The sequence below is a fragment of the Pholis gunnellus genome, assembly GCF_910591455.1.
Source record: "Pholis gunnellus genome assembly, chromosome: 23".
NCBI classification, from domain to species: Eukaryota; Metazoa; Chordata; class Actinopteri; order Perciformes; family Pholidae; genus Pholis; species Pholis gunnellus.
Window position 1 is genome coordinate 11,387,472 of NC_136550.1, and position 144,179 is coordinate 11,531,650.

At 46.1% G+C, this 144,179-nt stretch overlaps 2 protein-coding genes across 2 annotated transcripts in view; both read right to left on the bottom strand.

Annotated features, from left to right (window-relative positions):
• Window positions 1-43,557: 43,557 nt before the first annotated feature.
• efnb3b (ephrin-B3b) lies at window positions 43,558-116,791 on the bottom strand. Its single transcript, XM_079184292.1, has 5 exons — window positions 115,496-116,791; window positions 79,701-79,990; window positions 52,065-52,157; window positions 49,155-49,217; window positions 43,558-45,526 (listed from the first exon to the last, which is right to left on the bottom strand). Exons 1-5 carry the CDS (start codon window positions 115,642-115,644, stop codon window positions 45,093-45,095), a joined length of 1,029 nt encoding a protein of 342 aa, XP_079040418.1. The 5' UTR covers window positions 115,645-116,791; the 3' UTR covers window positions 43,558-45,092.
• Window positions 116,792-133,561: 16,770 nt separating this feature from the next.
• The window catches only part of wrap53 (WD repeat containing, antisense to TP53), a 12,132-nt gene continuing 1,514 nt past the window's right edge, over window positions 133,562-144,179 (bottom strand). The window contains exons 4-11 of the mRNA XM_079185155.1: window positions 143,192-143,287; window positions 142,292-142,400; window positions 140,893-140,981; window positions 138,622-138,845; window positions 137,317-137,528; window positions 136,755-136,858; window positions 136,423-136,566; window positions 133,562-135,090 (exon numbers count right to left, since the gene is read on the bottom strand). Of these exons, the coding sequence (XP_079041281.1) occupies window positions 134,859-135,090; window positions 136,423-136,566; window positions 136,755-136,858; window positions 137,317-137,528; window positions 138,622-138,845; window positions 140,893-140,981; window positions 142,292-142,400; window positions 143,192-143,287 (1,210 nt within the window). The 3' untranslated portion in view covers window positions 133,562-134,858. The remainder of the gene's footprint in view (window positions 135,091-136,422; window positions 136,567-136,754; window positions 136,859-137,316; window positions 137,529-138,621; window positions 138,846-140,892; window positions 140,982-142,291; window positions 142,401-143,191; window positions 143,288-144,179) is intronic.

Sequence of the window (144,179 nt, forward strand, 5' to 3'; positions counted from 1 at the left end):
TTAATGCATACCTGCAGTTAGAGCTGCCTTGGGACGGATAATGTTGATTGAATCTCTTCTGTTTGTCTTTCTGAGCCGTTCCATCCGTCTCCAGAGACTCCCATCTCCTTTTTGTCAGGTTTCTCTTTCGCTGCCTCGATCTCCTCTTTCCCCTCACTCTGACATCTTTACTGACGCCGTCGTACCTCGCCTTTCTACCGGGTGGAGCTCAGATAACTAGTTCTATGGTGGCAAAACGTGTAGATTCAAGAGAAGAATGGGATACTTGATCTTTTATTGCTACTTATTTATTTGCAAAGCAACATGCACATAACATTGGGGTAATAGGGTTTCTATTTCCAGCTGCTGCTGACCATCATGTTCACATGCTCACATGTCATTATTCTGTAGGTAACTTGAGGAACGGACAAATGCTGCTTCAACCCTACCGCCAGAAAAGAATGACAATACAGGGCCATGCTGCAAAATCTGTGCTACATTCTATGACAAAGTCCTTCTTTACATTCAGCGGCGACCTTTAGTCAACTGTTTGGCCTCTACAAATATCTAGAAATGGCACCGAGAGGAGGTTAAAGAAAGATTGTGGTTGCGGTTGATGAACAGGCTGACGTTAATTGACTTGAATCGTGAGCTGCAGAGTCATTTCCAGACATCATGACTCGCCAAAAGGTTGTTTGTTAAGGAATGAAACAGAGTGGAGCAGATCAGAGGAGTAGTTCTAGATGTAGTGTGTGTGGGGCATGTAGCCAGTGCAACGCAACAACAATAAGTGGTTTATCATTCAAATGTGTCAAATTCATACTCAATCTCAGATCTTTTGGTGTTCATATCCCTTCGAGGTTGTTGCTACCGGTGGTGGACATTAACAAGGAATACGATTTTTTGATTTTTGTTACTCACAGAAGATTGAATGACAAGCAGGTTCATTTGTGTCCTGTACATTCATACATACATGTTTGCATTTGGCCTTCACTTTCTTAAAGTTTCTGCCACGTTACTTCACCAGCTAATGGCTTTACCCTCTGCTTCTCCCCAAACTCTGCCCTCTTATTACTTTGTCCTGTATTTATGGCTCTTATGTTTCCCTCTCTCTTCCCTCTTTGATAAGTAATACACTGACCTTCTTTCCAGGCCTGGATCTATTGCAGGACTTTTTCTCATTTGGACCCCCCCCTCCCCCCTCTCTCTCTTTCTCCCCTCTATCATATCTGAAGCGAGGGGAAGAAGTGGGGCAGACACTGCATACGTTTACCGTACTGGCACACACCCATAAATACACACAGGAAGTGACAGACATGGGAGGCATGGCCACGAGGGATGGGGAGAAAGACTTGGGGAGGGGGGGGGGGGGGAGATGACACCAATATGGTGTTCTATTTGTCTGTTCATATCGGTAAACACCACCTCATCTGGCTCGAGCGCTGTTTTCACGGTGACACCCTGAGCGTAATTATGACACATTGTCCTGCTTCATGCCATTTTTCTTCAGCAGCTACCACATGCTCATCATGTGTACACACACACACACACACACACACACACACACACACACACACACACAAACAAACAAACATACACACGCGGTCAGACGATGTGGCAAATCTGTACGCAGACACACTTTTGATAGAGATGCAAGTGCAAACACACACAAACAAACAGACACAGACACACACACACACACACACACAGTGACTCACACAGACACACACAAGCGTGTCTTGCATTGTGTTTGCTTGCTGGCTTTGTTCCATCCATCACACCGTGACAGCGAGTCACTGTTGATTAGAGCCACGTCAGCCTGGACAGAGAAATCAATGGTGAAATATATAAATAAGGACACAATTAAAGGATTTGAGTGGAGGGAGGCAACAAGTGGCCCGCTGAAGCGGCGCTTCCTGCCAGCAGAGGGCGCTGATGAGCTTCCCACTCCGTGGAGGGAGAGAGGAGGGTGGTCTGAGGTTTCCTTTGTTAGGCCTTCATCGTTTCTCACCATTCCTTCCACTGCAACATAGATGTGCTTGCATGTGCACCAGCTTGCTAGTGACCTCACACTTGCAAATTATTCTCATCTGAACTTGAAAACAGTTCAAGTGCATCGGTTAAGAAAAGACACAAAAAAAAGCCAAGTTTCTCACCATCGATCATTGCACAGACCTCAAACACACAGTTGGCCCCTGGAGCCCCCAGCGGCGTCATTCAGAGGCCTGTCTGAATAAAAATGATTCATGCGTTTTGGGGTTGCTGAAAAGTGACGCATTCGGACTTGGAACTCGAGTTTTTTGAACCAGGCAACCCCCCCCCCCCCCCAAAAAAGAAAACAACAGAAAAGTCAGGGAAGGAGCACAAGGCATGCAGACAGTGAGCATGTAAACCGAGAATTGTACAAATGAACGCAGGGGAACTAAAAATAGAGGAAGAGGCTCGTGAAGGAGGCGAGAGTGGCCTCAAAAGGAGAGAAAAGAAAAGGAAAAAGAGAGAAAATGCCGCCAGCTGCTACTGATTCCTCAGCAGAGGAGTTGAGTGGCATTTTTATGAAGAAAAGGCACGCAAGCCAGGACGCCGAACTGCGCCCACTTCACGACAGCCTGGCACATGCGCGCACATGCACACACACACACACTCTCCGGGATAAAGCGGCCTGCACCGCTGCACACACTGCAACTGCTCTGTGCGAGTGTGGAACTGGATGTGCGCAACTAGGAGCTAGGAATGCACTTAAAAATGCTAATTGCAAAGCACATCTCCATAACCTGCAGTGGTGTGCGTCCGTGAGCGTGTGTGTATTTTTGCGCCTGGCATTTCAAAAGCTTCTTGTTTATGGCTCTTAACAAGTCGCTTTCATGTCAAATCTCAAACGGACGCACGCGCAGGCTAACTAACACCCCAGCGTGGTGTTGCTAATAGCGCTAATTAATAGGCTAAATTCTGCTAATTGAACTCGCTTATGCTGAAGCTCTCTTCCTCCTACTCCTCCACTCTTCTTTCATTCTCTCTGGACATCAAGACCGTGCTGTTAGCGTTAATTTAAATTTGCATGGTGATTACATTGCTGCTGCATAGACTAATGCAATCTCCGCTCTTTCGTCATTACTGTAAATAATTCCACGCTAATCCCACGTTCACCTATTTTCAACCTTCTCTCATTTTTAGCATTTGCTTCCCCTATGTTTATGCCTCTGTATCAACCCCTCTCCAACACGTGTACACACACACACACACACACACACACACACACACACACACACACACACACACACACACACACACACACACACACACACACACACACACACACACACACACACACACACACCTGGTTCTGTTTGAAGCCTCGAGGAGGAGAGAAGAGCAGAAGAAGAAGGAAAAGAAGCAGTTTTCAGTTGAATTAGCAGAGTGTGGAGGAGAGAACGGGATCTGGGAGGGACGTGGGGAGGGACAGCCATTAGCCATGCCAGCTGTTTCCCTTGCATATTAATACTCAAGCAGGCAGGCAAACACACACACACCAACACACACACACACACGCTGGCAAACATGCAAACTCATACCGTGAGTACAAAACCTAGAGAGACAAGCAGAAAAGTCTGACATACTATACTCTACATTTAACATCAAAGTTATGCAAGAGATTTACAATAGAGAGCAGATTTGTGACATATATGTGGACACACACACACACACACACACACACACACACACACACGCTATAGAAGGTAAGTGAAGGAATCAGAAATTCATAACAGACATGCATCGGATTTATAGCAGATATATCCATATTTATAAGAAATCCACTCACATGCAAGCTCACGCACACACACACACACACACACACACACACACACACTACACAGACTGGCCTAGAAATCATGTGCATAAAAACAAACAGAGATTTACAGCGTCGAGACACGCTGTCCAGATTCATACAGTGAAACAAACACTTTCAAACACACCTAAGCTGTCACGGCAACCGTAGAAATCAGATATAAATATATATGCATAAAAGCTGAGGAACGCACAGGAGGCACATGCAATGCAGATAAATGTGCAGCTCACACACACACACACACACACACACACACACACACACACACACACACACACACACAGAGGAGTGTGTAAGAGGAGGAAGAAAGCAAGCAGTGTGTGGTGTGATGGTTACAGAGAGGAAGAGAAACAAAGAGAGGCAGAGAGAGGACAGAGGGCGGCCATGATTGTGGCTGTGGCTCAAAGAATTCCCAGAGTGAGCATTATATATTGAAAGGGGGATAAAGTGCAGAATTGCATCTTCCCTTTTGCTCACCGCCAGAGCGAACAAACACTGTCACATCCCTGAAAGCTTTGCACAGTGTTCTGTGCTCTAACACTATGTAATGTATGATATCACATGATAGTATATAGGCCATAGAGTGGCATTTATTTTAAGAAAGGGAAACATCAGGAGTGCTACTAATTATATGATGAGAAACAAAGCTCAGTATCATACAATACGATCACACAGCAGCACAAAATGCAGCCTCCAAAACAAAAGCTGAAAATGATAATCTTCAAGACGGTAGGACTGTATTCTAACAAACTGTCTGATATTCTTCAGTGTGTAATGAAACTCTTTGTGTTTTGTACTGTTGGTTGGACAGAATTGGACAGATATTGGACAGATATTTTATAGAACATGGGAAGATAAATAAATAATTCAGTTGCAGCACTCTTCACATATTTCTTTGTAAGCGGAATTGTCTGGCAACATGTTGGAAATTTACAGAAGACGAATCATAAATGGGATCATTTTTGAATTGAAGTTCAAGCCGGCCTCGAGGAGAAACACATATTAACTGGTAACCATATTTCAGGCAAGTCTTTCATGATACTTTTGATATATTTCTGTTTGTATTGTGATATTTTTGGTGCATTTTCCTGTCAGGCTGTGTGTATATTTAAAAGGTCAACTCCACTCTGCCGTTAGCTGCCGTTAGCCGTTAGCAAAGAGCAGTGACGTAGGCACCAAAGTAAGCTAGCACAGGCTAAGTCAACGTTAGCTGTGCTAAGTTTGGAAATAACTGAAAGGGATCATTTGGAAAGTAAGTAACGTTATCTATCATAAGGGCAATAATTAAAGTTCACCCAAAAATATAAATGTTGAAGTAAAAAAAATATATATATATATATATATTTTTATCAGATATTTAAAATTCCGATATCGAATGTAGCCTTAAAAAAAAACAGCATCATTCAGGCTCTAAACATTATGTGTAAACCACAACATATAGCTAACGGGGCATTACAAAGAAAAAGCAGTAGCTACTGTAGAAATCCTCCCGCATGCATTTCTCCTGCGTCTATAATGAACTCGTGCTTCAGACAATTCTGTCTTCAATGCTGTATAGTAGAGGAAATATAAAAGTGAAGCTTCTCTCAACCTCCTATGAGGCCATTCCTTGTGACTTCTGACAGCTGAAAAGAGAGGAAAGCCTGTTTTTACAAGAGAATTGCTCATGGGGATGGTACAAAAGTACAGCATTAGTGCGGATATCATGCGGCAGATAGCATCAAGGCCTTGGAGACTGTGCACCCTAATGGCACGGATACCTTGGGTAAAAACAAGAAAAACACCTGGATAAAAGACAAAAGGGGGGGGAGAGATAGATGGAGAAATAATGTGTCATCCTGCAGACAACAAACAGACAGGCTTATGAAACAAAGGGCCAACAGAGTGACGGGAAGAGGGATTCAAAGGAACACGCAGTCAGAGGCTCAGAGTATGTTCTGAGACAGATGCATGCAAACGTACACACAAACGTGTACACACATGCTGCGGGAAGTAATAAGTGTGGTGACATAGACACTGAAACACGGCGACAGGGAGAGAGAGATGATCGTGATGTTGGTAGACACACACACACACACACGTCTCTGGTGTTAGCTTGACTTATGAAATCCTAACTGTGGCTCAACACCGCAATATTGTCTGAAAATGTCAAGGCTTCGATGGAAGCCCCACAGGGACAAAATGTACTGTCAACACACACAGGGCTCAATCTGTTCTCACAAAGACATATGGCTCTCATTTATCACATTCTATGCTGAGACAAATTGTTTTCCCAAAACCTCGACGTGCAACACAGCAAGAAGGGTAAAGAAGAAATGTCACAACAAGGGAGGAGGAGAACTGGGAACCGAGTCGGACTCCAAGAGACCGAGGCATGGTCGTGCTCCTCACTGGTTTGAGAGTTAAGAGGAAGAAGAAAACATAAACAGACGTAATTGGTTGAGATAAACCATTACCAAATCTGATATTATTATTTATAAAATATATTTTCTGTCTTCTTCGGGGGAAAAAAATTATGAATATTCTGATTTTAAATGCTTCAACCGCCGCAGGGCAGGCAAGAAAGTGGTGAAGGACGAGCTCCTGCTGCAGGACCTCTTATCAATTTGGTCATGCTGATATGTTTTTGGCCGGAGGACGTCCTCCCCAACCAATCGACAAAATGTTATTTTGGCAACGGCGGCCCATGTAGATGCTGCTGGCTTTCATGGATTTCGCTGCCTTTAGGTCTTAATTTTGTTGTCTTTGTTTGTTCCTGCGGTTTACATTCCTGCTGACGCTCAACAATATGCACCGCTGGTTTCTCTTTTCCTCGTCTAGCGTCAATGGACTGGTCACAAGGCTACATCTGCATGTCATGTGTGGAGAACTGGCAGTGTTTTGGTACTTCATTTCTTGCTGAACATAAGAAAGTAGAGAACTCGTAGAAAATAACATGACGCAGTGGGTTGGTTTTCTTCCCTTTGGTTGAAACCGTCTCGGGAGGTTTTTATGTGCTTTATTTTGGTATAACAGCCTAATTACAGGTGAAACAAGGTTCAAAGACAATCAACAACAACATGGACTAAACTCCTGTTTATTAGACTTTTGGTAACTTCTTATTAAGTTGTATATTTAGTCCTATGGGGACAAAAAACTAATCAGATTCTAGTCCTTTAAACTTCCTCTTAGCATAATGGATTTGAGCTCTTATAATTAAACTTCTCTGTTGTACAAACCGGTTAAAAATACATACAAAAATAGAATCCGAGCATCAGCCCAGACTGCAATCTGCCCTTGGTTATTTATTTTCGGTTATGCTTTCCAAGCATCAGTGACTTGGCTTTAAGACGTTATAATCTGTCTCCATATACCCATAAACCCTTGCGTTCCGGAGCAATTTCCTGTTCAGATTATGTTCTAACTCCTGCCACAACGGGCTGCAGTTGTCTGGGAAGAGGACAGACAGAGCTGCATTTAGAGGTATCTCTGTAAATGCGAACGCCTCGTTCTCACCTGGACGGACGACGTACGGAGCATGTGAAGCGTCCAAAGAAACTGCTGAGAGACACGTCTGCTGGGAACGCATCCGAAATCAATGAAACCCCGGCGATTCGGTTAGAAGAGGAGGGTTTAGGCTTACACAACAACAGGAAACCTTTAATCAGTTTAATGCAAACAGAGGAGAGGTGGGGTGTGAATGAAACTGTTGAGCATATGCAGCAAATTAACTCCAACAGCAGTGAGAGCTTTACCTGAAAACACCTCTGGGAGTCAGAGACGGCGCATATTGCGAGCATGACGCCATATATGTGACACACACACACACACATCTTGATCCCGTTCTTTAATTACAGTTGTCTATATTTCTCTGCCGTGTTTCACGCTAATTAGACAGAAGTGGTCTGTCGCGAGATAAACGATCCCATGTGGCACCCTTATTTTGACTTTTATCACAGCATCACACCCACAGCCACACACACACACACACAATCAAAATACAGCAGTCGAGAGTGGTGAACACATGCGCGCTGGACAGACAGACGGACGGATGCACACACACACACACACACTCAAATATGCATACGCACAGTGGATGCTAATACGGACGTGCTGGTTTTTGATGTTTATAAAAAGAAATGCAAAAAAAAAAAAGATTCCATCAGCAAACCTCAGTTTCCTGTTGAGACGGGCTGTTGGGTTTTAAAAACGTCTGTACGGGCCCTCGTGGCGGGGAGGTGTGACACACTCGGTGCATGACGCCAAAGCTCGTAAGGCTCACCGCGGCGCTGCCACTGTCGCCACCAGCCTCGAACCTGTGCCTTCTACCCTCCACACACACACACACCACCGCAGGACCGCACCCTAGCCTGTGCCTCTGTTTATAGATGGGGAGGTGGTGTGTGTGTGTGTGTGTGTGTGTGTGTGTGTGTGTGTGTGTGTGTGTGTGTGTGTGTGTGTGTGTGTGTGTGTGTGTGTGTGTGTGTGTGTGTGTGTGTGTGTGTGTGTGTGTGCAAAAGCTTTCACTTTCTTTCCCTTGGGGCAAAGTCTCACATTGTGACTCGCACCTTGTGAAAGCCTGCGGTGTGCCGAGCGGGACACTGGAGACCCAAAAATGGCCATGGCCACTTTTTTTATTTGGCCTCAAATTGATCCAAGATGGCAGCGCAGATTCCTGACTAACTATGCAGATGCGGGGCACTGTTGTTAATTAGGAGAGGCCATATTAGTTTAGCCCCAGGTTAAGGCGCAGGGGATGACGAGGGATATTAACTTCGGGATCCTTTTCAGTGGGGTCGTAACCTCCCTCCACCTCCTCCTCCCTTCTTTCCTTTCTCCCTGACCTCCCCCCCCTTTGACACTTTCCCTTCACTTGACCCCCCCCGCCACCCAACCAACGGTAGGGTCCTCTTGTGTCAAACGCCGTCTGTGAAAACACCGCTCGGATAAGCCGAGGAGAGAGCGGCCCTCCTTCTAATGTGGACGACACAATGAGATAAGCCAAGTGTAGTATCAACACTGTAGCAAAACCCGTTCAATGTTGAGAAAACATCGCGCCGAGATAGAACGAACAAAGTAGCACACATTATGATGGTGTTTATTTCCAAGGCGCAGATAACAAGATGCTGCTGGCTGGAAGATAAGCCGGTGCAAGTCGTCGGGCAAACATATAGCTGTGAGCCTGTATGCATAAACACAGAGTACAGTAGAGCTGCAGGAGGAGCTCTGGCCGGTCACATGACATCAGAGACTCATCAACATCTCCTATTTCAGCTTACTCTTTCACCTGAAGCCACATTTTTGCCAAACTGGGATATGGAAATGTTTACATTTGTATGTATTATGTAAGAGTACGCTGTGCTGACAAGTCCATCTCAACACAGAGAGCCTGAGTATCTGCTCAGTTCCTGGAGTTCACCAGGTTGTGATGGCGCAAATTAGAATTTCTATTCTTGCGAGCACTTCAAGGACTTCCCGTCCTCGTCTCAAATTATTTTCATTGTTGATTAACAGCTTGTACGGCTGCAACAGTTCACACACAGCTCATGACTGAAGATAGCGTAAACAGCCATTCTATACGTTATCTTTTCACTTTGTTAAAGTCATCTTTAGGGGTTATTTGCACAACACAACTTAATTTAAATGATGAGATAATAAATGACTGTATTTGTACTAATAAAGAAACTTTAAAAATGATATTGTATTTATTTTATGTTGCTGTGAAATTATCTCTTTTAAGTCTTTCACCAGAAACTACATTTTACAGGATTACATTTGAACACATCATGGTAACGTTATAATTGACCTTCACTCAATACTCAATACTAATCACAAAGTAACTGAAGGGAACCTCTGCACGTTAGCCGTTAGCCGTTAGCACCAACACTACCACCGTTAGCTCCTCTCCCGCTGATTTCAACACAGAGTTGTTGTTGTTCACAGTGTGGTATTATCAGGGATCAGCGACGAGAAAACATTAATGCTGATCTCCATATGGCATATTTTGACTGAATATAGGCCGATAAAGATCAGCTTTTCACACTATGATGGTTAAACTGTAATTAATCTGAGGTTCACATGTGTGCCGAACTGTGGGGGAGGAACTACGGATCACGGATCAACTGGTCCATTACGCCGGGAAAAGATGAATTATTATTCAAAATCAATAATAACTTGTTACCCGTTAATAACATGCCTATTACAAAGTCCAAGAGGCCAAGTAACGTCTTCAAATGGAGTTTCTCAAAACATCTTCTGTTGACTGATCTCCTACAGCTTCAGCACTAGTACTGTAACGTGTGTTGATGTAGTATAGTATTTATTTCATTTTGTACAGTATTGCAACAGCTTCTTATTTCAGATATGAAATCCTCTCTTCAGAATAAGCATTTGAACTCCTCCACCGAGTTCTCTTCAAATTGACATAAAATATTCCTCCAAGATTGTACCAGAAAATAAAATATCATCGCTTTTGAAATGAGCAAACAGAATGAGTCGTGTGTCACATTTTCCACATTCACAAGCCCAACACCGCTCCCTGCTATCCCATTTTACAAAAAGTCCAACTCTTTCATTGTGAATAAGGAGAGACTCCAACAGGTTTCTGTCACTGGGATGAAAACCAAAGCCCAGACACTCAAATAGAGAGCCTTTTAAATCCGCCGACAAAGAGCGAGACAGATAAGGAGAGAGAGGGGCGAGAGACACACACAAACAGAGGGAGAGAGAGAGACAGAAAGGTGTAAAATGGAGAGGATAACGAATGAGTGCGCCGCTGAGAGGGAGCCTTAATGATGTCAATGTGATAAGTCTAAAACGAGGTGAAAATTGAAATGAGTGCTGCCACGCCGGTGGTCGGCGGGGAGAGAGTGAATGGTGCCGCCGCTGCATTCATCTGCTTAGATTAGCTGGGGGGAGGAAATAGAGAGGAGGTGAGAAAGAAGTGAGCGGGAGGAAGGAGCAGCAGAGGAGCTGTGAACCGGTAAAACGGGAAGCGAAATGAAGAAAAAAAGCAGGTGACGAAGAGATGTGGTAGGGGGGGGGGAGACAAAGGGAGGACCAGAGGCGGGACAGGAGGTAAAAATGTAGAAAAAGCAACAGAGGAAAGAAAAGATAGACAGAAATAACGAACATGGGTGAGACAAAGGGAGACCGGGAGCTAAGTTCAAGCCAAAGTCAATTGAACAACTAATGTGAATCGATTTGTTGCCTCTGCTTTTGCTCTTTGGGGAGAGGGTGACATTTTAAAGGCATATTTTATGATCGGGGGGGGGAGGCGGGGGGCTGTTTGCCTGGCAACTGAACCCACTGACAGCCTGCTGACAGCTGGACGGAACCCACTGAATAGAAGAAATACTGCAAATGGCCCTGTGTGTGCTCGGGGATCCATTGTGTGTGTCCGTTAAAAGTGTGTGCGATGTGTCAGATAACACACAGAGGGAACATGGGAGTGCACGCTTGTATTTTCTGCGTGGAGGCTTTGACGTACATTCTTGCATCAGTATTGTACCGTGCCGCGTTTACCTACATGATAAATACTTCCAAATGGCCTGTGTTTTGCGTCGCGTTTGTGTACAAGCATGTGTTTGTGTGCGCGAGAGACAGAGAGTGTGAGCATGTTCTGTGAGAATAATTCATGGCAGTGAGTGTGTGAAATGTGGTGGCCGTCCACGGGCAGCCTGGAGTTCTGCCAGTACGGAGGGCCAGCATTAATAATTAAAAACACTTTTACAGGAAGGATCTCGGCAGCGTCTGTTGTCGGTTGCTCTCTTCAATGACAATCACGCTGAGGAAAAGTTTGGAAACACTGAAGGAAAAAAGAAAAAAAAGATAGCGCTGTGTTGCATGGCTGCAAAACATCCATAAGAAATACTATTTCTGGTCTTCTTCTGCCACAGATAACTGGAGAGCTTCTCTCGTGTGTCTTTGTAACTGATTCCAGGTGTTTCGTCTTTTCTTTTCCGCCAAGCGCACCGCCATGTTTGGTTCAGGACAATGAAAAGTCAAAGAGGCGTCGCAGGGGCTCCACTCAGGCGCGAGGACCTACATCCAAAAGCAGGGCGCCAAGATAAATAATTGAATCAGTGTCGAGCAGACCTCAGCCGGCCTCGTCTCTCAGCAGTCTTTGGTCGGGATCCAGCGTGTGCAGTAAACTACTTTTCGTGTAATCCTGGGAAAAGTCGTCCAAACAGCATGCTGTGCTGAGGGGTGGATCAAAACAAACAGAACAACATAGCTGTTCACCAGCGCGGCCACGTTCCAACCCAACGGAGTCATCCTTAAGCCCAAATGGATGGCCAAGTATCTGCACTCGGCCAATCCGCGCTTTATTGGAAACACTAATGGCTAGCGGGGGAAATCAGCTTTTGCACATTACATTTTCTCAACCACAAACATTATCGCACATTGCGGACACTTGCACATTATTTCATGATTACGCAGCCGATCAAATGTCCCGTTTCTGGGAGCCAACAGACTCCCGTCTGACACGAGATGCTGATGCAGAGACATGATGGGGCGGTCGGCTCCTAACAGAGAAGGCCTCGGCCAGATGTCACCGAGGTCTCGGCTGAGGCGGACGGGATAACGCTGCAAAACGTCTTTCGGGTGAATTAAAAGGTTTGGCATGGTTCATGCATCTTTTTATCCAGAGGGGCTTACAAAAAAAAAAAGGATTTCATATGACATAAGAAGATTTAATCAACAAAGTCAATGTTAAACACACATGTCATCCATTTCTTTTTTATCCTAGAGAGACAACAAGCTGTAATAACCTTGTGCAACTGCTCTGAAGCTACTGTACACATCCAAACAAACAACCCTGCAAACTCTATGAAGTATGATGTCATGTTAACAGTTAACAACAACATGTTACAGTTAAAGTTCAGCTCACCACATCCAATGCTTTCAGTTCAAACAGTCAGTAAATCTCGCTCGGATAAACAAGAAAACAAAGGAGGGATTCATGGGGGATTTTAAGTTCCGTTTTCTATAGTTGGACGTCTTTGTATTATAATTAGCTTCAGACAGGAACATGAGGTCGATAGCGGGCGGCCACTCACACGAGTTCACCATTGGTGATCAAGGGAAATCAGCTGTTCATCAGCTCATCCCTTTGATCAGGGCCAATAAACACCTTCGGTACACGCGCGTTCCCCAAACACAGCGTTATATTTAACACATCAATCTCCACACGCCTCTGTGCTGCGGCTGTTGGTGCTGCGCTGTTTGCTGCTGCTAACTGCTTTTATACTCTCAGGCGGCTGCTACAGCGTCGAACCTGTCAGCTTGCACGAGGAGCTCATTCACCTCACGTTGTTTGTGGGACTGTTTCTATGATACACAAGGCATTCAGAGACGCATTTCATCAACGAGCACGCCGTGGAAATTAACAGGGAACAACAACAACAACTTCATTTCAACTGTGTCTTTTCTCCCCTGGAGGTCTGCGTTACTGCACTGCCAAAATATTGCTTTCTGATTTGACAGCAAAAACGGCTTTCAATGGAGCGATTACAGGTGAATTGTATTTGCCATAAGGATTAACTATATTGCAGACGGAAATAACACTTCTCCTGTGTGTGTGTGTTCCCTGTTTTTATGGCACAAACAGCAAATTGACTGCTTCTACCAGGACATGAGGCAGGTGATCTCCACCCTTCACATCTAACAAACGTTCTCCTGATGCCTCTAAGAAAGAGACGGAGGAGTTATCTGGTTACTGTGGTCGAACGCTTCAGCAAACTGAGGTAAAACTGTACCGGTGCCTTGGTGCATCGTGGCTCGGCATGATAGAAAGACACCAACTCTGTCAGGCCTCTTAGCTGTGTGTGAGTTCAGCAATCGGCACAGATGTTGAATGTCGAATGTGGATATCGGGGGGAAAAACGCAAAAAAAAAACATGCCAGCGTGTCAGCTCTCACAGTGCTGTGATGGAAAGGCTGAAAACGACTCCCTTTTGCACACACACACACTTACACACTCACATCCATTACCCGCCACCCGAGCCTCCCTCCCCCCGTTCTCGTGGGTGTCGGAGTGAGAAATTAAATTTTTCTGATGAGAAACTTTTTCCTGCCCCCATTTCCTCTCCTCCCTCCCCCTTCTCTCCTCCCATCCACTCTTTAATTTATTCGCTTATTTATGAACTATTAATTTATGCACCGGGAGAGAAATTAACAGTTGTGCAGTCAAGTGTTCGGGCTGCTGCCACGCTCACAATAGATGATCATCACCCAGGGAGTGGCACGAGTCGCACACATACAGGAAGCACATGACACCGTACACTCGCTCTAAAGAGGGAAGCAAAGACAGGTGCTGAATATCAATTGGTGCTAAAATAACTGTCCGTCAGTTCTGCGTAGGAAAACAACACACTTCCATTTGGTTTTAATTGTTACAGCTAAGCCTGAGCACTCCCAACCATTATTCTGACAGTGGGGGGACAGGAGGAGTGCAACATGTTTAATGTGAGGAAAATGAGTTGAATGAAGTGTTTCTCCTGCACAGATCTATCATCGTTCTGCTGATAGTGTGTCCACCATCAGACTTACAGCAGAGGGCGAAGGCATTGCTCTGCCAAGACTTCCTGGGTGAATGTAGACCAGAGTAAAAACCCCCACAGGCTCTTATAACATTTACATCCATTTAACAATGCGCTACATCGGCTTTATTGACAAGAAGATTGAATTTTTTTTTATGATATTATTATTTGTTTTCTGAAGCAAACAACAAAAAAAAGCTTTTCAAATTGAGCGGAATGAATTTTAGAAATGGTGTATTGGGTCTAATCATTTACGACTCTTTAGTCCTGCAGTAAAACTGCACCTATAGAGACGTCGAGGAGCCATAAAGAGAGATTGAAAAACTCCAGAACGACTGCAATCGCTATGTGGGGAGCAGAAGCCACATACTCAGCAATAATTACAACATACCATGAGTCCTTATAGGAATATTAAAAGGTACATTTCTAGGAGTCTTCGCTCTGGCCAAGCTACAGCCATCCCCTTCGCGCTCCGGTCTACACCCACAGTTCGAGTTCCCACGCCCACGCTATCCCAGCATGCTACATGTTTATCCAGTCACTCATCCAGACGGTCAGTCGGTAATTCAGTCAGTCAATTAGGCGAGGCAGTCCATCAGGCAGTCAGCGTGGGCGGGAGTAGAACTGACGCCGCGGACAGGTCGGTCGGCCCCGTGGGGGCAGCGGAACACGACACGACCCGTGCCGCCTCATTAGAAGGTTAACTGGCACGTGTGGGCGGCCGATGACTGTGTTTAGCATGTGTGTGTGTGTGTGTGGGAGGGCAGAGCGGAGGGGCGGAGCTACGTGTGAGTGACAGCGGCGTGGGCGAAAAAGCTAATCTTCGGTGGCCGAAAAGCACCCCAGGGGAAGGCGACAGTGTGTGAGTGTGTGTGTGTGTGTGTGTGTGTGTTTGTGTTGTATTGAGTGGTTGAGTGGGTAGCAATGCGGTGGCGTCGACAAGGTTCTCGGTGAAGGACGCCCGTGGGTGGACAGGCTGTTTGTCGAACACCGTTTTCCATTCAGCTTGGACAAGTGGATCACAATGGGCACCGACACGACCTCTAGGACCGAGTGCTGACCCCCTGTGACGGGCCGGGACCTGTGGTCGGCTTCAGTTGGGATGAATTTGCCCCGTTTAAGTCTGATTTTGCACACAATTCTGATGTGGCATCATCTATTAGGCAAGACTACAATTCTCTACCACTGGGCTCATTCTTTTTTGTTCAAGTTTGAGTTGTTCGGTGTATGATCACTTAAAAACAGTTCATTGCAATGCAATATGAAGAAATAAGCCCCTAAAGATCGAGAAACAGGAAAATATTGCTAACATAATTAGACCTGCAATAATAACCGTAACTAAGGACACCTTATTATCTAGTGTAACTCACTGTGTGTGCTTAAGTCCCCGATCTCTACCTGGTGGTACACAACTTAACTTCCAGGATTTATTGATGTTAAAACATTCTACTTTGTGCTCTCAAATTGCTTCAAAAGTGGACAAATTGCAAATGGGATATTTAAAACATGAGCCTTTGTTATGTTTATTTAGGTAATCAACATGTACAAAGGTGCTATTTTCATCATTTATTGTCTCTTATCCACTTCATAAAGCTGCAGGTGGTCACCTGATGGTTCTTTTGTTCAAACCGTTCCAATTACTGGACCACATGGGAAAAGTTGGATGATAAAATGCTTTAACCTCCCTCCACAATTAACGTCAAAGTGCCCTTGAGCACAGCAGTTAACCAAATATTCAGTGGTGGGGGATTGTGGTCATACTGGGAGGCGACATCATCCAGCTTGTGTGTGCGTACTGTGTGTACAATGATCTCCCAGTAGGTGACCCTCAAGTCAAAGAAGTATGTTTCTTAAGTTGCAATATTTAGTTGAATGAGAATTAAAGTCTGACTTCAGGATTATTGACATCGAGCCACCTGTTATATTGGCGTGCCATTATTGGCGGGGATAACAAGGAACATGAACTAATTGGTACTCACACATGCACAAAACAGATGGACTAAGCAGATAATGTCTCATCCGCATAAACACGCACACACACACACCAACATAAGCCCCCTCCAGCGTCCTAGATAGGCTGGGACAGAGTGGACCTGTCCACATGTTGGTGATTGACAGCTTGGCCTAAATGAACTGCGGCAGAGCTCTGTGCATGTGTGTGGGTTTGACTGTGCGCGCGCGTGCGCGTGTGCGTGTGCGTGTGTGTGTGTGTGCGTGCGTGCGTGCGTGCGTGCGTGCGTGCGTGCGTGCGTGTGTGTGTGTGTGTAAAGCTGTAAGGGGCAACCCGAGTCAGCTATTGATCCGGTGGCCCCTTCAGGCCACTAATCAAATGAGGCGGACACTGAGGGGACACGGGAGCCACTTTTAAGTTTCTCAAGTTTCTTAGATTTGTACGCCACACGCGCGAACACACACGCAGTCAGTCTGTCAATCTGTTGTTCAGTGTGTGTGTGTGTGTGTGTGTGTGTGTGTACATGTACCCCAACAACCCCCCTGTCTGGCTGGGTTATCCATCAGCGCCAGTGACTGATGGGTTAACTCCAGCAGGTCCAGCTCTGCAGATGGACTTTTCCCTGCTGCTGAAGCCCACAGGGAGAGGCCTTCACTGGGCCAGGTCTCTCAGAGGCTGGGTGTCTGGACAAAAGCCCTGGAGCTTTGTGGGGGGGGGGGTGACAGAGAGACGGATCAATGGTAGAGTTCAAAAATCTAAGGCCTAATAGAATAGATACCACGTGTGTGTGTGTGTGTGTGTTTGTGGTTGGTTATGGATAGGAATGGGCATGGTTGGAAGAACTAGATTGGTGAACAGAAAATCTATGAGACAAAACAATAATTGCTACTTTAAAAATCTGCAATACATGTGCGATGACGCAGACTAACGAACTACGCAGTTTACACTAGACTCCAGCACTTTACAAACACGTCACAGGCTCAAAATGACTCGGTTCATGTGTCGTATCATTTCTCCAACCTCTCGGCTGCAGAAAAAGATTTACAATAATCTTCAGAAAGAATAGCAAATTGCAGCCATTTGGAAAAGACTTCCCAGTGTGCTACAATACGCCGGGTGCCGACCAACAATACAGCACAATCACTGTTCCTGCATCTGTTGCCGGGGGTTAATCAATGACTATACAGTAACAGCGAATAGACTGCTGATTCCATATGCCCGCCAAAGAATAGACAATCATCGACTAATCACAACTTGATAGAGGCCACATAGGATGGAGAGCAGCTGCTGTGCCCGGTGAGCCCAACTGTAATCACATTATGTATCATTGATCTACTAGGCGGAGGATTATGAGTTCCGATATTTCTACTGGGAACGAGAGCAGTCACACTTTTTCAAGGACACGGTCGCAGTGCCGGGACTGAACCGGAGAACTTTGGGATTATCATCAATCCAGAGTTGATTAAAAAAAAAGAAATACTTTAGAAAACAGACTCTGCCTGGCATCATGAAGGCGGCCAATTCTAAAAACTTTATAACTATTCCTTTCCACACGCACTTTTAAGCACCACCCTTTGCACACACACACACACGCGCGCACGCTGCCGTTCGGATATTAGAGGTGGTGCATTAGCAGTGTAGCTGCAAACTGTCCTCGCTGCACTGCAGAGATATTGATGTCTTAATACAATAAAAAGCAAAATAAACATTATTATCCTGATCGTTATAATTATCTTCTGCCCAGAGGCTCAAACTGAATTATTCATAGAGTGCTTAATTAAATGGGTAGACGAGGCTGCGAGTGCGAGTGTTGTGCGTTTGTGTGTATAATGTGTGTCTCTGTTGCCCGATGTCTTTTGGACAGCAACGTTAAATGAGAGTAAATATTCAATCATTCTGAAGGGACTTAGAGAGAAAGACACGATGCTGTGACAGAGAGAGGGGGGAGGGAGGGAGGGAGGGGAGGGGGGGGATGGATTACACGCATCCTCGTTCGTCCTTCACTGTGGTCCCTGTCGAGGAAAAGTAAGACAGGCAGCCGTTTAACGTTTCAGAGCAACTGGGCTTTTTTTTGTACACTTTTCTTTTTTATATCTAACTACCGGCACAATAAGCAACCAGTCACTGCATTCCACAGCACCACTCATAAGGCCATAACGCACACACACATGCTGTAACGAAGCTGAATGCGACGCCTCTAATGCAGTCAATAGTGGAAGTCAAGGCCACAGTCGTTAAATAGCGGCACAACAGAAGGTTATTACTTCTCCCTCCCTGTGATTACTGTATCAACCACTGAATGAAGCACTTCTTATGGCCCTGCCACTGATATTACACTGGCAAAATGTAGATGGAGCCACAGAGCCAATACACAGACACGCGTACATGCAGTCGCGCACACATACACGCGAACAAATGGAGGCGAGCAAACATGGTTATGAGAGCGCTTTTAAATGCATAAATGCACAATTTCAGACACATCTACTGTGTGATATTCGCACACACTCAGTGACGTGACAACACACACATACAGTATCCACCCGTAAGCATTGGCCCGTATGCACAAGCATGTGTGCATAAAGAATATTATATTATATTATATATATATATATATATATATATATATATATATATATGACACAATTGCACACATGAAAGGTCCGACTCAATCTTTCCTTTCTCTCTTCCACACAAACACACACTCATGTTGGCGGTCGGTCAGCGCTCTCTCTGTTTCCGTCATCTTTTCCTCAGATATTTGATGGAGGGCTACTACACACACATACAAACACACACACACACACACACACACACACACACACACACACACACACACACACACACACACACACACACACACACACACACACACACACGTACAAACCAATGTGCCAAAGTGCCGATGTGCCAACATGCGTAGTCTGGCCACTGCGGTAATGTAACAGCCCATTCACTTTATTATGCATTAGAAAGAGGGTTGTTGCTTCTTTCATTGCACCCTAATGACAGTTGGTATAAGGTCCACTAATCAGCCTCGTGGGACCCCTGCTGACTCCCCAACCACCCACACACACACACACTGTACATTCAAGCATACATCTGCACAGAGAAATATACACTTTAAGATCTGCTGCCTACAAGTGAGCCCTTCGATGCATTGCACCGTACACACACACACACACACACACACACACACACACACACACACACTAGATGCATCAACGGTGAATAAGCATTGTATCTATTTCACACAAAAAGTAATTCTGAACTCTCTTCCGAGGGCATGAGTGCACATACTGTACACAATGAACAGACCCACACGGGGTAGTGGGACGGGGGACTGGGGCCCCTGGGCTTGAGTCATTATCCAGGCCCTACCTATACACCACATGATACATTACAAATGGCTGCGTTACTGTATGTACAGATTCTGAGTGGGATATAGGCTTCAAATATACTTCAAATTATACTGCCATACAAAAGCAGCAATTGGACACTGAAGGAGACATAGAGAGACATTATGGACAAACACATCGACCCTAAAAGATCTGAAATAGTAAAAAATAAAATCTTCAATTTAAACTCTGCCTCACATCACAACTCGAGCAGGCCCATAACTATCCCTCAGCAGAGAACCTACACGACGTGATATCTTACAAACACAGTCCACTGTGTGCATCAGTTTGAGAGCGAGAGAAAGAGGGATGCTCCGCGTGTGGGCCCGCGCGCGCAGAGGGAGAGCGATAGCACTTAACGGAGACATCCGCTGCGACTAGTGCGAAACACTCCGCGAAAGCACCGGCGCTCAGCACGCGCTGGGCGTAACGCAGCGCACGGCATCATAGTACAAGTCAGTAATGTGGTCCAGAAACACAGCAGCAGTCACAGTAATGGCCGTAAAACAGCTGACTTACCCTTTTAGACGCGCTGTGTTCTAGAGACCCTCAGCAGCAGAGATGCTAGTCACACGCACGCGACGCAGTTTTGGGGCCGAATCTTCCTCCACGACAGCAGAAGTTTGGGTTTCAGTTTGAGTGTTCTTCACGTGTCACGTTTACATTCATATTCTTTTAGCAGTTTTCGGCCCGCTGACCACGATGACAGGAGCTGCTTCCTCAAACGATCGCCCACCTGCAGCAGCTTAACCCTCTGATTGGCCAATCAACAAGGAGTAATAATAACACACAAGAACATCTGTTGAATGGGAATATTTAATGTATATTCCGAGTAATGGACCAACTCTAAATAAGACGGCAATGCTTTTAATAATATTTTTTGTTAATTATGGTAGATGCACATAGTGTGATATTTGTTTATATTGTAATGTTCATATCCCTGGTATATTCCGTTTTGTTTGTATATGCATGTTTGTATTTGAATGATTTGATAATCATTATTATACCATTTTCTATTTACATTATAATATATTTACATACATAGATTATTGCTTCATCCCAGGTTAGCCTGTGCTTAACTCCAGCCAGCATACACACAGATGAAGACCTCACAGACTCATACTGCACAATACAAGTTTCAGTCAGAAAGCACATGCAGTACTTCAGCACACACTCTACTTCCCTTTGATGCCTCACTACACCACAGCGCTACTGTCTTCATGGGCGGTAGAAAAGTAAGGAGAAATTACTCAAGAACACAGATTCACATGTGTTGTTTGTGCAAAAGGTACAAAGGGCGTCTGCTGATCTGCAAACATGCACGCACACACACACACACACACACACACACACACACACACACACACACACACACACACACACACACACAACACACAAGTAAGAAATGTGTGAAGGGATTAGGTCGGCAGAGTGCAGGAAAACTGAGTGATTAGGTTTAGAGTTTCAACCTTGGGGCAACAGTGGGCAGGGAACACAGGAGTGTAAGTTTGTATTTGTGTGTGTGTGTGTGTGTGTGTGTGTGTGTGTGTGTGTGTGTGTTGCCCGAAGCCAGAAGTGTTATTGTACCGAGGCTGGTGTATTGTTTCAACCCTGAAATGTTTCTGTACACAGCGATCTGTTGACCCTCACCTGAATGCTCTTAAAGTGTTTTCACTGCTGAAGCTTTGGAACACTTTCCCATAATCATCTCGAGAGGATGCATCATTTTGAGGGCAATTTCCCCAACAGAGAGGAACAAGGGCGTTCTCCTATTACGCTTTCATCTTCTTTTCTCTTTGTTGTTGTTGCCGTTAATTTAGTCTCTGTTTTGCCCGCTGACGCCAATATCAGCACTTTACAATGTATTACCTCCATTGCCTCTTAACTCTGTTACCGTATCACTTATTTCAAGCTTTAAATTTAATACCAATTAATCATTTCAGCTTCTAAATGTATCAATAACTAGTGGTTAATAAATAAAGCTAAGCCCACTTAGTTGGTCGTCATAAGGGGAAAACACACACTTTATTAACGACTGCTTTTTTATATCACCTTGATGCATTTTATGATAAATTACAGTGAAGCCACAATATAGCCTGCATACCAACCACACAATGTGCCATTCCGTTTTGTGTCCAATATAATCGCAGTTGAACTAAGTTGTGCTGGGTTTACTCCTCCTCGCAGTCCTTATTGTTACATCTTCTAACAAATGTTCCCTTAAAAACAAATCATAGCTGTAAATTCAATTTGGTTTCAACAGAGCAGAGACAATGGCCACCCAAGAGTCAATATAATCTCTTCTTTTCAATCTGCCCAGGCTGCTTTCTCCCTGCTTTTTGTTTTTTTTACTCACATAGTGCTGTAGAGCTAATCTAATATTAGCTCTGCTCAATGGAGGTAGATGACCTTTGAGTCGGGGTACTTTTAAGTCTGCCATGGCCTGAACAACTAATGGTGTATGTGTAGTCTAAGCAAGCGGGCGCAGAGAGCTTCATTGGTTGCTTAATGGTGGCTGTTTAATCAAATTCCTTTCCCCCTCCCTCTTAATTCCTCGTGTCCTTTTTTTTATTGGAAATGCTTTTCAAAGGGAAGAATCCACTCAGTGTGCGGAGGAGAAGGCGGAGGTGCGAAACCAGATGTACACTTTGAGAGTGTGCGTGTTTGTGTACGCCCCCCCCCCCCCCGAGACTCAGGATAAGACATGGCTGAGACAATGGTGTTTGCTGCTGGCACTAAAGGCTCATCATGGGCGGCCCCCCCCCCCCCCCCCCCCCCCCCCCCCTCCCTCCTCGGCGGACGCACGCAAACACAAACACGTCCGCACGGGAGGAACACACACCCCAGCTGGGACGGTACCCAATGACAGCCACGAGGACTCGCAGATGCCCAGGTGGCACAGGAAACCCTGGAGCGATGCCCAGACTGGCATAGGAGAGACGGCCTACACACTTAGAAGAAGCGAGCTCACACATATAGAAACGTTGCACAGTTGCAGCGGCTTACGCACACCCATAAGGCTCATGTTCCTACCGACACACACAAAAGCACACCCTTGCTTGCTCCCCACCTTCTCGCAATTAACACTGCTCCTATAGCTGGAGGCACAGAGGAAATGAGGTTTGGGTTTTGTAACTGTGTGTGTGTGTGTGTGTGACAGAGGGGGAAAGAGTTGTAAAGAGGTAGAGGGATTAAGGAGGAGGTGGGTGGAGGGTTATGGTTGGCGAAGGAAATATAATGCGTGGCATGGAACTATGTACTCAGGGTACGGTAATGACTGTGCATGAGAGGTGGTGTGTGTCGGTGTATATGTGCGCGCCCCGGATGCGTGCACGCCCATGTGTGTGTGTGTGTGTGTGCATACGTGCGCCCGCATTAAGTCGTTCCCACCCATTCCCTCTCTAAGTATCATGTTCAGAGGCTGCAGTTCATTCCTGTCTGTCTGATTGTGTTGTTGTGCAGTCATGGCTAATTACCTTGATAGTCTGTTGACAGCGCTGAGACAATTAAACAGGCAAATGGAAAACAGGAGGGGGAACTTGTCTGAAATGTCCTCTCTGAGAGTTGAACCAAAGAGTGATTCATCTCCAACATGTGTTTACAATAGGAAATCCTTTACAGGCTAAAAGGGACGGAGTTTGTTTAGCAAATTTTAGGACGCCTGCTCCGATGTTAGCTCCAGAGACAAAGCGACGCACACATCTCCAGCTTGTTGGAGAGCAATGTATTCAACATGGACTCCTGTACTATCTAGCCTTAATCCAATAGACTGTACCCTGTAGCTGACCCCCATAGATACAGGCTGCCATCAGGCATTCAGCTTGTCTAAAGGCAACTTTTAAGGGGAATAGGGTAAAAAAAGGAAGGAAACTTCCCCAGTTGATCACGTGAATTAATTATTTACTTTTCATATGGAAAGTTTTCTGAAAATGTATCTGTTTGTATTTGTTTAAATCTGCAAATGAGACATTATTATTAGGCATTGGTGTAAGTGCTACTGCAGTGGAGACTTGAGAGTCTGAGAATAAAGTGATTGAAGGAAAAAGGCCTTTAACACATTTTCCATGCAGTGGCCAATTTGGTGATTTAGGGCTATTTCACTTCCATAACATGTCTTCTTTTAGAATAGTGCAAATAAATCATCCGAAATATGCATTTAGGTGTTTATTTCACTACTTTGTCTATCTGTGTCTGTAGATATTGTATCTCCTAACCAAAAGTTAGCATTACATAATGCCTCATTAGCATATCTAAACATAAAATGTTACCGTGCCAACATGCCAAACTAACACAGTGAACATGTTAAGCATCAGCATGAATCATTGTCATTGTGAGCATGGGGTTAGGGTTGGAGTGAGCATTGTGTAGCGTGCTGATGTTAGCATCACAAGAGCTGCTAGCATGACTGCAGACTCTTCGTCTCATTCATTGTTGCAGAGTCTTCATTTATGCAAAGACGCAACACACCTCGGCTATATCTCAGACAACCATTTGAGGGGAGAAAAAGTTAGTAAAGCAAGCACATGTGAGTGATCATAGAGGCAATGTTTAAAGCACATTGTTTGGAGTATGATTATTTCGGACCAGTTATCTTTGAATGCGAATCTACACCAGCACCCCAGGTTGCAGTACAGTCTTTACATAATCAGATTCAGACGCCTAGGTTGACCAAAAAAACAATTTCTCCACATTTAATCTTTATCAGCCTCCCTGTGAAGGAGAAATCTGCACATATGTATGAGGCAGGTCTGTCCCATAGGTGATAGCAGCATCCATTATGTACACATATTACATACAAATGGAATTTGCATAAACATGATTAGGGAATTAAGAGGGTTAGTCGCTTGACGGTGGGGGGCTGAGAGGTTTAAAGACGTATTATGGGATTTCCAACAAAGATATTTGAGGCATTTCTTCTGAGATAGCATGCGTTTGATAGAGAAGGGAGGGGGGGGGGACTCAGAGAGAGGATGTCATGCGACAAAGGTCGTGAGCAGAATTTAAATCCACGACAAAAAGCCCTAAATGGTATACATGAGTCGACTGAACCGCCGCTTCACGCTTGGGAGTAAATAAGTCGCGGGTATGTACACAAAGGTTCACGGAGGCTAATGGTTGCCTATGGACAACAATCTCCCAGCGTTACACAACATCCAGGTTCTCCCGGAAGAATACAAGCATTCTCAAACGATTCACGGCACCAAGATGCATTTCCACCTCTTAGCGATGTGACGTGCAATCAGTCTTTGTGTCGAAAGCTCAGTCAACCTGCGTTTCTAACTCAGTGAAATGCACACGAGCAGGGCCGGCAGCGGGGCAAAGCTTGGCACCAGAGTGGTCGCTGTAGACCGATCCCAGATTGGGTCTTCAGGGGTTGTGGGGGGGTGAGGGTTGTTGGGTGGTGGTGGTGGTGGTGGTTGGGTGTCGGCTACAGTTGGCAGGGTTGTTCACACACTTAGGGCAAGGCCTGAGGTTGTGTGTGTGTGTGTGTGTGTGTGTGTGTGTGTGTGTGTGTGTGTGTGTGTGTGTGTGTGTGTGTGTGTGTGTGTGCATGTGTGTGTGTCTGGCTCCTGGTGTGTGTTGGCAGGATGTGCGCTGGCAGCAGCCCCGTCTGACACCAGTACAGTTGGTCCCCTCTGGACATCCATCACACCCCCTGCTCTCCTGCTCCACAACCTGCCTTCCCTCCTCCTCCTCCTCCTCCTCCTCCTCCTCCTCCACCTCCTCCTCTCTTCGCACTTCTTCTCCCCTTCTTCCTCCTCCTCCATCGCTTCCTCCCTATTCTGCACGTGTGTGTTTGTTTTGAGACCAAAGACGTCGGTGTCCAATATTGTGTGTGGTTATAGCCGGCATTTACATGAAAAATACTTTGCAAAACAAATCGAATTGAACAATAAAATAATAAAACACAGTCGGCACCAAAAATAAAACTTTATGGCTGTTTTCAGGCATTGGTCAGAGAGGAACTGTCATCATATTGCAAGTGGATGCCGATATACGATATAATAAAAAAGCAATAACTGCCCAATGCAACGGCGGATCATAAATCTCCATATAACTATAACCAGATTTTCACAACAGACCCATCCCTTCCTGTTTGGGAGCCATAGTTGTGCACCAAAAAGTTTCCATGAAGCATCATTAAAGCCAAATTTCCTTTCGTCTGGAACAGATTTTCTATCAATATTACACGTTTCCACATCAAGAGTAAAACCTCATATCTCCAGAATTAAGAAATCAAGCAGAGTGTTCAGATTAAAACCATGTTGATGTTGTTTTTCTTTGTCTTTATTTATTAATAAACTGCTTTTTTTGTTTGTTGAACCTGCTGTACTAAGCTGGTATAATACCATCAGTGGAACTTTTAAAAGTGGAGATGCACAGTTTTCTCATGGCAACCGCAAGTCTCCTTCCTTCCCCCATCACCCCTCGCTTGCCTCGGACGTCTTTGTTCCCTCTCTGGTCCTCATCTGTTCTACATTCAGGACAGTAGTCAGCCTGCTTCTCGGAGTATTTTCTTTATTTACCTTGGAAGCTTGAGACGGCAGCGGACAGGAGGTTCTGGATAGATCAGCCCCGGGCTAACAGCAATACACTTTGTTCTGAATGCGTGTGTGTGTAGGTGAGTGTGTGTGTGTGTGTGTGAGTGTGTTAAGAGGGGGAGGGCATGGAGAGACACTAGAGGGGGTCTTATACCACTAAAACTTCTCCAGGCACCAAACAGCACATCTGTGCAAAAGTTAAAATTTACCGTGAAGACACATTCTTTCTTTGCTCTGTTCCTTCCTAAGGACCCCCCCCCCCCCCCCCACACACACACACACCTCCTGCCCAAAGCACTTACTTACCCCCCCTCCTTGAAGACAGCCCCACCCTCTGTCCCCTCCCTCTGTGCCTCTCTGTGGCAGATGGGCACTGTGTGTGACAGCAGGGTCATTGGGTCACATCCACATGGGGTAGGGCTCTCCTTTGTATGTGTTTGTGTGTAATTTGACCTTTTGCATGCACATATGTAATTGTGTGTCATTTTTCATGTGTATGTGTGTGTGTGTGTGTGTGTGTGTGTGTGCAAAGGTACATGTTTCTGTGCAGATATTGGGGCTACTTTTTAAAGTGTGCTTGCTTTTATGTGCATGTTGTTGTATACATTTGTGTGTATATCTGTTGCAGCTAATGTGAGTGTGCATTGGTCCAACTGTGTGTGTGTGTGTGTGTGTGTGTGTGTGTGTGTGTGTGTGTGTGTGTGTGTGTGTGTGTGTGTGTGTGTGTGTCTGACTGTGTAAAGGGGTATCAAGTGCAGCCATGTACAAGACAATTGGGACAAATTTAGTTTGGAACCCTGAAATGGTTCGTAACCTCAAGCAGCCTCTTTTAGCCTCACCACATACACACACACATGCACACGTACACACACCAACCCCTGCTGTGCCTCCAGTCTCAGACATGATATGCGTGACTGTGTCTGTGTGGCACAGTCACGCATGTTTTCACGAGTGTCTGAGCATGTGTATTACTGAGAGTTGGTAAAAGAGACGCATACTGCTTGGAATGAGAGTATTTATATGCGCGAGTGTGGCTGACGGACACAGAGTGTGTGTGTGTGTGTGTGTGTGAGCACCATTGTGTATGAGACAGAAGCCTGAGGGCATGCTCATCAGCAGAGAGACATAGATTTGCATAATGAAATTCCCTCTATCGCACCGCCGCAGAGGACAAAATAAAACAAGACCCTTAACAGACCCTTTAAACACCTAGGCGAATGCAACAATAGTACACACACATGCACACACACACACACTTGTCCTTTGGACCTTTGATTGTACCCAAAAGCCTTTGAAAGTTTGCATAGGTACCATTGCTCTTGTCCTGTGTGTGTTTGAGTGTGTCCATTCTCTTCCGTAACAATAACAAGAATGCTATTCTGCGTTGCACTTCTTCTTCTCCTCTCTAACGCTGCATGTGAATTGCCTTTGTGATGTTTAGTCATTTCACTACAGACACGTGGAATCAGGAGCGCATTTCAACCTTTCGTGGCTAGATTTGTCTGGAATAAAGCAAAAGATCTCCACACACTGTGACCCAGTCATTCAGTGGAAGAATCTGCTCTCGAATGAGCACCATGTGAACGCCCTAGTCATGTCTGTGTGTGTGTGTGTGTGTGTGTGTGTGTGTGTGTGTGGTTGAAAGAGAGAGAGTCTGTGCTTTCGTGCGCCACAGTGCTATCAGTGTATCTGTCAGGCCGAGATGATAAAGGCAACCGGGGACCTTCGCATGTGCACGCCTGGCCGACAGGAAATCTCCCATCACCACTGTTCCCCGCCTGCCTGAATGTAATGTGGTACATGCCTCAACTGCAGCGGAAGAGAGAGCAATGGGGGAGTGTGGTCGTCGAGGTGGGGAGTAACTGGTCAATATGAGGAGGGGAGGTTAGGCCACAGAAGAAGGAGGAAAAGGAGAAGGAGAGAGAGGAATCGGTTGTTTTGGACACAAATCATTTCTCCTCCGAAGGACACTGGCAGCTGTTGCGTGTAATGGCGAGGGGTGAGGAGGAAGGGAGGGACGGGCGAATAAGCGGAGAAGAGAGAATAGGGGAGACGGGGATGCCGTGAAAGCATTGAGGGGGAAAAGCATCCTTTAGCTATTATGGAGCGAACCTAAAGGGAGTTAGAGCGTGTGTGTGTGTGTGTGGGGGGGGGGGTGCTGGCGGATCTATACAGAGACCACCTGTTTCATCAGAGGGAAAAAACAAAAACATAGATTGAGCATGTCGGCAAACAAGGACAGAAGCAGCAGAGGATTTCACAGGTCTTAAGGATGTTATTCCCCTCCGTGCTTATAGACCGCACTTAACTACTGCTGGCAGCAGGGCTGTTCAATGAGGCCTTTCCATACATCCTCAGCTGGCAGTTTCCAACCCCGTAAAAAAAAAAAACGTGTTCTCCACAGTGGATATATATCCGCATTGTAGTGAGGATGAGGGAAACCCATTAAAACGCTCATTTGTCGCTGTAAACATTCACAGACACGATGAGGCACTGCTGCGTAGCAACCGCAGGGCTGTGTATAAGAAGTGGTTGTAGTCACCGTGACATTACCCGTCGGTTTGTGGACTCGAGTTCTGATGGCTTGAGTTCGGCATTTTGGCAGTTGCCATTTTGTTTTTGTTGGCCGTCGCCATCTTGGCTTCTTGGAATCAGGAGCTGAGAACGGCCGAATGCTGAACAAAAGACTCTTAGGCAACCAAAATGTTACAATTAACTGTCATGAACTCAAAACACACGGTGAAAGGGTTAAAGCGCTAAACCTGTCAATCAAAAGGTAGCCGTGCGCTGAAGCATACCCTTCTTTATGGTCTATTTGACTCTAAATGGGACCATAATGTACTAAAAGAAGACTTTAAACTAGTTATCCAGACCATAAACTCATGTTTACAATGTTTACTGAGGTAATGAATCAAGAGAGAATTAGAGTCATTTTCTCATAGACTTCTATACAACCAGAGGAGTCGCCCCCTGCTGGCCAATAGAAAGAGCGGAAGCTTAAGACACTTCCTCGTTGGCTTCACCTTTCAGAACTAGAGGTTGGGTGCATGGTAGCCACCTCATTAAGTCAGCTTTCTGTCCTCCAACTGTCTCCATTTTCACTCATTTTGGAAGTCAATAAAGCCAATCACAAGGTCTCAATGCAGCAAGAATTCCATTCTGTTAAAACATGTATTATTTCAGTCTGATGGCCCACTTTGCCTCGGTTATCGTGTTGTATTTAGGATCAAATGATTTTGTACTTGTCTAATGCCAAAAATCAAAAAGGTCTGACAATGAAAAAAACATCTATTGTGTGTTTCAGCCCGGTCTCATTCACAGTGCATCAAACACCGACCCACAAGGCCCCCTTTAGCAACCGTATGAGACTCACTTAACTCCAATTAACCCCCAAGGTAAACCCATGCAGCAATATCAGACGCTCAGAGAACATCCTCCGGGTGTCAGGGGGCGTAGTATTAAGAGCAGAGTCTGTGGAGCAAAGAGTCAGGGTCCATTGGTGACGTAAAGCAACTAACGTCACATACGTAACGTGAGCGACGTAACTGAAGATATGCAACAAACACTGGTTTTAACCCAAACGATGATCGTTTATAAACCTAACCAAGTAGTTTGAAACCAAGTGAGCAACTTTTACTGACATGCATAGGGCTCCACATTGCAACAGGGCATGCAACTCTATTTGACATATTATATATATATATATATATATATATATATATATATATATATATATATATATATATATATATATATATATATGTATATATATATATATATTTTAAAGACCTGGTCCTGGTGTAAAATGTATTCTTGTGTGTGCCGTGAATGTAATTTTCTCAAGGAACTGTGTGTGCATAATGTGTCTTGTAATAAGGTAGCATGTTCGAGCATGTGCCCACTTTAGCGCCACGTGTTTAGTACGTGTACAGATGCGTGTGTATATACAGAATCTGCAGGTGTGTGTGTGTGTGTGTAATTATGTAAGTACTTTGTACTCAAGTGTCTGTGTAATGTGTTCATGTTTTTGCATAATGCATTTGAAAGCACAACAGCACCGCGCCCTTGCTGCACCCGTGCAGAATGTGTGTACATTCTGTCATGTTTGTGTGCATTCGCACGGTGTGTTCACCAGCATACGAGTGTATTTGCATGCGGGTTTAGTGTTTAGGTATATGCACGTTGGTGCAAAATTTGCTGAGTGAATGGAAGTATGTGAAATATGTACCTTACTGCATGAGTGGGTTCACAGAACACATGTGAGATCGCACTGTGTGTGTGTGTGTGTTATAATCCTGCCTTTGGAGATGCTTCACTTCAGTGGTTTTGGTGGTTTTACACATCTCTCTTGCCCATTTAGAGCTACTGGAGTGTTTTTTGACCCCTGTCCATCTCATCCCATCATCGCTGCCCCCATCCCAGGGACAACATCTCTACCCAGCAGCCAAACTTCTTAACCTGCACCACTTCACAAAACTCTTCTCCCGCTATTACCGACCACTTACCACAGCTCACACACCAGCTCGAAAATCAATACTTTTGCTGAGTGTGTGTGTGTGTGTGTTTGTGGAGGTGTGGGGGTTTGTCATCCCCCCCAGTTTGCTTTCAAAGTGAAACACCCTATCATTGAACCCCCATTCCATACACACACGCACACACACACACACAGACGCGCACTGCATTCAAAGTCTCCACTCAACTACCAACACCCCGGCTCTCTTCCGCCCCTGCAACTGTTCAAACACACACACACACACACACTCTCACGCACCCGCATCCAAAAACAAAGTGCGATGAACACCTTTGTCTGCAGCCAGCTGCACCGTGTGTAGTCTAAAATGTGCATAGCTTGAACACAGGGCAAACACACACACACGCAGACACACACACACACACACAGACTCGCACAGATAAAGTTAATGAGGACTTGGTGAATGTAAAGCATTAACTATACTGATGTCATTGGTACAGTGAGGAGCAGGGCCCCTTTGCTGGCCACACACACACACACACTCACATGTCCCGATACCGGGCCTTGTGTTCTGTTTCCTTTGGCAACGGAAGTTCAGTATTTAAGAGTGCTGCTAGACAAAACAAATACCCTCCTGCACTGCTCTGTCTCTCACTCCCCCTCTCACTCCGTCTTCCTTATGTCTTTCTCTATCCCATCATCTTCCTCTCTCCTCCATAGTCCTCTCATCTAGTTTCAATCTTCATCATTTGTCTTTCTCTGTTTTTCTCCCCCTTACCGTCTTTCTCCCTCTTTCTTATGGCCTCTCGCGGCCCGGTTCGCACACTAACACGGCTCAGTGCTTCCCTGGACACACACCATTCTCCGCGCTTATTGTTCACACTGACAGCTTTTGTAGTAGGGAGAAAAAGCGACCTCTCCCCTCCTCTTTTCTCCCTCCGTCTCCCAAATTCACCAACCCCCCCCCCCCCCTCCTCCTCTCCTCTCCTGCCTGCCTTCACCCCTATACTCCCCTTTACCATAGGCCCGCACCACCACTGGTCCACACACACACACACACACACACATTCCACAGGCATAAAGGTCAAAGGGTGCAGCTGCCTCAATAAAGAGATGGGGGAGGGTGAAAGGGGGAGAGATGAAGAGGGAGGAGGGTGACTCATTCACTTTCCTCCCTTTCTGCAATGGGCAGAAAGAGAGTTAGAGCATGTGGTGGGGGGGGTCGTTTTTTTGGCTGGTTTTAGCAGCGATTTTAATAGCGGTTGTTGTACCTCTTTCTCACACTCTGTTTACTCTCTTTGGCTGCAGCAGATGTAAACACAAACGGTCGGTTGCAGCTATTTACCAAAGAGGATCCTTGGCCCTGTCTGCTTTGTATTTATGGAGACTAACATGCTGGATCTGCTGTTGGCCAATGGACAAAAGCCTTCACTGCTGGGGGGGGGGGGGGGGGGGGGGGGGGGTTCAAACTTGGACTGATTTGTGGGGCTGATATTGGCCTTTTTGTGTAATATCAGATAGCAGCCAGCCATGCTAAGCCAATGGAAAAGGTCTACTGCACTACTGACCCATTCTTATTTAGTATGCTCTCCTTTCCAATCCCCTCCTTGTTGTGTACAGCACACATGGTGTCATTTGTAATGTCACTTTTTAGAGTAAGTTTTAAAAATAGTAAGGCTGTGGCCAGATCTTATGCTATATGATACTGAGAATATTCATTTTAACACTGATATTCTCACTGGCCTCCAGCAACCACAACCGTAATCTAGTGTGTCGACCTTAAAAGTCTGGCTATGCAGTTGCACAACACGATGTTCCTGTATGTCCCCCATAAGTTTGTTGTCTTTCCCTGAGCGGGACTGGACTCCGTATCCCTCATAAGACCTCATTTCTTTCTACAGAACCGGTGGTGTTACTGGCTGGTTAACCCAAGTCGCCAGAAAAAAAACGTTGTACGCTTCTGCAAACCACGGGATACCAAGATCCACATTTTAGAACCAACGATACGTTTCATAAATACGTTTCGTACAGAAATGCACAATGCCACGTGGTTAACGTTGTGAAACGATTGGTTAGGTTGAGGCAACAAAACGACTTGGTTAAAGATTAAGTTTGTGCAACACCGCAACCAAACAACCGTCGGCAACAACCGCCCTTAGCTGAACTTTCCTATGTTCATGTTACATAACAAGTGGAACAGAATTACGTAACAAGCATAAAGGCGGCGTTGACGTTTGGTTTCACACAGAACAAGAACAGTGGCCTCCTGTGTGAAAGTCCTGTTTGTTCCACCAACTACCCCCCAAATTTAAATAGCAGTTGCTCGATACACTACGTCACCAATGCCGACCAAATGTCGACATTCAACGTTGATGTAAGCAGTTCAGATTGTGTTTACTGCGTACGAGTGGATGACAAAGTCCTTCAATTGGAACAGCGTCCAGAACAACTAATCAAACTAATTGCCCTCGTGGGATCCTCTCGGTGTGGTACTACTACTCAACACCTTCATCAGTGCTCTCCTGGCGTGTCCCAGCTGTGTCGTATCAGTGGCTAATTACATGTCAGACCCCCCCCCCCCCACCCCCCCACCCCCAGTTGTGTGACATCAGTCCTGACACTCCAATCTCTTCATACCACCTGTGCTGCTCCACCAAGGTACAAGACTTATGATCACATGAAGGTACAGTCCAACAGGAAAAGGAAAGCAATCTCTCCGTGATGCCAAGGCGCAGGCCATTTGGGACCCATTCTGCAGTATTTGTCTTAAAATCTTGCGGAGGCCTTTTTAAAAGTCACTTTAATATTCCGACAGGGACAGATAGTGTGTCCGTGGTCGTTTGAAAATGACACATTAACCTTTTTCCTAACTGCCACTCTCACACCATGATTGATATCTTTAATACCCAAAACACAGTGGGGTCCTACTGAAGGTAAAAGATATCCCATTTAATATCTTTTAAAACACATGGCTGTGGATCACAGTAGTTGTCCAGGGAGTTCCAAAATCAGGGAATGAGCCAGAGCACTGTGAGTGGAGGGAGAGAGAGAGAGAGAGAGAGAGAGAGAGAGAGACTGACATTATGAATAAAATTGTACTCTCACGGACTGCTACTAGCTGCAAAAAGCTAATGGGAGGCTGCCACAGCACAAGTGGTGTGAAATCCTTCTTGATGGATTGAAAAGTGTCTTTAGGGATCCGAAAAGCTCGCCTTCTTGAGCATCTCAAAGGGTGTGGTGCTAACCAGGATGACTTTGGCGTGATCACATTTAGACTTGACTGAGTGAAAATTAAATCAGATTTCCTTTGAACAGGATTTTGCTTTGAACTCTGCCCAGGCATCATTTAGAGAAAGGTCTCATGACACAATTTGATCGTGGAAATGTGTGCAGGTAGAAATCCGCCTCCCGTGGCTAGTCCTAAACTTTGAACTGAACATGAAAAACTTCCCGGGCTCTCCATGCAACCTCTCATCTTGTTATGCACACACTTCCTCGCGGCGATGATGATGCATTAAAGACTTGAAATAGGTGTGACGTGCACCAATTGGTATGATGAAAACGGTGCTGTATCTTGCATGTCGCACACGTCTCTGCAAAACAGAGAGCCTTTCATTGCTAATTAGTTTGGCTCTACAGTACATAAAGTTCCAGCACATTCCTGAGATTCTTGAAATGAAATACAGTTCCGATGCGGAGGCTGGTTCTGATGAGGAAGTTCTGTCTTCTCTCCGTCCTCTGCAGGGAGGTCAAGAGTCAGGGTTCTGCTGCAGAACTACTGTACCCATGCTGGCAGAGATTCACATCCAGAACGCTCTAGCGAGGGCTATCATGCATATTTTTTGCGCTTCAGTTGCTCGAACTATAAGTGAAGATTTTTCATCTCGGTCTTAGAAATGTATGCAAATCAAGTTGTGGCACAAACAAGCCCTCGAAGACGAGCACGGCTCATCCAAAAAGCCTCCCTTCATCACCAACCGCAAAAGCAAATTGCGTGCTTCAGCTGTTAAGACTAATCCAGCAAGTCTGGCACCCGTACACCCTAAAGCCTCGGCGCAACTGGAGCTTTTTCTGTTCTGATTTGAGATTCTAAGATGGAAAACTCTCTCCGATGCCTCCACAGCTATATTTCTGATGCAGGTTTACGACAACAACGCCATTTTTGTGGAGATCTGGGGAAGAAATAATGTAATATGGGTAAGTATTGAAGTGTTGATTCTTCATTATCTCACCTACAAATACTTAGACGTGTAAAATGACTCAGCATTTACTTATCATTTTGGAGGATTCTCCAATATTCCAGTAATGGGAGACTTAATATTTGAATCCACCACATCGCAATGGGAAATATTTGTATTAATCAGCGTGTTTGCCTGACAGAATCTTTTTTTTTTTGCAACATTAAAACACTGTTAGAGTGTCGGCAGTATGACAGTCAGACTTGTGTTGGCTTCAAAGGGATTTTCATTTTAACAAAATATTTTCCAATAGCTCCTTTATGATAATGCCAGTTAGTAACACAAATGTTTATTTTTGTACATCAGATCTTAAACTGCGCTCAATATGCAGTGATTGTTTCATCATCACTTGACTGACAGTGCCTTGGGCTTTGCGTCCCTTCATATCAATTTCCTGCTTTGAAAGAGTACAGCGGCGGTGTATGGAGCGATTAGACCAACTACGGGCGTGAATACTTCTCTCAGGTTTGTGCAATAGTCGTGTAACACTGGGAAAGAAAAGTCTTCACTGTTACCCCTCACCACAAATCCCTCGTCGATCCAATCAATCATAAAAGTGCCACATGTAAGCAACGCGTTCCACTAATATCTCATTGGTCGGTTTGGTGGTCATTTGGAAGGTTATGTAACAACTGCTTGCTGTGGTGACATGTTCACACACATTAGTATTAGAATGCCTCCTCACACCCCTATAGCTGGCTACTTCTTCCCCACTGGATGGCTGCTCCACATCTTTGTGGAAGGCCCTGATGAATGCACACTGAAGGCCAACAGTCCAAACGAACACTCATATTTACAGGAACAGTCATTGGTGACCTTACTGTCCCCCCACCCACACCCCCATTCAAAGTAGTCTAGAACCGGGCCTGTTCAGCAGGGTACATGTTTGTGAACAAAGAACCCACAATCCTTCAGCTGTGGGATTCTTCAACCACCAGACCACCCTGACGCCACATACACAGATTCTTTTGTCAGAGAGCCTCTTCCCTCAGTTTCACAATGAGCTTGAAATCCAAGAGGAGTTTTTAAATAAATGAGAAACTGGCAGATGAAACAATAAGAAGGGTGTTTTGGAAATAAACTTCGGTTGTGACACACCCGCTCATCAGTATGGAGGGTTTGTTTTGCTGGGTTCGATTGGAATGTCTCTGAGAATGTGGTTTATGTAAAGTCGGCTTGGGTTTGTTTATCTGCTCTGGGTGCCTGTGTGTGTGTGTGTGTGTGTGTGTGTGTGAGTGTGGAATGTACTTGTGTACGAGATCTTTGTTGTGCTGGAGTCGTGTATTGTTCTCGTTGGAGAAAGTGACGCCTGGAAAAATACTTTCACAGTGTAATCAGATAGATTAACTGGATAAAAATGTGAGAAGTGCAGATTCCCGTTTATTATAACCAGATTACATTCAATGTTATACCGTTTAAAATCCACACTCTTAATTCATCCCACTGTAAAAAACAGGTATAGTGAGCTAGCCAGACATGCTAAAGTTTTGCAGCTTAAATTGGAGCAGACCAACTCACAGTTTAAACCGTTGCTTATACCTTAAAAAGGGACAAAACACTGTACATACAGAGTACGGCTCTTCTTGCACACGCCTTCAACATGTCCAAAGCATGAGCGGCCTGGCTGATGCAGGGAGGGGTTACGCCAAAGGTGAATTTGATGTCATAACTCTTTGGAGCAGAATATTATGCTAGAGGCTATATTATGTATTGTTCTTTAAAACTATTTGCATAGAGAGGAAAAAAACAACAAAAAGGCAGTCAGGAAAAAGGTTGAGATCTGTCTAACGCATGTTGAAGATACAATTTAGAGGCAAAGCTTTTTAATTGAATACAACCTACTTTGTTTATTTTCATGGAGCCAGTTGTGTGTACGCATAATGGTGTGTGGCGTGCCTGCGTGTGTGGCAGAAGGAGTGGGGAGATTGGGGGGAGAGGGGGGGGGGGGGGGGGGGGGGGGGGGGGGGTTGCGTGACAAGCAGAGGCATTACAGAACTTGTGCTCGTCTCCAATAACGAGGGCTGCAGTGGCGCTATCCACTGCGGAATATTAACAAATTAATCATCTGAAATGAATGTTGTTATATCCTCAAGCCAAACACAGAATGTACAACATGCCCCCCCCCCCCCCCCACCCCCCCCCCCCCCCCCACCACACTGTGCAACCCAGCTATTTTCTAACCGTTTTCCCGTCCCTCCCTCTTTCTCTCACTCTCTCCATCAGCTCTGCATTCACAGTTCGCAGCTGCACTTGTCATCAGGCCCGTTATTAACTGCAACATTTTCGCACTCTGAGATGGAGGGAAAGGTACAGAAAGGGAAAGATTCAGTGAGGTGGGGAGGGAGAGAGAGAGAGAGAGAGAGAGAGAGCAGAAGAAAAACAAGACAAAAGACTAGTGAGAGACAGGTGGTGAAAGAGAAGAAAGATTGAGTTAGACTGAGAGCAGAGAGTCGTGGCGGGGGATGGGGGAGGGGGGGGTAGGGGGGTAATCTTGAGGCACAGAGAAATAGCTGCCAGCATCAGTGCTGTAAAATCATGGCTTTCCAACTGATAATTCCTCCTCTGCTGCTGAGCTTTAATTACCCTCTGCCAGAGCTATCTGTCCGCCCCCAGGTCTGGCCACACACAGAAAGGCCTTTGCATCCAATCAAACTGCTTGACCTTTTTAACCCTTCATCCCATCTCCAATGGTGACGTGACATTTGAGGTCCTGTCAGGTGCGCGCCGTCCCTGCACTCTGTGCGGCTCTCCTCCTCGGGGTGTAAAGGCGCCACACTACATTAATCACAGTGACATTGTAATCACAGCAGCTTTACCCCCGATTCACTACGCAGATTCCTGGGTATATTTCCTTTGATTTAGAGCTCCACACTTCTCCCTCACTCCCCTCTTATCCTTGACCTTCGCTCATTCCCATGGTAACTGCGTCTTACTCGAGGATTGTTATTTGGTAAGTCAAGTGGGCCAATCCTTGGGTTTTAAGTTGCGCATCAGCGGCGAAGCTTTTCAAAATCTAATTTAGGGGATTATCTCTCTATTGATTTCACTTAAAACCGATTCTTTTCTCTTTCCATCCCTCCCCGCCGCTGTGATAAAGTATCACAGAAGGAAGCGTCGCGCGTGTTCGTTTCTGCGCGTGCGACGCATCGGAGCTTTGCTTCCTCCGCGGAGTTGAAGAGGAGGCTCAGCCGTCTCACTCCGGCAAAGCGCGGCGAGCACGCCAGGTTGCGCGTGTTCGTCTTTGTGTGCCGCCGCGCGTGTCGCTCCCCCAACTTTTTTGGCGCCTATCTGCATCTGTCTGCGTGCGTTCATGCGGCGCGCACACACGCGGCTATCATCCTCCGTGGCATTAATATTCATCTGTGTGTGCATTGAGCAGAACAGATTAGCAGGAGTAATGATGAGCATGTAATGATAAGGGGACCGCTGCAGTCCCGATAGTCTAAACAGGCCTCCTGTAAACCCGACTGCAGAGAAGCAAGCAAACTCATTACGGCTTAACAGCCATTAGATTAGCATTAGTTCCTCTTTGAAGGGAATATTGCTGCTGGTTTCCATGGATTAGCAACAGTGGTGAGCCATTCATTGGACATTATCACTATACCAGTTTGGTATTAGAGTTAGTGATTGGCAGCTACTAGCTTCTTTACTGTAACCCATTTGCTATCCAGGGATGGTGGGTTTTTGCAGATTAGTGATACATACCAATCATCCAGGTACTCTACAGGTAAAACTACTCAACTACTAACACGCTGGCATTTTTTTTGTTGTGTTTATAGGCAGGCTATGACATAATCATGGGATAAAAATAAGTCAGAAATGATTACTGCGAACTCTAAGCCTTAAAGGGACAGTTCACCCAAAAGCTTGTAGCACCACAAGCTGAATAACATCTGATACCTCCAACACTGGGCAACTCACACTAAAACAATTTAGATTGATAAATAGCACTACGGGTAAGAGAAAAAATACATGAATTTTTGATTTTGGGGGTGAACTGTCCCTTTAAATGATAAGTTATACACTTGCTATTTAGGAGCAGAAACGTAGATGACTTTGTTTTGCTGGCCTGGCTGGGTTGGGGTCATTCCTGTTCCCAGGGTCCATGTTGTTGATATGAACATTAAGAGAATAGTAAGGGCTGTATTCATATTTCAAATTACAAACAAATTAAGAGAGATGGTGGTTTCGAATGCAGTTTATATGGTAAAATCTGTTTAGCAACTATGGAGATATCAATGTCTTAAGTAATAAAATGTTATTGTTTCAAGTAGTATAACATCAGTAGGCTATAAGCTGTAGGTGGGTGATGTCAGCATTTGACCTAGAGAAACATACACTGCTGAGAACATAAAAACCTTTGAAAGGCCTCGTTAATGTGTCATCCTAAGAGGAGATTAATCCGGGGAACATAGGACCCTGGGGACATAGATACGCTCCTGGTGGGTTTCACTCATGTAGTACCCTTTTGCATCACTCTGGAGAACGAGACCACTTTCTGGTCACCGAAAGCGGCAGCTGCGGTGTGCTCATCTAAAAGATATAAACCGGAACGAAAAATGAACGAAGTCTCAGTAATTTCAGTTTCAACGTCAGTTATTTCAACCTGATCATGTGTACAAATAGTGGGAAACAGCATCCTAATGCGTTAAGAGACGGTCACACGGTTGTTTCCAGTGGCTGTTGTTGGTTAGACCTCCGGTCAGGTTGCAGATGGGTAGAGCTATGCAGGCTTTCCTGTGAGGTCAACAAACTGCAGGTATGAATATACACCCTAAAGGGTGTACGTTCTCTTTATTAACAATAGGACTAACAGGAGAGTTAAGTTTGTTCATGACCACAGAGCTCTAATCAGGCAAATTGAAGGCACCTGTGTCAGTGTGCGTTCGGTGTGCAATGATGTCATAGAGTTATAAAAATAGGCCTTTTGACATGAAGCACAGGTATGAGTAATACAATTTGGAATGGCATTTACCTGCTTCAGTTCCAGGGTCCTGTCATGGCTTTACTGGGACACTTGACTCAAACAGAGCATCGTTAACGTCATTAGTAACACCTGTGCCTTTTTCCTGCTCTGACAAGTCAGAACGTCTGCTGGGGGAGAAAGCCTTCAGACACTGTGGGGAATGACAGGAAATGGTTTAAATTAGCTCCAGCTCTAATTAGAAACTACTGCTCAAATCCAAACCCGAGTCATTGTAAATAACCGGTTTTGTTCACAAGCAGGTTATGATTATGGTTTATGAGAGAGTGGTTAAAAGAAAACCTGCTGTGTACTTAAAAAGGGAAGAGGAGAACGGCTGCAGAAGTCAGTATAGTGACACTGACTGAAGGTGTTTGGAAGATTAGCAGCAGGTTGCTGGTGAAACGGATGTTTATTGTACTTGGCCTCAGTTACCATGGCAGAGGCAGTGACAGGTGTCGACCAGGATCAATGGTGTGGCACTGCGTGAGATTACATACGGAGTGTTGGTGTTGGTGTAGTTCGGGGTCAGTGGGTGTGCGTGTGTGGCATGTGATCTACTCTCACACATCACAGATCAAAGGGTAAAGGCAGCTGCCTGGTCATCTCACCCTAGGCCACCCTGATGGCACACCATGCTCTGGACGGGCCTTAAAAAAACACACACACAGAGATGCACAACCGGATGAAAACGAATGCTGGAAAGGGGGCAAAGGACGCCAACAGTTACCATAGAAACGTGAGAGAGCGAGAGCGAGAGTGAGAGCGAGAGCGAGACACAGAATTAAATCAACTCTGTCAATACGTTGCCAAGCAACACTCAGCACTAACGAAGCCGGGTTTGATAACTTGTTGATAACGCCAGTGGGAGACCTAGTGTGTGTGTGTGTATGTGTGTGTGTGTGTGTGTGATGGCAGTGTTATTAGCAGAGGCAGTGAATAAGCCCCCTGCTGAGACAAGCCCAAAGCAGAGATAAGGGGAGAGACCTTCTATTAAAGGCAGGGTTACTAGTGGGCCTCAGGAACACACACACACACACACACACACACACACACACACACACACACACACACACACACACACACACACACACACACACACACACACACACACACACACAGTAGCAGAACAAAGGCTTCAGCAGTCTCTCACACAATAATGAATGACACAACAGGACCAAAAGAGTGGTGCTTAAACATTTTTGTTTGTTTTTTTTATTCAACCTTTTTTTCCAAACCAGGAATGTACTAGTTTTTTCCTCTCTTTCGAGGTGTGTTTGGGGGAGGTGGGGAGGGGCAAGTGGACGGGGCCGGGAGGGAGGGAGGGAGGGGTCGCCATGATGAGTAGACAAGGGGGTAAGGAGGAGAGAAGAAGAGGAGGAGAGGACACAAAAAAAACCCTTCTCAGACAGAGGTGTCCCAAATACAAAGTCTCAACACGTTACATACGAGAGCACCTCTCTCCGCTGCCTCCGCTTGCTGTCTATTGGCACAAAGAAACACACTCACACACATGAACACACACACACACTTTCACCGACGGAGAGGTGAGGGAGCTAGGCGGTAGCTGCTTCGTTATTTTTTTCTCTCTCTCCCCGGAGAAACAGCGCTTTCTTCTTTCTCTTTTCAACATGACAAGCAGTGGCCGTGTCCGCGGTCTTTAGAAAAGCCAACACGTCGAGTCGACCAGTCAAACACAAACAGTGAGAGCCAGAGACACAACTTTGAAATAACACCGACGTGGAAATCAAACGATAGCAGAAGGAAAAAATCCAAAACTTTTGAGTCCAAGAGATACTTGACATTCTGCTGAGAGGGATGGGGGGGGGGGGGTAATGGGCTGAAAACGGGGCAGTGGCTTCTTCGTCGGAATTGACGCCGTAAAGTCCGAGACGTTCCCCCCCCCCCCCCCGCAGGCAGCAGCCATTTTTGAACAAAATACTGTCATTTTGGATTGGAGTGCTCCCAAAGAGTTGCGGGAGTTGTTGACGACAGAGAGGAGCAGACACTTCATTTGGCTTGGAGGATATTTTAGGTACTCTGAGCATGTTTAAATAGACATAGACTTAACAGCATACATAAAAAACAAAAAAAACACAAGTTGGCAGTTGTACAAAAAGAAGTTCATTTCATCTTTGAAATCAATTTAGATACAGTCAAATACAATCCAAACTCATTCATGGTATAGAAACATATCTGAACATCATCATCGTGTGTTAACCAAATCCATTTCAGACAAATGTGACACTTAAGTATGAAAGATCCTTATACAATGTTGGTTACTGATACAAAACACGGTTGAGAAATGTCGTCAGGTCCAGATTTTAACACTGGCTTTAACACAGAAAACATGGCTACGTCACTGGAGGCCTTATGTGTGTGTGTCTGAAGAAATAAAAAGCTTGAGCCTTTCCACTGCCACCCATTTTACACAAAAGCCATAAACATGTTTGAGCAACACAAAACTGCTTTTTTTTTTTTTTACCTTTTCTTTTTTTTTTATAGTATGCACATGTGAACACAGCTTTGTGTTATTGCCCTCAAGGTTGAGGTGCTGGGCACTGCCGTGTGTGTGTGTCTGTGTGTGTGTGTGTGTGTGCATGAGGGCGTGTGAAAGAGGGGAGAAAACACGGCGCGCACACAAACGCTCTTTTCATCCCTCCCGTGTCCATCGGGGTCAGCCTCGATCACAGAAACAGTCGTATGAAAGCAATCAGCGTTTCTGTCGAGTGCGGGTGATCGCGTGTGTGAGAAAGCAAGCGGTGGCGAGAGAGAGAATGTATGTCGTTCAATGCAATCAGTAGGCATCTGTGACAGTCATTAAAAGGTGTGAAATCTGTGTGGGATGGTGTGTGTGTGTGTGTGTGTGCCAAAAAGAGTGTGTTGACTGCTGGGGGGGGGGGGGGGGATTTCTCTTCTGTGTGTCCGCGGCTAGCAGTGCACTGTGTGTGCCTTTGTAATAAACAGAGGGTGTGTGATGCATTTCAACACAAACGGCGGAAATGAGAGGCAAATCCGAAATGTGCCACCTCACGTTGACGCTAAGTGTGAGACGTGTGTGTGTGTGTGTGTGTGTGTGTGTGTGTGTGTGTGTGAGTGAGAGAGAGAGTGTGTGTGATAAGATCTGTCCTTTCCATGGTTAAAGTTCAAAGTCCTCCAAAATCTGTTTCAGCTGTTGGTCCGTCGGCTCGAAAACCACTCCGTTCAAAGCAAATGTGTCTCTCCTCTGCCAGCCACTCTTGTCATTTGCTCCCTCCGTCCTTCTTTCCTTGGGATCCTTCATCTCTCACTCCTGCCGCTCCCATCCTCCCCTCAGCTTCTTTTTTCTTTAGTGTGCAATTCCTTCACAGTCTTTTCTTCCCTTGTCTCCCTCCCTCCCTCCCTCCCTCCCTTTCTTTTGCTTTTTTTTAAAAGTTCTGCATTCAGACGCCGCTTTATTCCTTCTCCCCAGACAGCACTCTCTCTCTCTCTCTCTCTCTCTCTCTCTCTCTCCCCCTCGCCCTGTTCTTTTCCCTTTATTCTTCTTTTTCATTTCATCCTCTCTCACCCCCCTCCCCCACCATCACCCCCCCGCCCCTCACTTCTTTTCACTTCTGCGTTTCAAAAAAGCGTTTGAAAAAAAAAAAAAAAAAAACTTTCATCGATGGTTCTACCTCAACACTTCCACAAACGAGGTCTAAACTTCAAAACTACAGCATAGTACAAGGAGCTATAAAAATATACACAGAGTTCAGAGACCCTAGAGGGGGGGGGGGGGGAAAAAGGGGGGGAGGGAGTGAATGGGAGAGGGAAGAGAGGAAGAGAGACACAACCTCTGTTCGCCGGGAGAATAAAAAAAAAGGGATTAAATTAATATACAATGCAAAGGGGAAAGGAAGGAAACAAGGTCGTTCTAAAGTGTGAAAAACAACAACAGCAGATAAAAAATGTCTAGCAACAGAAGTGTAGTTTAACAGAGTGGGGTAAAAATAATAAAACAATAGAAAACAGGAAAAAAAACATCTAGAAATGATTTACTGGATATTCATATATATAATCTATAAGTGTTGATAGCGATAAAAAATCTCACTTTTTTGATATTCGCTCACTATTTTGTGTTTTGGTATTTAAGACAAGTCTAAAGAACGCACGCGTACGCACACTCACTCACACACAAAGCGCACACACACACACAAACTGAACCCCACGCGCGCATATGCAAACTCATATGCAAAAGTCGCTGTACTGAAGCACACTAACTGCACACACACGTCTAATGTGGAGCAGCAGCGCCATAATTATTATCCAATGTGTATGCACACTCGCACAGTCACACCCACACACATTATTAAAATATACAAGATTCTAAGTGTCACCGATTGGTCAGACCTCCTCAGGCTCAGGCCTGGGCCGGGGTCATGTGACCGCCGTCCGAGCGTGCTGATTGGGTGAGTCCGAGGCCCCCCCTATCTGTCTCAGGAGAAACAATCACAAACAATCTAGAATCCTATTGGTGAGTTAGTGGCAGGGGCCGGTCTCTGGTTGGCTGGTGGAGCTCTGAGGGGTGGGGCCGGTGGGCTAGGCAGGTATGGCCTTTGGGAATCAGAGTTCTCCGGCGCTAAGTGGGATCAAGGGTGTAGTTTTTCTTTTGTCGAAGTCCTTTTAATTCTCTATGTTTTTTTTTTTTTCTTTTGTAAAACATCGCAAGTCCCAACGCCAGGTCCATCCTCCTAGAAACAAAGTGTGTCGCCACACACACACACACACACACGAACACACGCTGGCGTTACGGGGACGACTCTTCAATTCTGCACGGGGTGGGTCTCGTTTTGCTCTGAGTTAACAAGAAAGGGGGCTCTCAGAGGCTCTTGCCCATCCGTGAGGGCCTTGTTAAAAAGGGCTACGTACCAATACGACTCTGCCCTTAACACACACTTTGTGGCCCAGTGTGTGAGAACGGGGTGGGGGGGGAGTGGGGGGGTTATTCAGCTTGGAACACAACTGCGGCGGGGCTCACAGGGCAGTGAGTGTGTGTGTAGGTGGGTGGGTGGGGTGGGGGGGTAATGGGACAATACTGGTAGTATTGAGGGGTTCAGGGTCGGCGCTGTGATGGCTAGCTTTGCTGTGGCTTCATTTGGAGCGTGGGGATTGGTTGGTAATGGTCAGAGGGAGGTGGGTGTGTCCAGTCGGCCGGAGCAGCGGCCGTCTCATACTTTATAGTAGATGTTGGCCGGGCTCTGCGGCGGCATCTCCTGGACGATGTAGACGGGGTGCCCGTAGTCTCCGCTCACCTTCTCGTAGTGCGGGCAGTAGGCCGAGTCCGACGTCCGCAGGGGGATGATGATGTCGCTGGGCTCGGAGCCGTTGTTGTTGGAGCTGCCGAGGCCCCCGCCCCCGCCCCGCTTGGGGCTGGTGAGCGAGGACAGCGACAGCGGCGGGTGGTGGGTGTCCGAGTGCTTGGCGTGCCGCCGCCTGTAGCACACCACGCAGATCACGGCCGTCACCAGCAGGAGGAAGGCCGAGCCCCCCGCGGCCCCTGCGATGAGGGCGATGTTGGAGGACTGAATGGGCCCGTTCTCGCCGCCGCCCTCACCCCCGTAGCTGTTGGGCCCTCGGGACTGGGTGGAGTTCCCCGCTCCGCCTGAAACAAAACCACAGAACAATCTTACTCCAGTATCACAGGCTGCTTCCAGTGTTTCCCATTGATTTATACATGCACGGTAATCCCCGCGAATATACACCAGAGCAATAACACAGCGTGCTTTCACAATTTACGCTTTTCACGAGCTTTTAAATAAACATACCGATGCTTATGGTTCTGTCCCACAATGACGTGAGTAATGGTGGTGGTTTAGCGCCGCTAGTGAAGACTTAACCCAGAGGAATGCAGCAAATCTCTCAAGACGCTCACATGTGGTCTCTTTATTGATGTAATGAAGTGGACAGCAGTGCTTATAAAACGGAGAGGGGCTGTCCGTATAGACTCCATGAGCGAGTGTCAGAGTACTGCGCCGCATATATACGGCTTGTGGACAGCCTGGCTAAGCCGCAGTGTGTGTCAAGGTAACACACTCTATTTCCCTAGCCTTAACAACTGTGTTTACTTAGCATTACAGCCAGCCACATGAAGAGAGAGCCTCGCCGTCCTGCTTCTACCACCAGACCACACACTCCGTCTGCCTGCTGGCCCGGTCCTGCCTGTCTCTCTCTTTTCATGTGTCTGTCTGATGATCAAGCTGTCTGTCACACTGTCTGTCTGTTTGTCAGCCTCTGTCTGTTGTGTGTCTGCCTGAAACCTAAGATCTTCACAGCCTCGGAGCTCACAGCTTTCTCAGCGGGAGGTTGGGTCAGAACTCAGCAGGTGAATGATGGTCTGGACGTGTGTGTGTGTGTGTGTGTGTGTGTGTGTGTGTGTATAGGGGGGGGGGGCTAAGGCTGTGGCACCTGGGCCGTGTGCATGTGTGTGGCGAACTGGTTAAGGCCGGTAATGCGAGTCGCTGCTATATAGAGCCTTTGGATTGGTCTATCATTATTCTTGGCACACATCCCTTTCTTTTCTCCCTGTCTGTCTCTCCCCTGCGCCTCCTCGCCCTCCCTCGCGTTCCTCGAGTTATTGCAGCCGTAATGACCCACCTTGCTCTGAGCTCAGCGCCTAGCAACACAAACACACGGACATACACGAGCAATGCGAGGAAATGCGTGCAAACGCACCTCACCCCCCCCCCCCCCCCCCCCCCCCCCTGCTTGCTCGGCGACCCCCGTCGCGCCGGACCGACTGGGAGCAAAGAGCTAATGCCGGACGTCGATTACGCTCCCCTCTCCTCCTCCTCCCGCTTTCTTCCTCCCTCCATTAACCCAACATCCCTCGTTCTCCATCTCCATTATGACCGCCGCCTTTCACCGGCTCTCTTTATTATATCCTCTCCCTTCACCTCTCCTCCTCCTTCTCTTCTCCCCCTATTTTCCACTTCTCACTCCCTCCTGTGTTTCCTTTTTTCTCCCCTTGGTCCCTCTTTTTTTATTTCATGAGTGAATCTCACCTTGGAGAGAGACATTCAGCGGGTCAGAGATGAGAGAACAGGTCAAGGGGATAACATAGTTGGTCTTAAATGTGTTTTTTATCACGTTTTTTTGGAACGGTTTTATAATGCTTCAGTCTAGACACGATGATTTCCCACTAAACTGTTGCACAGGTTTTATGCAAATTCCAGAAAATGTCAGAATAAAGTGTGAATCAGTGCGTGTTTCCATGAACTACCTAAAGGAATACATTAAGAGGAGATCTGAGAAGATTAGCTCATTAATGGAGCACCATAACGCTGACGCATCGTGGCACTTCATTGCTGCTTCCCACACACACCTTTTTTTTTTAATAAATTAATTTTTCCCTATCCATGTGTATTGCATCCACTCCTGTCACCTGTGCTCTTTTTATTCGTAGTTTTAGTTTTTAGTTTTGATAAAACGTTCAGGCAGTTTCACTCAGGTTGTTTGAATGACCGTTGCAGTGACCAGTGAGTGGATTAAGGACGTAATGCAAAGCTACTATCAACTCTGTGTCTATGTGTGTTTATGTCACACAAATATATTCGTATTCAAACCTAAGCTGAGGTCTAGATTTGAAGCAGTTTAAAAATCATTACATTGCTTACTGCTTGCTAAGCCACACACACAGTACGAGGCTGTAATGTCAGACCATGAGGTAGAAATAACACCAGCTTTCTCCTGCACTGCTCAAACAATCTGGTGAAAACCGATGACAAACTGTTGAGGATAAATGCCAGAATATTGAACCTTAAACTATCCACACCTCCACGCCACAGGCTATTTGTTTGCATCAAGCTGTGTTACTACTGGCGCCTCCTCTTTGCACGGCGCAGACGAGACAGTCAACTGGATTGTCTGAATCGAATGATTGTGAGACTAGATCTAAAGTTTTAAAGGTAAATATGTAAACCCGGCTGAGCCCAGTGGTGCTAGGTGAACTAGCAGCATGGAGTATAGATACACACTTCCTTTGCACGGTAATGAGGCGATTTTATTGTGAATTGTCCCTTTAAGAACAACTATTTTCTATTGTTTCCAAACTGATTTATGATCCATTTATCCGAAATGGACATCTTAGATCCTGCCACCACTGTGTTAACGTGTGTGATGTCGAGACTCTGAGCGGTTAATATGACCCGCTAACGTATTAGCTTTACATCCCCAGAGAGGGTCAGACGAGACAAACAAAACGATCGTGAACAACCAGCAATATCCCAGTTATTAGCCGAGATCGTTCACACGTAAAATTAGAAATGCTGGCATAACTGTTGTGTCGGGAGTAAAAACAATCATTTCAGATTAGTGTGTGCTAACATGTCCTTGTGTAAGCGTCAAAAATGTGTAAAATCCCTCATTATGTGCTGGATGTAAATCACTCTTGTAGTGTGTCCAGAGTCGTCTGTCTCACAGCACAAACCATGCATAGTATTGTTGCTTACTTCACACCTGTGTGAGGTATGGACGAGTGATCGGACAATGTGTGAATGCCCCGATTGACACGTTTTGGTATAAGACGCATATTCACCACCGAAAAGCAGAAATGAAGAGAGGGAGACGACTGAGAGCAGAGCATTTCTATTCCGCTGAATGACTTTGAGGCAGAGCATGAATCTAGCCTCTCTCCATTTCCATCTCCTTGTTCTATTCCCTTCTCCTCTTTGCTTTTCAATTATTCTTTTCTCTTTCCTCCTTGCGTGCCTCCCACTTCTACTCACCCCGCTCCATCACTCCCCTGTCTCCTCTCCTCTCTTCCCTCATCTTTCCCGTAATTCTCATTTCTTTCTGTCTCCCTCTTGACGGAACTAGAGAATCCAGGCCACCCAAAACTAATGACAATATAACTCTCTGAAATGTCGCCGCCGGTCCAGCCCTCTTCTCCTGCTGCCCTCTCCCCCCTCTCCCCCCTCTCCTCCCTCTCCTCCCTCTCCTTTTGCTTCCTTCTTCCCAAGGTAGCTATTAGCCATCCATTGCCCGCCTGCAGCACTTAGCTCGCAGGGCCGGGCGCAGAGACCGGGAGGAGAGCGATACAGAGCGGGGGAGAGAGAGAGAACGATGTGGAATTAAATAGAGAGATCCACACATGTCACCGCTGCACATTCTCCATCTGTCGCCTCCCTCCCTCCCTCTCCCCGCAGCCTCTCCTTTTATCCACCAGTCTTTTCCCTCCATCCATTTTGTGGATGGATCCGCTGTGGATTATCCTCAGTTGGTCTCCTGCTTACCTGGGTTTCTGCTGGTGGTGCGTCCTGCTGGCGGCTCCTTCTTCGGGGGCAGCCCATATTGGCCTGTTGAGGAAAGAAAAGGATGGAATATCAGCGGGGTGGAGGAAATACTAAGACTACAACAGCCGAGGCTCTCGGAATTGGAACCAATAACATCAGCAAAGAGAGAGCGAGCCAGAGAGAGAGAAATAGAGACGGAAGAGCTGTATTCACGTCTTTCCTCCCCTTCCTTACCCATGATGAGAGAGCACATATTGATTGGGCTTCTATGTGCCGTGTATGAGCACTTCTCCATTTGATTGAATGTGAAACTAAGGAGTAGGCCGCTTGTTGTTTTGGCCAGAATTAATTTACACAAGGCCATAACGGCTCGTAATCTGTAGTCGCTAAATCAGGCCATCTGTCTAGCAAGCCCTCAGTAATGGTGATGGCATTAAAGTGCGTTTATGTGACACATGCAAACACACACACACACACACACACACACACACACACAGCTAATGTACAAGTGCCACTCCTCACCGCTGAAAGAGATGGTTCAGAAAAATAATCATTTTGTTCGCTTCTGAGCCATCTGGCCAACAGTAGGCTGCAAGAATAGGGTTTTATATCCGGATACATGACTACTCAGCTCTGCAGTTTATGCAACATTTGAAAAAGAAAGTCCGTTATTGGTCGTTGCGGCAGCGGAGGGAGAACAAAAATGGCTCTGACCACGGGGGTGCTTGTGGATGAATCTGTTCAGTAAATCCACACACTGCACTGCCCTCTATGCGCACAACCGCTGATTGTGGGTGTGCGTGCACAGCCGTCAACCTATACATGCTGACATTTAGAGAAGTGTAAAGCTATTGGCCGGCGGCTCCCTCGTGGCAGTCAACCAAACAGAAGTTAGGGGCGGTGCTGTCTGGATCAATAGAAACTGCTGTGTGGTCGGCAGCGGAGGGAGGTTCAGGCTGCGTGTGTGTGTGTGCGTGTGTGTGTGTTTGTGTGTGTGTGTGTGTGTGTGTGTGTGTGTGTGTGTGTGTGTGACAGAGAGCAAGCAAGATAGATAAAGAATAAAATAAGAGAAGGCAGGTCAATGTATGTGTGTTGGGCAAGGGTACAAGTGTGTGTGTGCGTGTGTGTGTGTGTGTGTGTGTGTGTGTGTCTGTGTGTGTGTGTGTGTGTGTGTGCGTGCTCCTCGGAGTGAAGCAGAGCAGCATATCTCATCAGGGATCACCATGAGGCGGCACGCCGCTTATTTAGATGACAAACAACACAGACGTGACCTTTCAGCCACACAGCAGATAAGACAGGAAGACAGAGGAAGAGAGAAAATAACAGAGAGGGGGACTGAGAGGGGAGAGTCGGAAGGAGAGGTGGCAGGCATGCAAAGTGAAAGGGAAGTAATGAGAAATGGGAAAAAAAGGGAATTTGAAAAGGAAGCGAGCAGTGTTGCTTTAGTGAATAGGGGTTAAAAAGAAAGGCAAACGCAGAGGGAATAGAGAAAAGGGAGAGAATGACGACAAACAAAAAGATGTGGGTCTCACTCAGAACTTCAGAGAGTTGTGCAAAAGTGGCAGAGGGGTTTGAACATCAGCGTGTGGGAATGGTAGCGTTTCCATTGCCCATGTGGTGAAAAAGTGTTTCTATTGAACTGAGCTGACTGTGCTGATCTTATTGGCTGATAGAGCCACATCAGCACCTACAGCACACAAGGCCTGATAACACGGGATGGTGAGTGCGAGCTATGTGTGTGTGTGTGTGTGTGTGTGTGTGGGGGGGGGGGGTCGTGTGAAGGACAGGTGCCTATTATGTGCAGGAATGCGCATGTCAGTGAAAATGCTTAAATGGGCCTTTTTCTGTTGTTGCCGCTTTTCTGAAAAGCCTGCAATGCGAGGGTCATTACCTGCGAAACGTTTTTTTTCCCAAACAAATTAGAAGCGTGTGCAGCTACGAGTCATTAAAAATCACTGACTGTGTGCTCCAGCGCCGAATGGAGTCATTTGGTTATCGCGCTCCCGCTGGCAGGTCAGCCGCGTGGGGAAACGTGTGTGTGTCCCTGCTGTGTACGTGTGTGTGTGTCCGCGCAACCCTGCATGACATGTGCTCATGTCCTCGCATGTGTGAGCTTAGGTTTATACCTGTAATGTATACCCGGCACACGGATAGGCGAGTTGCAGTGTGTGAGTGTGTGTTTGTGTGTGTGTGTGTGTGTCCAGCATGAGTCAGTCGTAGTTAAAAGGGAGGGGGAGAAGGGAGTCAACAGGGCTCATTAGAGCTGACTGATCCACACTTCTCTGCTGTTCGCACCACTTAACGAGCCCTAATATGCTCAGAGAGAACACGCGCGCACAAAAGAAGTGAGTGCGTACGCGTTTCCGTCGGCGTGTGTCAGAAAAGAGGGAAGACAAGAGGGACGGTGTAAAAGTGGAAGAGGCTGCATGTCAGATGAGGAGCATGCACCGCTCTGTGCTGGCTGTGCAGATGGGAGATGGTGTGAGATGCAGTGGGCTGGAGCCGTGTGTTAAAGGTATAGTGTGTGTTCTGAAGTGGGGTTGTATGAGGTACCCCCCCCCCCCAGAGCAAAGCCATGCACTGCTTGGGACGGGGACAAGCAGCAAAACATATGAATAATAATGTGTGTGTTGTGAGTGAGCGTGTGAAGAAGGGTGGTGGACTCCAAGAGTTGTGCATATGGGAGAGCTCACGTATGCGTGTGTGTGTGTGCGTGTGTGCGTGTGTGTGTGTGTGTGTGTGTGTGTGTGTGTGTGTGTGTGTGTGTGTGTGTGTGTGTGTGTGTGTGTGTGTGTGTGTGTGTGTGTGTGTGTGTGTGTGTGTGTGTGTGTGTGTGTGTGTGTGTGTGTGTGTGTGTGTGTGTGTGAGAGAGAGAAATTAATGTAGGACAAGAGAGTTGACAGGACTTACTCTGCCCCACTTTCAGGACCACCTTCATGCCTTGTGTGGCACACACTCCGCCTCTCATGCTATCCAGGCCTTGACGCGTCCCATCTGACGTAGCTGGAGGGAGGGAAACAAAACAATTACACAATTAGCCCAAGTACCAGACCCACACACACACACACACACACACACAAAAACCATCCGTTAAAGCCACACAAATTCACTTTCGCCGACAATAGCCTCTATTCATATGGTCAGCCATTCCGCAGTCAGCGAGTGACATTTGCAGAGGCAGTGATTTAAAACTCCACCAGAAGCTCTGAAATGTCAAACTACGTGGCGGCGGCGGCACTTTAATAAGTCCTCATTTAGCATTCCACTGGAATTCATTGACACCCCCGCCGCGCCGCATTGGTCTCAACCGCTTTCAGGCCAGTGCAATTGCTGCTGGGGCGGGGGGAAATAGCAGGAGAGGGGGGGGTAATCTAGAGAGCCATAGACTGACTGATAGAAGAAAAAAAAAGGGGATGGTAATCCAATCAAGACCGCATATAAAATAAAATGGAGCCCCTGAGACACAAGACACTGTGTGTAGCAAGAAACTGGATGAATACAGAGTATGTTGAATGAGTTAAAGCTCCAATGTTTAATACCTCATTACTGTCACTAGTGCTCATGTTTTAATTAAGCGAATTACAAGAATTCTTCGATTTGAAATTGCGGGACTGATGTGTTTAATACAGGCAATGAGGGATTTACCATGCATTTCTTTAAGCTATGAATGTGTTTCTCACACTGGAAAAGAAAAATGCAACAATTCAATCAGAACGGCTCGAGAGAGATACAGCGTCACGTATCAAATCAGCCTCCTAACCTGCTCCGGAGTCCAACGCTCTCTAGCGGAGCTATAGCAGGGAGGCCAAAAGAGGTCGCGCGGTGCTGGCTAAGTGCACAGGCAAGAGGGTGTGTGTGTGTGGGCATGAATCCCTGTAACACTCAAACACTTCTTCTGACATAAAGCGAATGCATTAAAGATCACTGGTCTGCAGGTCACAGAGGCTGGAGGAGCAGGAGCGGGAGGAGGAGGAGGAAAGAGAAGGAGGGAACACACAGGGAGAATCCGAATGGTGGGATCAAAGAGTAAAAGTGGAGGGGTCGAGACATGAAGTGGAAGAAGAGGAGAGAGAAGAGAGGAGGGGGGTGAGAGCTGGAGAGATGAGAATCAAAGCTATTTGTACACAAATGCTCAGCCATCGCTCCGGCCTTTTCGATCACACGAGGAAGAGTTCTCGTGCCACAGTGGCTAGTAAAAAGAGACAGTAAACATATTTTTCTTCCTTCCACCAACCCAAGAGCCCAGCACACACCAACTGTCTCTCCTTAGTTTTCCCTCCATAGCCCCCGGGGCGAACGCTCACCGTGTCTCCTTAAAGAAATGTAAAAAAGAAAAATCATTTCAGCCCCTCCACTCAGCTCCAGGCTATAGATTAGTCTGAAGCGAGGCAGAGAGGGAGCGAGAGAGAGAGAGAGAGGGAGAGGGAGGTGTGAAAAAGGAGGCAGCTTTACTTCTAACACCTCCGTCACTCTCTCTCTCTCTCTCTCTCTCCCTCCGTCTCTGCAGGATGCAGAGTGTGAAAGCAGGAGGAGGAGAGACGCAGGCGGGGGTCACGGCGAGCAGCAGTCTGGTGGGGACGCCAGGAGACAGGGATGGATGAGGGGAAGTAGAAAGAAGTTCTCCTTCAACTTCTTCTACTATTTGTTGTGTTACCAACGCATTTTAAATCATAGTATTTGTTGTGTGAGACCTGAGTCGTATATATCCTGTTACACTTATGAGGAAGAAGATTTCAAGTACAGCAAATAAATGTGTTTTCTTGATTATAAAATTCACACAAAAGAATTCTGAAAATATTTTCTATTTCTATGTGGGACTGTGTCCATCATAGGTGGATTAACAAAGTCTATTTTAGTTCAACAAAATACTGCAGCTAAATCACATTTCTTTTTTAAACTTTAATTAACGACATACTCTCATCCAGTGTACACAAACCAAATGAATAAATGATTTGAAAAGCATCATCTATCTTAATTATATTAAATTAAAGCTACAAATGCATCTCGGCGGCGAAGACGTCGCAGCTCTGATTGAAGGATGGAGGGTGGAGTCGGGTGGGCTGAGAGAGAAGGGCGGAGGACTATGATCCCTGAAAGTAATACCTCGTGACACACGAGGGAGGACGAGAAGGTGACAGGAGACGAGGGAGGTGAGGAAGACGAGGGCGAGGAGGGGAGGATGAGGCCGTGCAGGGAAGCAAGGCGGCGAGACTGATTGCCTGTGACAAGCTGTTGGTGATATGATGGGGACAGGAGACTTTGTGAGACGCTGGAGATGACCCTTGCAGAGCCCAGTGGACACAGGGAGGAGGAGGAGGAGGAGGAGGAGGAGGAGGAGGAGGAGGAGGGAGAAAGACAAGATTCATAGAAAGAGGGGAAAGTGGGAGAACAGAGAAAAAGTAGAGCAGTTAAAAACGGAAACTAAGGAAGGAGTTTAAATGACGTGATAGATCGCAGAGAGGTAAAAGACTCTAATGTCTCCATTATGGAAAAGTGCAGCAGTAATGGATACAAAGAAGAGCGAGACAGAGAGACTGAGAGCCAAATTGAACCAGGAGAGCCTCCACATATGGGACTTTGCAAATGCAAGTTATTTTTTTTACATCACAATCAACAGGTCACAAATATCACCAGGGCCATTTTTGTTAAAGCACAAAAAAAAATCCTCTTAAATCCATTAAACATGATACAGGTGCCCCTATTTCTGTGAATCTCTATTACACGGGAACAAAGCGGACAACGAGATCGAAAATATTCCCCGCCGCCGAGGTGCTTAACGCTGGAAACGCTGAGAGTAGATATCACCGAATCAAGGTTTGAATTATCACAGAACACCTGTGAAATCCTGATGAGAGACGAGAGATGAGAGCGGGAAAGATGGGGAGATGGAGGGATGATGCCTCAAATCTTTCCCACCTCACTTTGGGAGGACAGAGAGAGAGAGAGAGCGAGAGAATAAAGAGAGATGGGAGGAGTGTATAGAGCAATTTGGGATGAGATAAGAGGAGAAAGGAGGAAGAGCAGCGAGAGGGAGAAAGAGGGAGACAAGGGCGGGATGAGTAATTGAGACAATGATCAGCAGTGATGGGGGGGGATGTGAAGCGCCAGAGGACAGAGGAGAGGAAGGGCGTCGCTCCGCCACCCTCGTTTCGAAAGGAAGAACAGGAGGGAGAGGCGGAGGAAGTGGAAAAACTTAATTAATGAAATAATACCGCAGTCAACCTCGATCAGACCGCACAGCGCCGGGGCTCGGCACACAGAGGGGGGAGGCAGCCGGGCAGGCCAGGGGGAGGAGTGTGTGTGTGTGTGTGTGTGTGTGTATCTAGTCAATAGAAAAGACCACAGAGTGGATGAGAATCTCTCTTTCGTGTTATTACCAAGGTCAGTGCTGGGCCAGGCCTCTATCGTCGCTGCCGAACGTAAAAGTGGAATCATAACGCGCATCGTTCATTCATTCAGGGGCTTAAACCCCCCCCCCCCCCGCCTAACATGCTCCGTGTCGACTGTGTCACCCGCCGTAGTGGACTATGCAAAGCGACTTCATTTGCATTAAGACGCAGCCCGGACCTCAATGTTTGCCATCCCACTCTATTCCTTCCCCCTCCTGCGGTGTGCTTCGCAGCCCTGGTTATATATTCCACACATGCTGAGTGACAGCCGGCCTCCCGCAGCAAAACACTTGCTCCTGTGTGAGTGATGCGGGTTTGTGTGCGCGCCGATGTTGTTATTTCCATCACGTCCTTCTGTCTACTTTGGGACACGACTCACATTTCGCTTTGCTCAAAAGTCACAAGAAGTGCTGTTCTACTGCCTGATTTCGAGAATCTCTGGTCGAAATGGGATTTTGACATCACATATGCATGCGTTCCAGGGTTTTGATGCAATGTGCGGTTTAAGGAAATGGAAATGGTTTTTTGGGGGGGCGGTTTAACCAGGGCTGCATTATCAAGCGGGCAAAGTGGGCAGCTTCCCCCGGGGCCCCGCAACTACGGGCCCTCAGAAATGAAAACATTGTTGAAGAATATCCACAGTAAATGACAGTGTCGAGAGACAAGTGGCTATAACCTCATTGTTGTCAGTGTCACTTAATCCTGAGGTCCGGTCTCTGTGAGGGTCCCGGTCGAGGCCGATTTGGGATTTTTAAATGAATGGAAGTTGATGCACATTGCTGTACGGTATTATTACACTGACACCAATAAAACAAAATCACATTTTGTTTTTCATTGTCAGAGACCTCACACTTTATAATGAATACATATAAAACATATTTGCATATCTACTTCAAACAGCTGCGTCCTTGTGTTCAGTTAATGTTTAATTTAGAATACTGACTGGAAATATAATTGAATGAAATATTTATTTATTTTTACCAGAAGGAAAAAAAACATTTTTCTATTTTTCCTGAAAAGGCACAACTTGGGGGCAAAATAAATTATAATTTAAATTTGTGTTTAATCAAGAAATTTCCGACACATTCTGACGCTCGGTTACTTTTTAACGCGCCGACCAAGACACTGCACTGCTGTCGCAGTACAAACGCAGGGCAAACACTCGGTGAGGGTTAGGAAAGAACAGCATGGGTGGGCGTAAAATAAGTATGTAAAAAAACACACAACATGTTCTAAGATAAGCAACACAACATAAGTACGGAAAAGACTTCACACACATCTCTAACGTGACTCCAAAGTCCTGTGTTTGTTTGACCCATCCGCCTCCCCTCCCTCTCTCTTTATATGACGTCATCGCACTCCCAGAGCATTGTCTCCGAGCGGCTAATAATGATCCGAATGGGTTTTCATTGCAGTTACTTGAAAGCCCAGTGTGTCTCATACAGAGGACGCCTTGTGCGTTGGAATCGGACGCCGAGGAGCGAGACAAAGTGTCAGTATTTGACAACATGGGACCGAGACAGGCTGGTTTAATATGTTTTACTTGAAGATGACAGGATATATAATACACAAGAGGAAGGAAGGGGGGGTCACCAGGGCTCCCAGGCAGATTAATGTCACTTGAAAAGTTATGAGGCTTCAGGTTTTTTTTTATGATAGGAGAGATTGAAGTAGTGGGATGTGTGGCCAAGCTATTACAACAGTCCACGCTCGCTACTGTAGCATACACACCTAAATTACACGCACATGCCTCGAGCTTGATGTGGGAACATCTTTCCCGGCGACAGCGACATTGAAAGAGAGCAAAGCTGGGAACGCGGCACGCGGCAAAAAGAGCAGATTAAACGACAAATGGAATGAATAAACAAGCAAACAAGGGCCAGGGAGGAACAAAGCTCTCTGACGTTACACGAGCAGTTTGGCGGCAACCCCGCTCGCCTCTGGCGTGTGACGGCGTGGTAGCCGCGTCACGAGTGTGTCAGGTTCGCGAACGCGATGATCACGAATGCAAATGCGACGTGAAAGACACAAAGTGGGTGTTTTTTCGGCTTTATCCTCGGGCACACTGGCGCTGCATGCTACGGCTGGAGTGGTTGGAGTGTGTGTGTGCATGTGTGTGTGTGTGTGTGTGTGTGCCCATCTGTGCAAATCAACCTAAAACCAATGTGTTGCTTCACAGCAGCTTTGCCTTTAAAATCCTCCTTTTAGTTCCACTTGTTTGGCTTTTGGACCCCGCTCTGCAAAGACTAAGTCTGTTACTCGGGTGGACTGGGAAGTGTGTGTGTGTGTGTGTGTGTGTGTGTGTGTGTGTGTGTGTGTGTGTGTGTGTGTGCGCGTGTGTGTGTGGTGGGGGGTACTTGGGGGTGGGATTTACAGTTGCCTTCCTATTTAAATGTGTAGTCGTCACTCTCCAGGGGCTCTATGAGCTCCATGTGCTCCATCATCTAGATGATGAAGAGCATATAACCTGATCCCCTCTCCCTGGAGGTTGAAGCTGAAGGATTCATTCCCCCCATTTCTCCTTCTCCCCACATCCTAGCATCCCGCCCCCCCCCCCCCCCCCCCCCACACTCAAAAAAATAAATAAAAAACTGGATCTCGCCATCGAAATTTCCTGTAACTAAAAGCATCTTCATAAATCTCCGATGGCGCTTTTATAACCTGGCTATGACGCATTAACGAAGCTATCACAAGCCATTACCTCGCTGCAGCGGCAGGCAGGGGAAAAGGCATTAAGTCGTGTACTGAAACAGAACGGGCATTATTTTAGCTGCCCCTCGAAAGAAAAAAAAAACACCCCACACCAGGCGAGTATTATTTTCACATTCCATCTCCAAATACACAACACACTACATTACGTCCAACATAGCGTGAGGTTTTCCAAACTTTGTGTTTCTGCACAGAGTGCAGCTTTCTTCTTTTCTATTGTTGCAGACAAAAGGCCCACTGTTGACTGGTGTTGTGGTAGCACTTGATCCACAACACAAGGACTACGCCAGTGCGTCTGTCTGCGCGTTTGGCGCCTCTGTTGCACGCGGTGACATGGCGGTATGCGTGTGGTTTGGAGAAAGTTGACGATGTGTTTGTCGCATGAGGTAACGCGAGAATGGGTCGAGATTTGTGCGGAGAAAGATTTGTTGGCTTGTTAAATATAGATAGCATCCACTTTTTCCCCTATTTATCATTGTGACTTATATAACAATATACGTGTTGTGCTTCGAGTGGAAAGAGCACGGAAATATATTACTTTGGTTACTATGGTTTCGGTTTAAAAAAATCGACTTTTTAATTTCGATATTTTTTTTCAACAGAAGAGAACATTTTTATCTGACCCATGCAATACTGAAAGGGTAAGATAAATCTAATTACTTTACTACCTAAAGTGCATGAACAAATTAAAGCCAAATTCCTGGCTGGCAACCAATTTGGCTGATTCCTGATGGGAACTCTTCATTTCCATTTCCATTTGCTTTCTGCAATAATGTGATTTAAAACGCACACAGGTATGACATTCGCTCGAGGGTGAACTCGTGTAAACGTAAACGCAGTAATGCGAGTCGTGCCTTTTTAAAACGGCTTCTTACAGGTTTGAGTGAGAGACGATGGGGACCTGGACAGGCCAACACCGGGAGCCACGCCATGGTCACAGGCTGAACGCACATGATGTGTCACATGCTGACCAAAAAGACACGCACACACACACGCACACACACACACTCAAAAAGAATCTCACGCAAGCCCCCAATTTCACACATGCCTCCACAGAGGACACCATTACCTCAAAACCTCGACATGTCACACACGCAACCAGCACGCACGCACCCAAACACACACACACACACACACACACACACACACACACACACACACACACACACACACACACACACACACACACACACACACACACCAAGGGAAAATGATCTCAGTGTCTTTGCTCCTCTGTGCCCGATGACATTTTAATTCTCAGCAGTTATTCTCTTTCCATCCATCCTGTTCTATTACGATCAAACCACCCTTCCTCTTTATTCCCTCTCTCTCTCTCTCTCTCTCTCTCTCTCCTCTTCCCCTCCCTCCCTCTGTCTCTCCGTCTTTCGATGTCCCGTGCGCTTGGAGGGTGGGCGACTCTGAATCACATCATATTAACCTCCAGCACCAAAACACGCACAGCAGCCTCCAACTCCCCCTCCCCTTCTTCTTCCTCCTCCTCCTCCTCCTCCTCTTCCTCACACCGCCCATCAGAGTTCCGAAAAAAAAGAGGAGGACTAGGGGTATGGAGCGCACCTGATCCCTACATCTGACACACACACACACACACACATGCACGCACACCGCTGAGAGGGAGACTGATTGCTTGTGACAGATCCGCTGCCATTTCATGCTTTAGTACGGAGGCAGTGAGTGAAAAAAGATATTGTTAGAGGTCTGAAAAATGCTGCGGTATTTTGTCACATTGTTGTTTTGGCTTTGACTAAATCCATCTCATCATTTTTTGAGACGACAATATACTGAAAATCCAGTTGGTATCGTCATGTCGTGTGTGTGTGCTTATATAGGAGACATCCCCCAGTTCATAACCTGGTTTGATGTACAGCGGGTTAATGATGGCTGCCGACTGCAACATTAACACAGTGTGTTCACTGTGTCCCTGCGCATCAATAAACAATCTGAGCAAAGCCCCCTAAAGCTGCTTATATAGTCCCTATAAGAGATATATCTATAGGGCTGAGAGGGGTCAGAGAGAGCGAGAGAGAGAAGGGGGGGGTGTGGGGGAGGGCGGGGTAGTCATCAGTAGGCATAGACACAGATGTAGATTCCTTCCCAGTCATTCTCACGTTAATTAAACGACCAGAACAGAAACAAATCCCGGAACGAGAAAATAATCCGCGGCGAGTGAATGTCAGCGCCGAAGCATAGACGCGCATAATGGCCCCAACAGAAAGAAAGAAAGAAAAGAGGGCGCCATTAAAAAGAGGCCCAGTGACTGGCTGGATGAAGCCTTGTGTAACGTCAGTAAAGTGCTCGCCATCTAGGACAGTCACGACCAATGTTCCTTACAACTGGGTCAACGTTCCCCGTCCCGGGGCAGCGAGGGCATTCTGTGTGTGTGTGTGTGTGTGTGTAGTGAGTATCTATGCGCTAACTTCCACAAACCTGCTGGAAACCGCTATCCCCGCAACCCCTGTCAAGTGCACCTCTGAGTGGACCTCCATGCATATTGAATGAATACTTCAATGACTACTTATCAATACTTAATGAATGCTTATCAGTGAATCCCTGAGTGACTTCTGCGGCACTGATTTTTTTCTTTGTTTTGTGAAAGCCTTTTCCTCCGCGTCTCGGTGGGTAACACAGCACCGACACCGGCCCAGCGGCCCGATGAGTTCACAGCCGCGTCAGAATGTCTGAATGTGGTATTATAGTCCAGCGCCGAGACTTTGCAGCAAGTCGCACAGAATGAGAAGCAAACGCTTGGGCGAGGAGCACACAGCGGCGGTCCTTCAGACCCCCTGCTGCGTGTCCTCCTCTGCTGGCGTCTGGTGGCATGTGTCCGTCTGAAGGTTTGCGTGAAGCCGTTCTGCATAATATCAGCCACTTGATTGGAGGCCTGGAGAAATGGGTCAGCGCCAGCCTCGTCGTTCCCTTCCCGCTGTCTCTCCTGCTCTTTGCTCATGTTTTTTTTTTTTTCCCAGCCTCTTTTATTCCCAAGTCGCTCCCAGAATAAAATCGAAACACCTCTGGTTGTCCACTCCTCCTTGCGGTTGCCTGGATCTGGGTTAAACCAGCGAAGTCCATCACTCACCTCCCTCTTTCCCCCTCCTTCCTTCCTTCCTTCCTAACAGCGAAACATTTGCCGTCTCCTGCCATCGCGATTGAGTCACGAGCACTTCTTGAACAGTCCTGTGGTGATGTTGATGAATGGAGATTTGTCATGTCGCTGAGCCGACTTCTGTGTCTCAACTGAAAACATGTCACAGTGAATTTCCACCATGCTTTGTGTCTTCCTTCTCCCTATAGCTTTCAGGGTGGACACACAAACACACACACACACACACACACACACACCTGTTGTATAAGAGGGGGTGAGACACGACACAGGTAACAGGATACCATATCATGACTAATAGTACAGGAAAGATTTCTCCCTCTCTTACATTAATGTTCTCATCATTCATCCTGGGGTTTTTTTGGGCCAGTAGGATGCCCTCAAAACCTTCCCCTCCACCAAATGTACACACACACACACACACACACCTGTGAGCACACAATCACTAAATAAAAGCCCTCAGTCTCACATTAGCCTGATTTACTGTCTCAATTTAAGCGTGCTTTCGGTGCAGCGAAGAGGAAAACGGGAGACAACTAACACCTAACTCGCAGTTCCTCGTCCTCCTGTCACTTTGTCATACTTTCATCACAGGGGAGGGAGGGAAGGGAGAAAAAAATAAAAAGCCGTCTGTTGCAGCGATTACTCTCTCCTCCAGTAGCTGTTGCTTCCCCCTCCTCTCCAACATTTCCTCTCTGCCTCTCCTTTCAATTATTGCCTTTCTGTTTCCAGCCTGCCTGCCGTCCCACTCTTTGTTGTGGGCTTCCTCTCAGGCAGAACCTAGCTGTGACATTGTCTGTCATTGCCGGATTACATTGGCAACTCGCCACAACACATGCCGACGACGCCGCGGAAGGCGACCCTTCGCCGAGCGTGCGTTCCGCTCCTCCACCGGGTTCAACACCCTTCGACGAGAACAACAGCTCACAAAACACTGTATGTAACTGAAGCCAAAACCTCCCTCTGGGACACTGAGCTGTCAGAAACAATGACGTAAGGGATTTTCAGGCAACTTTGTAGCTGATGGTGACTTTTAGACATTACAGGTGTTGCTGAGGAATTGGCATGATACTGTGTAGGGAGCGATGAGAATACTGTGCGGTTATTTTTGGAGTCATTTATTGGCTGACATGTTGGATCTTTCCATTCCTTTTACAATCAAAAGCAATCTCAGGATCCAGAGTTGAAATGTTAAGCCTGACAAAGAAGGAAAAACAACGTCCATCCAACAACTGGCTCCATTTTTATAAAAAGAAAAAGAAAAAAAAGCACCATCATGTTGAAACATCACAGGCCAAGTCATTTTGAGATTATACAAAACCTCCCTGAAGGACATGGCGGTCAAATGACACCGGGCCTATTTCTTGCTTTTTGGGTTTGATATCTGGGTTATGCTTCGTTTGGCAAAACAGAAAAAAAGGGGGGAGAGAAGTTGCTCGGCTGAAGGACAAACGTCTGGTAAAACAGGAAGCTGGGAACGATGCAGGGAGGAGGGAAGTGGGTCAACGGTCTGAAGGGAGGAACGTGACAGCGATCTGTGGCATGTAGCGGGAGAGGAAGAAAGCCAAAACAAGTGGGAAGATGGCGCCGGGGAGAGGGGAGGTGCTTCTAAATTAAGAAGAAGGGAAGCAGAAGGGTGTGAAGGAGGAGGAGGACGACGACGAGTGAGAGGTGGAAATGTGAGAGAAAGATGGGAGTCCATGGGCGGCTGGAGCCGTTGGAGAAAGCGGCCTCGTAAATGTCACTCCTTTCTGGGTGATATTAATGGCAAATGTCAAAGACCCAGAACTTACAGGAGGTTAGGCCTCCTTAATACACACAAACACATGTATGAGCGCTCTCACGCGGACTTTCTCCCCTCAGACAAAGCCCTTTGAAAGGAGGCAGTGAGGGAGTGGGCCTGCCGAGGAGCTGTACATCTTAAAGACTGTAATCACACATAACTGTCAGTCTAATTAAGGCTTTTAATGAACTCCACGAGAGCTCAGAAAGGACACAAAGTCGCTGGAACATGTGCGCGCTTGTTTGTGTGTGTGTGTGTGTGTGTGTGTGTGTGTGTGTGTGTGTGTGTGTGTGTGTGTGTGTGTGTGTGTGTGTGTGTGTGTGTGTGTGTGTGTGTGTGTGCGTGTGTGTGTGTGATAAATGATGCGCTCAAGGAAGAATGTGCGCATAAACGGCAACACAATCAAACATTTTAATGAGACTGAGTGCAGCTTTCAGGTCCACCGTCTAATAAACATGCATACCTGGGTCTCTCATCTCCTACTGCAACACACACACACACACACACACAGACACTGAACTAATTATTCCTGTCACACACTTTCTCCGGTGATAAAGCGTTAAAGCCCTGCCCACTGCAGAAGCGAGACCGAACCTATAGGAAAGACCTTTGAAACAATTGGATTTGCCATTAGGAAAAACTTTATTTAGGATTGTAGCTAAAGTGCTTCTCAACAGAGTGCTAATCTGCATTATACATCATTAAGCTCTTGGCGGCACTCTGTTGTTGGCCGGCCAGCTGTAGGAAAATAGATTGCACTGGAAGCCTGGAAAAATGTTAGGTCTTGATCTAGTGGCAGATAGAGAGCAATAACCACAATCAACTCTTGTTTGATTTTGGGTGTGCGAGCTAAATCGTGGATAACCGTGGCACAGGGTACGCGTTCTGTTGTGTTAACGGGTCTGCTTACCCAAATTATAGGAAAATATACATATTGTCTTACTTTTTCTAACACTAGTGCAGTGCCTGTTCTGTTTTATTTGTAATATAAACCCTGGCCACGAGATTCTAAGGGCCGGCTACAGCCAAACTCTACGGAAAATTACAAATCGGAAAAGTGACTTTTTTCCCCCAGCCTGGTTCAGAGAGGAGCAGATAAAAATCTAATTTGGACACAATTCAAAATGTCAGAAAATCACTATTTTGGGGCGTGTCTTATGTGGATGAATTGGTCTACGCGGACAAAATCCACGAAAAAAAAGAATTCTGTGACTCACGGTTCAAAAGTTACAGGCCGAAACGTAAAGGTCATTGTCATAGCGCCACCATCTGGCCAACTGCACCACATTTGACACTGCATGTCCTTGGGTCTCCTTGGCTGCTGCATGCAGGGACGATGTATTTTCGTAGGCCGAGCCGCAAGTTAGCATCGCACTGTTTTCCCTTCACAGAAAGCCATCGGGATTATCGCAAGAAAATAAGCTCTGTGACAAACAAACGCTTCTGGATCTTACACATTTTGTTCAGCAAGATCATCTTCACAAAAGAACACCACTTTTATGATTTTTCAAGATGTAAGTAAGAAGCTAATGTTAAGCGATAAACCAGCTATACAGCGGGTCACATGGACTCACGTCACCACCGCTAAGCTAAAGGTGGACTCGTGCTAGGCCTGATGACATCACGTTGTCTCATTTAGACACTTGTTCACGACCACCTTTTTCAAGACATGTACATCTTCAACACATACTATGTCATATTACCAAACGCTGACATCCTATTTCAGGCATCTAACCAAAAAAAACAACAATCAAAAGGCCCTTCGACTTCGAGACTAGGAACCATTTCTGTGTTTTAGGACTCAGTCCTGCAGCACAGTATACACCAAGTACGCATGAACGGGTCTCGATATAGGCGAAGGACACAAACCCACAGACACACAGAGATTCCTTTGCTTTAAGTGACTCACTTTAACTATCACTGCTATTGTTAATCTATTACTCTTTCTTTCCATGTCAGGGGCCACAAGGGGCCAACATCCATTGTAAGGCCCCAACTCATAGATCAAGAAACGCTGCAGACATAGAAAACAGTCTCTCTTTTCTTTCTCCCTCGAGTTTCCTTCTTTCACTGCATGCCATTCTTGCAACCAGCAGCTATGTCATAGACTGTAGACACTGCTTTTACATAAACACACACACACACACACACACACACACACAGAAGCACTTTAAACCTGGCTCACTTCGAGTGTTTAAATGCACCAGCCAAGACTGAGCTATAACACAGTCCTGACGAGCATGGAGGTCCTTCTAATGGATCAACACAGATCCAATTCAATGCTCCAGTGTGTGTGTGTATGGTTGCCTTCAATGTCCTTGAACCATGACTGCAATACTTGAATGCAGAGTGTGTGCTCTTCCCCTTGTGATGTATGCTTTAGTCTACACAGGCATGTGCGTTGTAGCAGAGAAATGTTTGACTAATCTTTACCAGTACGGCCCCCTTTCCTCTTCCTCACCACCATCACCACCATTATTCTTGTGTCCAAATGAGGGAACACACACACACACACACACACACACAAACACACACATATACATACACAAAACATGGGAGCAAGCCAGCCGAAATAATACATTTTGACATCTGTGCCTGCGCACTGCTCGGGGGAGAGATTGGAGAGAGAGAGAGAGAAAGTGGAAAGAAGAAGGGTTAGATATGAAGGGGAAGATGATGGACAGCAGAAAGCATAGGGCAATTATATACTGTTTGTGTGCGCTTGCGTTTGTAAGTGTGTGCCAGTGTATATATATATATTTCTATATGTGTGCAACAGCGAGGGAAAGAGAGTGATGACAGTTGTGTTTGTTTAGCTCCTCTGTGATTAAAGCAGCCTGCTAGAAGCTGTGTGCTTAGCTGTACGGCAGTCTGTCTGTTTTTATCGCGTGTTAGTGTGTGTATGCTTGTCTGCTTTTCAGAAATGTGGGTGTATTTGCTCTCCGCATGTGTCAGTCTGTCTTCAGTTTTGGAGTGTGTTTATGTGAACGTCTTCAATCTTATTTGCACGTCACGAGTCTCGGGGGGGGGGTTTGATGCGTGCGTGCGTTGCGGTCTGTCTGCATCTCCTCCTCCCCAAATGTGGGTTTTTTTTAACGTCTAATCGCTTCGCTTAAGTGAAATCATCCGCGGCTATCTGGCGCACGCGGGACTGGAAAAAGCTGTGTGTGCTCATTAAGGGTTTCTCACAGTGCTGCTGAAGGTTTGTTTAGCGTTCCCGCTTGCCTGATGTGGAGTTCATTTCATTTGACAGCTGAAAGATATCCGTCTGTCTCTCTCCGTCACCTCCGTTTTCAAGTTCAACGAGCTTTATTAGCCTGATAAGATCATCCTCACAGCGCCAAAGTAAACTACACAACGCCGAGTCTGTCAAGGTCGATCAAAACAGGTGTGGAAAGCCAAACTCTGCTGCAACAATGACTGTAAACGATACTGAAGTATATGTCACAAATACTTACGGATACGTGCTTGTTTAACCTCTTCCACTCCTTGTGGACACCAGCGTCCTTGGCCGACTTTACTTTCAGAGGCTGTAGAAATCTAAATAACGCTCCAACGTTTTTGGCGAGGGAAAAAAATATATATTCCCATAACCTCTCACCTCAAGATATCTGAATAGAAATGTTTTCTATGGGCACCCACCAGTCTCCCCGTTACAGATATGCCCACTTTATACTAATCCAATGCTCCTTTAGACAATGAACCACGCTGTTTTGCATTCAGCAGAAATGTGCTATTTTCACCTATTCTAAAAATGGTGTATTTTAATATTTCTGCATACTAGGGTCCCAGATCAGGCTTGGACTGGAATGCTACTCTTGTGGATCCAAATGAGCCCAATTGTATTCATGTGTGATGATGCTAGTCCTTGAGGTCACGGTATAAACGAGGTGTCGTGACCTCTAGGGTAATCACAGCCTCATGAAACTTTACAACCCAAAACTATCGACCTATGGCATTCAGAGGATGTATGGCTTTCCAAGGTATATAGACAATAATGCTTTTTTATTTTCTTTATTTCTTCTGCATGCATGTGATATTAGAGTGGAAGAGTCATTATTCTGCTCGACCTGAGAGCAAAACTGAACTGCATCTCTTCACCGCTCACTTCTTTTGTGCTGTCTTGGAGTTACGGCAGGGAACTGGGAGAGGACAGAGAGCAACTAAAAGAGTAATGAGTGTGCAGAGACAGAGAGAGAGACAGAGAGACAGACATGCAGAATGACAAAAGCAGAGAACAAAAAAAGAGAAAGAGCACCTGAGTGACACTTTTAACAGGGTCAAGTATGAGGTTCTATTGTAAAAACAGCTCAGGCTTATTCATATTTTAAACGTGGCACTAACAGCACACACACACACACACACACACACACAGCTCTTGTAAGATCACAAGCCCACAACTCTTACCTCTAAGGACTGCTAGCAGCTCTTTAAAGGCCTGGTAAAAAATAAAAAAAAGGTGCCGCAGCATGCCAAAACATGGCAGATGGGAGACATTTTCCTCTCGCAAGCTGACAAAATCTCACATAACAAGAACTGATTTGGTGGCGTAAGGATTGATATAAGTGTGATGTACTCTCGAAACTCGGGGAGCAAAAAGAGTGCACTTCAACGTCAATGTCTTCAATGAGGGGTACTTAGCTAAAAATATCACTTCCACGGGAGCACTCGGTGATGAAAAATAAAAAAGGTAGCACAAATCCCAGCAAATAGGCAGAATCCTGTTAGCATCTCATGTAACGGGGCAGCCCTAAATAAGCTATGACTAATTTGTCACCCGGTGTCATGTTTATGGGTTGAGCGACCGTTTTTCCTTCCCGAGCGCCGCCGCCAAAACTTCTTCGATTACTTTATCAGTAATCCGTTTAAAGCAGCGCGCTGCAAACGCTGTGAATCTGCCCCGCTCCTCTAATCTCCAATTCATCACACATTTCCTAATCACACTCCAAAAATAACAAACCTGGAATTACTTACTCTCTTCTGTCTGTACAGCGAGAGCCGAGCCAACTGCACGCCATCAAAGGGTTTATGACGCGCGTATAAATCACTAAAGACTAACAAACAACCCTGTTCACCTTGTTATATTGTGAAGTAAAAGTTTAAAAAAAATAGGAATTTATTCTTAATTAAAGCTTCAAATGATTTGAAATGGACCCGCGGTAATGTAATGGCGCTTTCTGGGGAAAGTCGAGGCTTGTGAAAACACTTCTTAAATCTTCGCAGGGACAAACCTGGACAAATAAAGGTTAAACCAATAAAACAGAGCGAGCATTCTCCATTAAACCTCGTCTTTCCCCCCCAGCCGGCTGCCTTCCAGAGGCAAATGACATCCGAGCTGTTGCTGCGGATGAGGTAAGACGCTATTTGCCACAACGGGGCCCTCTTCTCTCTCTCTCAGCGCCGCCGAAGAGAGCAACCGAGCGAGGCTGGAGGTGCCAATGAATTAGTTCACTGTTTTCACTCATTATACCCAACTGACTGCCTCACTTTTTCTCTGTCTTTATTTACACCCTTTTCTTCATCTCCGACTTCTCTGGCACCACACACACACACACACACACACACACACACACACACACACAGCCAACAAAGCCCCCGCTCATAATGAGGGCATGGCGGTGTCTGAGTGTGTGCTATTCTTTGTGTACTTAGTGTGTGTGTGTGTGTGTTTGTGTGGAGGGAGGGGGGATTATGGCAGCTCCAAAGCTGTGAATAGGGGCCAGGCTGGGCCTCGGCCCTGGCTGAATTAATTACTCTAATTAGCTTCTTAATTGCATATATTAAACCAGTGGTTAGCGGGGCTGGAGCTGTGGTTGGGGCCTGGGTCTACAGCTGGAGACGGGGGTGGGCACAGGAGGACAAAAGGGTACACACGCACACATGCATAGACACACACACACACACACACACACACGCACACATGCATAGACACACACACACACACCAACTCCACCTTCCCCCACCCACTTGAGGTAGTCTCAAGTGGAGAAACGAGACCAAGCGCTCCTCTCCATGATGAGGGTATTCAATTATCCAACCCCCCCCCCCCCTCCTCCGTCATCAATATATAATAAGCGTATGTAGCGGAGGCAGATTTGTGGTACTAATATGGACTATATGCCCCTCCCCCTCTGTCCCCATCCCCCAGAGGGAACAGTAAGGATTAATATTAGACCTACAGGGACTACTTGAAGCGGTCTTCATCTCAAACTCTCTACTGTATCACTTACTCAGCGCTCCACTCCGCCGCCGTGACATTCAAGATGCCAAACCCTGCTGCTGATTTGCGAGCGTGGAGCCTCGCCCCGTCTGGCCCCGCAGCACGTCACACGGACTTACAGGGGCCGTGACAACATCAGAACCATTAGTTCCGCCGCTCGTTCCACTTCCCAGCCCTTTTCTGTTTTTTTTTCTTAGTTGGCTCAAGCGTTTTTTGCGCATTCTAAGCGATTATGAAAACCATTGGCTCTCCGGAGCAACATGCATCAAATTAAGCTTTTTTGGCTTGAGTTGACCCTAGAGTATAAATAAGCCAGGCCGAGGACTAGAGAAAGAGATCCTCCAGCCAATAAAAGGTGGAGGGTGAGTGTGGGGAGGGGAAGAATTTGGGCTCCGACGGTGAGAGGCCGGGGTGGGGGGTGGAGGAAAATTACAGAAAATGCCTTGTTGTATTTGTGAAATGCACCCAAAGTATCTCACAACAATGAAGATTAGTCGAGAACAAGTAAACAGCCAGTCCGCTAATGATTCTCTCTTCAATAAACAAGTGGAGCACACACACACACACACACACACACACGCACACACACACAAACAGCACGCACGTGCACGGGCGCAGAGTGATAATGATGTTCTTTGTGGAGTTTTTGGGGTAATTAGGGCCCGCTTAAATGGTGGTTAAAAAGGATTTGCAGCCGATTGTTTGTCCTCGTGTCTTTGAGCCGTGGGCCCTCTTGCTCCACTGAGTGTCGACACTGTCTTCTTCATCGGTCTCCTCACAGCAGTCGCACAGAAATCCTCTTTCATCAGCCCGTCCAAAGACGACCCCTTCCTCCGCTTCTGCACGCTGACATTATTCCAGCTCGTCCGTTTCCCCTGTAATTTACTTTTCTTCCTCTCCGTCTCCGTCTTCTTCTACTGAACAGCTGCCAGGTTCAATTCGAAATCCAAGCGCACCATAATCTCCCTCACACATGGCAAAGATCACGCCTTCAACTTACAGACAAACCCATGTAAAGCACCAGCAGTGTGCCTCTTGAAGGAATAGCTCAACAGTGTTTGTTTCTTTCTAAAGGTTAGAGGAGAAGATTTATATAAATGTATTGTCTGTCAGGATGCTAGCTGTGTGCCCCCGTCATTAAGCTAAGCTAGGCTAAACACCGCTTAACTCCAGCTAGCTTCTCACCTCACTTTCAGGAAAAAGGAAGTACAGATGCATCGTGTAAATGTTGCATTTCGCATCGTTTCCACTCTTGATGCTAAGCTAGGCTAACCATGCCCTTAGTTCCACTCTCGGACTAAAAGAAAATATATTATTTCCTAAAATGTCGAAGCATTTCAGGAGGACAGACGGTTCATCCAGAGACATTCAAACACAAAGTGTGTCTGTGTGTACGGCTACGCATCTGCCTGTGTGAATGTTTTCATTGTGTTGATCAGAGGTCGTGTTTGCGTGAACCGGGACACTAAATCAAAGCTATATTAGCGGGCTAATGTGTTCTCCTGATGGGCAGAGGTCAGCAGAGAGGTGCGCTTGTTTTTTGAGCTCCCCCATGTCTGATTGCCGGGTAACACGTCCTTCTGCAAAAGGTTGCTCAACAGAAGGCAGCAGCACAATGATGCCTTTGTCTGTCAAGCTGCGACGGGGAACGAGAAAAGTTGGTGTATCCGTCTGTGTGTGTGTGTGTGAGACAGACAGATAGTGTAGGGAGGTTAAATGGATCATACAATGTAAACCAGGCCCAATCCAATTAGGGAGGGATTCTTGTTGTCTGACCTTTAACAGAAGAGACGTATTCACACTCACTCACGCAATCAACCCCCACCAAACCAAACTACACACACACACACACACACACTCCACAGTCAGCCTTCCACAAAAAACAGACGGACACACAAACATGGCGTCCGCGCAAGTGCACGCCAACACCCACGAACGTACCCTCCCGCCTGCCCGCACGGACGCACAGAGAGCCTCCGACCGACATCACACGCACAGCCAATCCCACAGACAGTAGCGCCGCTCTGATTGCTGACCTAAATCGGCCGGGCGATCTGTCACTTTCTCTTACTCACACTCAACACACATCTTCTTTTCTTCATCTTTTCCCTCCCCTTTCTTTTCTCCCTCTGTCTGATTTTTTTTTTTTTCTTCGCCCTTGCCCAAATATCCCTCGCTCTCTCCCGGTGTCAGTTTACATCAGCTCCCTCCCGTCCCTCCCTCCTCTCCCCCAATTATCTTTGCCACAAAAAAACCTTGTTTTTGTCATTTGTGTCCCACGACATAGGTGTCAACACACAGCATGCTGCAGGTTGACAGTGCTCTTGCGGCGGTGTGTGTGTGTGTGTGCTCTATTGAAGCACGTGTTCATACTGTCACGCATATAATGAAGTTACATATGAAACAGCACAGTGCAGCTCGGGGCACTCTCATCAGCGAAACCACTTGAGTTGACTATTGTACTTTTAAATAGAGTCATCTTTTCTACTATCCACTCGCTCTCATCCATTGAGAGATGCAGATACACTTCATCTCTAGACGGGGAATTCGTTGGGTCCGTTGCACCACACCCCATGCCGGCCTATTCTACTCCATTTTCCACTTTTTTTTTTTAAAAGGCAATTTTTCACACATGAGAGTTTAACTGAGGCGGTTCGCCCCGAGAATTCGATGTGTTTAGTGCGGTGTGAAAAATGTGTTGCCGGCTAGAGAGGCAGTCCCATGTCCACCTCGAAAAAAATAGTTGTCAGCGGGGGGGGGCGGCTTGGAGCGAACTCGAGGCGTGTCCCTCGAGGGCCACAACGCGTGTGAAAGCCTTAACGCGCCTGAAGTTGAAAATATGTGGAACACAATTTTACTTGTGTGTCACCACACGTGCAGTTAAGACTCGTGGTGGTCAGAAGAGAAGGAAAAAAGGTAAAAAGCGTTTGGCAGAGACTTTGCAGTTCAACCTGAGGTGAGAGAAACACGTTTGTCAGGATTACAAGTGGACAGCTCTAAGTACAGGTGTGAATGCACCGGGACTCTGAGATCACATCAACCACACCACATTCGTGGGTGGGCTGTGCTTCATATAATAATAATAATAATAAAACTTCATTTCTATAGTGCCTTTTAAAACCGCAGTTACTTAGTGCTTCACTCAAGATTTAAAAGAACATCATTCACGGAAAATGCAACAAAAACAGGAAGTGGTGAGACATAGAGAGATAAGACAAAGCATTAAAACATTTTTGAAAAGATATTTTGCATCCGTACAGGTGGGTTTTTAGAAGCTTTTCAAACTGAGGCACTGACTCAGCTGATCTGACACTGAGGGGGAGTTTTTTCTACAGCATTGGAGCTATAATGTAAAAACATGGCCCCCTAAGCCTCAAATTGAATTTTCTATGTGTGGGGTTTCAGGTTTCTTCTCAATGACGAGCCTATTAAAAAAGCAAACGTGCACCATTAACAAGCAGCCGCCCTACTATGGGCTGGGAGGGTTTGTCACCTTCCTTGACAGAGTCTCAATATTCTTTATGTGTAAACCATTTTACTACCCCAAAATCACTGCGCTGTTATTCTGGAAGCAACACCAACGAAAGAAAAGAAATGCTGTACATGTTGCAGTATTACTTGGATTCATTTAGACGCCACAGAGACACCTTTCAGCTGTGACCAGCATTACGAGTGTGAAATAACTTCAGTGACTTTTTTCCCGGCGAGTGCTCAAAAACGTTTACGCGTCTTAATGGGCACCAAACCATTTAACACCATTAAATTAATGAGAGAGAAGTTAGTATTACTTTATGTTTAATGAGATGTCTGACCACTTTCCCAACGCGCATTCAAAGTGTTTCTCTTTATCTCTGACAGAAGTAGAGATGGGATATATAGTGCTCCACGAGCGTTTAGTATTCAGTGGGATTATTCTGCATTAAACAGCCCCTACCCTCGCGCTCTAAGCCCCTCGCCGTGGTCATCTCGTTTCTACCTCCTTCGCCCTCCTCCCTGCAGCTTCCTCTCCCCTCCCCCGTGTCTCTGGTTGCTTTACAGCCTGGCAGGGGGCTCAAATCTGAGGGCTTAAACTTGATCAAATATTCAGCAGATATAGATTCCTCACAGTCCGTGGATCCCCCCCCCCCCCCCCCCCTCCGCCCAGCTGCTTTCCACCGCTCCTTGAATCTCTCACTTTGACTCACTGCAGTCGCAAAGTTGTGTGCCCGCTCAGTCACAAACACACACACACACTCGCACGCAGACAGCCACGCACGTATGCACATGGGGAATCATATAACGCGGAGCGGCGGCGAGGTGCAGCTCATTTAGGCTGCAGTGCAGTGTTTCTCTCCGCTTCCTCTCCTCCATTGTCTCTTGTCTCTCCTCTATTTCACTCTCCGTTTCACTAATGTTCCCCATCTTTCTCTCCCTTCATCTGCCTCTCACTCTCTCGCTCTCTCTGCCCTCCCTCCCTCTCCCCCATCTGGATTCTGTGTCATTTATTTCAGCTTAACCCTGATAAATAAACCAGTGAGTACCTCTGCATTATTGAACACTTCGACATTGCTGTATGTACGCGCTGCGCCGGCCCCGCGCTGTCCAACAATTAGACCACAGACACACACACACACACACACACACACACACACGTAGCCCCACCCTGTCCAAAGTTGCACACAGAGACCCTGATCAAAAGTTGCCATTAAAGACTCATAACAGACTCAAGATGGATATGAATATACACACACAGAATGAGACAGAAGGGGGGAGTCAAAGAAGAGGAAAACAATACCAAGTCAACGAGAGAGAAAATTATTTAGCAGAAAAGACCCCATTGTATACAGACACACAAACACACTCACACACGCACCAATAACTTTCCCCCAAAAAACTCTTACATTTACCCAAAGACCTACACATGCAAACTTGCACAAACACACAAACTTATTTTTCTAGGTGCGCAGGCCCCAGTCAGCTCTTCTATTATTCATATTAGCGGGAGGGCTTGTTTATCTTCTGCTATTGTGCGACGGCAAGCACCGGGCTCTCCGCAAAGCCCCAGGGGCCCTGCTCCCTAAACACACCGCTGGGAGTCATTCATGTGTGCACACAAACACAAAATACCTTCGTGTCCACCCTACATACGTGCACACGCTGGCCGCGTAGTCGCACAAAAAACAAACGCACCATTTCAAACCGCGATCCACGCACACACACACACACACGCTGCCATCTGCCTGACAACAACACTGCAGTCCCACGACGACTGACCCGTTCACTGCAACCAATCTTTGTATGTGTGTGCGCTATTTTCAGACTATTTTTGTGTTTACAACCACAAGCCTGCTTGTGCGCCAATGTGTGTGTGAGACTGCATATATTTATGAGAAAGCCTCTGTGTACGGCGATGTGAGCATGCATATGTTAGTGTGAGCACCAAGGAAGATTAGTGGCGTGTGTGTGTGTGCACGTGTGTGTGTGTGTGTGTGTGAAAGAGAGAGAGGTCACTCCCATATGAGGTCATATGTATGTTGACTGTGAGCCTGCAATCATTCCCTGCTGGTGTGCCCGTTGGTGTGTGTTCAAACATATATGAGCGCGTGTGTCCCTCTGACAGTCGCAGCAGCAGCCGCCGTGATTGAAAGTGTCCGTGTTGTTTCAGTGTCACCCTGCAGATGAGAAGCCGGGTCTGTGCGTGTCAACTGACACTCGCATCCCATTCCCATAAACCGAGCACACACACACACACACACACACACACACACACACACACACACACACACACACACACACACACACACACACACACACACACACACCACAAGAGACCTGTCCCTGTCTTCTTTAATCTGTCTTTCTTACTTCTGCCTTCCCCCCCCCCCCCCTTTTTTTTTGCAATTTGGGGGAACTGACCCTTTACAAATCTGCTGATCCTGGACCAGTTTCAACAACAACTCCTCCATTCTCCCCATGAGTAGCTGTCCTTTAAGTTGCAGATCAGCTGCATGGAGACGCAGTTCTAATTAAGAAAACATGTCATTAAGACCACACTGATTGTGAATGTGTGTGTGTGTGTGTGTGTGTGTGTGCTTGTGCATGCATGCAAGCAGTGTGTGTTTCACAAGGCCCTGGCGCCTGCTTTCAAAGGATTCATTAAAAGCAGTGAAAGGCTTGATCTGAGGTTTTGGGCTGATGTACTGAGCGTGTGTGTGTGTGTGTGTGTGTGTGTGTGTGTGCGGTGGGATTTGAATGGTGAAAGAAAGGAGGAGAGAGGAGAAACTAAAAGGGTGGAAGAGACTGAGGGTAGACAGAATAACCAGTCGGAGAGCGAGAGTGAGAGAGAGAGAGTTGGGGGGGGGCGGGGCGGGAGAGTGTGACAGAGAAATGGGTTTACATAAACTCTGACCTCAGCGTTATGAATGAAAACATCAATCAACGAGTAGAACTAATCAATTTCCCCACTCTTTCGCTCCTCTCCGCGGGACGCAGAAGTAAAGAATTACATTTAATGGGATTCGAGTAATCTGATTACAAAACAGTGGCATGTGTGATGCATTAGTTTCTGCAAAAACAAAAGGAAACTTTGGATTTCTTTTCCCCGGACCGCTTGCACGATTTCCTCTCGAAAGTGATCAAACGGTGCCACGTGTTGATGGCGTCGACACAAATTGGGAGTGAAACCCTAGAGCGGCTTCAAGTATCGTTCACCACGCATCCCGGTAGCCGACCGCGGAGGAAACAGATTACCCAGTGGACTTTAAGCAAGTTACCGGTGATCTGTAATGGGTTTAACTTTGAAATTAACCTCCACTGCCCTTTTTTCCCCCCTCCTGCTGTTCCGCCATCCAACCGCCACAGAGTCACCACAAGCACTCTTTCCGCGTGTGCCGCCATGGTCTGCTGCAGCGTGCAAATTAAATCACGCTATAGGTTAATTAAAACACGATTTCCCTGAGGCCTGCGCACACATCGGTGCCCTCGCACACATGCACAAACACATACATTCACTGTAACTGAATTCAGGGGACAAGCCAGTCCACCGTGAGTTCAGCATGCACGAGATCTCCCCTCTATTAAGCCACTGCAGCCATGTGGCTCCAAATGAGCAGCAGATTATCAATTATCTCGCAGCCTCATTAAGTACGCAGAAGCTCTGGTGAGAGAACTGCATGCAATTCTTCATTACCAGCGCAGACACGCTGCACACGAGCTATCTGCCGACGTTATCAATAAGTTATCAGCACCAAATGCTCCCTGTGATCAGCTACTCCAGCGTCTCCTCACCTGTCCCACTCTCCCTCTCTTCAAATGTGTGAGTACACTTGTGTGTGTGTGTGTGTGTGTGTGACCTTGCGTTGCAGCCACCATCGATCGGGGCTGGAGCTGTCAATCGATCAGTCTGGTCTGTGTGTGAAGATAAAGGTGTTTCTATCTCTGGACACTCCAGTTGCCGGGTGGCAGCACAGAAGGGAGGTGTGCAAAATAGAGGCTGTGGGCCACATTTGGCACATTTCCGTGTGTCTGAGGAGGGTTTTTATGACTGTTTTTACTTTACTGCAATGTCATTAAATTCAAGTTTAAGACAGATGTTGAAAAAGAAACAAAAACTGATGGAAGTTCTCCAGTTTGCACTGGCTTTGGGCACGATGAGCAGTGCTGCATGACAGATTTGAACCCTGGTCACTTTTGATTTCTTACTGAATGCAAAAGTTGGAAACACACTGGGGCGGTCCCTTAAAGCAACAGAGCGTTGCTGATTTATTTACTGTTCTTTATTGAAGTTAACTTTATCCTTTTAGTGCTCCTATTGGCCTTCGCAAGATTTCACCACGCCCCCCCAAAAAACCAACCAATCAGAGTGGAGAAGTCTCTAACGTAGCTCTCAATCACTGCTTGTGAACTCCGATCAAAATATGACTCAAGATTCTGTCATTGTGTTGCCTATTTCGCGCCTCAGATGTTTTCAGGAACATGTTAGCGTGCTGTTTAGCTGTAAAATAAAAATAAAAAAAGTTTGTGACCCGGCTGCCATGTTGAAAAACTAAGCACCGCGCCACCGGTTTTACAGCTAAACGGTAAAACATGTTTCTGAAAACATTTGAGGCGAGATAAACGTAATGCGGTGACGGAATCTTGATTCACATTGATGCCTGGATAGTTCGACCAGAGTTCACGAGCAGCGATTATCAGCTGCTTCACAGACTTCTCGGCTCTGATTGGTTGTTTTTCTTGGGACGCCTTTGGAATCTTGCAAACTCCTTTAGGAGCACTAAAAGGAGGCGGAGGAACTTGGTTTTTACACATATTATCCGTCTCGTGTACTACTGTCAGGATATAGTGACAGTCGGAGTAAATATGATAAAAAGTAGTTTTCACTAAAGTTACCAGCTGCAGCTTTAAGTCCATACGCAATGAATTTAACTCTGAGACGTAACGCAACACGGCTGCAACTCAAGAAAAGTGAGACTTTTTGTGAAATATTATACACATGAGAGCATAACGAGCTTTGAAAGAGACAGTATAACAGAACACCAATGCCATAAAATGCACTGATATCTGATGTCTATATGATGAATATCCACATTAGCACACCATAAAGCAACTTGAGGTAAGTACTCGCACACTGGGATAATGTCCCAACACTGACATAAAGACACACTAAAGCCCGATCTTTTAACATGTGTTCTTGCACATAAAAAGATTTTAAAAACGACTGGATAGTTTAATTTAGCCATTAGTGTGTCAGTTTTATGAATCCTGTAAGAGCAGCCATATTTGATGTGGCTGTTCAACATCTGTCAGTCATTGAATCGGGTATCAGCAGGTATCAGATTGCATTAATTTCCCTCCCTACTTAGCGGAACAAAATTCCTGTATCATTGGGTCCCTGGGCGCACATGCAGGGCATCGACACACACACACACACACACACACACACACACACACACACACACACACACACACACACACACACCTTACTGCATGCATATCTCACCTGCTCTAATCTAATCTAAGAGAAATACTTATATGTTGATAATGATGCAGGAGAGATATGCACAGTGCCTCACCTCTCTCCACAAACACGGCGGGTATGAGGACCGATAGCGGGGAAAAAAACGAGCGCACCTGAAACCGGCGAACAAATATAGAACACAAAGAGGCACGAGGGACATAACAGACTTCCAGAGATCTTATATTCTCTTTGTCTCTTTCCGTCTCTCCATCTCTGTCCCAGCTTCCTGCTCCTCTTGGCTCGACTCTCCTTCCAACGATTTTAGGGTTGTTGTTGTTTTGGGGGGGGGGGGGGGGGTGTTCTACCCGCAGATGAAAAGTAGAGAAAAGAGCATTTGCACACCTGAGTGAATAGAGCTTGCAGGTGCGTGGGAGGAGAGCTATGGGACTCAAGCAGGGTCTCTCTCTCTCTCTCTTTGTCTATGATGCTCACTCGCTCTCACTCCTGGGGTGCTTTTTTTTATTTTTTACAGTGCTTGTGTTTGTATTGGAAACTTGTGGGCGTGCGAGAGTGTGTGTATGCACGCACATTGAGTGTGTGTTTTTGTGTGCATTGCTCCAATTGTGAGGGCTGAACGCTCTTGGCTCTGGTGCTGTATTTAAAAACAAACCCACAGGTTTCGGTTGACGCGACCTTTGCTCGCAGATCGCTCCGTCCGATACAAGCGCTTGGCTCTGGCTCGCCGCGATGACCTCATCGGGTCTTCGCGAGGCCATAAGTCCAAACAAACCAAAACAAAACTGCGCTTCTCCATTTGCGGTCACCGCAAGGCTGGCAGTAACAATAAACAGGCCCGAGGCCGGCACAGCATCAGAGCAGGACAAAGCAATGACAGACACACACACACACACACACACACACACACAGAAACGACGCTGAAGAACAAATGCAACCATACTTCACTAAACACAAAATCCCACACAAGTTGCATTGAAGGACACATCCAGGGACACGCAGCAAAAAATGAACAATAGAACTTTTTGTTTTCTTTCTGCTGGAAAAGAGACCTGAAGTATGTTTAAGGTCAAACAAGTGAAATGAATGAAAGCTTTTTTAAATCCAAAATAAGACCCTAAAATCTCCTCATTTTTTGCAGTGTAAGTCCTGTACCGTGTCCACCCGCGGGCCGGATCACACATAAGTCTCAAACCAAATTACTCTAAACACACCCGCCCAATCCTCACCATCATCATCACTGGAATAAACAAACACATCGAGACATAATCAGAAATCAGCCATGCAATCATAACAACTCCCCCCCCACACACACACACACACACACACACACACACTCTCCGCCCCCTAATCTCCGGTTCGGCTCCCTCGACTCACCGATGATGAAGTAGTCGTGCATGCTCTTGAACTCGTGGCCCCAGAGGTTGGGCGAGAACTCCTGGAACTTGATGGTGAAGCGACGCTCGCGGGTGGGCTCGTCGCAGGTCAGCACGATGTTGGGCGGGCCGGTCACCTCGCAGCGGTCCGCCTGCTCCCGCAACGACACCAGGTAGAGCTTGTAGAACTCGTACTCGGGCGTGGACCTGGCCGTGTCCAGCGGGGGGCAGATGAGGTCCAGCCGTTCCCCGATCTGAGGGTACAGAACGTAGCCCTTATCGTCCCTGAACCTGGAAGAAGGGAAGAGGAAGAGAAAGATTCATTACAGCCTTTTGCTTCCTGCAGTAGAGACCGGCTCAGAGACACCTGTCCTTGCTGCTGAATGAGCAACAGATGGGTCCTTCAACGCTCTTATTTCTCCTACTTCTTTCTTATTTCCTCTCCTTCACTGGGAACAGGTGGCTTTACAGAGGAACTGCAGCGCAATCAACTGCACAAATACATTTGGACCACACAGTCGCTCGCCATCCCCGGTTGGCCCCGATCCACATGGGAAAATCAGCCAAAGAGAACTCAGTTATAAGAAAAGCATTCAATTATGCTTTTTCTTCCTACTCACCACAACAGCAGAAATTACCTTCAGTTAAGTCTCAGACGTAGATTTTGAAAACACAAAAAATATCTCTGAAGTAGTCAAATGTATGCAAAAGCAAACTGCAGGCGCTGACAAGTGGAGGAAGGAGAGCAATATTTCCATCCAAATAAGAGCTTTGCGTCTACTTGAGACGAGATAGAATTCAAAACAAAGACATACTGCAACGAATGTGAGGTAGAGTCAAGAAAAAGTCTCGCAATGAACACACTGAGCGTGTTCATGGGAAATGAGAGGGAAACATCGTAAACAACGAAAACTTTTTTTCTTTCTGGCAGAACTCATTTTGGTGTTTTTCAGCCCTCGTATTTGGAAATGAGAACTGAAGCATGTCCATAGAGGAACACAGGCAGACAACTGAAGCGAGCTGCCAAATCTCAGGTATGTACAGGTAATTAGTTTGCTAATTAGCTGTTTTGATGTCTGTCATCCGCGTCTGATATGAATGCTGTGCAGCCTGTTTGCTTATGGCCGAACTGACGATTTGACACCTGCTATCTGTGGGGAAACCTGCAGCCTGAACCGATTCTAATGCAACAAAAAAAATACGCTTGAAAATGGTTTATCATCATCGTCATCATCAGAATTTCACCGTGGCTTTCAGTTTAGTCGACAGCTTTGATGGTCTTAATGATCTTAAAAAGGACTTTCTTGGGGTAAACGCTGCAGCAGGTTTTGAGGAATATATTTCACATGGAAATAGAAATTCATTCTGCATTATCGGCAAATTGGTTAAAACCCAGTGTGTTTGTATTTTTTTTGCAGTATGGCGGCTGGCGTGCTCGCTGTGGCTGCACAGCTTTCAGAGGTCGAGCAGAGAACACGAGACACAGCAGTCAGAGGGGCATGAACTCATAAACCAATGACTCAGAGTCTGTCATTCCCCTCACAGCGCAGGGCCATCTCTGGCTGATAAGGCCAAATACTACGAGTTATCAACTTAGCCCCCGAGGCCTGCGATGACTTTAACGCTTCACGCACGCACGCATGGCTAAGAGTGGGGAATCAGAAAGTAGTCCTCGTCTGTGCACACCCATCATGACTTTATCTCAGGTTAAGATAAATGTCACCACCGGCAGACAGAAGGAAAGTGTTTACAGAAGTAAAAGATGAAAAGGAGGAGGAGATTTGCTGGGGTTCTTTTTTTATTCCCCCACACAGAATGTTAAGTGACACTTTGATGTTTAAGTGGGAGGAAGCGAATGCCTGTAATGTTAAGAAGCCCATTTTCTCACGCGGCGCTTCTGTTTCCAACAAATCCACATGAACACTTGGGAGCCACAGCACTCAAACCGGCTTAGTTATTCTCTCTGTTCTGCTGTCAGACAACTGTTTGACCATTAAAAAATAAACAGCACAGGATCACAAGGCATGAACGCACAGAGGATGATGGTGCCCAACTTGACTGTTAAAAAGACTAAATAAATCCTACTAATGTCACATTAGCGACAAATTAAGACTTTCATTTGTCCAAATGGGCTTAATCAGTGATTTCTTTTCTCTCCGGCTTCCACTTGAAAGCAAAAAGTCTCACCAATTAACTAATAAATAATTAGGCAGTAAACAAAGGGGCCAAGTTGATTTTTGCTGTTGGAAAAAGCTGGAAAAACATCAACTTCCTTTGCATGTTTCTCATTAGTTACACCAACTTGGGCAAATTAAAGAAGCACTCCAGAAATGTAATATTGCTCTTTTTATAAAGTTGAGGGACTTGCAACAGACCGGACAGAATTGAAGCAAAATAAGGGCTGAGATATCTCTACTTCCCTGATGTGGGATGTGCTCCATAAACCGGATCCTACATTTCCCATAATGCAACTTTTACAGCATTTTTGTCAGACCCTCACTGCCTGCTAAATCTGTAAAAATCCCCCAGTTTTTTCCACAGGCTTTCCATTAAAATAGTGCGGTCTACGAGCCCAAACCCCGTTAGCTGACGACATCACTATGACATCAGCCTCCCTTCAGAGCCACAAAAAACATGAAACTGTTTGCACGGGCTGCGCCGCAATGTGTAAAATCGGTGGAATGCCCCTTTAAAAGTGCACTTTGCCCAAACTACCATGAAAGACACAACGCTCTCCCGCAATATTGACAGTGAACATGAGAGCAAGATGAAATCAATTTTGCCGCCCGAATAAATCTTGCTGACCTGAAGCTTGATGGCCTTGCTCGTATCAGATCTTTGTTTTTGTTCCCACATTCAACTCCTGGCTCACACAGTTTCCTTCCTGGTCGTGCAGGTTTTTGGTTTTGCGCTGCTGTACGACACACTTGCTTTGTAAAAGCCACATTATGTGCTAAAGGGGAATATCGAGCTGTACAGGACACATTATTAGAGCTCCAGTAGGAAGAGACGGAGGGATTTTACGAGTCTCATTTGTTGTACCTGCATCTTTCCGACCACATCCTCCCTTTTCCATGCAGGCTACATCTACCTCTTAGCACTGGCAGCTAATAGCCTTAAAGCTGCAGTAAATTGAGATGTAAAGCTTTATCTGTTGGTGTGTTTGGCTGGCGGCGTACACCGGAGGGGAACTTGAGAAAGCAGACTGAGCGGCGGAGGAGCTTTAGCTGAGGCGGGCCCAGAGGCCTGCTGGGAAGCCACTGTTCCACTTCTCATTACCCAGGTCACTCGGGGTTATCAGGCAATACTTGGACTGGAGAGGTAGGCACTCAGCTTCACTCCACACTTGCGCGCATTTTTCACCCTCCTGTCGGCTTCAGACAGGCGAGCCCGTGCTCTGACGCCATTTATAGAGTATGAACTGTAAACATGTCGGAGGTTCCTAAACAGAAAAATCTATTCAACACACATACACACACACACACACACACACACACACACACACACAGGCCCATACAAATGCCCTCCTGCTAAACACAAAAGGTTTGCCCAAACACATCCACCCACGTCTAAACACACAGGTTTAGTTTTCCCTAAACATGAACGCTGAAACCCACTGACACACACACACACACACACAGACAGACACACACACACAGACAGACACACACACAGAGACACACTCTTATAAAAACAGGCACCTTTTGCTTCCTGCATGACGCATTCTATGAGTGTATCTGAAGGTAGCCTGAGTCACAGTCGAGCTGCATTGCAGAATGGCAGGGCAAACACACACACACACACACACACACACACACACACACACACACAGTAGAGGATGGTGTGAGTGTTGAGCTAAAATGCCACCGGGCAGGTGCAGTGCTTGAAAAAGGAAAGAAAGAAAGAAAGCGGGAGGAATCAGTGAAGTAAGAGAGAGGGGAGTATGTAGCAGCCACAAAGAAATAGAGAGGTTCCAATTTCGATTCCTGAATTTGTTTATCAGTAATAGTTTGCACATGTGCAGTAGCGATCGGGCGGGATGTACGGATCGGGCAGTGATTGACAAGTGTGGTTGTTGTTCCTGTGTCTCGTAAATGAGCCGATAAATGATGTGAAATCGTGATATCAGTCCGGTGCATAGACTTGCTCACTCGCCCAGGCATTTCTGATACTGGCATCGATATTGACGCAACAAAGAAATGTGCTGAGCAGGCAGAAAGGAAACGGAGAACGAATGAGAAGGCTCGAGAAAGAAAGAAGGAAACTGAATCCCAGCACATTCCTGCGACAGAACTCAATTTTCTGATAGGCTCCATGTTCAGAGTGTCAGATTTGCTGAGTTAGCCCAGGTTAACCTTGTGTGTGTGTGGGAGTGAATGATAGTGTGTGTGTGTGTGTGTGCACTGTAAACAGGATGGGGTAGGGACACCTTGTCCCAATCTAATCATGGGGCAGAGCAAGAAAAGGTGTGTATTTATCTCAGAATTCACACTTTCCCTGTCCTCTGTGCGACGCCACTCAGTGTCAACAAACCTGTACTGCATTCAAGCGGCAAGTACGGTGATATACAGGACAATCACTCACACGCGGTGGTCTGGGATGGATTTAATCACCCTTTCAAGTCCAGTCTGAAAGTGCGGGACAGTTAGTGAGGGTTGTGAATCTCGCAGTCGGACAAGCTGAGATGCTTCCAGGGCAGAAGAGAGGAAGGAAAAAGTGACGCGAGCTAATAAACAGCTTTATGGAGTTCGTCTGTGACGTCTAAATAAATCAACAACCCTGAGCAGACACATACGTTTTCCCTTTACTCTTTTTATGCCACATTTTGCTGTGAGAGAGACACTCTCTATCTCTGAGGGTCTGTTGCTCTCTCTCTCTCTCTCTCTCTCTCTCTCTCTCTCTCTCTCTTCTCAGCCGTTAACAATAGAGCCATTCATGTGGCCACACTTTGAAACATGGCGTGGGGGGGTTGGAGGGGGCCAGAGGTGACACTGAGGAGGGAAGAGGAGGAGGAAGAAGAGTTGGGGAAGGGGGGGGGGGGGGGATGGGCTTTCCTTTCTTCTGCGCAGCTCTTTTATGAGGGAAGAAACATCATTTTCTCAACCCAAGCGTCGCCCCGCCGCGACCCCCGAGCTGAGCCGAGAAGACTCAAGTGTCAGTCTGCCTGACCCCCCCGACCTCTTACACCTCCTGCTTCTCACCCTCCACTCTCTCCCACCCTTTCAATGCAGTTGTCCACGTATAAACTTTAAAAAAAATCGTATGTAACAAATTTCCAATAAAATCCAAAAACAAAAACAGACAAAAATGCAAGAGATGTAAAAGCTTTTAAAAGCCACCGATGGCCTCCTGGAGGCTTTTACTGTGAGCTCCGTGTGTGTTTCTGTCTTTTTTTCCTTGTCCATCTGTATGTCGTCTGCAGTTGTACCTGCTCTGGGCGGCGTATCGGACAGCTCGAACATTTCCCAGATTCCACAGCGGCAACCCGAGCCGTGTCCGGACCAAAGCCGGGCACACAGGTGCAGCCGGCGAGAGGAGACAAGGGAGGGTGTGTGTGTGTGTGTGTGTCTGTGCGAACATGAGAATATGAAGGGGGAGGCAGGGGTGAGGGAGGGAAGACGAGTGTGAGCACCGAGTCCGTGAGAGAAAAATCCCCCAAAACAAACGAAAGAGATGGAGAGAATGAGGAGACCAAAGAGATAGAAAACAAACGCATAAGGACAAAGAGAGAGCAAGAAGTCGGACAGATTGCAACAGAACACAACGTGGGAAAAGTGCAAAAATCAGACAGAAGGATGATGATGGGAAACAAATAAAAAAAAGGGAGCGGGGAGTTGGCACGAAATGAACTAAAATGAAATCAGCGTGGCGGATTTACTCCAAGCTCCACATCAACTCTGACCCTCCTCCATCCTCTGCGGGGGTTTTGTCCTTGAGCTAACCACAACCTGGTGTGAGCAGGAAGCCGAGGGGAGACAGCAAAGGACCGATCTATTAGGGAATAATAAACGATGGCGGTATTCGGTTCTGTGGCGGGGGAGATTTATGGCGGGCCCGGCGCATAAAGCTGTCTGCACTAATCTCATGGTATACACAGCGTAATCACACACACAGGGGTTCCTGAGTGCACCCCCCCCCACCCCCCCCCCACCCCCCTCTTTTAATGTACACACGCTGTCAGACGCACGGCAGGGGAGCACGCACACTAAAGAGTGGCGAACCAATCGGCCACGGGAGGAGCACACATGTAAGAGTGCACGCACGCACGCACACCCCGCCGAGCTGCAACACCTGCAGCCCATCTAGTAGCTGTCTCAAGTAAATCCGCTGGGTCTCATTTGCAGGAGAGGTGCTTTTACAAAGAATGCCACAACGAGCAAACGCACTCGTACAAAGCGGAAAAAACGTCCATTTTGAACATGTCATTTAAGCCCACGTGGAGTCTTTTAAACCGCACTTTTGGAGGGAAAACACTGCGCCACAATTCACTTTACTCCAACGCACCTTCATTTGCTTTAATGAATTTCCTTTCAAACTCCTTTTAAAAGTCTCAAAAGAATAAAAAAAAAAACACACGCCTCCTCTAATATGAAGAAAACGATTCAAAAGATTTGGAGAGGTACAATTATCTCACTCTACTGACAGACTGTTTTACCTACTTTCAGAAAAATATTATTCCAAGCCTCAGCGCTGGATTAAATCACTTGCGGCGATGGATTTCTTTGCGGAGCAGCCACACAGAGAGGGGACTGCAGCGGCTATCATTTTCCACTGTTCTGCTGTAGCAATCAGTACCCCTATATGCTGTGGAGTCCAGAAACACCAGCCGTATATAATGTAAAACACATGGTCGGGAGTAGATAAAACGCTCCGTCTTCCGACACAGTGTTTGGAGGAACGGCAGCTCCATCAAATTGACCGGTTGTGCTCAGCACGTCTCACCTACATCTTCCGCCTGCTGCTCCATCTGATGGGTTTACAATAAAAGATTCAGGGGCTTTTAAATTTGACTCACGCTGCGTTCTTTTTTATCTTGACCTCATCTTTGATCCGTTCTGTACTCAATGCTGCCACAAGCCAGTTCGAAGCCCATTTTGCAGGTTGAACTTGAGGCCTTGCGGACCCCCCGCCGTTATCTGTTGTCTGTTGCTGTGTCAGTGTGTGAGGTTATCCTCTGAAATAATTCCGTAACAACACAAACAAAGCATTAATTCAGTAATATTTCAGTCGTACATCAACGTGGGAGGATTCAATTGTTCCCAGAAAATTCATAAAGCGCCTTAGATCTTAGGAAACACACACAAAAAGGACATTTTCCAGTTCCTGTGTCATCTCTGACACAATATTTATCATCTTAAGCTGTTCTCCGAATTAATAATCAATGCTCATGATTTAGTCATTTAAGATTCAGCATCACGCACTGCAGCCTCTGCTTCCGTCGGTGCACAGGGCAGTCAGAGGGTTTTAAAATATCCATAATCATTATTACTGTCTTCATTAAAGAACCATATACCCTGGAGAAGAGCGGCAGAAAGTGGTCCTTGACTGCGTGTATAGAGCTGGAGAGGGAGAGCGATACATTTGTACGAAATCGAGGGAGACAGAGCGGGGTTAGGAAGAGACAGAGAGGGGGGAAGAGAGCGCTATAATGTAAATTGATGAGAGTTTGAGTCTCTCTAGAAGGCATGGCCCAGATACCTCCGAACATTTCTATTATGGATGAAATGATGGAATGGATGCTAGTTCAACGGGGACAGGGAGAGGGAGGAAGTTACAAGCTAGGTTTCCATCCAAGAACTTTTGTTTTGTAAATGATCATCCGTTTAGTGAGAAAGGGGTGTAAAAAGTAGCACATTTTGAACAAATTTCCATATAAAAAAGCCAAACCCACAGAACCTTATTTAAACTTCTAGTCGAGATCCCAAAGATAGCAAATGTGTAAGGCTGAATGTAAGGCTGAATTTGGGGGGAACTGTGTATCAAATGATGCATAAACCTTGGGGAATATGAGATTTTGATGGAATGGTACAGCTGCAGACAGAACAATTAGCAACTAGCTAGTGAACATAGTAGAGCAACTAGCAGCTAAAGAGCTAAATAAACACATTTTCCTTCCTGCTGTCTGGCTGCAGCAGAGGTCATGAAGCCCGTATTTAGGATACTTTGGCCTGGGATGCATCGTCTATATCTTTGGTGGAGGCCAAAAACGAACCAACACCATGGCTAAATATACAAGTTTGCCAACAACATAACAAGGCAATAATATTTCAATGTTGTGTTTTCACTTTGTTACTCCAAGTAGCCCAAAAAAACCCCGCAATTAATGCAGCTTTAAATCTACATGTAACGAAACAGAAGAGGAAAGCTGGATGTTGAAGGGCTGAACAGAAAAATGAGAGTGAGAGTGAAAGATAAGCCAACTATGAAGAGCAGCGCGAACATGGTGAGAGAAGGACAAGGTTGATGTAAAGTCAGTGAGCGCTGGAAAGCCCTCAGGAATGTTAGTGGTGAGAAACGACAACTGCGGTAATAGTTTCCATATGGCGAGGGAGAGAGAGAGACCGAGAGAGAGAGAGAGAGAGAGAGAGCAGAGGAGAAAAGGTGGTGGAGTGAAAGGTAGAGAGACACCACTGATGATGCTAAGAGAGGGAGAGACGGGAGGTGGCAGTCAGCAGGTAGGGATGCAGAGGATGTTTGAATAGTTAGTTGGCATCATGGGACTTTGAAGGTAACTGCGTCCTTGTCATTACCCCCCCGCCCCACACACACACACACACACACTCTCACACACACACACACACACTCCTCCTGTCCAGAGGCCGTCCAGGATGCTGCAGCGTCTGTGTCACATCCAGTACATATCACACCCAGCGTAGCCACGGAGACACAGGATGGAGGCAAGCTGGATGCCTTGGCATTTAAAAAGGAGCACGTACACACACACACACACACACACACACACACACACACACACAGGGTTTGTCCCTCCTATAGACAGACACACACAACCTTCGTCTCCCTTGTTGCGGCGCCCCTGCTGCGTTCAGCACAATCCATATGACACAATGCAGCAGATGAGCGTGAACATTAAGTTGAAACTTGTGGCTGCGCCATGACGAGAACCCAGAACTAACTAACCGACTATGGAAGAAGACTTCTGCTCCTCTTTGAACAAAGCTGAACAATGCATCCATATTCAGGTCAACCGAAACTTTTCTCAAGCAAACATCTCCCTCTCTCTCTCTCTTTTTTTCCTCCTCATCTCTTCTCTCTCATTTGCATCCTTGTTCCTGTTTTTTTTTTTGTTTCTGCTCCTGCATCTCCAGCTCAGAACTTTTGTTCGTGGTTTCTTTTGACTCCTCCAAACATTCACTAGAAGAGTTCTAGACGCCGCTCTGTGTTCAATCTGGTGTCTCACCAAGCCCCCCCCCCCCCCCCGCTCCACTTCTCACTCCTCCACCTCTCTTTACCTTTCTTCGTTCCCGTCTTTCTTTTCCCTCCAACCAAACCATGTCACTTCAGTTGTTTCGCAGTTTTGCTTTCATTATAGTTTGCTCAAAAGCGCTTACAGAAATGGGATTCTGCAAAGATGTTGATGTTCATTTACAGCACACATGCTTTTGAATAAAAAGTGTTTTACATGTACTTGCTTTAGCTGAGTGGTGTCTATTTTTACATATTTGTAATATTAATCTTTAAATTATGAATTTAATATATGTAATATAATCGGTATCAAACCTCTTTTAATGCATCTTGCAGTGTCTTTTTACATCCACGTGTCTGTGAGATCAAAAAAATCTACTTTACATTAGTTAATAAAAACAACTCAGCTGTGTGAAATATGTGTGTCATTAAATGGTTTATTTAGCATAATAAATACAATTAATCTGAAAAATCAACACAGAGATTTTCATTGCACAGCAATGATATATTCATCTCTAAATCAATAGTAATATATTGTTTTTCCATGCCTGCGGCTATCAATAATGATTACATTCATTATTGATGAATTGATTGATTAATCTAATCTTTTTGTCAATAAAATCCAATCCAAATTCCCCAGAGTCCAGTGTAATGTCTTCAAACGGCAGTCCAACCTCCAAGACGTTATTTCATATTATATATTTAAGACATTGAATTATTAATTAAGCAGGGAAACCTCACAGTTTACAAGCTGCAACAAGCAAATCTCTCTTGCTTTCATTCATCGATCATCAACATTGTTGTCTGCTCAGTTCCTCACGTCTGAAACTGTTGAATATTTTGCAGTTTTTCCAACAGTGACAACAGTAGTTGGCAGTATTTCATGCTTCTGTCTGAAATCAACATGATGACACGCTCTAACCAGCAGCCATGAAGCCCAGCGGAGACATTAAGTGTCCTACCATGAAACCCAACCATTCCTCTGGGGGGGGGAAATCACACAAACCTAAAACAGCATCCCAGATCTTTTTCTGTTCTCCTGAACCGTCTCAAACCACCATTTCCTCCTGCTCCCGTGTCCTCCCACGCCTCCCATTTTCAGCATGTACTCTAGATGATTTGCAGCAGTCTGGATTGGGCCCATTAAGGTCGTCTAGTGGAGGTGTGTGGTGATAGAGCACCGCCAGTCCTGACAAATCTATGTCTGTGTGTGTGTGTGTGTGTGAGAGAAGAAGAGATTGAGAGGGCCCCCCAGCTCACAAATGGATACACCTACGCATGTGAACCCCCTCGACAGAGGCTGAAGGAGACCCTCGAGACGGACACGCACAGACTTGTGCTCCAGACCCTCTGGAACTGCCGGTGGGGTCTGTGGCGTGTTTAAGAGTAGAGCTCACGATGACATGTGTGCACACACACACATACATGGACGGTGGCAGCTGGTGTGAAAGCCTGGTGTGGGAAAAGTCTTTGAGCTTCGACTCATTCACTTCCAACCACCTCGCTAATTTAATTAGGTCACACAGGGCTCTGGAGGACTGAAGGTTATAATGCATGCAGTGGCTGTCATTCTCTATGCTTCACACACAAACACACACACACACACACACACACACACACACACACACACACACAAAAAGAGAACCATCCAAGAGCCGTCCCTCTGGGAGTGAAGGAGGGAGGTGAGCTGCCGACCTGCCACAGTGGGGGTCACCTACATGTCCAAAGCTATGTGTGTGTGTGTTTCCACATGCGGTCATGCATGTAGGCGAGGGTCCCCTCTCCCCATCTGTGACCCCGGAGGATGTGTGTGTGTGTGTGTGTGATGGTGTGTGTAGGCTCAACTTTGCTCCGGAGAGGCCACAGGGTGCAGGGAGTCTGAAACTTTAGCTAAAGGCGACTCAACTTAAGCTCAGTCAAGCCACAGTGTCAGGAGAGCAGTGTAATCCATAGGGGGCCCCGAGGGGCCACCAAGTATGCAAGGGCTCCTGGGACATAGCTTTTTTCTCTTTTTTTTTACCAAGCTGCTGAGCGTGTGAGCATACAAGTAGTATATCCATGTTTATTTGTGTCTGTGAACCTTACCTCAGAAGATAAGGCTGGTGTTATTCTATATATTTCTTAATGTCAACAAATCACATGAAAAAAAAACAAAACAACAATGGGTTGGTCTGTTTCTCCAACTAAATGTTCCAACTCCTATACCCTGTTAACTCAGCTCCAAGTTCCTACACAAAATACAGGGGCCAACTAGAACCACTAAGTGGTTCCCTTATGGGGACAAGGTGAAGAACCCTTATCTTCACCTTGTCCCCATAAGGGAACCACTAAGGGTTCCTGGTAGAGAATCTTATAAAGGTTCCTCCTGGAACCCTTTCAAAGGGTTCTACCTCGAAACCGACATAAAGAGTCCCATCCAAAACCCAGGAACACATCAACCAGCTCATCAGCGTGGCTCAATCATTTCTTTCTAATAGTCGGGGTCTGGCACAGGACATGGATACATGGACTTGCAATAGAATTGATTTATTGTTTACTTTCGGGGATCTGTTGGTATACATAGTTATAGCAATAAGCATTTTTCCCAAAGTGTTGAACTGTTCCTTTAAGTGACAACATCACTAAGTTGGGGTTGTTTTATTCTATCCTCACTCTTCATCTTTGAAGTTCAAGCTATGAATAAAATAAGTAGTATCTGTGTGTTTAGGTTAAGGATATGGTTATAGTAAGGGAATTATTATACTCAGAAGAAGGTTTTCATAGGGACAGAAGTCCAAAGATGTGTGTGTTTGCTGTGTGTATCCCAACAGGGGCCTTGTGTATCTGCAGCAGTGCTTAATCCACCATTCGAAATGGGAACCTGGCTTCCATTCGGTTTTCCCCACAGGCTTGGAGCAGCGCTACCCGACTCCCAGACTCTCAGCTACTCTGACTCCAGTGGAACGCATCTTGAAGCGATTTGGGGCTCAAACCCTCTGCTGCTCCCTCCCCCCCCCGCACCCCATCTTTGGCTCTCTAACCCCCCAACCCTCACTCCTCCTCCTCCCGTTCTCGGCTGAAGGAAGCTTTAAGGGCTTAGGTGAAAGCGCTGGAGCGGCAGTCCTGGCTCGACCCAGGGGTTGCGGAGCCCCGCGGTAAAATCAACAGTTAGCCCGCCGCAACAGCAGAGAGTCTGAGCAGTCAGGGAGGGAGGGATGCGTCCATGAAAGTAGGACAGACAGGGTCCAGGGCTAGCTGGGGGCTGCCTCAATTGCAAACAGACACACACACAGACACACACACACACACACACATGCCTGCACACAAACATGTTGAAAGAGAAAGCCTCCAGGTCATCAAAAATCCTATTCACTCACGTCAGGATATTGAAGTGTGTCATGCCAATATTTCAGTGCTGATAGCTTTGCCAGAATGTGTGTCTGTGTGTGTGTGTGTGTGTGTGTGTGTGTGTGTGTGTGTGTGTGTGTGTGTGTGTGTGTGTGTGTGTGTGTGTGTGCGTGCATGGCTGTGTGTGGGTGTGTGCTTGAGCACGTCTGTGCGCGTAGCTCGCCACTTCTCTCCCACTTTATTTTCTAAAGAGTGGCTTTTTCAAACGTCGCCCGGGTATTTTCAAGGGGCCTGTCTAATTCATGCAGGTGAAGTGTTTTAAAGTTCCATTTCCAGTTTACCTGCGGGGCCTGGAGCACACACACACACACACACACACACACAACAGAGGTGTTGAAATAATACCCCCTCCCCTCTCCTCCTTCTCCCTCACTTTTATCACAACTTCTATCCTTTTGTCCTTCACTTCCCTCCACACCTGCCACCTCCCGCTGCACTCCTCCTCTTTCTTTGCATCTCTTCCTTATCCCTGCTTCTCTTCCCTGCTCCTTCGCTCCCCACCTCCCTCCTGCTCTCTCCCTCTCCCTTTTTCTTTTTACCTCATCCATCCCTCATCCTCTCTCTCTTTGCCTCTCATAGTGTTTGAAGCAGAGTGTTTGTCTCTAGGGCTGGATGATTGACAGCTGAGAGAGAGCCAGGCAGCTCTCTGGTGACAGATAAGGACTTTGGCTCTATTACTCACTGGGTCCCACAGACACACACACACACACACACACACACACACACAAACACACACACATACACTCTCACCCATCCTCCCACATGCACACGGATTCGCTTGCACACACACACACACACACAAACAGAGAAACACTCACTCTGGGTCCCATGCTGCTCCCACAGTTCGGCAGGGAGCAGACAAACCTATTTGCATTAGGAAGCGGCGTGTAAAATAAATAAAGAATCGGATGAATCGAGGAATAAATAGACAGGAGGAACGGCTGGGGATGAGTATGACTGATTTGCAGTGTGTGTGTGTGTGTGTGTGTGTGCGTGCAAGCTCTGCTTTTCAACCTCTGGGCTCCCGAGTGAGGAGAGCAGCAGTGCAGTAGAAGAGACACCCAGCACACCCTGTTGAACACACACAAACATAAACACGGGCGCACACAGTCGAATGCACATGAAAAGATTCTACAAAGCCCGAATCATTATGGTAATGAAAAATGAAAGGGTCTAAAAATACTGTTTTATTCCTCCCTTTGTTTTCAGGGGAACTCCGGAGAGACCACTGGCTGACAATGAGCGAGGGGAAAGAGGGAGACGGAGAAGGAGAAGTAGTTTCTCCTCCTGTCTGCTTTTCAACAAACATCTCCCTCTGCAGCCACCCAAATCTCTGGATTGCAACCCTCTACCTTTCTTCAAAGGGAGAAATTGGATTGAGCACAACTGGTTCAAATTGGGTGCATGTTTATGTGTTTGGCAAAAAAAAAAAAGAAACCTCAGTGATTGGTTGAATGACAGCTAAAAGTGAGAGGGAGATGGCGAGGAGGCGAGGAGGCGAGGAGGCAGGCGCATAAACAGGTGCAACATCAGACACAGAGAGAAAAGAGAGCAAACGAGGAATTAGAGGGAAACACAGAGAGTTAGGTACTTATGTAAGTTTGTGCAAGAGTGAAAAATGAGCTTCAGAAAAAAGGAGAAACGGAGCAAGGAGAGCGATGAAGAGAAGGAGGGATGGATGAAAGCCTCCGAGATGTCATGCTGGGTTACAGGTGTGTGTGTCAGGGAGTCGTCGAGGGAGAAAATGAAGGGAGCGATTGAAAACTGGATGAGTGAGGAATAATTAGGCCGACCCCCGGCAGAGGAGCGTGGCAGGTGAAAGGACGGTTGGAGGCCAAGCGAGGCTGGGAAGATGGATGGACGGCGGGGAGCTGAAGAAGCGAAGGTGTTGAAGGCAAGGACGCGGTGACACAGCGGGAGGAAAGGGAGAAGGGGAGGGGGAAAAAGGGCTAAAGGCATGACTAAGGAGATGGCAGGCTCAGCGTGAGAGAAAGGGGGAAGAAAGGAGAGGAGGGCGGCGGGCGAGGACAAGAGGGTTGAAAAGTGAGCGGAGAGAGAAAGAGGAGGTGACGGAGATAGACGCAGAGCATGAAAATGGCCTTTGTCATTCTCAAACACACGGACGGGAGACAAAGGGAGCATCAGCGCGAGCTGCTTTTTCCAGCATCTCTTAGATGACAATAGCCATTTGTCTCCTCATCAGAGAGGAGAAAGTACAGAACACACTGTTCTTCATCCCCGTCCAGTCAATCCCGCTTCTCTCCCCCCTCATCTCCCTCCCCTCATGCCGTGACACACAAACACTCTTTAAACACAGTTTCTCTCCCTCGGCACGCCATGGATCTAAACAGCTCTAACTCTCTGTTAATGGGGGGGGGGCATCCACACCTCCCCTCCTCCCTTATTTGAGGTTAGAGGTTAAGGGTCACGCTTGACTGCTGATGGTGCATCCAGCCAGACAAAGCAGATTAACACACACACACACACACACACACACACACACACACACATGCAGGGTAAGCAGTGGTATGTCGCCCCTCTGACCCCTCCCCCTCCCAGCTTGTTCCCAAGCCTCGGCCTCATTGGGTGAGATAGCATCATATGTTGCTGGTTGCACCAATGAGAGGTCAAGGCCTCGATTGTGCGCGCGGTCAGCGGTCAAACCGCCTCTTGCCCCGGGGGCTGATGTCACAGTAGAGTTAGTATTCATAGCGGACAAATTGAGGATGAACACCGGACGCCGTTTGGTTTGTTCTGTGCGTTCGTCCACATCTCAGGCTGTCGTGTTTGCCGTTTAGCGGCCGCTTATACCCGCCAAACCCACATTTATTTTATTATTCATACTTAATGCAGCACACCTGGAGACTGATCCCTGTTCTGGGGCCATGCTCCACTCACTCATCTGGAAGATCAACTCAGTTCAGTCTCTAAACTCAAGAAGAATCAGAAGAATGTTATCTGGGCAGTGTTTAACTTCACAATTAATTTCATTCAGTCTTCTAGTCTAACCCTGCTCTGGCTGGGAATTCAAGATAAGATTAACATGCAAACTCAATTTATGCTATCGGCTTAAATAAAGTCATATTACATGTCTCCTCAGTGGGAAGTTGTCCTATGGCCTTGCCAACCTGGGACCTCCACCTCAAGGATAGATTCTCTAGCCACAAGGACTCAATGTTGCTCCGCAGACATTTAATGATGTTATGTAACTAAGGATCATCTTTAGAAAGATTTTTAACATTTGGTCTGTAAAACATCATAAAATGCCATTGCAAGTTATTTCTGTTCTAACAGGGTCTTTAAACCTTATTGTTTTAACGAAACACCAAATCCAGAGAACATCTATTGCCTCCATACGGCTCTCAACATGGCAACGGCTAGGCAGGAGGACGGGCGCTACTCTTCTTTAAAGAACTGAGAATATTTAAACCGGTTTGCAGAAGAAATCTACTTTCTCAAGAATTTTCCAGAATTCTTTTTTATGAGCCTCCAGACAAGAAAGGTTGCTGCCCCACAATCAACAAAAATGAGACCGGACTTTGGAGAATAAGCGACAACAAGTTGATTTTCTTTTGGAAACCATTTGAAATAATCTTGCTGCACCAACAGATGTTTTCACTTGTTCAAGAAAACTTTAAGGACTTGATAAGGAGATTGCTTGCAGCGTAAATATTGATCTTCAGCCTATGAAAGCACAACAGATCAGTTTGCATGTCCTTCACTCCACTCTTGATCCGCGTGTGAGGTCTTCCTCCTGATCTGGCATCAGTGGGCAGCTCTGCCAGTGTGTTTAGAAGTGTTAAATGCCCCCCTGACCTGCTGCAGTCTGTTATTAGGCCTACCGACTGCCAGGCCTGCTAACTCATCCCGGCATCAACGCCCACGCCTGGCGAACCCGCGCGCTCGCACACAGGCATCGGTCAGACAGCACAAACTCACATGTGCAAACTCTTACGCAGACACACAAAAGACGCGAGGGGCGCGCAGCAGAGGGTGAATCGCCAGTGATCCTCCTCCTCCTTCCGCCTTATCAGTGGGTTGCGTTCCGCCTTAGCCGTGCATACTGTATAGTCATTAATCATGATTCTCATTAATTATCTATGCACCCGGCTGGCTAATTAACACATCAGCTCAAGCAGAACTAATGCTGCATGCTAGTTCACCTCCCACTCACACCCAACACTCCACAACCCCCCGACACACACACACACACACACACACACACACCCTAGAAACCAACTCTAACCCTGCATCTCCCAAACTTCAGCTCCTGTGAGCTGCGAGGAGGAAACAGACTTGTTGTAAGAGAAGGCTTTAATGTGACAATACAGTTGGAGGAGGGCGTGAAGACAAACCGCCGGCTGCAGATTAAAGGAACATTCTGCTATACATTAGCAGCTTGTGATGTTTAATGTCTTGTGTGATGTGTAATTTACGTCTTTGGTGAACCCATTTGCTGTTCTTGTCGTGTCAACATAAGTCAGTGCTTTGTTCCGGAATGTATTTAGACGGCTCCTAATGAATGGCCATAAAACTGTCACTTTCCGCAGGTGAACGCAGTAGAGCTGGCGTTACGAGAGCATAGTACAGGCAGAATGAAAAACTACAAATCCACCACCAACCGTGTTGTTTCCCCTTGAACGGCTCACATTATGAGTATATCTGCTATGATATTGAATTCATAAAGGACAAATGGTTCTGGCATTCACTCGTAAAGGTGAAGTATAACCACGTCAATCTTTCGCGTTGAGCCCAACATTGGTGACACACAAGTTTGGGCCAATGACCTTTAGAGAAATGGTTTAATAGAGCTGACCCTTGAGGGAATGGAGAGCCTGAGAGTCCAAAACAGAGGAATCTACTGTGCTTTTTAGCTTTGTTGTAACGTCCACTTCTAAATAACCATCTGCTGGTGTGTGAGCTGCTTCACAAATGAGGAATGACAGAGTGCGACAGGAGATGATCCCATAAATACAGGACCCTAAATGAACTGGTTAGCATTATTGTCCCAGCTAGCTTGAAGAGCCATTGTTACTGACTAGCATTAGCATACTCCTGGCTGTCCAGCATGGTAGCGGTTAACCACGGTTGCCAACCTCTCATGCGTCATGCTGTCAAGGGGCCCGAACAAATGTCACACCCATAGAAAAAGAAAAGGAGAACAGACATTGAACTGCAGTTGTAAGATGTGCAACGGACAAAAAACAAGATGGTGACGGACAAAATGGGTGACATCATGGTGGCTACGTCCATTTCTTAGAGCAATAGTTTTGTTATGCATGGGTAGGATTTTTAGTGTTTAGAAAGTCATCAATTCCACCAATAAAAGACTTTGCCAACAGCAAAGAGAGCATATTTGGGGTGATGTATATTAAATATTTGTTGGTTTATTGTGTTGTCGGGGTTTATTGTGCTTTTTTTATCCCCCAATTGGCCATCTCTTCAGCATTTCAGCACAGACTCACGTGCCTCCCATGTGAATCTGGATCTTTGCGGTGTGCAAAAGCGCTTGCTGTCTTTGTGTCCTGGGGTTAATTTACTGTCAAACTAAAAAGTTGCCAACATATCTCTGCACTGATATTACGGAGATATTTATACTTATTTCGGAGATCGCCTTCTGAAGGAGCCTAAAATAAGGAGGATTCGAGGAGAGGGACAGACAGTAAATAACACCCCAGTGAGAGGACACTGCAGTAATTGAACTGGATGAATTGGAAACACCTGCGGCCTTTACTCGGTGGGTAGTGCAGGCTTGAACCGCCTGACACCAATCACGAGAAGGGCCTGATTTTAATTTGGTCATTTCTTCTTGGTTAGGGCTTGTGGGACACTTGGGAGCAGACAGAGATAACAAGCAGTTAGATGGATTCAAACTGACTCCTCTCGGAGTCCAGCTGAGGTGTCACGTCCTGCCTGGATGTATGTGGTTTATATGCTGGTCCAGCTTCCATAGTATTTACTCCATTTAATCTCCCATGAGGCCTTGGGCTAGAGTGAGATATGTGCCTGGGGGTAAAACGGAGGGTAATTCACACTCAGACATGGAATTATAATGTTTCCATGCATGAAGCCTCTGAATAATTTACAGCTTTCAATGGCTTAACATTACTCATCCCGCGAACGAACATATACACACACACACACACACACACACACACACACACACACACAGGTCTGGAAGCGGCCAAGCTGTGATGAAGATTTAGTCATCGCCCTCGCCTCACCAATCTCTCAGTGGTGCATCACTAAATACAGCCCCCCTCTTCTCATTCGTTCCGACAGCCTGTGCACCATATAATTATGTCCCCCCTGAAACCGGGGCAGTAATCTCACACACTTGTCTGGCCATTATTATGGAGGCTCTGGCTTCTCTCTGCCCACACCCTTTCCCCTCAACCTCTTTCATCCAGCACTTGTTCTTTCAGCTGAGCTCTGATTTCTCTATCTCTACTTCTTCATATCTCTGTCTCTCTCTATGGGCCAAAAGCCTGAATGAAAGAAAGAATGAGAGAGAAAGAGACGCTCTGACATTAACGAGATTGCTCGTTAAGAAAGGAGGGAGGGGAGGACGGAGAAAGGGAGGGAGGTGGAGAATGGAGTGGCTGTAATTGGGAGGGTTTTTGAAAAGGAGGGAAAGAAAAGACAGAATTAGGTTTCCATCCAGGGAATGTCTGGAAGTGTGTGTGTGTGTATGTGAAGCAGATACAGAGGGGACTAAATATAAGGTGAGAGAATGACTTGTTGGATTTCTCGAGAGGTGCTAAAGGTCAGACACACCTATCAATCAGGTTCATACAAAGAGCTGGATATCCCCCCCCCCCCCTCTCTCCCCTCTCCCCCATCTCCCTTCAGAGACAAAGAAACACTTTACAGTAACAGGCTGCTGCTGGAGACTATTTCCTCCCTGTGCGTGTAGCTGCTGCACTGTCAGCAGGCCCATTACAGAAATGCATTTCATTGGCATTTCCCTTCTTGTTGGGCAGGGAGGCAAGAAAGCTGCTTCACAGCACCAGACGCATCCTGCCGAGACAGCTCGGTTTATAGCAACACAGAGCCGCGTCGACATCCCTCTGCATGCGGATATATTTACTCTTCCCCCAGCCCTCGAGGAGTGATGCGCAATACCTTTTGCGGCTTTATATTTTCCTCTTGCAAGGGTTGAACTTCTCTTCAAACTTTTTCAGCTCATGATGCTCGCTGATGACAATTTTGAGAAACATCTGCATGAATGAGCGAGCCACCCCAAATAAGTCTGTGTGTGGCTGAAAGCGTGGGGCTTTGCATTTCTTAATGTGCAAATACGTTCCAATAAATGTGAGTGTGTGTGTGTGTGTGTGTGTGTGTGTGTGTAACTCGGTGTAATCCCTCGCTGTGGGACGCCCTCCCTTCTTCCCGTGCCAGATGAGGAGATATTCTGCCAATTTCGACGGGCATGTGGGCTGCCAACTGCGAAACATACACTCTCAACCACACTCCGAAATCATTCGCTGGCATGTGACGCATGCATATAGGACACAGAGAGCCGTGTGTGTGTGTGTGTGAAGGAACAGACACAACCCCAATCTTGGCTGCGTGTGGGCAGGTTTATTCTAGTCTATAGGTCTGGAAGAGATGTTGGAGGATTAGGGAGAGAGCCCACAGAGAGGTAGATGGAGGAACCACGGGAGGGATGGAAGGACGGAGACGAAGAAGACAAAAAAATGAAAGTAAGTCCGTAAAAGCAAGCGAAAGATAGACGGAAATTAGATCGAGAGGCATGATGACGGAGGGATAAAGGCAGTCCAAGCCGGTGCTATGAAACAGTTAACTCCACGGTTTATACAGAGGGATGGATTATCTACCTCTCTGTTTCCCCCCCCCCCCCCCCGCTCCAATCTCTCCATTGTGTGCCACTATGGAGCTCTATGGAAGCAGCGGTGTAGGGGGGGGATTGAACGAAATTCCCTCTCTCTCTCTCTTTCTCCAGCTAAATTAATAATATGAAGCTCTCTATCCCTCTCAGTCTGCTTTATCCTTTTATTCGCCCCCCTCCTCCACTTTATCTCAGAGTATTCCTTGATTCTATTATTCCCTTGGCTGTATGCTTGAGCTATAGGAGTATATGCCGTGTGTGTGTGTGTGTGTGTGTGTGTGTGTGTGTATTCAAAGCAAGCTTGACAGGCTGCACACCAAACTGAGCATGAGAAGTTTTTCTCTTCTTTTCTTTTTTTTTTTGGCTGGTGAGAGACTGCAGGGTATGAACGAGAGAACGAGTGAGAAATAGCGAGCGATAGGTACAAGCGGAGGGTGAGAATTTGAGAAGATGGGAGAGAGAGAGAGAGAGAGAGAGAGAGAGAGAGAGACATGCGGGAGAGAGAATGTGAGAGGAGTGTGAGATGAGAGCAAATAGATCAGAGTCACAGTTTCTAATAAGAGGTATGACACGTTCTCATCTTTTTATTCTGCGTTCCACCTTTGCTCCCTCCATCATCGGTGCTTGAACTGGAGTAAAAATCAGCTGCACGCACATGCGTGGGCATGAGTAACGCGAAATAATTGTTACATTTGAGGGTATATATGACTAATTCACAATACAAAACACTAGCACAATTTACCTGCTCTGGGCTCTGTGCATAACATTTATAGCCAGAGGATTTTGGAGGTGCGAGCAGAAATCTAAGCTCTTCTCCAGCAGCTTTCTGATTGAGCCAGACCTCATACTGTCTCACACCTCCTCTCACCTTCTCCCCTTTCACCTCTCTGGGCTTGTTTGAGCAGGAAACCAGCCTATTTTGGCCGATGCTTGCTTATATTGCCTTTTTCCCTTTTTTTTCCACGGGCCCAGGTAAGCCCACTTTAATTGCGCCAACGTGTGCCGCTGCGTCACATTAAAAGTTTTATAGCGGCAAAAACCAGAGGGAGCCTTCTGTAGGAAAATGCAGCGTAGTATTTGTTCTCGGGTCAGCCACATGCCTAATAATGCATGAGAGAGTGGTGGTCCAGGCTGATCCCTAGCCCAGTTCAAGCACTGCACTTCACCCCATTTTTCCCCCGACCCTCTCTCCATTCTTTACACTCCCTTTCTCAATTCTCTCCGTCTCTCCCTCCGTCAGCCAGTGGATGTCTTTAATCAGAGCGTCAATCAGGGTGCGACGCGCGTGAGAGAATGACGCTTAATCCAATATAAGATACACCAGATAATACAGCCGTTAAAACCATCAGCCGCCTGCTAGATAACAACCCTGTCACCCGCATTAAGTCTCACGTTATCTGCCTCGTCTCCCATCTCGCTCACTTTCACTCTTCGTCGTTGTCGAATCGCGCTTTCTGAAATGAATGGTTGTTAAATGTCAGCGTCTCTTCATCAGGTTTTTTTTCTCCCTGTTTTTAATTTAAGTCTCTTTGCGTCATGGTTTCCTTCAGGGTTATTACTGTTAACAAGAAGTCTAAATCTAGCCATGAAAAAACACTTTTGGATGAACTAATTAGATTTAAAATGATGGTAGAAAAAAGTAAATCAAATCTTGCCCGTGAGGATATTAAATAAAATAACAAAAATATTATTTCTTTGCCAACATACAGAGATATTTCTTAAATAACTGATCACAAATAAAAATGACTTTTTGGGAAGGTTTTCGGTGTTTGTGCACATGCATTGGGTTATCTGGAGTCCCAAACATGTGATTCAACAAGCCATTGAGATTTGGCACATGCTGGCTCATTGAAATACACCGCCCACGGCTTGAGAACTACCGTTGCAAAGGTACGCCATGTTTTTCTCACAAGCCAATCAGAGCAGACTGAACTTTTCCGGGAGGAGGGCTTAAAGAGACAGGCGCTAAAACGGAGCATATCAGACAGACGGTAAGTAGAGATGTCTTCAGTCAGACCGTATGAGAGAAAGAATGTGTTGTTTTGAACATTAAAGCACGTAAACAGGTTCTAGAAGAAACCCAAAATACAAACATGAACCTGACAACGAGCATGATACGTCTCCTTTAATAACTACAAAACTACATTTCAAATATTACATTGAAATAGAGTAAAAATAAACCATAAATAAATAACAACTGCCCTAAAAATGAGAGCCAAGCTGCTATTTAACTGAACTTTAATTAAAAGTTAATGTGAAACTGTAAAAACCCTGACCCGAATCTGTTTCACTACTACTAACAGAAAGACACTCTTCACTTCTCTGATGCCGGCCGACTGCTGGATGTTGGATTAAAGTAGCAAAGAGTATTCACAGGATCGTGCCAGATTAACCAATTACTGTAATCCACTGGCCAAACTGGCCAAACTACCAGTGAGCGGGACAAACGGGAAAGAGAGAGAGAGCTCATGCAAAACAGAGAGGGAAGTTAAAAACAAAAGGTGACAAGAGAGAGACAAAGCAGGCCCACAGGTGGGCGAACCGGTTAGAGGAAGTGAAGAGTGAAAGCTCGTCCGCGCACTGACAGACAGGCGTTTAATGGACGTTTAACAGACAGATAGATGGAGAGATAGTCGGTGAGGGAAAAACTGGGAACTAATGGAGGGCGACTGCTGGAGGAGGTGCTTCTGTCACCACCCGCATGAGCCGGTGGAAGCAGTGGTTGGGTTTTAAAAACAGCGTGGTTAAGGACGGAGAGATAAGATAGGACGGAGAGCCATTCATCACATTTATGGGAGAGGTGACATTTAGCCAGACGACTGTGTTTTTAGGGTGCACAGGCCACAAAAAGGACAGAAAGTCTCAGGTGTCGATCAAGGCTCCACTGTTTCGTGTGTATAGGGTGCAGGGACTATTTCCTCAGCCTGAGTATGGGACACCTGTCACCTCCTAAAAACACACACAAGACACACACACACACACACACACACACCTGTCCCTTGTCTAGGTGAGGCATAACGCACGGGTGGGACGAAGAGATAGAGAAAGAGCGAGACGGGCTTTAGAGAGAGAGAGAGAAACGGGGCTTACGGAGGACGGAGGGAGGACGGATGGAAAGCTGGAGATAAACTAAGCTTCAGACAGCAAAGCAGAATGTGTGTTGGAAGAAAGACGCACTTTCTTGCAAGGGGACAGTGGACAAGGGGACTGACGGGCAGGTTTGAAGGTGGAAAACAGGGGCAGGGATGCAAGAGAGGAAGAAGGGGAAAAAAATGACTGGAGAGAAGAAGAGAGGGGGAAAAGGCAATGGGAGGAGGAAGAGGGGTGAGAGAGAGGAGGGAGGGTCCGTGGGTTCATAATCCCCTTACAGACAGCTTTGTTGAGTGATTGACAGCCCAGCACCGCACGTTAGAGCCCGAGCACACGGAGGCCGCTATGGCTGCAGGGATTATCTCTCCCCTGGTTTGCAATCACCCCCCCCTCCCTCCCCACACACCACCTCATCACCACCTCATCACCGCCCCTCCCTCGATGGGGTCAAGTGGCACAGGCCAGTCCCTGTTGTTTCCACGCTCTCTTTTCATGCTCGCTCAGAAACCTGTCTTTGTCTCTCATGATTGTGTTGTTTTGCAAATAATGCTTAATGCGGCGATGGAGGGACAAGGGGGGGGGGGGGGTGTAAGCAGCATGGTAGGGGGTGGGGGTGGGGTGTACACAAACCCACGCAGGGCATGTACACAAGTGCACGCACCCACGCATGACGCATGCCTGACATCCACACAATCACACTTGCGTGCACACACACACACACACACACAAACACACAGAACTCTATTCAGCATGCAAGGGCATCATGAGGGTGCAGAAGCACTTAAACAAGACCTTCAGTGAATTCTTTTGTTCTAGCTAAGTACCACCATAATAGAGTTAGCGTGCCCGTCACAGCAGTGATTACTTTAAAAGGAAACATAAGGAGGAAAGCAAAGGTTTTGATTAGAAGGAGATACTTTTTTTTTTTTTTTTTAAAGAGTTGAATTACAGCACTTATGCATGATAGCGCCATTGTTGGGCCAACCTGAATCAGCTATGTTAAGGCTTTGATTCAGTCAGATAATATGAGTGATTTACCAAGTTCCAGCTCTGAGACTGGACGCTTTGCAATGCTCAGCTGTGTACACACACACACACACACACACACATATATAACGGCCACCCAAGACTAAGTCTCCAGATGGGCTATAGGCCTAACTGGGACCAGTGGCTTTGCTGAAACACACAGAATGGGGAACCAAATACAAACACCACAGCAGCTGCGTATGTTAGCTTGCAAGGAAACACACACACACACACACAAGCGTACTTTTCTAACGCCAAGACCGTACAGCCAGAGAGTTATCAGTGCCACGCAACGGGAACATGCACGCAACAAGGTACGGGACTGCACGTGTTCGGCACAGTGACCCACGGGGGTTCCAGCCATCCATCAAGTGAAAACCAAAGGACACAAGAGAGAGACTGTCGAAAAGTAAGGCTTTTGTCTCATCTTCCCCCCCCCCCCTCCCTGCTCACCAGCATTCTTCTGCTTGATTTGCTTTGTGGGTAAGTAGGGAGAGAGGGAGGAAATAAAGGAAGGATGAAAGAAAGGAAGAAAGGACAGCGATCCATCTGTCTCTCTCTCCCCCCCCCTCCTCCTGTGGCTGGGGACCTGCAATACAGCTGCACTCCGATGGAGAGCAAGACTGATAACGAATAAGAACGAATTTTGGAGGGGAGGCTAGAGGACGGGGTAGCTAATGAGGGAATGGCTTCATGATTTTGAGGGAGTGGTACATCTGCTCATGTGTGTGTGTGTGTGTGTGTGTGTGTGTGTGTGTGTGTGTGTGTGTGTGTGTGTGTGTGTGTGTGTGTGTGTGTGTGTGTGTGTGTGTGTGCGGCCCGAGCTCCGGCTCACAGTCACTCCCAAATTACTTTGACACCGCAGTGATAGGCAATCACGATTATTCATCCTGTCTTCACTACAGAGGACCTAGTTCACTGCTGGACAGTGATGAGCGAATGAGAAGAAACAGAGACTACACATCAAAAAGCCACCCACCAGGAATAAGACAAACTGAGGGGGGGGGAAAGAAGAAAGCAATTCTTTTCTTTTTCTTAAGAAGGGAATACATTTTACTGTCTGCCAACTAGTTGTAACATGATATAACGGCTGGATATGCAGCGAAGGAAATGCACACTGGTGGTGGTGAGGCAGGCAACGAGAGAGAGAAAGTGAAAGGAAAGACAAAAGAAATGAAGGGGGGATTAGTGCGGAGAAGTGGACCGGTTTTACAGACGACGAGAGGGGTAAGAGTGCGTGTGGGAGAGTGCGGAGCCCAAGAGCCGAGTGTGTGTGAGGGCTTTCAGTGAAAGCGCTGTGGGGGGGGGGGTGGGGGGGTTGGGGGGCTCTTTTGTTCACGGGGAGCGGAGGGAGGAGGATGAAGTGAAGGAGGGAGAGTGAGAGAGTAGAAAAGGAAGGATTGAGGGATACGCTACTGACGGAGAGAGAGAAGGGGGGGGACCTCTGAAGAAATTCAACCCCTCCACTTGGACTTTTTCCAGCACTGAGAGCAATAACATTTTTCATCTGAGCATGCATGAGTATGTGTGTGTGTGTGTGTGTGTGTGTACAAGCCCTCCACTGTGTGCATGCATGCCTGGCTGTGTGTATGCCAGTGAATATGAATGCTGGTGTGTGTTAACGCTGACTGCAAGACATCGGGACAAAAGGCAAGAGAGACAGAGAAAGAGAGCAAAGGAGGGTAAAAACCAATAAAAAAGCAGCTCTGTCGTGATTTAAAGCCATTGCCGGGGTATCAGATGAGGCCATGTGGACGGGGGAACAACAATCCACTTCACCGTTCTCTCTATACAAGATGGATCGTGTTGGAGTTACTTGTCCTACACAACAAAGCACTGGGCTGCACTCCGTGTACTGCAAAAAGAAGAGCGTTTGGAGGCAGTCCGCTAGTTTACTTCTGTGCTTGGCCTTAAATCATCACTTCAGGTGGAAACACTTTTATTGGCAAAATGTCCGACAAACAGCCTGGTGTGTTTGACAACCATGCATTTTGGACTTTGGCTGATGCAGGTTTCAAAGAGGCTGATAAGCCCAGCGAGCTGGACTTTGTTAGTCCAAAGAGGTGAATGTAATCCAACTAAAGCCGATGGAGTCACGTCTCCTTTACCTTCTCTCGTCGCTTTAACATTCGGGGAGGCACGGGAAACACTACGTGATACGTCAGTGAGGGAGGAAGTCTGCACACCACTCTATTGTTTAATATCGTTTGTATTGCTCACTCTTGAGCCTTTCTTCTGCCACACAGCATCACTTTTTTTCATCAATCGCATGCCTTTTTGCAACAAAGTAATCCAGTAGAGATCTAATTTATTGATATTTCAATATCCATACATACTACGATACGCCGCATATGACAAGTGGCTCATGGCAGCCAGCAAGCTAATACGCACGGTAACAGTATAATGTTACAACAATGTTCAACATAGAAAGTTATTTTTAGTATGATTACATGAATAAAACTTTAATATATTTGCTGGTCCGTGAAAATGTATTCTGCCTGAGATTTTTATCAGCAATGGTGGTAGTTTAACAATGAAGACAACAACTCCCAAGAGCCCCGGCTACTTTACGATTTGATTGAGAGACCCCTAGTGGCAGAAATGACTTATTGTGTGTTTAAGTGCTAAGCTATCTAAGGTCTCTATGCTAAGCTAAGATAACCACCTTCTGGTTCCAGCTCCATACTTTACACAAAGACATAAGAGTGGTATTGATATCTTAAGCAACATCGCGTATTAGCATATTTCCAGAGATGTGGAACTGTTCCTTTAAGAGAATAGTATTCTGAACGTAATGTTGAAACTGAAATATATATTGTTGCGCTCAAAGTAAAAAAAGCAAGAAACCTGGAGACAAAGGTTTCCTTTGCCCAAGTGCAAGTTTTGAAATCGTAAAAGCAATTTAAACGGAAACACTTGGCACGTGTTGCTTTCCATCTCAGTATGCGATCCTATAGCAGCCCCACATGAAGCCCAAACGCTCTGCATCCAAACCTGAAGAATCCATCTCAATCTTGCTTTTCTTTTTCACGTCAATCCCACTTAAATTACATTCAAAGCAGAACCCAGAAAAATGGAGCCGAATTATTTCCCCCGTGCAGCTCGCCAAGGTCAGTTTCCCCATAGACTGTAACAACGATTGGCTAATGCCAAAGCCAGATGGACTGAACGGTCTTTTACCTCCTAATTAGAACTATGCATATGTTCACACACACATATACACACACACACACACACACACACACACACACACACATACAAGCATCAAAAGAGAAGAAAGCGTGGAGCCTGGGAAAACAATCAAGGTGCTGGGCGTTAGAGATGGCTGAAACATCTGAGGTAGAGAAGCAGGCCGGTGCTCATATGGGGTAATACATGCGTTTGTCTAGTAGTAAGCCGAGTTTCAAGATGACTAGTCGTTATAGCAGCAGGGGCAGCGTGGGACAAGGTTCCCGACTGTAGCCTCTTAGCACGAGGATCATCTATGACCCATTGAAAGTCAATGGGTGAAGAGTAACAGGTCTCCCACACAAGAGACCAAACATCTAGTGCAACTGCCAGAGGATCCACACCCCCTCTAACCACCCCCCCGACGCAAATAAAAGCCATGCATTGGTTTGTAGTTGAGCACGGAATAGTGGCTTTGCTTTGTTACCAGACTCCTTGCAGGCAGGGTGATTCATGTCGGCTTACTTTTTGCGGCTCTGTGTTTCTGGAAATCTCCGGGTAACAGCTTCTCATGCCAAAAATATGAATGTAAAATGAGTTCTTTAAAAGAACAACGCCACCTGTAACCACTTCATCACTTACAAAAAGCAGCTGCCGGCTGTGTGCCTCGCATTTCTAGGGTCCATTTTCGTCGTTTCGACGGAGATCGTGTTCCACCTCGGCTACAGTGGAGCACAACAAAAGGAAAGCACCCGGGCGAACGTCGGGTGATTTGGAGATGCGTTTTTGCGGAATCAAAGAGCGACGACTCCGAGACTCACCGACAATCGCGCAGGATGAAATCCATCAAAGACGGGGCAGAGACACCAGTTGACTGTAGCCTCAATAGACCGGAATCAAAGTTGACTTTTGAATAAGACTCTTACACAAGAAATGCTTGGACGTCTTGCAACCGTTGTATTACTATCCCACACTCTGTTTCACGATATGAAAGGTGGTAAATTACAACACTTCATCCTGGAGTGCAATGAACTTCAAATATTGATTATACAGCGGAACAGCACAGCTTTCTTTTAAAAGCAATTGATTTAGCTTTTGGCAAATTAAGTCTATCAACACATTGTTCTGCTGCGAGGCATTTGGCATTGGTTAGTCGCGCAACACTGTGTGTGAAGTTGAAGCACAAAATGTGTGTTCGCGGCATCTCATCGCATGAGCTGTAGTAAATACAGAGAGGGGAAACAGCTGCCAGTCTCTTAAATCGCTCCACGCCAAGTCGATCAAAGAGCCCATTCTGCCCAAAAAGTGAGTGGATTCCTTTAAGGCTTACCAGGTTTCATGCTGGACTTCACAGGGATAAATATTATGGGACGTGTCAGTAATGAGGAATGAGGGGCCAGCTCGGTTGTATGTGAGCAGGAAGCAGCTAGTCATGGTGGTGACCTATAGCTCATCAGTCACTCTCCCTGTCTGGGCTGCGTCACATCAGCCACTACCGCTGTCAAACCATCCATCTCTCTCTAAATAGCCAAGCCTTCGCTCGCCGTCTTTCATGCTCTCCACTCCCTTCTCCGACCCCGCTCTCCGCTTTCCTTCATCTCGACCCCGGCGACGCCCACCACTTCCACTTCTGCCCTCTTGCGCATATCGGTCCAAAGATGTTTGCCAAAACTTCAGCTGTGACGAGGCACAGCTGTCCAACAGCAAACTCCCTCATTTGTCTCTCTTGTGTAGACTCTCTCTCTCTCTCTCTCTCTCTCCCTCTCTAGCATTCAGTTGCAAAACCATTTTGGGCCGGCGTCCAGTCAAAGCGGCGCGTTAACGTCCACTGGCAAGACGACGGGATGAGAGTGATGGAGTTTCGATGCTGATGAAAGTGACGGGACGCGAAGGCCGAAACACTGGAATGAACTCCGGCTGCTGAGGACGAAACATTCGTCTTTTGTTTTGCATTTTACAGGTTCCGTGTTAGCATGTGCAGGGCTATGCAAAAGGTGACTCCACCATGAGGGTGCTTGAGGGGAGAGCAGGTGGGAAAAGACTCAACACACACTGCAAAAAAAAGCATCTAATCAAGTCATTTTTGTCTAATTTTTTTTTGTTTTTTACCCGCTAAAAATAGGCAATTGGTGCTGGAGCTGATAAAAACCTGTGACTACTTCAGTCATTTGTCCGGGGAATGAATTGGCCGACTGTAACTTTTCAGAGTGAAGGCAAAAGCCAGTTGTTAGTGGGTGTTAGTGGCTTTCAGCCAGTGGGAAATGGACTTTATAAGAGTCTTAAAATCCTTATTTTCTTCAAAGGAGAGAACAAATATATCTCTTATCTGGTTTCCAGTAGGAAATCAACGTCTTTCTAGAGTTTTCCACAGTGCTTGCATCTTGAAAGCAGTGAGGATAATGCAGGTTGCTGCACTGGGATTGAGACATTTTCAAGTTAATCGTGGAAAATACTTGAAACAATCTGATTTTTATTGGAAACAGGTTGGGGAAGAAAAAAATCATATTAAAATGAAAAGGTTTTGGCGAGAAAACAAGGCTTTATGACTCAATTGCAGACAAAATAAAGAGACTTTTTGCACATGGCATAAATAACAAGGGCTTAGAGCCTGGAGAGCCTAACACACCATTTAGTATTCATGGCACAAATACACACATACCAGCACATCCTCTGTCACAAACCAGAATCCACACACACACACACACACACACACAAATGAAATGACAAGAGCGTCAGCTCCTTCCTGCTGCCATCCTGTTTAGCTGGAATGATGCCGAAGCCGAGATATAGCCGCCGAAAAAACCAGCCCAGCCTAATGTGGTGGAGACGAGCGGGGCAGCAGCGGAGCGGAGAGCCTCGTGATACTGAGCCGCAACAGAAACGGAGGCGCGAGGAGGGGAGGAAAAAGAAAGGATAGAGGAGGTGATGAGCAGTGTGACAGAGGCTGCCCTATACATTGCACTCCCGTCTGGTCTATGAAGTCCACACACACACTTTCATTATGGATCCTCGTCCCACCAGTCCGCTTCTCTGTGTCACCCGGGGGGAGAAGGATTGACCTGGCCTAGTCCAAATGCTGCCAGGAGGATTGGATGATCCTGCTTAGGCAGGGTGTGCTGTGAAGCAAGCTAATGAGAGGCCAGTGTGTGTGTGTGTGTGTGTGTGTGTGTGTGTGTGTGTGTGTGTGTGTGTGTGTGTGCTGTCTGGCTTTGCTGAGGGGCCCTGGGTTCAGCCACCCTGGGCAATCTGCCCAGTGATGCTGGGACACATGTGACCCCCTCAGACCTATAGGCCTGGGTAACTGTTACCACCGCTGCCATTGTGATCTGTGCGAGCGCGCGCTTCCAGAGGAAAAACGTTGCCGCTTGTTTCTGCATGTGTTCCAACATTCTGAACTAGCTCAAGCCAGCCCACACGCTTTTAATCTCCTTCATCCTAATCATCAGCACTTTTAACAATTACCAAAATCCCAAAGTCACTTCTAAAGCCCCAGGGACTGGGGGAAGTAAATTAGTTCTTTAGCTAACCCCAGCATATTTACAACAGCGCTTTATAGCTGTTATGATGTTGATGAATGTGCACTGGCCCTGCCAAATAAAGTTATAATCGAGTGATAAAATAATTAATGAATTCCGAGTGGAACAACAGTCCGTGACGCCTGCCAATTTCCCCCACCTCTCCTGTGTGTGTGTATGAGCACATCTGCCCTCCTCTAAATGAGTGTTTACTGCGACAAAGGAGATACATCAGGACCACACACTCTTTACACATGAGTCCGACATAGATGGGAGGGGAGGTCGAGCCCCTGGAGTCTCTTTTATGTGCGTGTGTGTGTGTGTGTGCAGGCATCTGTCGAGAACATGTAATAGAACCGTCTGTTCACATGTCCGGATTTTTCACAGTCCGTCTGCATACCTGTGTGTCCATCTGCCTGCAATGCCCAGAGAATGAAAGAGAGAAAGAAAGAAAAGGATTCCAGCCTCTGGCCAGATTGGCTCCCTTTTCTCCTTCCCCCCATGGCCTTTCCATTGTGCCACATCAGCTGAAACCTCTTTTCACAGCTCCTGTTGCTCGCAGCTCGTAAACTTACACACACACTCCTCTTTTTCACCGAGGGGAGAAGGGGAGATCGGAAGAGAAAGGGAGAGAGGGAGCTGCTGCCGGCTCGCTTTAACAGGCAGCTCCGGCAATGTGGTTGATATTCTCTGCTTCTCTCCTCTCCACTACATTCCTTCTCTTGTTTTTACACTCCCTCGCTCTTGAAATAAAATAAAAACTACCCAGTGGATATTCTCTAATCATTTCGCCTAAGGATGCGTGTAGGCTTACCAGCTCCTGCTTACTTATCCACACAGCCCAGAAAAGCCTCGGTGCAGGCATGCATTATTCATGACGGGGAAACCTGCGGGTGGAGTTTACTGGGGGGGGGGGGGGGGGGGGGCTGTCGGGTTCTAAACATACAAACAATCAATAAACGTGTGGAATGCTGCTCCTTTGATACGACACCCTGTTTGACCCACTAACACTTATTCCACTCTCAGTCCCAGAATGCTCGAGTCAAGACGATTTCCAGTGATTTTTTTTTTTTATTTTTTATTTTTTTTAGGAGCCTTTTCTACAGATTTTTTTTTTGTAGTTGAAACACTTAGCCCAGTTAGCTAGTCTTTTATCCGGCGCCAATTAGCCGGCGATTAATGAATTATTGAGAAACGGGAAAGGGGGGAGGGGGGGGGGGGATTAAATATTAATGTGGATCTTAGGGGGAATAGTTGTATTACAAGTCACCGCGAGCGCCGGGCGAGGAGACGCCCACCCTCGGCAGCCGTTTACAAAAATCTACAGTCTTTTTACTGAAGTATGGAGACGGAAAGGAGGAGGAGAGAAGCTGGGAGCGCTGGGAGGGCTGACTCAGAACAGACACTGAAATCAAACTCGCTAAAAAGGGCCAAAAGCTACAAAACTCCTTATGCTGTGATCAGAGGAGTGGCCGATGCCAAAGACAAAGACAAAGATGCACTTCTACTTCCATTCATTTTCTGTGTGTGTGTGTGTGTCCACCACTAGTGTGACCTCTTTGATCCCTGGGTGTGTGTGTGTGTGTGTGTGTGCGTGCAGTGATGTAAGATTCGATCTTTCATTAGGGCGGCCGTGTAAGGCCGATAATAGGAGATGCTGAGATAAGGATAATGTATGTCTCTGGGGGGGGGGGGGGGGGGGGGGCTCTTCCTTCCCAAGGTGATCCTTCTGGTTCAGTTCTCTCTTCCTCAAGCAGAACCTGTATTGGCACTTGAGACTTAACTGGTATTGATTTACTTAGGGTTAGGACTGCCTCTGCTCTCTCTACCGCTCCCTCTGTTTCTCATTCACCTCCCGGCACCTGGCTCTGCTTATATGGCTCCCTGCACACCGCTGTCTCTTTTCTTTTCCGGCAGGCCGGGGTAATTTCAACGGATGGACCGGTCAATAAAAGGGCGGATGCGGCACTTGATGGCCGTGAGCATTTCGATCCTATTATTTTACCGCGACTTACGTCAACCGGATGCGTTTTGATTATTATGTATTCAAGTAGTTATTAGGGCAGTATGAGTCCGAGCCTCTGCCCTTGGGTGCCTCCTTCTCCTCTGTCACTCCTAACACAGCTTCAGGTCCGTCAGTGGCTGCTGTAGCGCTATAATTAGTGGCTGGATGTGACACATGTTTCCAATTTGCTACGTCTGGTCACTGCACCGGAGGGTGGGTGGAGTGACGGAGCGAGATAGAGACAGACGGAAAGTGACAAGAGGAGAAGAAGAAAAAAAAGTGTGTGGGGGGTGGGGGGGAGCTGTTGGAATAGAAGCATCACGAGAGGAGGAAAAAAAAAATAACAAGAACGAGGGTGAAAGGCAGGGAGGAGGGCGAGGAAGAGAGGGAGCAGGAAATTGCTCGCAGAAGCGGTAAAGGAAGATGGGAGGAGAGGTGGAGGGGAGGCTGCAGGTGGACGGTCTAAACTTCAAAGCAGAGCAAAGAGGTCGAGAGGTTAACAACGTGACAGTCCATTTGCTACACAGGCGAGACGTGAACCACACACACTCCCGCACCTGATTGATACAGACTGCTGCTCCCGCATTGCTTTGCGCCTCATTTCAGAAGTACAAACCGCATGTGTGTGTGTGTGTGTGTGTGTGTGTGTGTGCTCAGGACTTTGTCCGTTGGAAGACGCACACTATTTGGACAAGCATTGGGCTCCCAACATATTTCAGCCCAGGGCCAAAACCTATTCTGCCCCCAGGCAGATGAAACCAAAGTAGCGTACTGCTCTCTTCACATATGGGACCGAGGAGAAACAAGTACATGGAAGTGTGTTTAAAAAAAGGGGGCCAAGAAAATAAACTGGAGGAATGACTAAGCTGATTAACTATGAATAGTAAGCCTCACGAATAAGCTCCATAGTATACAATAGGCTTTGTATTTTGGATATACGAGTGAGCAAATCTGTGGGAATAACTACGGAGTCTGCCGTTGAGAGCCACCACCCCTCTAATTGCCAGCCAGGCCCCCCCGTTCACTGAGCCCTGACACCCACCCGACACCAAACTCCATTAGGAGACAATAGCGTGGAATCACCTGTGAGGCCTCAAAAGCCCGAGCTGTTGGCTTCTCACTGAGAACCACCCTCGCGTGTCCAACTCTACTCCCTGTTGGGCGAATCCACCCACTGCTGACAAAAAGCCCTCATTAAGGGCTTCATGCCTGGCTCCACAGCGGGGGCCCACGCACAGTCACATCTGTGGAGAAACTGGGCAGGCCGTGGCCTCCAGCACGTTAAAACCTGTTAGACTCTTTAAAATATAAAAAAAGCGCCCCTGGCATGGGTGTGAGCTGAGAATGGCAAGGTTTGGTAGGCTGCTACAGCACACATCAGTGAGTCTGAATTTGCTTTTGTAGCTTCTTTTTGTGTTGTTAGTTTTGCATTTTAAAGTGAGTCATGTGGGCAAATGTTGAAGAAATGGGAGCAGTGACAGTGTTGCCTTGAGGCTGATAGTTTGGTGGACCTCATGTATTTATTTATTAAGATGAGAAATAAAACATGTCAAAGCTCCAGAATTGAAGACTCCACACATAGAGGCTGCCTTGTTATCCTTCAGCCCCCCCCCTCCTCCTCCTCCTCACCGCCACCGGGCGTCTATTCAGACACTGGGAAATTAGCAGAGGTGTGAGAAAAGTGGTGTCGGTCGTTAAGGCCCCGGACAGGCCGAGAGGTGTTTTTAAAATGACATTTCCTCAGCTAATGCCCGACACCTACTCCCGGGGACAGAGAAAAAAGATGCAAATGAGCGAGGGCCGAGTGGGTGTTTGAGAGGCCTGCGGGGCCGGGGCCTGGACTTTTACATCAAGGTCACCCAGCACCAGCGATTAGAGCGCCACACACACACACACACTGTTTCTATCTTTTACTGAAGAGCTACAGCTGGATCTGCCACTGTAATCAACGCCAGTGTGACAAATGAATGGCAGCTGTGAAACAGAGCAGCTCAAGGTGTATCCATTTATCCAACTACATGTGTTCCCATTGAACCCGTGCTGATAGATTGCAAACAAATACAACTAACAGAATTGTGTGATTTTTTTTGGGAGGGGGGGGAGAAAAAAAAAGTGCAATGAATTTGGCAAAACAGTAGCGAACCGCTGAGCTTCTCGAACTTCGCCTGCCGCCTTTGCATCGCTGCCGGCCACTTAAGAGTTACTTGCATTCATTGCAAACGTTGCCCAAATCTCCTCTTCTGCGCACAAGTTCGAACACGCAAAATTAAAGCGATTACTCGATGAGTTAAAAACAAATAAAAAAGTCTGCCGGTGACAAGTGCTCTTACCTCTCGTTCAGGGAATTCCAGTAGATGGGCTCCATATTGCTGGCCGTCGACGCCAGTAAATCCAGTAAGAATATCAGCAGGATCCCCAATCCATTCCCACTTCTTCGACACGCCATTTCAACCCTGACGCCCAGCGCATGCAGCGCCATTTAAAAGAAAATGGGCAAAATATTTTTTTTGTTTTTGTTTTTTTTCTATCTTCTTCGGAGTATTCGATGCTCTGTGCGCGAGGAGATCTCTCTCAAAACAATGGAGGTGCGACTGCAGCCGAGCAGGCTTATAGGCAGAGGCGGTCAAAGTGTGAAGTGAAAGCCCGCCGCGTACACAACAACCTCATGGAATCCGAGAATCCGGCAAAAAATTTGACTGGATCGAAGCACCAAAACAAAGCGGACTGTGCGGGAGAAACTTGTTCAATCCGCGCGTCTGGATCTCCAAAGAAAACGACGGGGATTGTGCGCGTCCGCGGTCGTAGCCTACTATTTCAGTGCCAATCCCATGACTTTCCCATCAATTTGTCGTTAGTCCTCCTTATTTTTTTCTCTCTCTCTCCCAAGCAGTGCTCCTCGGCTCAAATATAACTCCACCGAATCGAGTTTTCGGACATTTATCGCCACCCAACAGCTATTTCTGTTGCCTTTCGGTGCGCCCTAATTGTCTTTTCCCGAACAATGTTCCCTTGTTGTCCGTGCCGACTCTGTGTGATTTCTTTCCCATTACCTTGTTTTCTCCAAAGAATATCTACCCTCCAACATGTCAGGCCGGGCTGAGAGGAAATAGTGTCAGTCCGTTAGGAGGAGACAGTCGCCAAAAAGGTGAAAGCGTTTAAAACGGGAAAGATGTCACTCGTGTCCGCGGCTCCATCCTCCCCACACAGACATGTTGATGCTCGGTGGGCTCAGTCAATGCGCATCGCAGTCCTCGTTCTCCTCTTTGTAGGACACACAGGTTCAACACGGGCTGTAAATCCGCAAATCCTTCAGCAACGGATTCGTTGTAAATAAAGAATAAAATAAAAAAAAATCAAGATCCGAATTGATGACAAGTCCAAGAATCAAGTCTACAGAAGCAAACTGTGAGAAACAAACCGGAGAGCTAGAAAAGCATCTCCGCTCTGCTGGTGTCAAAAGGCCAACGTGAAACTTGGGAAGTGATTTTTTTTCTAAACAAAAAAGAAAGAAATAAGATGCGAGTTGTGATCATCGGTCCCCCCCGGTTTGGAAATTGACGCCTCTCAGATGTGGCGCATCATTTGGATTCGCTTCTCGGCCGCAGGAAAGCGCTTCATTCGTTATCTCATCCGTCTCTCTGCTTCACAATCCCACTGCTTTGACTTGCCCTAATGCTCGCAGCGCATTGACAGACCGACTGGCTTGTTTGAGAGGAGCAGGAGGAGGAGGAGGAGGAGGAGGAGGGAGAAAGGGGACGTGGATGAGTGGGGGCGAAAAAAATCCCCATCCTCCGACTGACAGGCAGGGCGCACTGACGGAGCGCAATTCTTCCAGGCTTTTTTTGGGGGGGGGCGGTATCGAGTCACTCTCAGCGCCTCCTCTCTGCTCCTCCTCTCTGAGTTTCAGCCCCCCCTAGACTCGGACCCCTGGACTCCCTGGCGTTCTAATCTGCCCCCCCCCCCCCCCCCCCCCCCCCGCCCCATACACACACACACACCTCTCTAGACACTCACCAAAGTGCGCCCCCCTCTGCTCAACGCCGCGATGGAAGAGCAAGAGCGCCCTCAACGCATGTAGTGGGCATCACATGTGGCCCTGCAAGAGGATTGTATTGAAAAGATCCACCTGGAATATAAGGATATCATACAAATGTCCCAGCAACGCTATAAGTCCCTATGGGAGTATTTCAACTTTACTAAATATGAGATATACCTCAAGGTACAACATGAGCTCATAATAGACGTTTCAAAAATAATAAAGTAGGATTTTACACGAGAGTGACATGCATATTTTTTGGAAAAGGTTGCTACGAAAGATACTTCCTAGACAGGAGTGATGTCACGCGTGATCAGTGGACTGGACTCACCTCATAAGTCTGCAGCCCAGTCTAAACAAAAAGAACTCTCTGTGTGGGAGGATGTCCCCCCCCTCCCTCCCCACGAACCGGGTAACAGGCCCCACAGACACACACACACACACACACACACACACACACACACACACACACACACACACACACCAATGTGTGTACACTGAGGAAAGAACACTGACACTGGTTCACCTTTACACTTTGTACACACGCACAGGAACATGTATGTGATGGGGAATGGTTAAAACTGTGACTGCACTGCCCCCATGTGGTAGAAGCAGTGCATGACCCCACTGCCATTAAACCAAATAATCAGATCCTTACAGCTGAGCATACTCTATCAATCCCACACTGTATGATTGTTTCTCTTTCCACAGCCGCACATGAGAACAGCGTGTTGTCTGCTGAATTGAGACATAAACCTATAAATGTCCTCTAAAGGAGCACTCCACCAGTTTTACGAATACAGTTCAGTGTACTTAATAAATACTAATCCTGTAAAAACAGTTAGAACTTTCTTAATTAAAAAAAAGAAGATGACATCATAGTGAAGTGGGCATTTAGGAGGTTATTGATCCAGCGTTTGACAACTGCTAAAAAACAGGATATCTTGGCCTCTGCTTTTCAGATTTTGACCATTCCATGAAATGTATCAAAGTGCAATGCTAAATCATTGGAGTGGCCCTTTAAGAATTATAAAGTGAAACCCCTTTCAAAAGTCGAATGAAAGAGCTCATTCGTAAAGTCAGTTTGAAACTGACACAAAACATTTTCAGACATTTCTACCGTCTCAGCAGTGGCCACATGACAGGAATGCATCCTGCCCGCAATGCTTCATTGTAGAAATCCACGAGCTCCTCGAACTGTAGCTGCAATACAACACGGCTCTAGACACCACACACAGAGACGGAGACAAAGAGGAGAGGATACCTTTAATACCTTTCATTGAAAATATTTCACTTCAAAAACAAGAGAGCGAGGAAAAACTCAATGCGCCATGAACACCTCCTGCTGTTCCCACACAGCCGGGGAGAGAAAGGAAAAGACATGTGAGACACAGATAGAGGAGAGCATATGAGGGGGGGGGGGGGGGGGGGGCAAGAACGATAGAAATGCATGAGCGGCAGACCTGAAGCTGGCAAGGCTTTAGTGTCTTGCTCACGGGCACCCTCGGCAGAGGAGCTGAGTGATTTTGCCGGAGCTCGAGGCGGGCCTGCAGGCTGAACCATAATCTGCGAGTAAACACAAAAGTGCGGGCATTTCCTCTGCAACGCAAAATTACAAGCAGGCTTTCAAGGAGAAATGTAATTGCAGGTTGCGAGATCCAAACTAGAAACAAAATGCAAGCGGGGAGGTTTTCACAGAGATGCTCGGAAAGAAGAAGAAGAAGGGAAAACGCAGAGACGGAGCCGTCTCCGTCGCGCTGACCTCTGGAGACCTTGGGCAGGGCCGATGACGGAGCTAAATGTAGTGGAGGAAGACGGACCGGTTTAAGAGACAACAGCAGTTCAGAGGTGGAGCTGGCATGGGAGAGCAAACCTTCTGCTCCGTGTGGGGAACCTATCTGTGTGGGGAAAACTGGCTGGTGACTTCAAAACCGCAGAGCCATATACCACCTACACCCGGTCTGCCACAGCGCTGAATAAATAACTCAATGTACTTTCTGGGGCGATGCGCGAGCGGAGGGAAGGAACGGGACGATGCTATTTGCATGCTTCATACACACACACATAGCTGCTCTGTCAGTGTGTATTAGGGCTTATTTACTCACGCTGACCTCATTCACCATACACCGACCTTCAACTCTTCTTCACAACCGCATCCTCTCTCTCCCCGGTGACTCCGGCTACGGTCTGCTCCAGCTGCCAGACCTTACCACACACACACACACACACACACACACACGATGTACTATAAATACACGCACACACACACACACACACACACACACAGTTACGCACTATGAAGCATCACTTTTTCACGCGGCATGTAGGCCTATAGCTCTGTAAACATAAGCAATTACAGTGAGTGCATGGTTAACAGTACGTGCGGCGCGGTAGGGGTTAAGGTGAAGGACGGGCACACACACACACAGACACACACACGGTGGTGGCAATACAAAGACTTAAGACAGGAAAACATGCACCCTGGTGGGAATGGAATTCACACAGAGGGTGGTACAAGACTGTGCGCGCGTGTGTGCGTGCATGAGGATGTGGGTCGGTGTCGGAGCAGTTGATAGATCTCAGCTGCACGTCTTTATCCTTCAGCATCTGTCTGTCCCTGTGAGCTTCCTCCTCCACACACACACACACAAACACGCACACACACACTTGCAGCAAACACTCACCCGCTGCCAACACACACACACACACACACCGCGGTGTATCTTCCTGTTACAGAGAGATGGGGAGGGGATTAAATGAGTGGAGGTGAGGTGGGGTTGAGCAACACGCGATGTGCAGATCACACTTACGGATCGTACGGAGTGACTCGCTGATTCTGCATCAGTAAACAAGTTGTACCTGACAGTTGATCTCGCCCACGCACACACCTGCGGTGGCACACTTACGCAGTCTGTGTGCGTATGTGTGTTTGCGATTCTTTAGCCGCACTTCTGAGGACTTTCCCAATGCCAGCCCCGTTTTTCCTAATTTACAGAGATCTCATTCTAATTCTACCCATAACCTCAGATCTCAGCCTGACAATAATTACCTTCACCTTGCAGCTGCAACGCACCGCGCGAGGCAGGTGCAAATGAACGCGTTTCCATAGTCACAGGCCAGAACTCCTCCGCACAGGAAGTGATCGATCTCTTTATCTTAACCTTCCTTCAGCTACGAAGAAAAATACGTTTTGGTGGCATGGTGACTCATATGAGGTCATTTAAAGTACATTCTAGACACCAACCTCTTCGCTGGCAACGCTCTTAAAAAAAAGACTTGTCTGTCTGCAACCGTTCATTTGTTTCATCTGAATAATTGTTAGATCCCTAAAGAGATAACAAAAAAAAAACATCCAATATTTTACAAGAGAGCAAAGATTAGAGCCATTAAAGTCAGAAAAAGGATGTAAATTGAATTAGCATAATTTCCCTCCTGTCCTGTTCAATTGATCATCTCAGATGTATCTTGTGCTCTCCTAACCACTGCTGCTTATGATGAGTATATGGAACTGGGACACAGCATGGCTCTTCGGTGCTGCCACACATAAAGAGTGATGACAGTCAAAAAAACTAAAACCACAGTTCAGGGTTTCAACCCCGCCTCTCACAAAACTGCGTTTAAAAAAAATGTATAATGCAGTTTTGTTGTATGGAAACGTAATTTTTAGCAGACCAGGCTGAGGATTTAGAGGAGTCTATTAGCGGAAATCGAGTGTATTTTCCCAACTATGTTTATATTGGTGTATAATCACCTAAACTTCAGAATCATTGTGTTTTTATTAGCTTGGAATGAGCCCTTCCTATGGGAAGTGGGTCGTTTTTACGGAGTCCGCCATGTTTCTACAGAAGCCCAGAATGGACAAACCAAACACAGGCTCAAGAGAGGACCTTTTGCATTTTTATGTTAACTAAGGCCACCGTAGTTCTCAAACACACTCGGAAAGGGAGGGGTGATCAGCTGGTTGCAATGTGCAACCTCACCACTAGATGCCACTAAATCCGACACACTGGACCTTTAACCCGAATAATAACTTGAATCCCTGAATCTTGACACGAAAGTACCCCCTTATGAAGTGCAGGCCACCCACCGCGTGTCGACCTAGGAGGATTTTTCTCATCTTCCAATCTTCATGAGGCCATTTGATGCAAGAACACACTCGCACACAAATCTTTCCACACTTGGACTTTCGGCTTTCCCCCCCTCTGCCTCCCCTTTCGGTTCATCAACAGGGCGCCTCCTCGCTCCTCCTAATCTCCTCCTCCATCTGTTTCCTCGGCCCCGAGCGAAGCTCCTCTGACCCGGTCCACTGATACACCTGCTCCCCCCCCCCCCCCCGGACACTGCTCCTCCTCTAACCTTCTCAACCGCTGCAGGGAGCAGAATGAGGGAGGGCGGGCGGCTGTGGAAAAGGTGTGAAGAACGGCCATGGCGCTGGGACAAGCGTTGTCCACGCAGCCTGAGGGCACGGTAGAAGGATGAATTTAGGCCTTACCGCTCTACCTTTCCCCAGAGTGCAATTACGCCAGCAATTACTCTCCCTGGGCATCACACACCCCACTAAACCGCCAAGATCACAACCAATCTGCCAGGGGCCGGCCGGGATACTGGATGCTTAATGTACTTCAAAAGGCTCACCCTCATGATAACTAGCTACAGGGATCGCCAGAGGGTATGTGTGGAGAGCAGGAAGAGGAGATTGGGAGAGGATGAGCTGATGAGAAGAGGATGAGGTGAAGGATAGCGGGACGGTAAGAGGCACACATGCGAGTGCGTATCTTAAAGTTGATATTCCGGGCTCACATATCCGTGAGGGAAATATCAATGCAGAGCTACTCGTTTTGTACCTGTCAGCAACAGTGGGATATGATGATACGACACGTCTTTACTCTGTATTAATCTTCCCAGCTATTTCAGATAGATATCCGCGTGCGTGCCTCCACATCTGGAGTGAATAGGGGATCAGACTCCGGAGTGAAATGAAACCTCACGGTGCTGTGCTTCTCCCACGGCTCCAGAGCATGTGCGGGAATACAGGTGCCAATTATTTTCACATCTAATGTAAACCAGAGAACAAGGGCGCGTCAATCACCGCCGCCGCCCCTCGGAGTGGAAATGGGATGTATTCATAGGAATGCGGCTATTTTGGCGGCTGATGAAATGGGTCGGTTGGGACTTATAAAAATATCGTGCAGGGCCGAGATCCTTTTTGCGGCACTGGCACCCAGTGGCAGGTGTCGGAACTGTGTCAGTCAGGTGCCACAGCTGTGGCAGTCGAGCGGCACTGAGCGGCACTGTTCGGCACCTGAGTGGCACTGTTCGGCATCTGAGCGGCACTGTTCGGCAGCTGCCGAGCTGAGTGGGCGGAGCCACATTTCTAGAGAACACACATTGTTGTTACGACAGGTCAGCTGCCATAAATCAGTTTTATGATTTTAGTTGAGTCACCGGAGCCATCCGTTCTCTGTATACATCCTGTGAGTAACCATGTTGTACTTTTTTGTTTGTTATTCATTTTATTTAAGTATGATTTTGCTGGTTTTGCAACAAAAGGAAACATAATACACTCCTTCCAAATTATTACTTTTATAGTCATTTACAACAATCGGCAAAAATAATGAAACTAAATCATCCGTTTTATTATCATTTAAAAGTATATATATAAAAACGTTTTTAAATGAAAACCCATAAAATCTCCAATCCAAAAATACATGTCTGAAAATATCTGAAATGTCTGAAAACAAGCTGCCAGTGACAATAGTTGTCACAGGAGTTCCGCCAGCAGTCAGAGGGGTGTCGGAGGGTGCCAGAGAGTGCCGCCAGCAGTCAGAGAGTGCCGGAGGGTGCCAGAGAGTGCCGGAGGGTGCCAGAGAGTGCCAGAGAGTGCCGGAGGGTGCCGCGAGCAGTCAGAGGGTGCCAGAGAGTGCCGCGAGCAGTCAGAGGGTGCCAGAGAGTGCCAGAGAGTGCCAGAGAGTGCCGGAGGGTGCCAGAGAGTGCCAGAGAGTGCCGCGAGCAGTCAGAGGGTGTCGGAGGGCAGAGGGGTGTGCCCCCCCTGGTCCGTGTATGTTTTGATAGTCTGTTTTATGGTTTATTTGTTTTTCTTTTCAAGAGCGACGCAAAGTCAGACAGGTAGTTCGGAAGTAAGAATATGTCAAAAAAGGTAATAGAATGACCATATACAAGAAAATGGTTCGTCTATGATGCAAGCACATACCAGGATAACATTAGGAGACAAATAAATAAATATAAATGAATAAATGTGGGCTGATGGGAGTGTGTTAGCAACAATAGTTGACTACATGCGATTTAATATTAATTTATCCATGTACACAGCAAGAATGAAGTTTTCGATTAATCTGTGGATTGTTTGATGCAATACAGTTTTTAATATAGTTTAATCAAGGTCATTTTTGTGTGTGCAGAGCTGTTGCTATTTATTCTTCCACCGTATTGCTTTGCTGCTTGAGTGAACGCAGAGCATAGCCTGTAATAGCCTGAATAAGAGTGTTTACCATTTCTACCACTAGATGGCAGTATACGTGTATTTCAACCATAGATTTGTCATATTTACTTGTGTCTTTGTTAATTGTCTAGGTTATTGATACAGATGGATTTAATGCTGATTATTTCATCTGATATTTGATGTTGATGGTTAATTTGCAACCTAGTTGTATAAATCATGTATTTACTTGTTATTTGTATGTAATAGAAAAGTGAGCATGTGTTCATGAAGCAATACATAATGACAATTGGAAAATAAAGAGACGTTTGGTTCATTCTTTTCAAACACTTCGCCTAATTTACCTACTTCATTGATTTAATTGTCACACTTAAATCCTGAATTGACCGGTGAAACAGAAGAAGTTAAAATGCCAAGATGAGAAGATATAATGTTGGTCAAATACTGTGGTCCAAATTAAATTACTTCAGTTATATTGCCATCGAGATATAGAAAGTTTGATTCTAGAATATTCGAAAAATTCCTAATCTCACAAGACAAGAGCAAAAACAAGATTAAGTTGTTCTCCTTTCTTCATTGCTACCATGTTAACTGTCTTGTGACCCCTTAGATTAATCTCTGGAGCTGTAGGCGGATGGAGACCGTCAGAAGTGTTACTATTTTGAAAATGTATCACTGATTGTGGTCATTTTAGTTCCACCTTGAATCCAGGTTTTAGGTCAGCTTCTCGAAAGCACAAAGGGCCTACAGAATTAGAATAATTATATTTCAAAGAGAAAACTATTGTTAAACGTCCAATTGTCATTATAGGGGATCCCTAGTTACTTGGCCAGAGAGGGATGCCCAAAAAAGCTGTCCACAGACCTTTTGCCGGATGCATCAGTGGCTGCAGACTGGTATGAGGAAGAGGTGGGCTAACTGACCCAAGTGTCACACTTTGGCAGCAACCCCTTTCACAGTGAAAAGGACCAGGAAGCTGCAGAGAGAGAATTTGCTCTGCAGTGCCCAGATGCGGTGTACTGCTGGCTGGACAATGCTGTCAATAATCTGCCACAACCTTTTAGAGATGGACTCAAATGTCTGATTGATATTATAAGAAAACATTGTCAGCACTGATGTGTTTTTTTAATTGTCTCTTGCCTCACCATCTACTTGTTAATTGGTCAAATATATATATAATGTGGAATGAACAGTTAGCGGTATTGTTACACAAGAGACAACAGTATTAACAGTGGTATGAATAATCAAGCTATATAATTCACCTCATTCTAGTAATGGCTTCTTAGTTCTTCTTATATGTGCTGTTGGTAAGTGTAGGATTATTGGTTCAATTGACAAATGGCTTGTCTGGTGTTTATGTTGCAGATGGGATGGAGTTGTGTTTTTTTACATTTTGGGGATAGAAAGGGAAGTATATATATATACTATATATATATATATATATATATATATATATATATATATATATATAGTATATATCTGTCACGCCATTACGTTTGAATATAGTGTGTTCATTTGACTAAGTTTTATTTTAAAGAAGATAATGAACATGAATTTCATTTTTATATGTTTGAGTCTTAAATAATAGGTCATATAGTCAACTCCTACAACAGTGTTCACACACAAGCACTGTGCTAAATCATTCTTTAGACCAAATTGCCTACATAATGATGTGATTTTGTGAGAGGTGCTAAGACGCTGACAGCAGAGTTACAACAGAACAGGTTAGAGGTTGATGATGATGGTGCAGTGATGATATAGTAATGAAGGTCAAAATGGGAAGCACAAGTGGTGCTATGACTAGGTGCTAACTGAGGCAAGGTCCACTGAAGGCTGTTTACCTATAGAGTGCAGTGATGAGATTAACGTGTTATACATTTACAATATTAGCAATTTCCTGCCACGTTTTTAATATTTTGTAATACTATATTGAACGTAATTTTCTTTTCTTTCTCGGAACTCAATCACGCTGCAAGCAATCGGTCCATTTTGTAGTCTCAGATGGCTTAAGTGTTGCTGAAAGAGCACCCTTCTAACGTGCATTTAGCTTGTTAATATAGCTGTATAGTAGTAGTGTGATGCCAATAACATAACGAAAATAACAATGTGGCCTTCTGTATATGTGGCTAGAAATATATTTAAATATATATTTATATATCTCTTTTTAATTTATGCCTGTTGAAGTATAGATGTGACCAGGCGATGTGAGGAGAGCGGGTGAATTCACTCAGAGACACAGTCCTAGTATAAGGTCAAAATGATGCTTTTTATTTTCAAATTAAGACAAAAAATTGGGGCTAAATGAAAAAAATGTAAAGTCTTACAAAAGGAAATAGAATTGGATTGTCAGTAACAATAAAAGCAAATAATAATAAGCAATGTCAACAGTTGTTTCAATTAAGGAGGCTACTGCAGGCTACATTTAGAGACAGACTATTTGTGGTGTGGTTATTTGATGAGTGTGAAATTAATGAATGTTTGTGTGAATAAAGTAAGGTTTAAGGAAATGTTTGAACTCACAGTACTGCGATACTCTCCTGGTGCAGTTGTTTAAATAGAGGTGCTATGGAAGTGGTGTGTGTTAAATGAAGATGTTATGGATTTGAATGACAACAATGAACAAAATACAGACACAGCAAAGACACAAACAAGTTGCGTGATGAAGGGCAAAGTCATCTCGGGACAATGCAATTGATATAAATCAAAACATTTTCAAGGTTAATGATAAATAAATGAAGAACTGTGTTTCTATGGCTAACTGTATGCCTATGCTCAGTTTGCCTTAAGAATCCAGCATTCTCTGTAAAGTGTGAACTTTTCATCTTTTAGAGAAAAGTAAATCCTGAAAGTAATGTCACAATTTATTCTCTTTCTGTTAATTTCAAGTGGAGCAGATAAAAAAACCCAGCAGCATTGCAGCCCAAGACCCGACAGACCAACAGGTAATTATTGTGCAAGTCTGATATAGCATGTCTGAACACATCATTACACAGTTAAACAAAAGGGTTTATCATTTTCCACCCGAATTGGATGGTGAATTCCAAATTGGGGTTCCACTACATTATTCACACTCCAGTGAAATCCTGCTTATGATCCCCCGCCACCATTACAAAAAAGTTTGGTTATTGTCTCCTATAACACCGACCCGATCCAACGTTTGTTTGGTTTGACACAACATACATGGTGCTCAAGGACCTCCAGTCTGGTACACAAGCAATATGTGCACATCACTTTTAGACGTTTGGAAAAAGTATTACTGTGCTGATGTAGCATTACGATGTATCACTTCTTTCTTGTTGAAATTAAATGTGCTATTTAGTTATTGTTTCATATTTTATAGTCAAAGTGACTTCAAAAATTAAATATACTTCAAATGAATGGTGTTTTTTATAATGCTCCTTTTCTTCAAATGCAGAACAATGGCAAATTAAGACGACTGGAACACACTTTGTGGGCAGCCAAGTGGTGCCAGACCAAGGTGTTCAAGGGAACAGTCACTTTGCCAGAAGTGACAAATATGGACAAACAAAACCAGCTGAAAGCGCTAGACGACCGTGCAAATATGGATGAAGACGAAGACTCACCACAAAGTGTCTTCGTCTTTGAATTCCAGTATCAGAGCGATTATGACATGTTTTGTGAGGAGTTCATGGACAAGGGCTACATGGCGCATTTAAGGAGTGCGATTAGTTTTCAGTGAAGAAGGGACAAATGTTTGGGTCGCCTAACATAGTCTTGTTCATTTGTTGATAAATTCTCATGTTGTTTTTATATGTTTAATTGGAGTGGATTTCATTTTTTTACTTGTTCAGTTTTATTTTGATTCTAATTAAGATATATAAAAATGTCCTGACAGTCTCTGCGTCTGGTTCTATTCCTTGTGTGTTCCCACCCATGACAACTGCAGCTTTATTGATTCAGCAAATACTAATGCTTTCATGTGTAACAGAATTTTGACTATTATTGAATTGTTCACCATCACATTAATTACATCTAACAAGTTTCAACAGCACTTTTCATCGAAAACAGAACAAAACAGAACCTAAATCGAGCAAAACCGAACCGCACACTCTGACTACTGTCGGCACCCTTCTGACTGCTGGCGGCACTCTCTGGCACCCTCCGACACCCTCTGACTGCTCGTGGCACTCTCTGGCACTCTCTGGCACTCTCTGGCACCCTCCGGCACTCTCTGACTGCTCGTGGCACTCTCTGGCACTCTCCGGCACTCTCTGACTGCTCGTGGCACTCTCTGGCACTCTCTGGCACTCTCCGGCACTCTCCGGCACTCTCTGACTGCTCGTGGCACTCTCTGGCACTCTCTGGCACTCTCTGGCACCCTCCGGCACTCTCTGACTGCTCGTTGCACTCTCTGGCACCCTCCGACACAGAACAACTTAATCTTGTTTTTGCTCTTGTCTTGTGAGATTAGGAATTTTTTCAATATTCTAGAATCAAAATCAATGGCAATAAAACTGAAGTACTTTAATTTGGACCACAGTATTTGACCAACATTATATCTTCTCATCTTGGCGTTTTAACTTCTTCTGTTTCACTCGTCAATTCAGGATTTAAGTGTGACAATTAAATCAATGAAGTAGGTAAATTAGGCGAAGTGTTTGAAAAGAATGAACCAAACGTCTCTTTATTTTCCAATTGTCATTATGTATTGCTTCATGAACACATGCTCACTTTTCTATTACATACAAATAACAAGTAAATACATGATTTATACAACTAGGTTGCAAATTAACCATCAACATCAAATATCAGATGAAATAATCAGCATTAAATCCATCTGTATCAATAACCTAGACAATTAACAAAGACACAAGTAAATATGACAAATCTATGGTTGAAATACACGTATACTGCCATCTAGTGGTAGAAATGGTAAACACTCTTATTCAGGCTATTACAGGCTATGCTCTGCGTTCACTCAAGCAGCAAAGCAATACGGTGGAAGAATAAATAGCAACAGCTCTGCACACACAAAAATGACCTTGATTAAACTATATTAAAAACTGTATTGCATCAAACAATCCACAGATTAATCGAAAACTTCATTCTTGCTGTGTACATGGATAAATTAATATTAAATCGCATGTAGTCAACTATTGTTGCTAACACACTCCCATCAGCCCACATTTATTCATTTATATTTATTTATTTGTCTCCTAATGTTATCCTGGTATGTGCTTGCATCATAGACGAACCATTTTCTTGTATATGGTCATTCTATTACCTTTTTTGACATATTCTTACTTCCGAACTACCTGTCTGACTTTGCGTCGCTCTTGAAAAGAAAAACAAATAAACCATAAAACAGACTATCAAAACATACACGGACCAGGGGGGGCACACCCCTCTGCCCTCCGACACCCTCTGACTGCTCGCGGCACTCTCTGGCACTCTCTGGCACCCTCCGGCACTCTCTGGCACTCTCTGGCACTCTCTGGCACCCTCTGACTGCTCGCGGCACTCTCTGGCACCCTCTGACTGCTCGCGGCACCCTCCGGCACTCTCTGGCACTCTCTGGCACCCTCCGGCACTCTCTGGCACCCTCCGGCACTCTCTGACTGCTGGCGGCACTCTCTGGCACCCTCCGACACCCCTCTGACTGCTGGCGGAACTCCTGTGACAACTATTGTCACTGGCAGCTTGTTTTCAGACATTTCAGATATTTTCAGACATGTATTTTTGGATTGGAGATTTTATGGGTTTTCATTTAAAAACGTTTTTATATATATACTTTTAAATGATAATAAAACGGATGATTTAGTTTCATTATTTTTGCCGATTGTTGTAAATGACTATAAAAGTAATAATTTGGAAGGAGTGTATTATGTTTCCTTTTGTTGCAAAACCAGCAAAATCATACTTAAATAAAATGAATAACAAACAAAAAAGTACAACGTGGTTACTCACAGGATGTATACAGAGAACGGGCGGCTCCGGTGAATCAACTAAAATCATAAAACTGATTTATGGCAGCTGAACTGTCGTAACAACAATGTGTGTTCTCTAGAAATGTGACTCCGCCCACTCTGCTCGGCAGCTGCCGAACAGTGCCGCTCAGGTGCCGAACAGTGCCGCTCAGTGCCGCTCGACTGCCACAGTTGTGGCACCTGACTGACACAGTTCCGACACCTGCCTCTGGGTGCCAGTGCCGCAAAAAGGATCTCGCTGTCTCTCAAAATATCCCTGCAGAATCAGGCTTTGGAAGGAAAAAACCTCAAGTCATCTGAACTTCAGACTGGTCCGTCTATAATGAGCAGAGAATGTGGCTGCGTGAAAATTATATTAGAGTCCTGACTGAGAACAAGAAGGGGTTTCATTTTTTTATACATGCTCATGAAGACATTCACTATTTGGGGATTTCTATCCTAACTAGTGTTACCAGGAGAAGTCATTGATCATCTGCAGGGAGGAATGTAACCTGACAAGACAATGCTTACACAACAAGGTCTACAGCATGGTGGAGCATATATTCATTTTGTAGCTGGTCAAGGTGAAGCACATTCTAACTAACTTGTACTGTTGGGGAGTTTGATCTGTAAAAGTGCATCATATTTTTTAAGGTAATGCCAATTTAATGGTTTCTCATGTAAAATCTACAGGCCTATAGTTGCGTATACTATGCCACCACCACCATACTTTTGTATCAGATACCAACAGGCGTGTGTTGTAGCCACACTTTTAAACAATTAAGAGGCATCCCGGTAAGCTGAACTGCCAACCTCGTCAAATACGCCACGCTTGAGTTCACCAAACCACAGGCTGAATGTGTTGCAGCTGCTGCGGTAGTGGGCCAATCTCACGTCGCATTAAATCAAAGATCGCTTGCAGTCATTGGCAAACAAAGCCACACAAATAGTCTTTTTTTTTTCTAGATCTGGTTACAAGAAGTATTAAATATACAGGTATTTATTTGAGTGGAGACGTTTTGACACTACTTATTACTGGGTTATTTCGGTTAATACCTTAAAAGGTATATAGAGTAATAAACCAAGCCCTAATAAAATCTGAATATGAGAAGTGTAACTATAGCAGTCTAGCAAATGCAGGGTAATAAAAAGTACATACTTTTCCCTTTAAAAATGCAAATACTCACGCAAAGTGCAAAAACCTCAACACCGTATTTAAGTGCAATAGTTCAGCAGTTACTTTCCATCACTGTTAGGGACTAAAAGTCATGAAGACGCCTGTGATTCTCAGGAGACAACACGGGAAGAGAGTCCTTCCTTCTTTTGGTGTCACAAACAGGCCGATGACCAGGACGAATGAGTAAGTGACAGCTACATATAAACAGCCGGGGGCCCCTTCATTACTTATAGCCGGAGAACGCACGGGTTCGACAAGGCACTGCCATGTTTTTCTATTGGAGTGTCATAAATCAAAGATGTATTGATGGTACATCTTGTCCCACAGCCGCACAAGTGTGATCAGGTTGAGATCTGCACGATTAACACTTCATTTGGCTGTGTACATGCAGCAACACAACCTATTAAGTCTGAAGAAAACTGGATGTAACGTCTCTACTCCGCCGGCGTGTCAGAGCCCGGTCAGAGTGCTAAGCGCCTGCCAAACACATTCAAAGTCTCTCGGAGATAAAGGAGCCGTCCCTTTGACATTTTGAGAAATGCCACGAATGACAACCTTTAAAAGCTGCGGCGAAATCGGTTCGCTCTGCTTCGTATTCTAAAAAGCCTCTTCCCTTTTCAAAGGCGGCGCGAGAGTGACAAACCAGAGAGCAGTCGAGACATTTGTAGCATCTCTCCGGCTTCAGAGCGGCGTTCCTCTTTCCCTCCACGCTGATTCGTCGGGGTCACGCCCGCTGAGTGTTTGCTTGAGTGCTTCACTGTGGGATTAGGAGATTCAACAGGCAGACAGCCATTTGAATAATTGTTTTCAAATGTCTTTCTTAATATCAAGATCCCATTACTTACTATTCCGCGCGCTCTCCCGGCGAGGAGCGCCGGGGACTGTTAAGTTTGTGTGTGTGCACGCCTGTCTAATGGAAGGCACTTATGCGAGGCCATGGAGACTCACTCAGGATGCGACGCAAATGGAGGCAGAGAACACAGAAACACAGAACACTTGATGTGGATTGGCTCATTAACTGCACAAGTGGGAAGGCTACACTGCAGCCACCTTGGGATGAAGATAATGGCTTCGCTGTCGTCTGCGTGACAGCGCTGAGGCTTGGCCCGAAGGCAGCGCAGATACCATTTTCTATACGAACAAAGTGTGTAGACGGATGTTTTAAGAAATAACAATGTCCGATGCAATCTCTAGAATGTCGTTGTTGGCAAGGCGGACTCTAATGAATCGTTAGATAATGCGATCCTTGCGGTTTTAGCCTGGGGGGGGATGTTTTGACAAGCTTAATGTAACAAGAGGAATAGTGCTTAAACAAACTGGTTTATGCACTATTTCCTGTCATGTTCTGTCATGAGATTCAACCAACTTTGTGGCAAAAAACCCACTGCTTAAAATATAAAATAGTGGACGAAAGATGGCAAAAATAAAATGCAAACTTTGAGGCAAGGAATCTGATTAGAGCTGGTAGCACCGACTCGACGAATGCGCAGATTTTATTTACCAGGACAATAACACGGCTTCTCCACACTTGTGTTACAGCATCTAGTGCTGAGGCTGAATACCCCTCCGCTCACTCCTCCCTTTCCAAACGTATAGAGAACGAAGAAGGCCTTCAGGTGATGTAAACATGCAAAAGGCCCACTCTGGAGCCAGGTGTCCGCTCTGGGCTACAGTAGAAACATGGCGGGTCAACATGGCGGACTCCGTGAAGAGGACATATGTAGATATGAAAGGCTCAAACGTTTTTAATGAACTACTAAAGCTGCATTGATTGATATTTGTGGCCACGATAAGCTGTAAACATCGACACGACCGTATAAAATGGCAAACATGTTACAGAGCGACATTCATGTCCAACACTGACTCTTGTTTTGCTTTCTAAGAAGTCTCAGTGGAAATAGTGTCTGTTTTTAGCTGCTAAATGCTCCACTGTGTTCACCAGCTAATCGCGACCATTGTTTGTCGTTTCGTGCTGGGGAAGTAGCATGCAGCGGGTTTATTATCACAACTTGTTGGCTGAAAACAGCGGCCTGCTGCTGCTTTCACCAAAGTCAGAGTGAAACAAAAAGTAAAGTAAAAACTAAAATGAGTTAAGCGATCTATGGAGCTATGGGGAACTGCAGAGTTGGTCATTTGCTATAATTGATCACGAGGACGTTCTGTTGACGAGAGAGGATACAGTACAGCTGACGTCATTACATGACGTCAGTAAAAAAAGAAAGTAAACATCAAGCCCAAAGGAAGTGCCCATAGATCGACTTCAGTCACAGCGCCATAATCACTTCCTGCTTCTACTCCATCACAACACACTTCACTCTCTGGTGGGGTTGAGATCAGAGTCCAGAGCATCAGACAAAGCAGTAGCAATCACTAAACCACTGGATTATTTATTACACGTGTTTGGCTGTTCTCTCTCTCTCTCTCTCTCTGGCCCCACTTTTGTTCTCTCCATCTTTCTATCTGCTTTCCTCTCCCAAGGCGGAGGCGGTCGCTAAGCAACCTGCACAACACAGCAGTCCAGCTCTCCAGCTTGGCTCTCTGCCCCTGTGGTTTCAGACAATCAAACACAAGTGTGTGCGCGCATTCATACAGAATGTGTGTGTGTGTGTGGGGAAAGGTGAAAGCTATGAATAGTTTCCATCTCATAAGCGAAAGCCAATAGTCCCTTTAGCTTTTAAGAGCTGCCTCTTGACTCGAGCAGAGCGTCGTCTTGCATCCAATGGGGATTCATTACAGGGCAGCCAACTCTGAACCACTTTAAACAGAAAGGACAAAAACAAACCAGAGACCGTGTGAAGAGATATGCTTTTAATTCACTGCAGCTTGAATATAAACACCAGAAAGACACCTGCAGCAGACACAGCCATCCAGCTAGAGACGGATGTCACACGATCGAGGCCGACATGGTTCCTAGAGCTTCCTGGCAACGCAAATCTGTGTAGTATTGTTCAATAGCAGCTACACAATCATAGCCGCTATTGCTTGGCAACACATTTGAGTTCAAGGAGTGAAACCTGAATCAGCAGAAGCTTCAAAAGTGATTGATTCCTCAGCGTCACAGATACAAGGCTTTAGTTGGATCATGCTGTGCTTCCTCTGATCAACCTGTTAAAAGAACCGAAAGCAAAGCACACCCCACTGACCGCAACATCAGCCAAACCACTGCAGCACAATATTAATGCAATTATAGGTTTTGTGCTGCCACATCACCACTCACACGTACAAATGTAGAAAAATAATAATAGACCACCCACTACTAATTACATACGTTCACAGATTGCTATGAGGTTACAGTAATCAACTAGCTGCTTACAGAGTTATACATTCGAAAAATAAGAATGATCAAGGCTTTACAAAAATATACATTTGTGGGCACGCACAGAGCGACACAACACCTGGTGCGTCTTAACAGTTTAAAAAAAAAAGAAGGTAAAAACGGACGATCCCATCAGTTTACTAAAGCAAAGCTCAAGAACAAACGGCACTGACTGGACCTAAAGCAGGTCGGGGTCTCCGGGGCAGCGTTACAGCCACACACGTAAACAAACACGCCTAAAGACACGCGTCAGTAGACAGACACTGGGCGGCAGGTCAAGGCCCTCACAACGCTTCTAATTCAGGAAGCCTGAAAAAAAAAAACGTTTTTCCGCTAATTAAATAACTAAATTGAGAGATATCCAATACAATTCTTCTGCACTCCACATGTTGTCTCAACCGTTTAGCATTGATCAGTCTGGGCTTATAGCTCCAATTCATATTTACCAAACTGGCTTTACAACAGTGAAGTGTTCATACACAGAACCCAGTAAATCTGTTCTGCACTGACCCGTTAATTTGATCTCTGCAAGTGTGTCAGTAAATGTTATAAACTTGCAGATATGTTACGACTCAATTTCAGAAAGTTACTTGGACTGTAAATATTTACAGTAACCAGATGTTTAAAAATGATCCAGAAATGTTTCCCCCCCCCCAGGACTTCATGTTGCTGATGGCAAAAAGACTCATAATTAGCTTTATCCATGGAAAGCGCTCCCAAAATAAATATCACACGGCAGGTGTAACTCAATTTGTGTCAGCTGGCTGAGCGAGCAGAGCTTCAGGCCTCCACCACCTCAGTGCTCGGCTCTTGGCTCCCCTCAGCGGCGGCGGCGGGGCCGAGCGGCCCGGCCCACCACAGGCTCAGGGCGTTGTCCTGTCGGGTCTCCTGAGGCGACACCACAGCTTCACCTCCCTCGCCCTCAGAGGCAGAGTCGCCGTCACTCTCGCCGGGCGACGGGAACTGGCGTTGCCCGCTGGATGTTGCCAACAGTGGCATGAAGGGATGAATACTGTGGACGAGGAAGATGCAGGATGAGGAGGATAGGAGGAAACCAAAAGGAGGATGTGCAAATAAAATGCATTTTTGTAGGGATTCAAGAAAACTGATATTTCTGGTATTTTGCCCTGCAGTTCTGCACTTGTTATGCATTTAAAGTACATTTAAATGCAAACACCACGAGGAACTATGTGGTGCATTTCACAGTCCTAAAACAACTGAATTAATTGATGTCCACATTCCATACATAGTAATAGAACATTCACAGATGCATCATTTCTAATTGAGCAGCTGCTTCATCTCTTCTGCACAGAATGCAGAGCCGGGGCAGGAAGCTGTGTTATTGCTCTCCGTTCTCACAAAGCAGCGATGCTGCGGAGGAATATGAGAACTCAAAAGCTGAGGTTTCTTCTCTTATCTGAAATACTTCAGACGATTTGTTTAGCGTGAATGATAATTGGAGGACCAAAACAATAACAGCAACACAGCCACTGAACATGATTGATGGACCTACATTTGCTGATTGCTTACTTTCTGCCTCCTATACACAGTTGTCTGTTTGTATTGAAGTCCAATTATATTCCTGCCAACGCAGAAATGAACGTTATATTAAGAACCATGAACTGAAGAGATGTGTTGTGTTCCGTCTCTCCTCCTCTCTGTGTAGAACCGGGGGCAGGCTACATAAAACTAACATACTCTTCTATTACTATGTTTGACACAGCCTATTTAAAAAAGGTGCTAAACTCCAAATTCAGAGCATATCTCTGAGTGATGGATTGCCTCAACAGTGCTCTCAACATGCTGACGGCTGAGCACGAACAGTGCAAACAACGGAAACAGTGCTGAGTGTGCGGTAACTCCCGAATGAGCGCAGTGCAGAGGGACGGCAGTCAGCTCGCCAGTGAGGCGCACACACCGGCAGTCACATGCACGAACAGGCAAGCGTGTGTGTGTGTGTCCATTGCAAGTGTTGTATAGCGGGATGTCGACGTGAAACGTTTAAGTATGACAGGGCTAATTCATTTGAATTTAATACTACTACTACTGTTATAGATTAATGGGAAAACCAAACATCGTCTTGACATCGGTAAAGGCATCGGCTATTGGCGATTACGCTGAACCCCGAGATTATCATCCATCAGCACAACCCTACAGGATTCTTTTTATTATTATTATGATTCATCTTGAACAACTAATGCTAATGGAGCCTTTTACTGCTTTCATTCCAAGTACAGTTCTGAATATTAGTCAACTTTATGTGTCCCATCATATTGAACCTGAAACAGGAAGTACACAGTGGCGTTATGCTTCATCAGCCAATGGAAGAGGTCAGATGTATTACCTGATGCCGTTGGTGCAGTCCCAGTGGGCCTGGAACCTGAGCTGAGGTTGCAGTAGCTCCTCGTCACCATCAGGAGGAGCTGTCTGGGTGTCCCATACCGACACCACTCTCTCTGTGTCGCCACTTAGCAGGTACCTGCCCGACCTTTACACAACAACAACAACATCATGTGTACACAATCAACATGAAGTGCCAGACTTCTCGGCCATGTGAACGTTTGTGCAGGAAAACTAGATGAATGACAGGATGCTCCTACTAATACGTTATGTGGTCTTGAGGATCGCTCACGAACACATCACTGATTAGAGTTCTAGTTAGGGAAGTAAACTTACTGGTCCAGATCAAAGTAGATGCGTTGGTTGGTGGCCACGTTTCTCTTGAGTGAAAACACAACCTTGCCCGGCTCTCTTAGGTCCCAGCACAGGATCTCTGGATCCTACACACACAGACACACACACAAATACACACAATGTTCACAAGAGCATTTATTCCAGGGCTTCCAGTGGATATCACAGGTAATATTTTTTTAAATATTCAAACAAAAAGCCTGTGCTCCTGACCGCGTTGCTGAATTGTGGATGAATTCCTGGAAGAGGGACTTGCAAGCTACATAATAACTTAAGACTCTGGAACGCTTATCTAGTGCACATTCAATCTGAACAGGGTGACATACGGGAACAGGAGTGAATGGAAGGCACTGAATCACACAGAGGTTGATAGCTATGGAGTCTCCACATTGCAAGTTGTCAATAAATCATTCAGGACAATTTGTGCGACGTCATACCTGGAGAAGCCTCCAGGCGGTGTCAACAGAGCAGAGTCGGGCACTATTACCCTCAGGTCGCCGGTCGGCATGCTGCTGTATGCCAAGTGTGCGTGTGTGCTTGTGCTCACCTTGCGCCCGCCGGTGTACAGGTAGTTGCCGTCGGGGGAGAAGAGCAGATGGGTGAGGCCTCCGTGGTGGCGGGTCGGCAGCAGAGCCAGCAGGGAGCCGTCTTGGCAGGAGTAGAGGCCGGCGCAGCGGGAGTAAGAGCCACAGGCGTAAACAGACTGGCAGGGGCTGAAGCCAAAGCAGGAGATGATGCCACTTTGGCCCTGCTTCTTCACTGCAGTGTGAGGGCAACAGAGGGACATTTGGCAGGTCAGTCTTTTTAAACAGGTTCACAAGAAGACACAGCTCCCCAACGCTTGCACTCAAAGTTGACTCTTGAAAAACGGCTTTTAGTTTTTCTTCACAAAGTGGCCGAGGCGAGCGTCTGGCACAGTCCTCACGTGTATTGTTTATCAATACATTTCTGCAGTTATTAATTATGAGGCCAAACCGATGGAGCCAACAACAATAATCTACCAGAGCAAGATGGTGAGTTGGCAGCAAAGTTCAGAGTGAGCTTTGCTCACTACTTAAAAAAACCTGATTCCAGGTGTTTTGCATCTGTTATCAGGTTTGTTTGTTGCCATCTGAAAAGAAACTTTATGCAATCAATTATGAAGATAAATCGTGAAGGACATGAAGACTCAAACTTTTGCTTTGGAAAATAAAACTGTAAATAAATAAATCTGTTGACATTTTCAAGGATGATTTTGGTGGTTTACAATACTTCAGCCCGTTAACTACACGGCAGACACCGGTTCAGTTCACAAAAGACTGCCAGCGAGCTGAAGCTTGTTTGAAGTGTGTGACAGAGATTAGGAAGTCCTCACAGTAAACATTTAGTTCTCTTTATTTCTTGTCAGAGGCGCATAATAAAAACTGTCCTTGTTGATTTGTTCAAGGAGACTCTAGCCCGTTAGATGTGACAGCCAGCTGTCAAACAACAAACTTTTTCAATACAACAAAACAACAGACATCACATTCTCTATTTTTTCGCATCGACGCCGCTTACTCATTGTTTGTCTTGTGGGTTTGTTTCTCGGCGATGTTAGCTGGCGAACGCAAATCTTTTGATTTGATTTATTCTTCACTCTCAAAGTAAGCGCCCTTGAACAACAGCGAGACTTTTCAAAACAGTCCCTGCCTTTAAATCAATACATAACGCGAGAGCCCAGAATACATCAAACTGGTTTAAATGGCTATTAACGTTTGATGGAAAGCAACCACAATTAACATATCAGTAAGATTTAACCCTGTTCTGTGACGTCTACATGTCATTTGCGGTCAATAGCTAAATCGTGTGATGCTTGAAGCGCTTGATAACCGACCTACGGTGGGACGCTCCTCGCAGTCTCGTCCAGGACGGTCGGTGTAGAAGACCCTGACCATTTTGTCGAAGCCGCAGTAGAGCTGCGTTCCGTCGGGCGAGAAGCAGAGGGAGTGGGCTGCCGTCAGCTCGTCCAGGTGATTGTAGGGTCGGAAACTGGCTCGCACCTCCCCATAGAACGCGTCCCACACGTGGACTGGGTTGTCTCGGCTGCTGCTGGCGAGACTGCGGAAGAGGAGCGAGAGTGAGTGAGTTATTAAGACGCGTTGGAAAGGGACTCAAAGACAGGCAGGGAATAGAGAGTGATTGACGCAGGAAGATATTTTACGAGCAGTGAAGGAACACGGTGACACATCAGTATTTGACTATAAAAGTAACTACTGGTATCACATAGAGTTTTACAATCGTCTCACAGGATACAAACCAGATTCAAATGAAAGAAGCTGCTGAGATTCTTTCGAAACATACATTATTTATGACCACAAAACATCTTGTTTGACTCATTTTCTAACCTCTACTGCACCGCCTCCACCTGAATGTATCAATGCATCAAAACAGATACACAGCATTGTGCTACGGCTCATTATGGAGACAAGACCACAGCCCATTCTTATTGATTCAAATCGGGGCCAAAGAGTGAGCCGTGCCTTTTTAACTCTAATTACTGGGCGCTGAACAAATGCCGAGGCATCGCTGCGGCTCAATTAGACAAAGGAAATTAGCCCCTACCACTGCTGCCGAGTTCCGTTATGGCCCCTCTGCGCCGCAGCTTTATTCCAGAGCAGGGAAATGCCCAATTATAATGCTAGACTGCTGCTAGCTTGGAGCAATGCCTAGAACTCAGTGCAACTTAACCGAGCCATAACAGGGGCCCTTATTCCCTCTCTACAGGAGGGGCATCAACAACACACGGCTTTTGGCAGACAGAAGTTCAAGAGCGCAGGGGGAGAAACAAAATGGGAGATGTGAAAAGAGGGCGATGGGAGGGGGAGGGGGGGGGGGGGAGACAGAAAAGGCCCTCGAAAAAACAGGTTTGCTTTAAATCTTCCACTAATCACAACCACAACCTTTGATCTGCTTTGCTTGGCCCTTAACAATCCACTCGGAGCTTGTCCGACCACCTAGCCGCGCCCTGCAGGAGCTCCCCTGTGATACGTGGCAGTGATCTGAAGAAGATGGAGAATATCGTCTGTCAGCTCCAGCTGGCTCTCCTCAGCCTCGTGACAGGCAGGCCTTTGGCAGATATACACACACAGGCCTCTCAAGCGGTTCATTGTCCACATGAGTCGTTTGTCGATGATTTCGCTGTTTACACAACTCTCATCTTTGGACATACAGCTCCTGACCCCCCCCCCCCCCCCCCCTCCTATTACACAGTGAAGGCTGTCTGGTGTAGGGGTGGCATGGTGCCAAAGCTGGGCCCTGATCAGGGGGATCCTTCGGAGGGTGGAGGCACTAACTGGAGGACGATGGGAGGTGGGGGCAGAGGGGTATACACAGTAAAAACCGTTAGCAACTTGACCTCAGCTTGTTAGCACTGCCCTACCTCTCTCAACACGGACGGCATGCAATCTCCACGGTGATGGCAGGGCGTTACTGATGTGTGCTGTGTTCAACAGCGCACGCACAGACACGCCGTGATGTCACAATTACCACTTTTCAAAACGCCTGCTAGAGCTCGCGCCTGCACACACACACGCACACACACGGCAGAAAAGAAAAAACAAGATGAAAAGAGATGCTTCAAGTCAGAGAATCACGAGGCCCTTTAGGTGTTTAGGACCCGGGAGAGCTGTTAGTGGGCTGAATCATGCTGAAAAGCACCGTGGGCCTCAAACAGCCGAGCGCATTGGCGGCGGAGGCAGAGGCAGACAACACGAAGGCCAAATCTTCACTCATAATGAGAGACATCAGAACGCTTTTACAGCCATCTCCACGCTGGCAGCCGGCTCCCACAACGAGCGTAAATACCACGGAGGATGAGTCACAAAGCATACAACAATATCCTGTGTGTTCGGATAGTCTATGAGACAGGCTCAAGCGAACCGGAGAAACAAACACACGGCGTCCGACTCGAACCGTCCAAGATCTAGATTAAAAACACCAATCACTGACTGACACCGGCCTCGATAAACATCGGGCCTTTTCTGTGTATCCATCCTTCACCATCTGACAGGTCGACCTTTGAAGTGAACTTTAAATGTCTCATCAATCCAGCTGCTAAGAGCGGGAGCATCAGGGCACGCTCTGGCAGAGCTCTAGTTGAACTCACAAGCATGTGTCCGCGTCCAGAGAGCTCATCTTGGGGTACCAGCAGTAGTCGTAGATGGTGTCTCCCTCTGCCATCCTCAGCACCGGACTCTGCCACAGAATGAAAGAAAGGAAAGAAAACCATCAGGAACGTAAAGACTGAAACACACACAGTGTAAACAAATTGTGAAGACTGATGGGCTCCAACAGTTCTGATGCTTTTCACCGGCTTTTCCTCGTAGAAACATTCAAAAGCCAGCGGCAGCATGTGGGAAATAAAGCAATAAAAGCTCAGTTTTCTGCCCCTTTTAACAAGTGGTGAGAGATCTCTGTAGTGGGGGAAATGGATTATATTTCAATTATTTTTGTTCAGTGATCCAAATCTACCAGCCTGTAATACAATTAAGAGACTGGCTCGCCACTTCACATTTCCTAAAACCTAAAGGACAGAATGTCCTATTCCGTTAGATCTGAAGTGATCTTCTTAAACGGCTGCCTTACGTTGCTTTACAGGAGTTTATTGTGACACAACACACGACAGGTTGACGACCTCTCGACTGGAAATGTCTAAAAATGTGTACCGTTTAAAAGAAACGTGATTAAAGAACTTCTACAGTGGTGCAGAACAGGGAAGTCCCGATAACAGAAATGAGTCAAAACCAAGACCTTCTTAGATTCTCGATACTCAATTTCATTCCACAGTAAATAAAATCTGTATTAAAATATATTTTAGAATGCAAGTGGATATAAATATGTTAAGAAGTTAAATATGTCATCGTTCCCTCTCTCATATTTATGTCACATTGCTATTAACTAAATTTCAGTCACACTAACGATATGTGAATTTTCATTGATGTACTGTGGTCAGTACAACTAAGTAAGTATGCTGTGTTCTCTGTGTGTTTGTTAAATAACTAAACTTTGAGGTTTGGATTGATAATGTGGAACATATAAGTTTGGATCCAACGACCCATCCCAACCGTAACCATTCAAGCTCAATGACCGACCTCAAGCCTTTCGGTCAGGAGTTTGGCAACCTTTCCTTACCTTCTCGACACGACCGAGATAAAGGCTCATCCAACGAATGAGCAAAGAGCGTACTAGAGGAAGCGTTTCAATTTTATTTCTAAATGTTGGTTAATTCAAGGTAAAACCTTTCGTAATTATAATGTAATTTAAAAAAAGTGCAAAATCCGTGATTGGGAGCACTTTGATTGCCTATCAACGGCTCTCAACATGTCGATGGTGAGCCGGTGGCTCATAGCTAACGGTGCTAACGGCGCAAACTACGGGGAAAGTTCAGACAGAGCTGACAGTGTTTACCTGAGGGTGGGTGCTACGACACTGTCGGCAGTGCGAGCCAACCTTTATTTTATACTTTCCTTGCATCCACACAAGCATTCAGCGATCCGTGTGCTCACCATCTCAGGGAGCGAGTCCCAGTTGTAGCTGTAAATCTCTGGAGGGAGGTTGTACACACGGAGCACATTGTCTGCACTGTTGGTCAGGATGCAGGAACCATCAGGAGCCCTAGTTTAGAAAAGTAGGAATGATGAGAAAAAGATGATGTGAACTGAGAACATGCACACAGGTGTGTTTTATGTTACTGTAGCATACATTTCAATTGTACTCGATTGACATATTGATTTGATCTTGGCCATGAGATTAAGACTGTTACTAGTGGCCTCACGTCTGCACTATTGTTCCCACTATAGCCTGAGAATGACAAACAGGGTGAAAGTCTTTTCCCAGCACTAATATCTGCTCCTGGACACAATATTAGAGATGCACTAATTGTAATTTTCTTGGCCGATTCTGATTTCCGTAATTTTAAAAACCTGAACTGTGGATTCAGATTTTCTTTCTAAGAACTATACTTGACAGCAACGCTCCAGACTCACGTCTTTTCACCACTGTCCCGAAAAAATGATTTTAACCTTGCTGAGGTCAGCGTAGAAAGAATTCTAAATGTGATCATCTTACTTTGGTTTTGGTTTTCTATCGTGGTTATTTGAAACTTTATGTCTTTGTCACTCAAACTAAACTTCAACATCACGGACATGTGCGCGCGTCTGACTTTACCGTCTGTGTGTCAATGTGAAACAATCATGCGATGGCATCTGCATGTCACTGGTCGTGGCCGAACCTTTGCTGATCGATCGGTGCATCTCTCCACAAAATGTACGAATGTAATGATCTCATTTTTTACAGTAATCATACAAATGATAAATTCTATTATGACGGCGAACACGTTTTTTTACTTAGCACCTTCTAAACCTAGTCCACATGGTAGGTGTCATGTTAATTCTAGAAGAGATTACCATTTGCAGCCTTTGAGGTAATTCTCTGGAAAGTTGGAGTACTCAGTCCAGGAACCAGTCAGCATCTGGGGGTTCTCTGTAAAATCTAGGCCAAGGCTGGAGGCAAGACAGAGAGAAAGGCAACTCTTCAGTGAATGAGTTTAACAGACAGGAACGGGAACATCACACAACAAACGGAAAGATTACATTTTCCATCTTACTAATGCCAAGGGCAGGAAGTTACCAGAATGAATGCAACCACAACCGTGACTCGTAGCTCTGCTCAGAATTATTTTAGTTCAGTTAAATAGTATTCCTCGCCCGGGACGAAACTGTTGCAGTATATAAAAACACGGTTTCAAATTGCACAAAACGAATCTAGCAGACAGTGTCACCACACAGTGGAGAGGGTTGTTAATTACATTTCACACATCTACAGGTTTATGCCACCATTTTCTGTCCCATTAAATCCTCTCTAAATGTTGCTATTGGGATGACTGGCAGTGGTAAATATTATACATTATTTATCAGTTGATGCTGCGGTGCATTTTGATGCCACACTTCAACATCAGTGCCATCATAAAAAGCACAGAGGAAGCAGGCTAACACCTTACACATGTCCTAATCGCTGCGACTGTGCAATTATCGTAATATTCCGATAAGAACAAGTCGCTCGCTCGCCATTTCCTGCCTGGCTTTGGCTGAGGAAACTGAAAACAGGGTGTAGTAGCTTATAGATTGACAGTGTTCTTTACATGTTTTACTTGTTTGAAGGCCCACAACAGGAACCTTTTCTCATTATTGTAAATATGGTTGATGGTATCAATGTGAATACAACTTTATTCCATTTTTCTGAAACTTGACTTTTCTTTGGTAGAAAGTCTGGTAAGTAAACTGTTTTGATATTACGTTATCAGTTTACATTATATTGATAGAATATATCAGTATACGGTGAAAACCTATTTCAGAAACATGTTCAACACATCTTCATAAACACTACATAACACCT

What these genes read in the sequence shown, in the direction of transcription:
- efnb3b (XM_079184292.1), bottom strand. Translation starts at nt 115,644, where the DNA reads ATGGCGCTGCATGCGCTGGGCGTCAGGGTTGAAATGGCGTGTCGAAGA. An exon ending in TGGAATTCCCTGAACGAGAG is followed by an intron (nt 79,991 to 115,495) that starts GTAAGAGCACTT and finishes CCCTTCTTCCAG; the next exon opens with GTTCAGGGACGATAAGGGCT. An exon ending in CACCACCAGCAGAAACCCAG is followed by an intron (nt 45,527 to 49,154) that starts GTAAGCAGGAGA and finishes GTTTTGTTTCAG; the next exon opens with GCGGAGCGGGGAACTCCACC.